The sequence below is a fragment of the Cervus elaphus genome, chromosome 7, assembly GCF_910594005.1.
Source record: "Cervus elaphus chromosome 7, mCerEla1.1, whole genome shotgun sequence".
NCBI lineage: Eukaryota > Metazoa > Chordata > Mammalia > Artiodactyla > Cervidae > Cervus > Cervus elaphus.
Genome location: NC_057821.1, coordinates 8,692,539 through 8,808,272, shown reverse-complemented (window position 1 = coordinate 8,808,272; position 115,734 = coordinate 8,692,539). Strand labels below are relative to the sequence as shown.

General features: G+C 51.7%; 6 protein-coding genes across 21 annotated transcripts; 3 read left to right on the top strand and 3 right to left on the bottom strand.

Moving 5' to 3' along the window:
* Nucleotides 1–24,294: 24,294 nt before the first annotated feature.
* On the bottom strand, nt 24,295–28,379 carry RING1 (ring finger protein 1). The gene is made up of 7 exons (XM_043907127.1): nt 28,138–28,379; nt 27,922–28,044; nt 27,038–27,198; nt 26,723–26,938; nt 25,422–25,811; nt 24,987–25,263; nt 24,295–24,715 (listed from the first exon to the last, which is right to left on the bottom strand). Exons 2-7 carry the CDS (start codon nt 27,997–27,999, stop codon nt 24,614–24,616), a joined length of 1,224 nt encoding a protein of 407 aa, XP_043763062.1. The 5' UTR covers nt 28,000–28,044; nt 28,138–28,379; the 3' UTR covers nt 24,295–24,613.
* A 1,649-nt stretch (nt 28,380–30,028) lies between these two features.
* On the bottom strand, nt 30,029–32,181 carry HSD17B8 (hydroxysteroid 17-beta dehydrogenase 8). Of its 2 annotated transcripts, XM_043907129.1 has the most exons (9): nt 32,082–32,181; nt 31,708–31,925; nt 31,481–31,597; nt 31,276–31,368; nt 31,087–31,172; nt 30,909–30,993; nt 30,663–30,705; nt 30,415–30,489; nt 30,029–30,221 (listed from the first exon to the last, which is right to left on the bottom strand). In XM_043907129.1, the coding sequence occupies exons 1-9, from the start codon at nt 32,125–32,127 to the stop codon at nt 30,205–30,207; spliced, it is 780 nt and encodes a 259-aa protein (XP_043763064.1). In that variant the 5' UTR covers nt 32,128–32,181; the 3' UTR covers nt 30,029–30,204. The 2 variants fall into 2 exon arrangements, with proteins under 2 accessions (XP_043763064.1, XP_043763063.1); XM_043907128.1 differs by having other exon boundaries at nt 30,909–31,172.
* Nucleotides 32,182–32,347: 166 nt separating this feature from the next.
* Nucleotides 32,348–36,522, bottom strand: SLC39A7 (solute carrier family 39 member 7). Its single transcript, XM_043907126.1, has 8 exons — nt 36,289–36,522; nt 35,563–35,977; nt 35,305–35,473; nt 35,093–35,146; nt 34,795–34,959; nt 34,503–34,643; nt 34,100–34,296; nt 32,348–33,197 (listed from the first exon to the last, which is right to left on the bottom strand). The coding sequence occupies exons 2-8, from the start codon at nt 35,971–35,973 to the stop codon at nt 32,925–32,927; spliced, it is 1,410 nt and encodes a 469-aa protein (XP_043763061.1). The 5' UTR covers nt 35,974–35,977; nt 36,289–36,522; the 3' UTR covers nt 32,348–32,924.
* Nucleotides 36,523–36,575: 53 nt separating this feature from the next.
* Nucleotides 36,576–43,355, top strand: RXRB (retinoid X receptor beta). Of its 2 annotated transcripts, none has more exons than XM_043907123.1 (10): nt 36,576–36,991; nt 37,635–37,882; nt 38,387–38,543; nt 38,911–39,090; nt 40,206–40,378; nt 40,928–41,057; nt 41,270–41,402; nt 41,518–41,609; nt 41,929–42,034; nt 42,143–43,355. In XM_043907123.1, the coding sequence occupies exons 1-10, from the start codon at nt 36,760–36,762 to the stop codon at nt 42,288–42,290; spliced, it is 1,599 nt and encodes a 532-aa protein (XP_043763058.1). In that variant the 5' UTR covers nt 36,576–36,759; the 3' UTR covers nt 42,291–43,355. The 2 variants fall into 2 exon arrangements, with proteins under 2 accessions (XP_043763058.1, XP_043763057.1); XM_043907122.1 differs by having other exon boundaries at nt 41,506–41,609.
* Nucleotides 43,356–44,104: 749 nt separating this feature from the next.
* Nucleotides 44,105–74,235, top strand: COL11A2 (collagen type XI alpha 2 chain). Of its 13 annotated transcripts, none has more exons than XM_043907109.1 (67): nt 44,105–44,307; nt 44,654–44,799; nt 47,546–47,695; nt 47,804–48,014; nt 48,792–48,954; nt 50,923–51,114; nt 52,289–52,540; nt 52,779–52,841; nt 53,494–53,673; nt 55,792–55,851; nt 55,951–55,992; nt 56,221–56,283; nt 56,593–56,667; nt 57,120–57,206; nt 57,477–57,533; nt 57,696–57,749; nt 57,836–57,889; nt 57,994–58,047; nt 58,206–58,259; nt 58,468–58,521; nt 58,641–58,685; nt 58,798–58,851; nt 59,218–59,262; nt 59,456–59,509; nt 59,704–59,748; nt 59,849–59,902; nt 60,141–60,185; nt 60,403–60,456; nt 60,581–60,625; nt 60,739–60,792; nt 61,127–61,234; nt 62,213–62,266; nt 62,562–62,615; nt 62,702–62,746; nt 62,834–62,887; nt 63,009–63,053; nt 63,183–63,236; nt 63,332–63,385; nt 63,594–63,647; nt 64,047–64,154; nt 64,300–64,389; nt 64,565–64,618; nt 64,828–64,935; nt 65,051–65,158; nt 65,295–65,348; nt 65,450–65,503; nt 65,646–65,753; nt 65,947–66,000; nt 66,189–66,242; nt 66,430–66,483; nt 66,735–66,788; nt 67,105–67,212; nt 67,583–67,636; nt 67,815–67,868; nt 67,963–68,016; nt 68,760–68,813; nt 69,057–69,164; nt 69,256–69,309; nt 69,439–69,492; nt 69,717–69,824; nt 70,185–70,238; nt 70,541–70,576; nt 70,764–70,817; nt 70,906–71,173; nt 72,256–72,368; nt 72,655–72,861; nt 73,554–74,235. In XM_043907109.1, exons 2-67 carry the CDS (start codon nt 44,718–44,720, stop codon nt 73,692–73,694), a joined length of 5,385 nt encoding a protein of 1,794 aa, XP_043763044.1. In that variant the 5' UTR covers nt 44,105–44,307; nt 44,654–44,717; the 3' UTR covers nt 73,695–74,235. The 13 variants fall into 13 exon arrangements, with proteins under 13 accessions (XP_043763044.1, XP_043763043.1, XP_043763045.1 ...); XM_043907108.1 differs by having other exon boundaries at nt 44,105–44,394; XM_043907110.1 differs by lacking the exon at nt 44,105–44,307 and having other exon boundaries at nt 44,493–44,799; nt 53,500–53,673.
* Nucleotides 74,236–95,849: 21,614 nt separating this feature from the next.
* On the top strand, nt 95,850–101,951 carry LOC122696922 (HLA class II histocompatibility antigen, DO alpha chain-like). Of its 2 annotated transcripts, none has more exons than XM_043907106.1 (5): nt 95,850–95,991; nt 100,298–100,546; nt 100,963–101,244; nt 101,341–101,451; nt 101,666–101,951. In XM_043907106.1, the coding sequence occupies exons 1-5, from the start codon at nt 95,910–95,912 to the stop codon at nt 101,725–101,727; spliced, it is 786 nt and encodes a 261-aa protein (XP_043763041.1). In that variant the 5' UTR covers nt 95,850–95,909; the 3' UTR covers nt 101,728–101,951. The 2 variants fall into 2 exon arrangements, with proteins under 2 accessions (XP_043763041.1, XP_043763042.1); XM_043907107.1 differs by having other exon boundaries at nt 101,341–101,476.
* Nucleotides 101,952–115,734: the final 13,783 nt, after the last annotated feature.

Below are 115,734 nucleotides of genomic sequence, written 5' to 3'. Positions count from 1 at the left end.
ATTTCCCTCTATTTTGACACCTCTGTGTCCTGAGTTGTTTACTGATTTACTCTTGGCTGCACTGGGTCTCTGTTGCTTGGAGCCGGCTTCTCGATGCAGTGACTTCCCTTGTTGCTGAGCGAGGGCTCAGGGCTCAGGCTCAGTGGGTGTGGCTCATGGACCTAGTTATCCCTCGCATGTGGAGTCTTCCCAGACCAGAGATCGAGCCCATTTCCCCGGCACTGGGAGGTGGATTCTTAACCACTGAAACCACTGGGGAAGTCTCTGAGTTTTTTTCGACTGGACCCTCTGGGAAACATTTATTCTGTGTCCAACAACTCTGTCTCTGCCCAGAACGGAAGTGCTATCTCAGCATCAATTCCAGAGCTATTGAATGTGGACATGTACCCTGAGGACAAAAGAAACGAAGTTCCTCCTTTCTTCCCAACCTATTAATATGGACCCACCCACCTTGCATTTAAGAAAGGTGGCTTTTCTGACTTTAGGAAATCAGGCATGAGGGGAAGCAGGCAAATTCCCTGGGTTCCAACCCAGATTTAGGGTAAAGATCCAAGGAAAGAAGGAGAAAGCAAGATTGAGACAACTTTGAAATCAGCTCTCTCCACCCTGGAGAAAGTGGATACAGCAATTCATGTTGCATTTCAGTTTGCAGAGAGTTCTGGAAACAGTATTCATTAAACCAAGGCATATGTATTTTTAAAACTGGGGAATAGTTGCTTTACAATATTGTGTCGGTTTTTGCTCTACAACGAAGTGAATCAGCCGTGTGTGTACATGTATCCCCTCCCTCCTGGACTTCCCTGCCCACTGTCCACCCCTGCAGGTCACCTCAGAGCACCCAGCTGAACTCGCTGTGCTATATGGCAGGTTCCCACTAGCAGCTGTTTTACACGTGGCAGTGAAAATACGTCAGTCCCAACCTCCTGATTCGTCCCACCCTCCCCTTCACCCCCGTGTCCACATGTCCACTCTCTGTGTCTGTGTCTCCTTTCCTGCCCTGCAAACAGGTTCACCTGTACCATTTTTTCTAGAGCCCACATATATGCATTAATACACACCATTTGTTTTTCTGACTTACTTCACTCTGTATGACAGTCTCTAGGTCCATCCACATCTCTACGAATCACCCAATTTTGTTGCTTTTAATGGCTGAGTATAGGTACCGTATCTTCTTTATCCATTCATCTTGCTCCCTGTGTTCTCTGATAGCTCCCACAGATTCAGCCGAGAGTAAGTCCCTGTAATCGTGAGCAGACGTGTCATCTCACTGAATTCACACCCCTGCCCCCAGAAGTCTTCTTCCTGTGTTCTGTGCTGGACTAAGTAATGAACCCAACACACACAGCCACTCAGTCGTTTGAGCCTTCTGTGCCCCAAATTCCCTCTTGTGCCATGACTCCAGGCTGGAAGTCCTGGAGCTGAGGAAGTGGCTGTCAGGAGAGAAATATCACATTAACTCTAAGCATGAGTGAAAGTCGCTCAGTCGTGTCCGACTCTTTGCGATCCCATGGACTATACAATCTATGGAATTCTCCAGGCCAGAATTCTGGAGTGGGTAGCCTTTCCCTTCTCCAGGGGATCTTCCCAACCCAAGGATTGAACCCAGGTCTCCCACATTGCAGGTGGATTCTTTACTAGCTGAGCTATCAGGGAAGCCCTAACTCTAAGAAGTAAGAAGAAATTATTGAAGGGCCGTTACAGAACTGAGAGAAAAGTGGAACAGGCAGGATTTGGGAAGGACCGAAGCCATGACAGTTCCAGGATTTAGGGACCAAGGGTCAGGAGGCTGGTGGGCAGGAAGCAATGTGCTCTCCTGACCTGACTTCCTTTCCACTCCAAGACATTACTGGCTCTAAGACAAGGCTCTTAGCCAGCATCCCAAAGAATCTGTGAATGAGGATGGGGCAGAGTATATTTTATTTCCACCAACCTCACAGTGAAATTCAGTATTTCTTCCAAGGCAGTTGTCAGTAGAAAATTTTAAAATAATACTAAAATCGACTTTTTATGGTTACCACTCACCAGCAATAATACAACGATAGTGACAAATCATCCCTTCCCATGGTGCAGACTCCTCCCACTCCACCTGGCTTGGTATATCACCACACACAGGGGAATGAACCACTTTCAGTCACATAAACACACATAGTCTTTGGAGATTTCCCTTTCCCCTCAACTCCCCCTCTTTCTGGGGGTCTCCTCAACCTGATTGTAATCCCACCTGCTGCATGGGCAGTGCTTTGATGGCCATCCGACCCCCTTCCGTCAAGGGTTTGAATACAACAGCCAGCTTCCTCTGCATTCCTCAAGGACAGGAAGTCCATACCAGCTGCGTGCCTATTGAAGAAAAGGAGCTTCCTACTTTGTCTGACCTTTGAATACTCTATTCAAAGGTGTTCTCTGATCTCCTTTAGCACCAGTGGAACAACCTCCAGATCCACTGGATGACATATATTTTTGATGATGACAACTCACTCCTGGTACGTTCCGGATGGCCCATCGCCTCTCAGGTCTCCGGTCCAATTGCTTTGTTGCAGAGACAGTTTCTACTTGTAGATTTTGTACTTCTTTTTTGAAGCACCATATCACTCCTTCCGCTGAAACTTTGCCACTTCGTGATTTTTATTGAGATACAGTATAGTTGGTTTGCCGTGTTGTGTTAATTACCATGTTGGTTCACCACGTTGTGTGCAGCAAAGTGATTCAGTTACACACACACACATATATATATACATTCTTTTTCATATTCTTTTTCATCATGGTTTATCACAGGATATTGACTGTAGTTCCCTATGCTATATAGTAGGACCTTGTTTATACATTCTATATATACCAGTTTGCATCTACTAACCCCAACCTCCCAGTCTGTCCCTCGCTGTAGCTTCTAATTTTATCTTCATCAAAGAGCTTTAATGCAAGATCCAAAGATTCCTTCTTCAAATAACAGCATAGCCCGTCTCCTTTAAGATTTCTTTGGTTATCTTTGTGAAAAAAACAAAAAACAAAAAAACTTGACCTTAAATTCTTCTGAGGATCTCTCAAAATAATGCAAAATTTGGATGTCAGCTGTGTAAGTTCACACACTACAATGTCTGGAGGCAAGTCAGATATATCACACATTTGTATTTCTATCTTTATCAACGTGAAACCATCTCGATTCTTTCTTTTATCTCCCCTCTTTTGGGGAGCAGTGGGTTGGTTTGAGGTTTTTCTTTGCGGAAGTTCCTCTGCATCTCCAGCATTGACGTCTTGTGTTTTTGCGGTAGAGCTAGACATGGTATCATTAGAGAAGCCATATTGGCCTGATATGTAGCAGTGAAACCGTCTGTGGTCTGGGGACCCAAGCCTTTCATCCAGACCCTGTGTGGTCAGTGTCCCCAGGCTGCTGGCCCCAAAGAATCCATTTTTCCTACTGGAATCTTCTTGGGTGTCTTTGATCTTTAAGTCATTTTTGCATTTGCAATTGCTCATCAAACTCCTTGTTTCCATTCAAGGGTTGCTATCCTACCTAGCACAGGGCAGGGGCCAGAAGAGCCAAGAGCCTGCTCCACCAGGCTTGGGAGCCACAACCAAGTTATCTGAGGCAACTGTTCAGACACTGCTCTCAGTATTTAACACACTAAGTCATTGAAGCACAGGTTGGCTCACAGCAACCCTGTGAGGTTGGAACTATTGTTATCCCCATTTTACAGATGCGAAAATGAGGGTCCAGAGGCCTTGACCAAAGTTGCATGGCAAGGCTGGGACTTGAATCAGGAGGTCTGCTCGGCATCTTGAACCACCACTTCTCACGGTTTCCCAGAGACTAATGAGATGATATCCAGCCTGTCTGCACGTTCCCTGATTCACCTACCCTACGGTGTTACTGTTTCCACAAGACTCTGTGCTTTTTGGCTCTGACCTACCCACTGCCCCCTGACACGCGCTCTAATAAGCAGGGAGCCTCCCCCTACCCCTCACTTCTCCTTGGAGTGCTCCCTTCACCTCCGGCCTTTCACTGAAATTGGACACTCCCTGGAGGGTACTGCCTCCTCTACAGGCTTCTACAATAAGAGATGTTTGTTTTCTCATCCGTGAGGGTCCGTTCTTCCCCCAGATGGCCGCATCCAGACCCTCATCGTCCGCGCCCCAGTGTCTAGTATAAAATGACTCACTGCCTCTGAGGCCCCACTGTTGGACTCAATTGCCACCTTCCTTCTTTTTTGCTACTGTCTGCCTCACGGCCTCACTCAGGGGGACACCGGCACTCGCTAGACTGCGTCTTTCCATCTCATCATCCGAGGAGAGGACCCGTTCCCCACCTAGCTCCTCAGCACGTTGGTGACTTCATGACCTGGACCGTCTCCACTTCAACTCAGCCAGCTCTTCACACTGTCACACCCTGGCCCTTGTCACCTGAAGCAGCTCTTCCAGAATCACTCAGCTCCCATCTCCTAACCTTCCTCCCATCCGTCTCTACTCCTCTCAAGACCATTTTTCAGTCTCCTAGGACCTCCAGGTCAATGGAGTGTTCCTTCTTCCATCAGCCCTGCCCTATGCAGCTTCACCTCTGTGGTCCTTCATTTCATCATCTCTCTTGCCAGCATCCTGAATTCCCTCACGCTAGTGTATTTTCTTTTTTTTTTTATTTTTTATTTTTTTAATTTTTTTATTAGTTGGAGGCTAATTGCTTCACAACATTTCAGTGGGTTTTGTCATACATTGATATGAATCAGCCATAGATTTACACTTATTCCCCATCCCGATCCCCCCTCCCATCTCCCTCTCCACCCGATTCCTCTGGGTCTTCCCAGTGCACCAGGCCGGAGCACTTGTCTCATGCATCCCACCTGGGCTGGTGATCTGTTTCACCATAGATAGTATACATGCTGTTCTTTTGAAACATCCCACCCTCACCTTCTCCCACAGAGTTCAAAAGTCTGTTCTGTATTTCTGTGTCTCTTTTTCTGTTTTGCATATAGGGTTATCGTTACCATCTTTCTAAATTCCATATATATGTGTTAGTATGCTGTAATGTTCTTTATCTTTCTGGCTTACTTCACTCTGTATAAGGGGTTCCAGTTTCATCCATCTCATTAGGACTGGTTCAAATGAATTCTTTTTGACGGCTGAGTAAAATTCCATGGTGTATATGTACCACAGCTTCCTTATCCATTCATCTGCTGATGGGCATCTAGGTTGCTTCCATGTCCTGGCTATTATAAACAGTGCTGCGATGAACATTGGGGTGCATGTGTCTCTTTCAGATCTGGTTTCCTCAGTGTGTATGCCCAGAAGTGGTATTGCTGGGTCATATGGCAGTTCTATTTCCAGTTTTTTAAGGAATCTCCACACTGTTTTCCATAGTGGCTGTACTAGTTTGCATTCCCACCAACAGTGTAAGAGGGTTCCCTTTTCTCCACAGCCTCTCCAGCATTTATTGCTTGTAGACTTTTGGATAGCAGCCATCCTGACTGGTGTGTAATGGTACCTCATTGTGGTTTTGATTTGCATTTCTCTAATAATGAGTGATGTTGAGCACCTTTTCATGTGTTTGTTAGCCATCTGTATGTCTTCTTTGGAGAAATGTCTGTTTAGTTCTCTGGCCCATTTTTTGATTGGGTCATTTATTTTTCTGGAATTGAGCTGCAGGAGTTGCTTGTATATTTTTGAGATTAATCCTTTGTCTGTTTCTTCATTTGCTATTATTTTCTCCCAATCTGACGGCTGTCTTTTCACCTTACTTATAGTTTCTTTTGTAGTGCAAAAGCTTTTAAGTTTCATTAGATCCCATTTGTTTAGTTTTTCTTTTATTTCCAATATTCTGGGAGGTGGGTCATAGAGGATCTTGCTGTGATTTATGTCGGAGAGTGTTTTGCCTATGTTCTCCTCTAGGAGTTTTATAGTTTCTGGTCTTACATTTAGATCTTTAATCCATTTTGAGTTTATTTTTGTGTATGGTGTTAGAAAGTGTTCTAGTTTCATTCTTTTGCAAGTGGTTGACCAGTTTTCCCAGCACCACTTGTTAAAGAGGTTGTCTTTTTTCCATTGTATATCCTTGCCTCCTTTGTCAAAGATAAGGTGTCCATAGGTTCGTGGATTTATCTCTGGGCTTTCTATTCTGTTCCATTGGTCTATATTTCTGTCTTTGTGCCAGTACCACACTGTCTTGATGACTGTGGCTTTGTAGTAGAGTCTGAAGTCAGGCAGGTTGATTCCTCCAGTTCCATTCTTCTTTTTCAAGATTACTTTGGCTATTCGAGGTTTTTTGTATTTCCATACAAATTGTGAAATTCTTTGGTCTAGTTCTGTGAAAAATACCATTGGTACGCTAGTGTATTTTCATCCCTCATACTTTTCAGGCAAAATCTCAACCCTGGGTGAGCCTAATGATCTCTTTTCTCCAAGATTTTACCCTGCAAGTCAAGAAATGGAGGAAGTCTCCAGCCAGGAAATGGTCACCACTCCTCATTTGTGGTCCCTACGAGGCATTGCCTAGTGACCCAGCCGCATCAGGCTGGTCCCTAAACCCGGAGCCTATGAGGTGCCTCTCTGTCTCTCACCTCATATTCATTTGATGATCTTGCTTTTACATCACAGAGAAAGTTGAAGCCACTAGAGGTGGACTCCTTCAATCACCTGTCACCAAATTCACAAGGACCTGTGCTCATCTCTCCCTCTTCCTTCAGAAAAGAGTGACGGTTCTCCAACCTGGTGCATCAGAATTGCCTGGAGGGCATGTGAAAACATGTTTCCTGGATTCGGAATCCAGGGTGCTAACCATTACATGAGGGAATTTCACGATCCCTGAGGAGGAACATGGCCATCCAATCAAGGATGTGGTTCAAGAGACACCACTTCAAATGCTGGGAAAAAAATGAGTTAACACATGGAATTCCTGGTCCTATGAACAGAACAAAATGATTAGCAAGCAGAAATACCAATAAAATTATAGCAACAGAAATCGCTAACAATTCCTTTAGAAAATATCATTAAAATGCAGATTCTGGGCTTCTGACCTTTAAAAGTCAGAGGACTTTTAATAGATATGGACTGTTTGCAGATTTAAATGATTTTCTCTTAAAGTTGGCATTGCTTTTGTTATTATCCTAAAACTACACTCTGGTCCTTCTAACAATTATATATACATATATATATATATATACACACACACACACATACACACCTACAATTTTATATATATATATACACACACAGAGAACACACACATACACACCTACAATGCTACATAAGGTGCATTCATATAGATATTTAAAAAGTCAATAAGTATTAAAAAAAACATGTTTTGAGATTGGTTCAAGATGGTGGAGTAGAAGGACGTGTGCTCATTACCTCTTGTGAGAGCACCAGAATTGCAACTAGCTGTTGAACAACTATCGAAAGGAGGACTCTGGAACCCACCTAAAAAGGTACCCCCACGTCCAAAGACAAAGGCAAAGCCACAAGGGGATGGTAGGAGGGGCACAATCATGATGAAATCAAATCCCATACCTGCTGGGTTGGTGACCCACAAACTGGAGAACAAAAAGACCAAAGAAGCTCTCCCACTGTTGTGAAGGCTCTGAACCCCATGTCAGGCTTCCTAGCCTAGGGATCCAGCAAAGGGGTTAGGAATCCCCAGGGAATCTGACTTTGAAGGCCAGAGGGATTTAATTGCAGGACTGAAGGGAGCAGACTCCACTCTTGGAGGGCACAAGCAAAATCTCGTGTGCACCAGGACCCGGGGATAGAGCAGTGACTCCACAGGAGACGAGCTGAGCCACGTGCTGGTGTGAGGCCTCCTGTGGAAGCAGGGGCCAGCAGTGGGCTGCTGCAGGGACGGCAGCACTGGCGGGGGCAGTCCTGGGGGTGTCCTCTGGCACGAGCCCTCGCGGAGGCCCCCCTTAGCCCTACTGTAGAGCCTGTAGACTCCAGGGCTGGGTCACCTCAGGCCCAACGACTAATGAGACAGTGAGTGCAGCCCCGCCCATTAGCAGACAATCAGGTTTTATTGTTTTACTGAGTAAAATTTTTAAGTTTTCCTGAGCACGGCCCTGCCTGCCAGCCCAAGACCCAGTTTTTCCCACTGCAGTCCCTCCCCTCAGGAAGCTTACACAAGCCTCTTAGCCTCCTACCAGAGGGCAGACAGAAGAAGCAAGAACTACAATCCTGCGCAGCCAAAATGAAAACCACAACCACAGAAAGTTAATCAAAATGGAAAGGTAGAGGATTATGAGGGGATAAGATAAAATCCAAGAAAAATAACTAAATGAAGTGGAGATGAGCAACCTTCCTGAAAAAGAACTCAGAATAATGATAGTGAAGATGATCCAGGATCTTGGAAAAAGAGTGGAGAAGATGCAATAAACGTTTACCAAAGACCCAGAAGTGGGCTTCCTTGACAGCTCAGTTGGTAAAGAATCCGCCTGCAATGCAGGAGACCCTGGTTCGATTCCTGGGTCAGGAAGATCCCCTGGAGAAGGGAAAGGCTACCCACTCCAGTATTCTGGCCTGGAGAATTCCAGGGACTGTATAATCCATGGGGTCGCGAAGAGTCGGATATGACTGAGCAACTTTCACTTTCACTTTTCAAAGACCCAGAAGAACTAAAGAACAAAGAAACAGAAATGAACAATACACTAGAAGCAATCATCACAGAATAACCAAGGCAGAAGAATGGATAAGTGAACTGGAAGACAGAATGGTGGAAATCACTGCTGCAAAACAGAATGTAGAAAAAAGAATGAAAACAGCTCAAGAGACCTCTGAGACAACATTAAATGCACCAACATTCACATTATAGGGATCCCAGAAGGAGAAGAGCAAGAGAAAGGGTCTGAGAAAATATTTGAAGAGATAATAGCTGAAAACTTCCCTAACATGGGAAAGGAAATAGTCAACCAAGTCCAGAAAGCACAGAGTCCCAGGCAGGATAAACCCAAGGAGGAACACACTGGGACATACAGTAATCAAACTGACAAAAATTAAAGACAAAGATAAAATATTAAAAGCAACAAGGGAAAATGACAAATAACATACAAGGGAACTCCTATAAGATTATCAGCTGATTTCTCAACAGAAACTCTACCAGCCAGAAGTGAATGGCATGATATATTTAAACTGATTAAAAAGAAGAAGCTACAACCAAGAATACTCTACCCAGCAAGTCTCTTGTTCAGATTTGGCAGAGAAATCAAAAGCTTCACAGACAAGAAAAAGTTAAGGGAATTCAACATCACCAAACCAGCTTTCCAACAAATGCTAAAGGAATTTCTCTAGGCAGGAAGTACAAGAGAAGAAAAAGACCTACAAAAAATAAACCCAAAACAATTAGGAAAATGGTAATAGAATCATACATATCAATAACTACCTTAAATGTAAATGGATTAAATGCACCAACCAAAAGACATAGACTGGCTAAGTGGATGAAAACATGTGCATGTATGCACTTCTACTTGACATACTACTTAATCTCCCAAATGGTACATAATTATTTTATATTGTTAGGTTAATCATGTTCCCATTAACTTGATAGTTACAAATGTCAACTAGTTGCAACTATCAACTTGATCATTACAAGTTACAACTTAGTTGTAACTATAATTTTTTTTGTCTGGCTATTGATTGTGAAATGGATAGCATCTTTTATTATTGTGATTATGTAACTATTATTCATTTTAATACCATTATATCATGACTGGTCAGAAAATAATAGAATTTTATATCAGTAAACCTACCATTTAATATAAAAACCTGTAATCACCTTTTAAAATCCAGATGCATATTAAGCATCTTGGAATTTTTTGAAAAATACTAATGCCCAGATGTTGTTTTTTTCTCCAAAGCTCCAGATGTGAGTCTAATGAGCAGCCATGTTTAAAAACAACCAGACTATATGATGATCTTTTACTTTTATCTAGTTTGTTTCACTTTTTCTGTTTTGTATTCAGTGTTCCCATTTCTTTTAGTTTATGTTTTCCAGTTTCTTCATCTCTCTTTTTTTTGTTCTTAAGCCTTTACCGAGTGTAGTAGAAAAGCTTTTGTATACATATATATGGATAAATAGTATATAATATAATTTATATATTTTAGAAAACATGAATTTTTCTTAGCTAAAAAATCAATGACATTTTGGTTCCACTTGTTTGACTAAGTATGAATAGGGTGCTAGATTTCTAATTTATATTCACTCAAAACTTTGATATAGTTCCATTTATTCTGGCATCTAGTATTACTGCTGAAAAGAAATGCAAGAAGGCAAACTGGTTATCTGAGGAGGCTTTACAAATAGCTGAGGAAAGAGGAGAAGTGAAAATCAAAGGAGAAAGGGAAAGATATACCCAACTGAATGCAGAGTTTCAGAGAATAGCAAAAAGAGATAAGAAGCCTTTCTTAAATGAAAAATGCAAAGTAGTAGAGGAAAATAATAGGATGGGAAAGACTAGAGATCTTTTCAAGAAACTTGGAGCTATCAAGGGAATGTTTCATACAAGCATGGGCACAATAAAGGACAGAAATGGTAAGGACCTAACAGAAGCAGAAGAGATTAAGAAAAGGTGACAAGAAAATGAGTAAGAACTATACAGAAAAGCTCTTAATGACCCAGATAACCATGATGGTGTGATCACTCACCTACAGCCAGTCATCCTGAAGTGTGAAGTCAAGGGGCCTTAAGAAACATTACTACAAACAAAGCTAGTGAAGGTGATAGAATTCCAGTTGAGCTTTTTAAAATCCTAAAGGATGATGCTGTTAAAATGCTGCACTAAATATGTCAGCAAATTTGGAAAACTCAGCAGTGGCCACAGGACTGGAGAAGGTCAGTTTTCATTCAACTCCCAAAGAAGGGCAATACCAAATAAGGTTCAGCTACCATAAAATTGCACTCATTTTGCATGCTAATAAGTTTATGCTCAAAATCCTTCAAGCTAGGCTTCAGTAGTACGTGAATGGAGAACTTCCAGATATACAAGCAGCGTTGAGAAAAGGCAGAGGAAGCAGAGATCAAATTGTCAACATTCGTTGGATCAGAGAGGAAGCAAGGGAATTCCAGAAAGACATCTACTTCTGTTTTATCGACTACATTAAAACCTTTGGCTGTGTGGATCACAACAAACTGTGGCAAATTCTTAAAGAGATAAGAATACCAAATCACCTTACATGTCTCCTAAAAAGCCTGTATGCAGTTCAAGAAACAACAATTAGAATCTTGCTTGGAACAACTGACTGGTTCAGAATTGGGAAAGGATAAAGACAGGCTGTATATCGTCAATCTGTTTATTTAACTTATATCCAGAGTATATAAATGTGTGAAATGCCTGGCTGGATGAAGCACAAACTGGAAACAAGATTGCTGGCAGAGAAATATCAACAACCTCATGATTCCACTCTGATGGCAGAAAGTGAAGAGGAACTAAAAAGTCAAGAGATAACAGCGAAAGAGGAGAGTGAAAAAGCTGACTTAAAACTCAGTGTGGGAAAAAAAAAAAAAAAAAAACTCAGTGTGGGAAAAACTAAGATCATAGCATCTGGTCCCATCACTTCATGGCAAATAGAAGGGGAAAAAGTGGAAGCAGTGACAGATTTTATTTTCTTGGGCTCCAAAATCACTGTGGATGGGAATGCCACCATGAAATTAAAAGATGCTTGCTCCTTGGAAAAAAAACTATGACAACCCTGGACAACATATTAAAAAGCAGAGACATCTCTTTGCCAACAAAAGTCCCATATAGTCAAAGCTATGGTTTTTCCAGTAGTCATATACAGATGTGAGAGTTGGACCATGAAGAAGGCTGAGCACTGAAGAACTGATGCTTTTGAATTGTGGTGCTGGAGAAGACTCTTGAGAGTCCCTTGGACTGCAAGGAGATCAAACCAGTCAATCCTAAAGGAAATCAACCCTGAATATTCATTGGAAGGACTAATTGGGAAGCTCCAATACTTTGGCCACCTGATGCAAAGAGCCAACTCATTGGAAAAGACCCTGGTGCTGGAAAAGATTGAAGGCAAAAGGAGGAGGGTGGCAGAGGATGTGATGGTTAGACAGCATCACTGATTCAATGGACATGAATTTGAGTAAACCGCAGGAGATAGTGAAGGACAGGGAAGGCTGGCATGCTGCAGTCCATGGGTCACAAACAGTCAGACACGACTTAGCAACTGAACAACAGTGATGTTGTTTAAAATTAAAAACCAGGAAATTAACGTGTAATACAGTATTATTAAGTACAGTACAGATTTTGTTCAAATTTCACAAAATTTTATACTAGTGTCCATAATTTGTTTTCATACCTTAGTCAAGATTCCACATTGTATTAATTGCATTGAGCAGCTTCAACTACATGCAACAAATTCTGTGACATTCTCTTCTCATTTTTATTCTGTTTTGAATATTTTCTAATTTTCCTTGTTATAGCTTCTTAGATACACCCATCATTTAAAAGTGAACATTTAATTTCCAAATATATAGGACTTTTAAAGTATCTTTGATATTAATTTCTCCTTTTGTTATTAATTTTTCATTTAAATGATTTCTTCTCTGTAGTCACCTTCTGTGTTTTTCTGTCTTTTAACTTTATTGAGTCTTTTGATGGCTATGTCAAAGATCTCTCTGAGATTGCACTTGAAAATATGTGGGTTACTTTCAAATATCTTTTGATATTGATTTCCAACATAATTCCACAGTGTTAAGAGAACAGACTCTGTATGATTTCAGTATCTTTAGACCATGAAACTTTACATCTTGTTTTATGTCCCTGGATATGTTCCAGTGTCTCTTGGTTTATAGTCTATGGAAACTTGAATAGAATCTGTATCCTGCTGTTGTGTGAGAATTGTATACATCTTAAGTATGTTGAATTGGTTCATAGTGCTTTTCCGGTCTACTGTATCCTTCTAGTTCTCTGTCTATTCATTCTATTAATTTTTGAGAGTTTGATATGCCAACTAAAAATTCTTAATTTATCTACCTAAAAAATAATTGTAATATATACTGGAACCATAACTTCCGTGGTGGCTCAGCGTCTGCCTACAATGCGGGAGGCCTGGGTTTGATTCCTGGGTTTGATCCCTGGGTTGGGAAGATCCCCTGGAGAAGGAAATGGCAACCCACTCCAGTACCCTTGCCTGGAAAATCTCATGGACAGAGGAGCCTGGTAGGCTACAGTCCATGGGGTCACAAAGAGTCGGACATGACTGAATGACTTCACTTTCACTTTATTGGAACCATATGTAACTTTGTTCTGTATTTTCCAAGTCTCCTGTAAATGTGTTATCATACTTTCAAAATTTAGAAAAGAAAAAAAAAGGAAAAAAAAAGTTTCCTATTCAGTGTTATGTGGGTGGGGCTAGAATTTTCATTTGTAACTCGTTTCCAGGTGATGCTCCTGCCTGGGGACCCCACTTTGAGAACCACTGGATCAGAGGCACTGACCTCCGCCTACCCAAAGCCGGTCTCTCTCCCTGTGACTGCCCCTCGTTTCCTTGATTAACCCCACTTCCCCTCCTAAATCTTCAACCTCTCCCTCCCAAAACAAAACCCCCAAAGCCAAACCCTCCTCCGCCTCATCTCCTCCTCCTCTGACTGTTCCTGGTACATCATTCAGCCTCCCTCTCACACTTACAGCACGTGTACCTTGATCGGATCCTGATTTGGAAAAGACATATATAAAAGAAATTTGGGTTTTGTTTTTTTTTTTTTACTATATTCTGCATATCAGAATTTTAAGACAATGTCTGCTGAAGCACTCGCATGTGAAGTAACATTTCCTAAGTTTTCACACGGTTCAAGAACTATATCTAAATATGCAAATATTTGTATGTATGTATAAGGCTTCCCTGGTGACTTAGTGGTAGAGAACCTACCTGCAATGCAGGAGACACAGGTTCAGTCCCTGAGTTGGGGAGATCCCCTGGAGGAGGGCATGGCAACCCACTCCAGTATTCTTCCTGGAGAATCCCATGGGCTACAGTCCATAGCGTGGCAAAGGGTCAGACATGACTGAAGTGAATGCACACACACGTATGTATAAATGATGACAGTCGTTAAACTGAGCGCGGTGGTGAATGTACAAATGTACAAATTATACTATAGTTTCAACATTTCCGCATGTTTAATTGGAAAAGACCCTGATGCCAGGAAAGATTGAGGGCAGGAAGAGAAGGGGACGACAGAGGATGAGCTGGTGGGATGGCATCACCGACTCAATGGACATGAGTTTGAGCAAGCTCCAGGAGATGGTGACGGACAGGGAAGCCTGGCGTGCTGCTGTCCATGGGGTCGCAGAGTCAGACACGACTGAGCGACTGAACGGAACACGTTTAAAATTTTTCATAAAAAGCTGGGGGGAAATTCTCTCCCTAGTCCCTCATGCCCACTCATTCCTTAACACTCTTGGGCTGGTGTCCGCCCTCCCAAGTCATGCAAGTGCATTTTCTGTGAACCTCATGTCATTAGAAATCCACTTTTCAGTTGTCTTCTGCTTGACCTCTCACCAGTATTCAACACTTTGGACCGTTTCTTTTTTGAAACACAGTCTGGTCTTTCCTTGGCAATCAGGACTGAGAGCTGTCCTGCGTTTCTCCTCTCCCCCTGGCTGCTCCTTGCACATTTCTGTGCTCATCCTGCTCTATTTGGCCATCCTAGAGATCCTCAAGGGTCCTGGACCCCTCTTCTTCTCATGCTACATTCTCCCTCCGGGGGATCCATCACCACTGACCCTTGGTTTCAGTTGCTATCAGCTGATCAACTCAAATTTATGTCTTTCCTCTGATCTCCAGACTTGTGGATCTGATTTCCTACCTGACATCCCTACGTAGATGTCTCAAAGGTCCCAGAACTTAGCATAGTCAAAAGTGAATACATGAAAGTGAATTCGAAGTGAATATGAACATGATCACAAACAGTGTCAGCCTCAGATCTGGACCACCGAGGTCCTGCCCTGGTTCACAGACTTCAGAGGACCTCCCCTGTCACATACAGCGTTTATGAGACAAACCTGGGCACCTCTGTCACTTGGGATCCGGCCCTCAGTTCTGGCAGAGCACAACCTGAAACCCCGAACATCTGTTCATAATTAACACTCTTCTGGCCCCAGGGAAATGCTTCTGCAATCTCTTGCTCTATATCCTGGAAACAAAAGGTGACTACAATCGAAGCCTGTGAAAGGCTGAGGTTGAGCCTCTGCTAGATTCCGAAGCACACCCTTCTGGAGGGTGGGGGGAATTTAATCAGCAACCCAATTAAGCAAACTCTCATTTTCCCATAGCCTCTGTTCCTCTGTATCTTTTTCTTTCAAAATAATTTTTAAAAGCATTATAGTCACAGCCAAAATGCATCCTATTTCTCTCCTTCCTGGGTGGTAATTATCATTCTGAAGTCATTAGGATTTATTCTCATGCATATTTTGTACTCTAACAAATATGTTTGTTGCGAGTTTGGGGGAGAATGGGTACATGTATATGCAGTGTCTTTTCACTGTCCACCTGAAACCATGACATTGTTAAACAGCTATACTCCAATAAAATAGAAAGTTAAAATGGTAAAAAAAAAAATTTTTTTTAGATCTGGAAGAGAGCTTAAAAATCTCCCCTGAGTAAATCAATTTTAGAACTCATTGATAAGTAAATAAATAAAACATTAAAAGTATGCTTTTTAAAACATGTATCATTGTTAGTATATTTCGTTTATTTGGCTCTGCTGGGTGGGACTTAGTTGCAGCACTTGGGATCTTTTGCTGTGCTATATGAAAGCTTGGTTGCAGCATATGGGATCTAGTTCCCTAACCAGGGATCAAAACCAGGCCCCCTGCAGTGGAAGCATGGAGTCTTAGCCACTGGACCACCAGGGAAGTCCCTGTTTGTGTATTTTTAAATGCATAATTGTCATACAACATCCACTTTGGCAACTTTCCTTTACTCAAATATTGGTAAACATAGCTATAATTCATTTATTTTAACTTGTGTAGCAGTGCATTTTAAGAATAAACTGTACTTATTTATGCATTCCTTTATCTTAAGGACAGATTAGATTGTTTCTACATTTTCTGGACAATCAAATGATACTGCCATGCCCATTCTTACCCTTGCCTCTTTGTGCACATGGATAAATGTTTTTCTAGGGAATACATCTAGAAGCCAGGTCACTGGGTTTTAGGGTATGTGTATTTACAGCCTGAAGTGTTGCCAAATTTCCCTTCAAATCTGTTATAGTTGTTCACGCTTTGATCCAAAAATGACTGAGTTCTTATTATCCCACACTTTTGCCAACACTTGGTGTTATCAGAGTTGTTTTAATGTTATTGCTATAGTGAAGAGGTAGACAGTTTGGGTTAAGGACACTGAGCGTCTTTCCATGTTTTTTGGCCATCTGATCGTCCTCTTTGCTCATCTGCCTGGTCACAGCTTTTGCTCATTTCTCCCTGCCTTGTCCTTTTCTTGTTGATCTACAAGGGTTTTTTCTTTTTCTTTTAAATTCCCCTTTCATTGATTTTGCTTGGTACAGAGGGAATTCTTTCAGCTTTTTTATTTTTTACCACATCATGTGGTTTGCAAGGATCTTAGTTCCCCAACCAGGGACGGAACCCAGGCCCATGGCAGATAAAGTGGAGGTTCCTCACTGCTGGACTGCTAGGGAATTCCCTGCAAGAGTTCTTTATAAATCCTGAATACTCATCCTTCACTGGTCATATAGATTGTAAATAGTCTCTTAAGTTTGTGACTTGTCTTTTTATTTGTTATGTTGTTTCCTGTCTCACTGAAGTTTAAAAAATTTTTTAAAGTAGCATATGAAAAGTCAGTCTTTTATTGCCTGTGCATTTTGGTCTTATTTAAGAAATCCTGTCCTATGCTGATATTGTCAATATATTCTCTTGTATTTTCTTCAAAGAATATCAAGTTTTATTTTTCACATATTGTTAAGTTATCTGATATTTATTTTTGAATGTGTTGTAATGCAGGAATCTATTTTGTTTTTTATTGGGATAGCCAATTAACCCCAGACAAGTTAAGAAATAGTCCATCCTTTTCCACATGTCAGTTTTGTCATGTACCAAGTCCTCATATCTTTGAAGGTCTAATTTGTCCATATGCCAGGACGACACTACTTTAAATCACACCAGCATTATGGGACTTTCCTAGTGGTCCAGGGGCTAAGACTCTATGCCCCCAATACTGGGGGCCCAGGTTCGATCACTGGGCAAGGAACTAGATCCCATATCTCACAACTAAAAGTTCCTGCATCCCACAACTAAGACCCAGTGCAGTCAAATAAATAAACAAATATGTTAACAAAAATCACTTTAGTTTTAAAGCTGTGATACACGGTGAGGCAAACACTCAAGTATTCTTCCACTTCAAACTTGTTTTGACTCTTTTTTGGCCATTTACCCTTCTACAAGAATTTTAAGAACAGCTTGTTAAGTAAAATATCTATCTAGTACAAATAGAACTGTACTAGATTTACAGACCTGAGGAAAATGATCAATTTTATATCGAAGTTTCCTCTTCATGAGCATGGCATACTTTTCTGGGTTTTTTTTTTTTTTTTGGTCTTATTTTCTTTTTTTTGGTCTTATTTTCATGTTCTCCAAAAGAATTTTATAATTTTCTTCATAAAGACCATGCATATATCTTTTTATATTTATTCCAAAGTATCATAAATGTTGTTGCTATTGCAAATGCTATTTTCTTAAAACACAATATAGGCATATTGATGTTTGACTATTCATCTTGCCTCCAGAAAGCGATCTGTTAGTTTTGTTTGAGGGTTCTCATAAGTTTTCTTTGTAAATAGGCAATCATCTGTGTACAGTGATGGCTTTATTTCTTTTTTTTTTCTTATTGTGTCAGTTCAGACCCCCAACTCACCAGCACAAGTTGAGTAAAAACTAGTATCCATGTATTAATGTTGGAAGCTATTTTCTATTCCTAGTTGCTAGATTTATTTTTAAAAATCATTAGTGTTAAACATTGTCCCATGCCTTCTCTGTACCTATTGAGATAATCATATTTTTTCCTTTTAATAAATCAATATTGTAAATATCATTAACAGATTTTTAAGCAGACCATCCTTGTACTCCTGGAATAAACACTGCTTAGTCACATATACACACATGCACATATACATGTACTTGCATAAACTCCGCTGGACTCGGTATGCTAATATTTTATTTAGGATTTTCACTCCTATGAGTTCAGTTAGTCCTCTTTTTCCATTATCTAAGACAGTCTATGTAAATAAATACACAGTTCCTTCAAGAGTTAGCAGAATAATACACCTATACAAACCATTTGGGTAGTGTGTGTGTGTGTGTGTGTGTGTGTGTGTGTGTGTGTATACGTAAAATTTCCCATTCAGTTTATTAGGATTTATAGATCTGTCAGGCTTTCTATTTCTTCCTGGGTCAACTTTGGCTGCCTTTCATCTAATTTCCCCACCTCTTCAGGATCAAGATCTCATCCGTCCCTGGGGGGCTGATAAACAGCCCTTAGTTAGCAAAACCAGTTCCTTCCCTGTCCGCTCCTAGTAACTGTAGCCACAGGCAGCTCATTGTCTGGTTTTGAGTTTCCTCTTTGTTTCCAGACCAATGATTTTACTTTCTTTTTGAGAACTCGGTCATACATTTAAATTTTTTTTTTTACTTTTTTTTACTTTTTATCCAGATTTCTAGGTGATGGTGCTTTCAGATTTTCCAATTTCTCCATTTTGCTTGATTCTGATGTTGTTCCCATTTTACAGATAAGAAAGCTAGGGTTCAAAGTGGTTTAAAAGTCAGCTGAAGGTCACATCACTAATACTTTTACCTAGTTATTGAACCCAGATTTCTGGTTCTGAATCCTCTGCTGTTGCCACGTTATACTGAAGCCAACCAGGCAAAACCAGGAAGGAGCATTAGAAAGTCAAGGTGGTGGTGGGGTGGGAGAGAGGCTGAAGCGGGCATGGATGTATGTATACATACAGCTCACGGAATTGCAGGGCAGGCTACAACTGAGTGAGCATCACACACACAAACACAGCTGACTGATTCATTTTGTTGTACAGTAGAAACTCACACAACACTATAAAGCAATCATACTCCAATAATGATTTTTTTTTTTTTTAAAGTCAGAGGAGGAAGGGATCTCATGGGCAAGGTGGAGAAGGCTAGAACCGGTACACTAGGGTGGAGATGGATGATGCCAGGAAACATGGAGGAAGGAACGGTGTTGGGGAAATGACACATGAGACTTCTGGGCTGCAGCTGCTGGAGAATCACTGCCTCCGTCCATTCTGAGATCCTGAAATATGCATCCCCCTGCCCCACATTCAGGCGCGCATGCATCCTTCCAACCAGCATTTCAACTCTGTATTCACGGAGTGTCCAGTTCTGGGTCCCAGGAAAGCTGAGAGGGAGCAAGCGCAGTCACGGCTTCTGCCCTCAGGGAGCTTACATTCCAGGGGAGCCAGACTCCAGTCAAATAATTCCCCCAAAACGGAGACCTGCGACCTCGCCCAGCGCCTTGGAGGAGGCGCGTGCCTCGCTCAGAAGAGGGGAATTTGACCCAAAGGAGGGTCTGGGTACCTTCCCTGAGGTTATGGTAAAGGTAAAGGAGCAGAGACTTAAGAATGAACAGGAGCTAACTTAAAAGAGAAATGGAAGGAGACTTTCAGGCAGAGGGTCCAGGCAGTGGGAGAAAGCAGGACGCGGCAGAGTGGAGCGCTAGGGAGTGAAGGGGGGTTGAGCAGAGGCCGGCGGGGCAGACCTCCCAGAGCCTTAGAGGTCTGGTTAACGACGTGGGTCTTTAACCTAAGGTCAGTGGGAAACCATTGACTGCTTCAGCAAGGTGCCCCAAACCATCAGATTTGCATTTCAGAAAGGTCTGTCTTACACAGCTCTCTGCTTATTTATTGAAGGCCTTTCCCAGCCTCTCCAGCGATCTCCGTGATTCAAAGAGGAGCCAGACGGTCCAGGCGGCCACTGGATCAGGGAGGGGGAGGGATGGAGAGTGAACAGACTTCAGAGATATTATAATGGCTACCCCATAGGACTCAGTATTGAATGCTAGATTCAATGCTGAGATAGTCACGATGAACACCTGAGATCACATCCTCTGAAGGCAGGGGCCACATCACACACCTGTCTGTGGTACCCAGGTCCTAGAACACTCGTGACACGTGGTGGACTCAACACATAATTCCTGAAATGTTGAAACTGACCAGCAGCTTCTCCAGTGATCCTTTCACCGCTAAGGTTCTTTAATCCCTTCTTGTGTGTGGCAATAACCAGCCTCTCTGATCCATCACTGGGAGAAATCTGCCAAGTTCTAAAGAGTATTCTTTATAAAGGGGAAGTTAATACAAGAAGGAAGGTCTACCTGGAGCATGAACAGTAACAATAAATTTACTGAAGGTGCCACCCAAGGGGTAACTCCCCCAGGAGACACTTTTACAGAGGTCAGTGATGACGCAGCTTCCCTGGTGGTCTAGAGGTTAGGAATCCACCTGCTAATGCAGGGGTCACAGGTTCAATCCCTGGTCCGAGAAGATCCCACATACCTCGGAGTAACTAAGCCCACGTGCCACAACTACTGATCCAGTGCCTTAGAGCCTGGACTACTGAAGCTGCAACTACTGAAGCCCTCGAGCCTAGAGCCTGCGCTTGGAAATGAGAGGTCACCCCAGTGTGCCCCGCTGCTGGAGGAGCCCTTGATCGCCGCAGCTAGAGAAAACCCGAGCACAGCAACGAAGACCCAGCACGGCCAAAAGCAAATAAACAAATCTTAAAAAAAAAAAAAAAAAGTCAGTGATGATGGTGCCCTTCTCAGGGCTCGGCTGGGCCCAAGGGTGCCCACCTTGAGGGATGCTCCTGGGGCTCCCCGCTAACTCTTGTTCAAAACCAGTCTCCCAGCACATGAACAAGACAGTAAGCGAGCAGTCTTGTGGAAGAAGTGCAAATGCCAGGACGCGCTTGCATAGGCCAGGGGTCTCTTGCCTATCTTCTACACAGCCCTGTTCTACTTTTTCCACATCCAGAAGCTTCCACTTTGTCCTCCAGCCTCCCTTGGCTCCTTCTTCTGGTCTCCATCTCCTCCATTTCCCTGCCTCCTCCCTGCCTATATGCCTGTTTTCACCTTTCAATAAGAAGCCCCTGGTGCTGCTGGAAAGAGCAGCATCCGTCTGGGCTTTATTCTTAGCAAGAAGTGCAGTGAAGCTCATAGAAAACCCTGACACGGCCTGTGGGGCCAGGAGCGGGCACAGGCAGATGGCCTCGTCCGATGGGGTGCTGGGTGGAGCTTTAGCACCCGGGGCAAGAAGCACCCAGCGGCTCTGGGGGGAGTGATGGGGCTGGGTGGGATTTTTTTGGGTGACTAGGATTTTGATGGTGGGGGTTGTCATGGAGATCTCTGGGGATTCAGCTGTCTCTGTAAAGTGATGCTTTCAAAAAAATCACAGGGAATCAAATCCATCTGAGATGGCAGCAGGTCCCAACCAGCCCTGGTTAAACTTCTCAGATGGAGGACGGGAGACTGAAAGTACAGATTCCTTCCTAAGAAAAACTCTTTTCCCAGGGGATTAGACTGTGAACTAGAAGGGAGGAGGACCGGGCTGCTGCAGTTCCGAGTCAGTCCTGGTGACACTGGCCGCCTAATGTGGTGCTCTGGCCGGAATGGGGTGCGGGGGGGGGGGGACTCGGGGGGGGGGGGGGACCCGTGCTCCGTTATGCCTGGCACAGCGGGCAGCCACTCTGACTGGGGGGGGTTCTGTCCCCAGGGCTGCCCTCCTCTGTCATTCCCACCGGGCGTGCATGGTCGTTGAGGCAGAAGGGTGTTTGGAGCGAAGCCACAGCTGTGGAGGCCGGAGCGCAGGGCCTGTCCCCTGTGGGGGGCAGGTGGACCCCCACACCGGGGGCGGGGAACCGGCCGCTCGCTCACAGGCGCGAGGCAGCGCTGGCAGCGCTGTGGGGGAGGGGGGCGAAGGTGAGAGCAGCCGGCGTGGAGCGGGGGTGGGGCAGAGGGACAGAGGTGGTACAGGCAGGCTGAGCCCCTCCCCCTGCCGAATGGGTGGCCGAGGGCCTCCGTGACTCCTGCCTTCTCCCCGAGGAGCCCAGGGTTCCTGTGAGGAGTTTGCCATGGTTTGGGGGACAGCCAGGCAACAACAGAGGCCTCAGGGTTAGGCCTCAGCTGGGCAGGGGTCTCCTGTAACCCTGGGCTCGGGGGCTCAGCTTCTGCACGTAGTCACATAACCTGCTATGGTCTGGGAACCAAGAAGCCTGGAAGCGATAAAATGAGAGGACGAGGAGGGGAGAAAGAGGCTCCCCTCGCTCCTCCTGTCCCCAGCGCCCCTCCTTGGAGGCACCTCCTCGGTGAAGCTCTCCGTAACCACCCTGTGGTCTCCAGCTCGTCTTCATCATCCGCACCGTCTGGGACCCCTCCGGCAGGACCGCTTGTCATTCGTCCTCTAAGGACCAGAGCGATCTACCGCGGGGTTCTGTACCCCGCCCCCCCCACACACCTGTGCACATCAGACGGGACAAGGAGAGTCCTCCTTGTACACATGTGGGTCCCACCTCACAAGGCCCTCTCTGAAGCAAGGTTGCGTGGTTGGGAAGCAGCCGTCAGAGATCTGCACCACACTGTCATTCGCCTCCTTTCCTCTGCATCTTGTCCTCCAACAGAACAGTCACGCTCCCTTTGTACAGCTTGTGTCTCTCACTGACCTCGCCCACAGGTGCGGGCCAAACTGGCAGAGGCGGAAGGACGCGGGGCACTCACCCAGGGGGTGGGAGGGACGGAGCTGGCGCCTCCTGCACCCCCTTCGCCCGCACTGGGGAAGAAGGGCGTCGGGTCAGGGCCGGGAGTCACTTTTTCTTTGTTGTGGGCAAGGAAGATGTCCCTGGGGCGACAGCTCTGCCCGTCACTCACACGGAGCCATCACAGAGAAGGCAGGCCTGTGAAGCTGAGCGCCTCGGGGCGGAGGAGGGCAGCAGGGCGGGGAGGGGAGCGGGAGAGGCAGAGAGCGAGGGTGGGGCGGTGCGGCCTGGGGCCGGAGGAGGGAAGGGCCGGGGCAGCTCACGGGGGCTCCGGGGTGAAGCCAGAGGGTGGGGAGAAGGCTGCCAGGCTGGCTGGGGTGGGGGTGGGGGGCGGGAGGGGGTCGCTCCAGGCAGCCCCTGGAACCAAAAAGAAGCCGGCTTCCTTCCGGATTCTTCAGCTCCCACCTCGGTTCTCCCTCGACTCCTCCCTATCGGTTTCTTTCCTTTGAAACCAGGGAGAGATGCTTACCTTCCCCTCGCCCTCACATCCCGGGGGCGTCTCCCCCCAGGATGCCTGAAGTAGGAGAGAAAGGGAGCCAGGACGCAGGCTTCAGGAAAGGCCCGGGAGGGAGAAGTGGGTGTTGTCCGTTTCTGCAGGGTGAGCGGTTTCAGGGGTGGGCACCCGGTCACCAGGGCTGCAGAGGACTCCCCGTGTCCGCCGCACAGAAGGTGGTGGGCTCGAGAGGGCGCCATCGAGAAATGCTAAGCGTGCAGTGGGGTGCCCTTCGGGTCGGCAGGTCAGACCCCTCCGCTAGGAGGGCCGAGGCTGAGCCAGCCGCAGGAGTTTGGGGGCGCAAAGGGCAACGGAAACAGTAAGTGTGAGGGGGCAGAGAGGCCGAAGGGAGGCAGGGGGCAGCTTTGGCCCCTTCTGGAGAGGGACCCCTCTGCAGCCCCGCTCTCGAGGTGGGCGGGCAGCTAGGGCTTCACTGAACACCCCCAGCCCTCTGCTCTCAGCTGCCTCCAGGACGGCGTGGAACTACAATCTTGGGGCCCTTTCCTCCGCTGGGCCGCGCGGCTTGGCAGGTACTGGCTAGTTAGCTCCCGGGGACTGTGGTACCGGCCCTATTGTCTGTAGGAGGCTGTGGGGTGGGGAGGAGGGGTCGCAGCCCTCCCCACCTCTGGGCCTTTTCTCTCCAGCTTTAGGAACCAGCTCCTCTGGCTCGGTCAAGGAATCATCCCCCCTTCCAAACATCAAGGCCCTGCATGTCTAGACACACCTTCTTCAAGCTACTTTCCCTGTGGTGGTACCAACACCCCTGATCCCAGCCTGGGCGTTCAGGTCACAGGGGCAAGCTTGGGAACTGACTTCACACCTCTCCACTCTTCCAGCTTCACAGATCATTCCTATTTTCCTACCTATTTGCTGATTTGAAGATTCAGGAAAATGGGACCTACACACCATGAATAGCCTTTGACATCTCCTCCCCATTTCCAAGACTGAGTCTACATGATTTCTGAGATTCTCTCCCCGATCTTTGTTTCCCTCTCCTTCTACTACACCCCTGATAAAGAGACACAGAACCGCAGGTTTCAAAGAGGAAAAAAAGCAAATTTTTTGTTGTTGGTAGGAGGGCACGGAGGGGAGGGCTTTTCACTCTCCCCAGCATCTCATGTGGACGGGAGGTTGAGGGCAATAGAAAAGGCAGTAGACGGGGGCCAAGCCCCACTCTGTACAATATAGAAGAATCTGATATAGATACTTTGTATAAAAGCCACTTGTCCTTGTTTGTGTCCTCTTGCTGGCTGGTCAGGCTGGGGGGCTCTGGGGGACAAAGAAGCCAGGCAGGGGGTGGTCCAGGACTCAAGGACACCCAATGGCCCCCATTCTCTGGCCGCCCCCTGTGGGGTCACTTTGGATCCTTGGTGGGGGCATAGCAGAGCTCCAGTGGTCGGGACACCTTCCAGAACTTCTCATTCACCAGCTCCAGGGTCAGTGAGCCATTCAGTGTCTACAGAGGTGGCGGAAGGGGGAGGAGAGGGAGAAAAGTGAGGTGGAAAAGATGGTAAAGATGGTAAGATGAGAGGAAAAGTGACCGAAGGGAGAGGGAAGACAAAGAAACAATAAACGGGGCAAAGCGAGGACACGGGCGATGGGGAAGAAGGACGGACACAGAAAGGAGACAGAGATGCAGAGGAGGGCGGATGGGTGAGGAGGTCGGGGTCTGCGGCTGTGCGCCCCGCCCCCCCCCCACCCCCTCCGCGGCCCTGAGGGGCGCTCACCGTGAACGCCCCGCCCCCGGGCGCGATGTAGATGGTGTACTGCTTTTCGCTGACGCCCTCCAGACTGGGCAAGGCCGGCTCCTCAGGGCCGTCGGCTCCGCCGGCACCCCCACCCTCCCCACCGCCCCCGTCAGGTCCCGCGGTGGCCTCAGAGGTGCCCCCTCCAGGCCCTCCCGGCTCCCCCGCCTCTTGCTGCTGCCTCCGCTCGAGAGCAATGCGCAGGGCCAAGTACTTAGAGAGGTGGTCCACTGTGGCGTTCCCAGTGGTCTTCACGTACCTGGGGCAGGAGAGGGGCCAGGCTGAGGGCACGGACGCCGCCAGTGGAGACGCGCGCAGGGCCTCTGGGCTGCGGACTCTGGGTCTGGGCGAGGCCCCCTTGTGACGGAGACCATGAGCCGTGGCCTCTCAGTGGTCTGGGGAAGTCGAGACTCTCACCTAGTCTGGCAGTATTCTCCCTTCTCCACGAGCAGGGGGTGCGGCCGGAACACGAGCTCGATTTCTCCACCTGGCTCTGGGGGGCTGGGGGCCCCGGGAGGGCTTGGGGGGCCCAGGGTCCCCCCTCCCAGGGTTCCTCCCCGGTCACCAGAGTCTTCAGAGCCGGCGCCCCCACCCACCCCACCAGCGCCACCCCCCACTGTCCCTACACTGCTCCCCCCTGCGCCCCCTCCGCGGGGTCGCTTGGGAGCAGGGCCTGGGGCAGAGTCCGGGGCCGAGTCTGAGCTCACGTCCTCTCCATCCCCCTCTCCCTCCCCGGGCTCTCCTTCACCCCCACTCATCGTTGTGGTCTGATCTGACCCAGGCATCGGCCGCCTCACACGCTGGGCCCTGTGGGAGCAAGTGGTCGAGATTAGAAAGCACCAAGGATAAGGACTTTAGACTTAAACTTCAGAGAATTAAGAAACAAGGGAAATCTTAACGATGATTCCTAATATTTATTCCATACTAACTATGTGCCAAGCACGTTGCTAAGTGTTTGCGCTGATTGCCTCAAATTATACAAATCCTACAGACACAGGTAATTATACCATTTTGTTTATGGCTGACGAAACTGAGGTTTAGAGAGGTTAAATAATTAGTCTGAGATCATAGTCCCTTTGCCTCTCAAAGTGTGGTCCAAGACCCAGTAGCACAGGCTTGGAGAAACACAGAATCTAGGCCCAACTCCTGACCTACCAAATCAGAATTTACATTTTAAACAAAACTCTCAGGTAATTCAGATACACATTAAAGACTAAGTGATGAAAAAAATAAAGACTGAGCGATGCTGCCCTAGGAGGTGATTTAACTCCCGGCAGTGTGAACCCAAAGCTTATGCTAAAAAATCACTCTACTGCTTTAACTTCTAGAAAGTTAGAAGGTTAAAAAAAAAAAAAAAGAAAGTTAGAAGGTGAGGTATTTCATTAATAACAACAGTGCCAGGGACTTCTCTGGTGGTCCAGCAGCTAAGGCTCTGCACTCCCACTGCAGGGAGCCTGGGCTGATCCCTAGTCAGGGAACTAGATGCCACATGCTATAACTAAGACCCGGTGCAGCCAAATAAATAAGTATTAAGAAAAAAATAATAGTAGTGCTAGTTGCTAACTGAAAAGCTATGGTTCACATCCACGACCTCCAGGCACGACAGTTAGATGATGGTCGGTGCTCACGATGCTGAGGCCTAGAAGCAGAGACCCCCAGGCACCTGACCCGTGGCTCCGTCCCATCGCCGCGCACCCACCCCCCTGTGGCCCCCGAACCTGTGCATGGCCTGCATGCGCAGCCCCTCCTCGATGCTGGAGCTCAGCGCCTGCTGGTTGTGCAGGCGGCTGAGGCGGATCAGCACCCGGTCTTGGTGGGCCTCGTACTCCTCCCGGCTGGGGTAGATTTTAGAGATCAGAGCATCGAAGTTGGGGTCTGGCCGCAGAGACCGCTTGGATACCAGCTTCTTTCGGCAGGTAGGGCACTCCTTATTCCTGGGGTGGGAGAAAGGAGGCCTTGAGCCTTCAGTCACTGGGGATGGAGGGCCCGGCTCTCTCCCCCTGCCCCCACCTCAGACCCGTCCCTCCTGTTACCCGCTCCGCAGGGCTGTGACGATGCAGTCAGAGCAGAACCGGTGGAGGCACTCCTTGGTTGTCATCGTGTTCTTCAGCATGTCCAGGCAGATGGGGCACATGAGCTCTGAGTGCAGTGACCGGGGGGAAACCGCAATCTCCGTGCCATCCATGATGGCTTCCTGGAGACGGCAATGAGTGGAAAGGTGGTGGTGGAAAGAGGTAAAAGGGATTTTAGGGACAAGTGGTCCATGAAACTGGAGTCTTGAGAAATACAGTGAGATGGCAGAATCTGGGTACCCCATTTGGCCACTTGAGGAAGAGAGAAATCCTAAGAGTAGGTGCTTTGAAATAGGAGGATCTGAGGTTTGGCAATAGACCTGGAGATGGGCATAGCACAGATTTTCCTTCAAGGGAAGACTTAGTCAACAGAATTTCTTCCAGTGGAGTCCTGGTACTGCCTATATCAGAATCCCCTATGGTGCATGCTAAAAACGCAGAGTCTGGGGTCCCATCCCATTACTGTTAGTGAGTGTGTGTGTGTCTCTGTGTGTGTGTGTGTGTGTGTGTGATGAGATCCGGCCCGGAATCCCATTTTTAATAAACTCCCAAGGGGAGTCTTAAATGCACTGGCTTATGATGCATAACTGAAGACCAGGGAAGTTCATTTCAGCCTGTTTACTATCTTTCAAACGAAGACAATAATACTTGGCTCTACCTCTCTGGCACGCCAGTTTTGAGGATTAAACGAGCTAAATGTGAAAGGTGATTCCAAAGCAGGGCCAGGGAGTGTGAAGCTGGGCAGAAAAGGGCCAAAAGTGGAAAACAGGCTGTGAGAAGGGGGTCTGCGGATGGAGCGGTCTAAGTGGAAGGCAGTAAAGTTGCAGTCGGAGAACCCCTGTCACCTGCGGGGTCCGGTGGAGCTCATACAGGCTCAGTTCCCACGTTTTGCTGGCGTTCTGGGCGTTCGCCGGCGTCGTCATGGTGACCGCACCAGGGCTGCCCCGCCGCCGCGCCGGAGAGGTGGGCTGGGGGGTGGGGGAAGGGTGTCAGGGGGCCCGGCCCTCGCGCAGACCCCGCCCTCCGGGGCTCCCGCACCGCGCCTCCGCGCGGCCCCTCACCCGGGTCCCGCCGTCGGCGCCCCAGCCGCCGCAGCGCCGCTCCCGGGGCCGGGCTACCCGGCCGAGGCCGTCCGGTCCCCAGCCGCCGCTCAGACAGCAACTCGCGCCGCCGCCGCCGCCACCGCCATGGCCCGGGCGCTGGGCCCTGCGTCACTTCCGCCCGCCCGCGCCCCCCCCGGCGGCGGGGACGTCACCCGGAGGCGCGCGCGGGTGGCAGCGCCGTGGACGCCGGTCCCCCGCCGCCGCCACCGCCATGGCCCGGGCGCTCGGCCCTGCGTCACTTCCGCCCGCCTGTGCGCCCCCCCCCCCCCGGCGGCGGGGACGTCACCCGGAGGCGCGCGCCGGTGGCAGCGCCGTGGACGCCGGTTCCCCGCCCCCGTGGCCCGCGCCGCGCGGGGGCCGCGCTCCCGTCCCCCTGCCGGCGCCGTCCCCTCCCCGCAGCCCCCGTTGGGGCCTCCGCTCCGCAGGGCGGGGCCCGGTGTCGCCGGCCCCCGGGGAGGGGACGGCGGGCGTGGGGAGAGGGGCCGCCTCCCCCCGGCGGCTCTGGGGGCCCGCGTGCCCGGTTCCCCCGCGCGGCTTCTCCGCAGTCCCAGCCCGGGATTCCGGGGCGGAGGGGGGAAAGCCGCAGAGGAGTCTCTGCCGCTGCCGTCCTCCGGCCCCGTGAACAGAGCCGAGTCCCGACGTGCCCCGGGTCCCCTCTCCACCCGGGGGACCTGCGCCGCCCTCCGCCTTGGCTCTCCCTACACCCTCCGACCCGCTCTCCCCTCGAGGTTTGGGGGCGACGGCTCGGGACGTCCAGACTCAACTCTCAGCCAGAGCTAGAGACTCGAGAATTGCGTTTGGACAATCAGGAGCCGCGGCCCGGGGCGGGGGAGGGAGGCGCCCGGGAGGTACGGGGGGATGGAGGCACCACGCGGAAGCAGGGACACGCACCCGCACGAGGTGGGGCCCCTCTCGGGCACCGGGTGTGCGCGTGTCGTGGCGGGGGCCGGGGGCCCGCCAGGGGCCGAATGCCCGGAGCGGGAAGCGGGCATACGCCTCCTCCAGGACTTCCCAGTAAAGGAAGGGTCGGGGAACGAAGAGAAGAGGAAGGGGCAGACCGATCCCCATTGAGGGCAGGGGATGAGAGGGGTACGGGGGGCGGGGGGGGGGGGGGTTGTGGAGAGGTCGTGATGGGCATCCTGTCTCCTCCAGCCTGAACTGGGGTTCCAGGACTTGGGCTACAACTGCCAGGGGGTGGCCTGTCTCTGGGGCAAGACAGCAGTGGGTCCCCTCACCCCCTCCCCCGGTTCCCCCCTACTTCCCTGTCCTCTCCTTCAGTCCGTGGCCAGTCCTTATGTGGGCTCCAGAGTCGATTAGCGCGGACCCCCTCCCCTTCCTCCTCCTCCTCCCAGCCCCCTCCCTTCCTTCTGCTCTCCTCCAGCCCCTTTCATCGGCTGGCCCACTCCCCTAATCCTGGCCCCCTCCCCTAATCCCCCCATCCGACCCCTGGCCGGCTGCAGCTATTGTAAGGTGGAGAGAAAGGGGAGGGGGGACTCAGAGAAAGGAGAGGGGTGGGGGAGGGCCACCTGTTCCAAGACCCCCTCTCAAGGCTAGACTGGACACCAGGATGGGACTGTGAACAAATCACCCTTGGGGACTGTGAGGACCCAAGGAATTGGGGGGAAGGGACTAGGGCTACAGAATCAGTGGCAGGGGGTGGGGCAGAGACCCCTCCCTCCAAAAGACCCAGAGTGTCACGCACACACAGTGACACACTCTCGCCTCTCACACCCGGCGGCGGGGGTTGCCCTGGGAGACCAGGCAGTGAAAGGGAACAATCCTTCGCAAAAGGGAAAGGAGGGGGAGGTGGGGAAGGGTCTGAGGACTTGGACACAAGAAGAACCGGAGGTGGCAGGGAAGAGGTTTTGGAATTTATTAGGGTCACAAGCACCCCTGCCTCCCATATTGAGCATTCCTGAGCCATACACAGCCACCCCTTTTGTAGCCTGGGAACTCCGAGTCCTCATCAGCAGGAGGCCAGCAGAGCAGTGGGGGAGTGAGCAGAGTCCAGGGTCCTTGAGGCAGTTACATGAAAAGACCTCCTGGGAGGGGCAGAAACATTTGGACAGATGTGTAGGTGGAGACAAATGGGCTGCAGGGGAGGCGCCCACTTCTGTCCCTGGCCTATGGGAACTCCTGCCCTTCCCTCAGTGGCTCCAGACTCCCCTCATTAGCTTTCTCCTGTCGTCTGGGTTCGACTTCTCTGCCCTCTTCCTCCCCATGATGGCCTCATACCAGTGACTTCCACTGATGCCCCTGTGATGTATCCACTGTCTTCAGATGCCAAGAATGCGACGACATCTGCCACATCTATGGGAGTGGAGGGGAGAGGGCAGAATCCTCACTCTCACAGACCCAAAGTAGCCCGTCACCTCCCACCAGAATCCTCCCTCCCCTCCCCTACTACCAATCCTGGTGAGACCCCCTCAGATACCACATACTTGGGGGTCTTTTCATTCAGCCCCCCTGCATTCAGTGCTCACCCTCAGGGTTCCCCATATGTGCCATTGGGATCATTCCAGTCACCTGTAAGGAAACACTCACATGAGAGTAAAAGTTTCTTTTGTGGGTTTTTTGTAGGAAAAACTCTGTGACTTATTTTTTGGGTCTTCATTCCTTGTGCAGTTGTTGAATATCTGCTGTTTGCCTTGCAGTGGGCCCAGCATCCTCTCTGAAGCCCAGAGAGGCTGGTCTCTGAATGATTCTGCCCTCCACCCACAGTCTCCTACCTTGTCCAGCACTTTCTGTGGCACTTTCTGGGTCATGGGTGTTCTAATGAACCCTGGGAGGACGCTGTTACAGCGGATCCTGTGTCTGTGGAAAGGAGAGTGTCTGCTGACTCCAGAGAGGACTGAACACTGACCCCTTCCTCCTGATTTTTCACATGCCCCCAGCTGTCTGACCAACCGTCCAAGTTCCCGGGCTGCAGACTGGGTCAGCCCAATCACTCCAGCCTTGGATGCTGCATAGTTTGTCTGTCCCATGTTCCCCACCTATGGGTGAGTGGGAGATGTGGGATGAGTCCGGGGTCACAAGGAGGGGCTCTCCTCTCTGTGCCCACTTGACTGGCTCACCTCCTCCCAAGCTCAGCCTGACCTTGCCTATGATGCTGCTGATGTTGATGATGGAGCCAGGACAGCCGCTGGACACCAGGGCTTGGGCTGCAGCCTGAGTGACTAGAAAGATGCCCTGAGGGTGGAGGGGGAAAGTCACAAGGCAGGAAGGATCAGCTGGGGTGACGGTCCTCCAACTCTCTCCCCAGGCTAGAGGACCCAGAAGTCACGGGTTCAGAGGTCACCACCTTGAGGTTGACAGCTATGACTCTGTCCCAGTTGTCCTCAGACATGTGAAGTAGAAATTCATCCCTGGTGATGCCCGCACAGGACACAACGACAGACGGCGGGCGAGAAAAGCAGGCCTGTGGGGGGCGGGGGGGGGGGTGGTTACACAACGAGAAACCGTGTAGAGCCGAGGGCCGTGGAGGCAACGTTATAGGGTTTCAAAGGGGCGAGGGCGTCTGGCTTTCACCTGCACTTGCTCCAGCAGGCGCCTGGCGGCCCCTGCCGCGGACACATCAGCCTGGAAGGCGGCGTGGGCTCCGCGGGGCGCCCCCTCCTTGCTCCCCGGCCCTCCCAGCAGCTGCACCGTCTCCCGCGCCGCTGCCCCGTCCAGGTCGCAAGCGGCTACCGCGGCCCCCTCGGCGGCGAGGCGCACGCTGACGGCGCGGCCGATGCCGCCGCCCGCACCTGGGACGGGACAGGACAAGCGGGCGCGGGGTCAGAGGTCAGCGGGGCACAGGGGTAGTAAGACCCGGGCCGGAGATCAGGGCGACTTAGCGGCCCGACAGCGCGCCCCGGACGTCACTGTGGCACCACAACCCGCCCGGGAGAGGAGCCCCCAACCTGTGACCAGGGCCAGCGCGGAGCGCAGTCGGAGCGGAGACGCCATGACGGCCGGCGGCCGGGCGGGGCCCCACACTGGGCCACTCCGAGCGCAGAGGGGGCGCGGCTAGCGCGGAGCCGAGCCAATCGAAGCCCCGCCGGCATCCACGGGCGGGGGCGGCCTCCAGCCGCGGGGGCGTGGCCAGGCGCCGCTCCTGGGGGGCCTGGGGAGCCGGCCGAAGGGGGTCCCCAACCCCCCGAAAAAGACAAAGACTGCGCGTGGAACGAAAGGTCCGAGGGTTTTATTTCCGGTCCCCACCCCTCCTCTATTCAAAGTGATATAAAAGAATAGAAACAAACAAAAAAATCAGGCCAGGAGATTAGCAACTAGCGGTCCCCGCTCCCCCCCCCCCCCCCAATCACTCCCAAATCAGGTCACACGATTGACGTTTATCCCCGACTTATGCTGCTCCCTTTGTCGAGGGCTCTGGTCTTTCCTGGAGCCTCCACCAACATGCGGGAGAGAGGGAGGTGGGCCCTGGAGAAGCTTGTGTGTGGCGGCTTGGTCCTCTGTGAACAGGTGGGGTGGGGGACGCAGGGTAGGCTGCCATGACTCCTCTCTTTCAGCCTTCTGCATGGCTCTAGTCCCCAAACCCAACAACATGGTCCCTCTGGGCGTCATCCTCACCTCTGCAGCCCCTGTATGACTGCTAGATCTTGACAGCCCTCAAGCCAAAGTCACCATTTCCCTAGGATACAACTCTCTCCTTTGGCAGATGTCCCAGGCCAGGACCCCCAGCCTCCACAGACTCCTGACCTGGAGGGCTTAGAGGCTAGAGGTTTGGGGCTGCTTTACCCCATCTCTCACTCGAGGTGGGCAATCAACACCATCATGACAACTCCCCCCAGCAGCCCCAGCACCTCCAGAAGTGACTGCAATGGTGATGCCTCCCTCAACAGCTCAGGCAACACCGACACCGTTGCTACATAGATAAAGCCACCAGCAGTGAATGGCAGAATCCAGCCAGGACCTGCGCCACCTGCAATTTCACTGCCCACTGCCCCTCCTTCAGTTAGAAGGGCACAGGCTGTGCCTGCCAGTGCCCCTACTGCCGTCAGCAGTTGCAGACGCATCGCCTGGTGGGCAGAAAAGAGAGAGAGGCACTCATCAACATCTGAAGGTTATCAGTAGTTTAGACATGGCTGGAATGGTCTAAGTGTACATGAACAGGGTGCATGTCCTTGGAAACTAAAGAGTAAAGCAAAAAGAGAGGGGGCTAGAATAGACACTTTCTGAAAGATCTTAAAACTAAGAGTTCCTTTCCACAGACCTTCTGACTCAACAGGTCAGGGTCGGGGGCACGGTGTGAAATAGTGTGAAATAGTTTGCATACTATTTAGATGGTTTCTGGATTACAGTTCAAGAACTACTGAACTGCAGAACAAACAGAACTTCTTCCGTTTCACTACTAGAGGATCCACTGTGGTCAATACAGGCATGCCTCAGAGATACTGTGAGTTCAGTCCCAGACCATCACAATAAAGCAAGTCACATGAATTTTTTCGTTTCCCAGTGCATATAAGTTATATTTACACTATCCTGTGAGTGTGCAGTAGCATTATACCTACAATGTCAGAGCTTAATTAAAAAATACTCTACCAATTAAAAAAGGCTAACCATCACCTAAGCCTTCAGCAAGCTGGAATCTTTTTGCTATAGTAACATCAAAGATCACAGATTAACTAACAAACAATAATGAAAATGCTTGAAATGTTGCAAGACCTACCAAACTGTGACACAGATGCAAAGTAAACAAACACTGTTGGAAGAAGGATATCAAAAGTCTTGCTCAACAAAGGGTTGCTACAAATTTATAAAAAATGCAGTATCTGCTAAGTGCAATACAGAAACACAATAAAACAAAGTATGCCTGTAGTAAGGTTTGTTTGGAACTCATGAGTGGCAGTCTGGGTTGGGGCTAGGTGAGCAGAGGGTAAAGGGCTCGAGGCAACCATGTTTGGTGTACACCATCACCAACCTGCTTTTTGCTGCAGCCAGACTGGACCAAGATGGCAAAGTCTCCAACTTCATGGGGCACCTCATGGAGCAGAACAGTCATTGTGGTCAGGACCCCCAGCCCCCGGCCCCCTCGGAATGAAGCACCAATGGCTAGACCATCCGTGAAGTTGTGTGCCAGGTCTGCAGCCAAGTTCAGGTACCCTGATACATGTAGGTCTTTTACAGGAGAAAAGGAAGATTCACCGGTTAGAGGCATTCATCACCCCTAGTCCCAGCCACACTCAGCCATTATCACATCTCCCCGAGAGACCCTTTCATATAGAGCCCCCGTATTTCCCAGACACCTGCCATCACCCACAGTGCTATTTCAAGCCATTCACAACTATGTCTCTTGCCCAAGCGTATGGAGCCCTGGCTCTCACCTGACCCTGCTTTCTCCTCTTCAGCATTCCGAGGCCTCCCTGGCCCGTCTTGGGGCTCTGCACTCCCCACTCTCCGCATCCTCGGCACCCCGGCCTCCTTTTCTCCTTCCTCTGAGCTCGGTTTCCCCCTCGACGCATGCTCTGCACATGAAGAAAGGAATGGGGCTAAGTGGGGAACAAAGATCTGCCAATATATCCTCACAAGGGCAGTCTCCTCCCACTTCAGAACCTTAAAAGGAGGAGATCCAAAGGTAGGCAATGTGGCTTTCAGAAAAATTGTTCCTGGGCTCACCCTGTCTTCCATGTCCATGACTTCCATGTGTGTGACCATGAGCATGTCCATGTCCGTGACTGTGTCCATGTCCTCCTTTTACATGTCTCACAAATTTCTCCACCACAAGAAAGGCAACAATTCCACTGAGGACCCACAGTCCCACAGAGAGAATGGGGCCCTGGCCTGGGAATGGATGCATTGAGACATTAAGAGAGATGTGGATTCCGGACTCTTCCTCCCCAAGCATAGAAGAAAAACAGGAGAGACAGACCTTCTCCAGCACCCCAACCCGTGTCTCCACCTGCCCCTTCCTCACCACTGTGGGAATGTCCATGTCCTGGCTGCTCTGGAGGATGGTGAGAATGAGGTTCTGGAAGAAGAGGGAGAAAAGGCCAGATGAGGAAACCAAGCAAGGGGGTGTGTATTTGCAGGAATACTGGAAGGTCAGGGGTCACATAGAGGAAAGAACAGTCTTGCCCAAAGATTAAAATTCATTAAGATTTGAGGCAGAAGCTAGAGATCACTTACCCAAAGCATGAGGGATGAGGTGCAGGAAAGCATCTCCCAGAAGCCCACCAGAAGCAAAACTCAGCAAGATCTGGAGCAGAGAGCGGTGGCGAGGGGAGTTTGACTCCACGGGGATAAGAAAGAGGACGAAAAACGGAGCTGCAGAGATCAGCACCGTGGCCCCCAGTGCCTGGCGAGGGAGAGTCAGGGGTTAAGAGATGTGGGGTTTCCCAACAATACAGCATCAGCCTTCCTCTGCCCCATCCCCAGGGGACTCACATAGGCCCAGAGGGTGACAGTGTCCAGGTCCTGTTTGACGCCTGGAGCCCCAGACTCCCCATAGCCTCCATGGCTGTGCTCATGGTCATGTCCGTGTCCTCGGTGGGAGAGGCTCTCATGGGAGTGGCCGTGACTATGGCCATGGTGCAAATCCTCGTGTGAATGTCCGTGGTCGTGACCGTGGGTATGCCCATGCCAGATGCTCTCATGAGTGTGGCCGTGGCCATGGGCATGGCTGTGTCCGTGGTGGAAATCCTCATGTGAGTGCCTGTGACTGTGGCCGTGGAAGTCCTCGTGCAGGTCTTCGTACAGGTCTCCATGACCCCCGTGTCCGGCCACTAGCAGCCCCAAGGCCGCCCAGGTCAGCAGTCCCACGGCCACCCAGCGGGGGGCCCCCAGGCCTCTGGCCATCACGCTGACCAGAGGGACAGAGACAGTGACTCCACTTGGCCCTCACCTCTAAACCCATGCGGGGTCCGCTTTACTCTGTCCGCGCCCACCGTCCACTTCTATGGGCCGCTCCCCCATTCCGTTCTGTCCCCACCCACATTGTTCCTGAGACTCAAGCTCTTTATCCCGAACCCCTTCCCTGATACAGGGCCCCCAGGACTCCGCTCTAGGCTTCGATCCTCCACTTTATGGACTCTCTGGGCTCTCGTCTCTATGACCCGCAAGGTGAGGAAAAAGGCCTGGAAAAGACAGTAGAGAAAAGCAGGGAATTCTCACCGGCTCCGGGATCCTCTCCTTTCCCGGTTTGCTCGGACGTGGCAGTCCCGCCCCTAACTCCCGCGAGAACTTGGGAGTGGCGTTCTACCTCGATCCAAGCACCTTTACCAATATGGCCGCACTCCGGGCAGCGGAGATGGGGGGCGTGGGCCAGCCCTGGCGCGCATGCGCGGACGTGGAGGTTATTTGAGGGGATGCCGGGCGAGACTGGCTAACACGCGGGAGAAGACCGCCTCCTCCGTTTCCAACTAGACGAGGGGGCCGGAACTAGCGCGGAGACTTCCCGTCTATACCAAGATGGCTGCCACATTGGCGCTGTCATTTTGGTACAGGGCCGGGCGAAGCGCTTAGTTTGACCCGGTTGAGGCCAGAGTCGTTTTCTCTGGGGCTTCCTCGTGCTCGGCTCGTCCCCCCGAGCGGTCCTCGGGAGCCCCTGGTGCCGCTCGGCGTCCCTACACTCAGCCGGGAGTCATGTCTTGGGCTGCGCGCCCGCCCTTCCTCCCCCAGCGGCATGCCGCAGGGCAGTGTGGGCCGGTGGGGGTGCGAAAAGAAATGCATTGTGGGGTCGCGTCCCGGTGGCGGCGGCGGCGGCCCTGGCTGGATCCCGCGGCGGCGGCGGCGGCGGCGGCAGCCGGAGGACAGCAGGCCCCGGAGCCGGAGCCGGGGGAGGCTGGACGGGACGGGATGGGCGACAGCGGGCGGGGTGAGTGAGCCCGCGGACCGGCCGGGGCGCCGAGACCCCGACGCCGGCGGCCCCTTCCCCCTCCCGGGCGCTCTCCCGGGCGCCCCCGCCCCCTTGTTTGTAAACACGCGTCCCCTCCTCCCGGGGGCCGCAGTGCCCTGCCCCCGGGGCGGGGCGGCCAGGGGGCGCTTCCGCCCTCCCCAGGGCAGCCGCTGGAGGGCCGGCTCCCCCGCGATCCCGGCGCCGGGTCCCGGTCCTCGAGCCTGAGGACCCTGGACGTTGGGAGGCGAGTTCCGCGTCCTCGGCGGGGTCTCTCTGCCCTGCACGTTCGGGCCGCGACCTGGGAGTGCAGAGGCTGGCGGGTCCCCCCCCCCCCCCACGTGCTGCCCCACCCACACGAGACGCGTCGGGTCTGGGGTGGCCAAATGCACTGCTCAGCTCTCCTCCTCTCGTTTGTCAGTCCCCTCCTCACACCACGATTAGGGGTTCAGCCCTTGTTTGGCAGTAGGCTGCCTCTGGACGGGAAGGGGTGGGATGGGGGCGCGGTGGGGAAATCAGAGGGAGAGAATGCGTCTCCTTTTGGGTGAGCCAAGACTCATTTTCTCTTTTTGTCTCTCCTGTGTCTGTGTGTCTGTGCTTGTGTGTACCCTCCCTCACCCCCCAGACTCCCGGAGCCCGGACAGTTCCTCCCCAAATCCCCTTCCCCAGGGGGCCGCTCCCCCTTCTCCTCCCGGACCACCCCTGCCCCCTTCAGCAGCTGCGTCCCTTGGAGGTTCTGGGGCTCCACCCCCACCCTCGATGCCACCCCCACCACTGGGCTCCCCCTTCCCAGTTATCAGCTCTTCCATGGGGTCCCCCGGCCTTCCCCCTCCAGCTCCCCCAGGATTCTCCGGGCCTGTCAGCAGTCCCCAGGTGAGAGGTCATAACCCACTTAACTGCCTCTCCACTTTCATTTCCTTGTTTTCCTCCTGACCCCAGATCTTTGTATGAACTTCCCTGGTCCACTGAACTTCTAGTGTTGACAGGCTTGTGGTCCTTGTGAAACCCCTGGCCCTTCCTGAGGTGCCACTGAGCTTTCAGTGCACGCCTCCTCCCCAGTACTATAAAAGAACATACTATTTATTCTTGATGTCCCTTTCGTTTTTCAGTGATTTTTTTGCCTTTTTGGTCCCATCTGCCCTTCTGAGATAAAAGCCCTTTGGGGCCACTGTGTTGCACAATTTCAGGGGACCGTTATGTCTCATCTCTTCGGGGTTGTGCCCCAGGGGTGGCCCTTCTCAGGCACTGCAGTGTAGTGTTCTTTGTAACGTGCAGTCCAGGGCCCTGCCTAGGTGGTAGAGAATGATGTCCGTCCCCTCTGAGAGATTATCCTTCCCAATGAGTCTCCCTGTGACTTCCCTATTTCCCCCATCCCAGATTAACTCAACAGTGTCGCTCCCTGGGGGTGGGTCTGGCCCCCCTGAAGATGTGAAGCCACCAGTCTTAGGGGTCCGGGGCCTGCACTGTCCACCCCCTCCAGGTGGCCCTGGGGCTGGCAAACGGCTATGTGCAATCTGCGGGGACCGAAGCTCAGGTATGGGGCTCAGAGGACTAGCAGGGAGGAAGAGAGTGTGTGTACCACGTACCGTCATCTGGGGGATTCCCAGGGGCTCTTGAGGTTTTGTTTGAGCTAGTGAACTGGGAGAGGCATGATGAGAATTGAGGAACCTCCAGCTTAGATTTGGGGTGGGGGTTGGTCAGAGGTGGGAGGGGACTGGTCTAGGGTTTTTGAACCCTGAGAAGAATGGAACTGCAGCATCCCTCACGTCCTGGTTCCCCATCTCTTGGGAGCGGACTTCAGCTAAGTTTGCTAGGGGTAGAGTGGGTAGGAGGAGGTGGACAAGATTCCCAGTGGCCCAGGGTGTGCGTGCAGTCTCACTGCCCTTCCTCTCTTCTTACAGGCAAACACTACGGGGTTTACAGCTGCGAGGGCTGCAAAGGCTTCTTCAAGCGCACCATCCGTAAGGACCTGACCTACTCGTGCCGGGACAACAAGGACTGCACGGTGGACAAGCGCCAGCGGAATCGCTGTCAGTACTGCCGCTACCAGAAGTGCCTGGCTACCGGCATGAAGAGGGAGGGTAAGGGCCGGCCCCCCAGGCCTCCCCTTGTGCCCCGTGGGAGGAGGGGGAGGGAGGACTTCCGGGACCGCGCCTCTCTGGAAGGCGGGGCTCCTCCCTCTCCTCCAGAGGGCGCTATTTCATTTCTCTGCCGTGCACATCCGCTCTCCTTCCTGGTACCCTGATGTGGTCCATTGAGTTTCCTTCTTAATGATTCTGCCACTCTGGCCTGAACAGAGCTCTGACCACCACCCACCCCCTCACCCCGGGCTGGTGCTAGGATCACTTTTCCTTCCCCAGGATGGTTTCTCTCGCTCCCCCTCTCTAACCGGGTTAGCTGTTTTTCTCTTTGAGCCAGCCTTCCACTCTGGCCTCTGTCTCCGTGGTATCTGTGTTGGCTTCTCCAAACTCTGAGCCTGTGCTCTCTTAAACTGCAGGCTTTACTAAAAGACCCCCAAAACATCTCTCTCTCTTTTTTCTCTCTGTTTTATCTTAAGTCTGATTCTGAAATCCTGAGGGATGCTTTAGGGAGTTTATATTGGTCACCTGCCTCATTTTAGAGAAGATGAGCCTGAAGCCTGGCTTTCCCAAGGTCATGCAACAAAAGAGTGACAGATCTGGGATCAGAACCCATGTCCCTGAAGACCCAGGCTCAATGCGCTTTCTCCTGCCTCTTGGAGTCAGAAGAACACCAGATTTGCAGTTAGGAACACTTAGGTTTAGATGCATGATGTGTCATGTGAACTTGGACAAACTTTCAATGAACTGCCTCAAAATTGTTATCTTTAAAAATGGGGTCAAGAGCTCATAGGGTTGTTATAATACTGGAGTGAAAATGTTAAAGCACGCTTGGCATGTTTCTTAGTATGTAGTAGGTCCTCTGTTTAAATGTTGGCTTTCTGTCTAATTCCTCTATCCACCTTTTTTACTTCTTGGAGTAGTCATCTGTTCTTTCATAACTCCTGTGTCTAGACTGCCACAAATATGCCGTGGTTTCAAGTGACTTCCCCAATTTCTATAAATATCTTCTAAGTTAGGCCAGGAGACCCCATACGGCCCTAAGGACACTTTGGAATCTCCTCATGGCTGGCTGCTGACTCTCCACTTTTCTCTTCTCCCCCCGCCCTGGCCCTTAGCTGTACAGGAGGAGCGTCAGCGGGGGAAGGACAAAGACGGGGATGGGGAGGGTGCCGGGGGAGCCCCCGAGGAGATGCCTGTGGACAGGATCCTGGAGGCGGAGCTTGCTGTGGAGCAGAAGAGTGACCAGGGCGTGGAGGGTCCCGGGGGAACCGGGGGCAGCGGCAGCAGCGTGAGTGCTCTCCTTCCTGCTGGGGGTCGGGGGGCCGGAGGCTAGGTCTGTGCTAGCTCCCGTCCCTTCCCCTCACCACCACTTCACACTGCCGGGGGCTGGAAGTGCCCCGAGACACGGTCTCTCACATCTGAGGTGGGCATGGTAGCATTCTCTGTCCTCACTCCCAAAACAAGTACAGGCAAGTCCCAAGTTAACAGTTGTCTTCCTGAATGCCAGAAGAGCAGGAATTGGTTCAGATGGGGCTTGAAGAGACTACAAATAAGGTGCTGGTTTAGTCGCTAAGTTGTATCTGACTCTTCACGACCCCATGGACTGTAGCCCACTAGGCTCCTCTGTCCCTAGGATTTTCCAAGCAAGAGTACTGGAGTGGGTTGTCATTTTCTTCCTCAGAGGATCTTCCCCACCCAGGGATTGAACCTGGGTCTCCTGCTTTGCAGGTGGATTCTTTACTAACTGAGCCACCAGGGGATTGTCCAAAGGGTTTTATGGTTGGGGGTTTCCCAGTGTGCTTCCAAACCTCCCATAACTCAGCCCTCATCCCTGCAGCCCAATGACCCTGTGACCAACATCTGCCAGGCAGCTGACAAACAGCTCTTCACGCTTGTTGAGTGGGCGAAGAGGATCCCCCACTTTTCCTCCTTGCCTCTGGATGACCAGGTCATATTGCTACGGGCAGGTCAGTGACCTTGGACCCTTCGAACCTCTTGTCTTTGGACCCCTCTTGGACCTCCTGACCTTCAGAGACCCCAGTGACCTTACCTTGCATTTTCAGGGAACCAGTCTTGTTGACCTCACCCTCTCTTCTCCCCTTCCCTCAATGTGCTCTCCATCCTGTGGCCTCATCCCTGGCCCCTGACCCTTGTGGCCCCCGCCCCCCGCCCCCCCCAGGCTGGAATGAGCTGCTCATCGCCTCCTTCTCTCACCGATCCATTGACGTCCGAGACGGCATCCTCCTCGCCACAGGTCTCCACGTGCACCGCAACTCGGCCCATTCCGCAGGCGTGGGAGCCATCTTTGATAGGTCAGTGGCCCTCAGCTGGGCTGGCCTGGTGGTCGAGGGGGCGGGGCTATAGGCTGGTCCGTGTCCAAGGCTGGCTGAGCTGTGACCTTTGAGTGACCTGCAGGTCCCTCTCCAGGGTGCTGACAGAGCTAGTGTCCAAAATGCGGGACATGAGGATGGACAAGACAGAACTTGGCTGCCTGAGGGCAATCATTCTGTTCAATCCAGGTAAGAGGAGGGCTGCCCCTGTTCCTCAAGACCCAGGCAGCCTTGCAAGCTGCCTCTTCTTCGGAGACTCCTCAGTTACCCAGCTGCCCCCCTCAACCTAGAAATCTCCCAGCTGACCAGGAGGAACCCACATTCGTTGAAAAACATTCCCTTTCCGATCCCATCCCCCAGACCCTTTGCACCCCGCTTCCCTGGCCAGGCATCTGGTGAAGGGTGTGTAGGTGGGGCCCAGAAGGAACATCGTGTGGGCCATGTATCCACATTTGTCCTGGTTTGATTGGTCCTCCTTCCTCTTCCTCCTGTCTTCCTGCCATCCCAGATGCCAAGGGCCTCTCCAACCCCAGTGAGGTCGAGGTCCTGCGAGAGAAAGTATATGCGTCCCTGGAGACCTACTGCAAACAGAAGTACCCTGAGCAACAGGGCCGGTGAGAGGCGCTGGGGGCCCCGGGGCCACACCGGGGTGGGGGTGCCCCCAGGGTGTGTTCAGGGCCCGCGTGGCCCCGGCTCTTACCCAGCATCTCCCATGCCCTCAGGTTTGCCAAGCTGCTGCTGCGTCTTCCTGCTCTCAGGTCCATAGGCCTTAAGTGTCTAGAGCATCTGTTTTTCTTCAAGCTCATCGGCGACACCCCCATCGACACCTTCCTCATGGAGATGCTTGAGGCTCCCCACCAGCTGGCCTGAGCCCACATCCCGACGTGCTGTTCCTCACGCTGGGGGAGGGCACAGCGGCGAGGGACTCTGGGCCTTGGGGCAGGGTGGGGAGGGACCGTGTTCCTAGAATCTTGATGGGATGGAGGAGCACAGAGCCGAACTGAGGCCTCCAGGGGGTGCCCCTAAACCCTGTAAGGGTTTGCTTGAGGTCCCAAGTCAGAGGGACCCAGACCACTGGTGGACCTCTCCCCGCGGCGGCCTTGAGCCTCCGCGTTTGTCTGGCTCTGCCACGGTCTGGGGGGCTTTCTCACTCCAGCCTGGAGTGGCCTCTCCTCCCCCAGCACAGAGCCCCAGCATTGCTCCCAGGTCCTTGCTTCTTGTCGTCTTGCCTCACTCAGCATCCCCATCCGAAGAGTGGAACGAGAACTCCCGCAAAGATGGCTATTGGGGGGCAGGCCCCCCAAACTGATGGACATGGGAGTAAGCTCTGCCAGGCCTTCCTCTAACCCAGCCTGGCAGATGGGGGCTTCTCTGGAAGGAGGGGACCCTGTCACTGTCCCCTGGCCAGAGTCCCGTCTCACACTTCCCCACCTCCGGCAGTCAGACTGAAAAAGGTGGTGGTGGTGGTGGTGAAGGGGTGGGGGGAACCCATCTGCTATTTTTAATTTCCTGGAGGACAGAGACTTGCAGTTAGACTAAAGAAGCACTGTACTTCCCCAGGTTGACTAAGAGATGCCAGTGGCGGAGGTGGTGTCTGGGAAAGGCAGGCCCGGTTGCTCTGGGTTCTTGAGCCTCCCTGCCCTTTCCCCACCACTCCTGTCTGTCTGGGGGAAGGGGCCTGCGTTGAGGGCAGGGCCGGGGTGGTGAGTAGTCCTCACGCCTTTCCCGTCCCAGCTCCCTCTGCAGCCCCGGGCTCACCCCGCGGAGCCTGGGACAGTGAGTGTCCCAGCCTGACTGAGGGGCGATGGCCAGCCTGCGGAGGTGGGGTGCTGGGGCTGCATGACTTCTGCCCTGCGGCTCTTCTCTCCGGGGTTCCCTTCCCCTGTCTTTCACTCACATAAAATCGCTTTCAAATTAAAATCGCTGTTTTCTGGACCGAGGTGACTGTCTTGGGGGTGGGGAGGAGCGCCGCCCCGGGCCGCGGGTGGGAGGGTATCCGGTGGGGAGCGCTCCCTGGACGCAGCGGCCGCCGCAGTAGTTCCCTGGGGCTGGCAGCCGGGCGCGGGGTGGGGGTGGGGGTGGGGGGGGACACAAGGCGCGCTTTGTGGCGAGGGAGGGGGCCGAGGGTGCGCCGGGCCGGGGCGGGGCGGCCGTGGAGGAGGGCGGCCGGCTCTCAAAGGCGCCTTGTTCGCCGGCGCCCTCCTAGCGCCAGCGGGCGGCGGCGCCTCGGCTCGCTCCGGGCGGCCCTCTGGCCGCGCCGCGGGCTCCGGGCAGACCCGGCGCCGTGCCCGCCCGTGGGGGCGCCCTGGGCGCAGAGCGCCGCGGCCTCCTCCGGCGTTGCCCGCCTGGAGGCGGCCTCGTCCCCGAGTGACCCCGATTCCCAGACTCTGCCAACCCCGCGTTGCCGCCCCCCTTCCCGACTGGATGCCTCTCCACCTGGGCTCCAGGACGCCCTTACGTGGTGCCCTCCCCTCCATCCCCTGGGACCCGATCAGCCCGTGTGTGGGTCTGTCCAGTCTCTAGCCGCCTCGACCTCCACCCCCCCGCCCCCGCCCCGCTCCCCGCGGCCGTCGGGTTGCAGGTCCCCAGTCGCTATCTATAGCGGTGTCTATAAATACCCAGCTCCGGGCCGGGCTCTGTAATTACAGCGGGCGGGCCGGGCCGAGGGGAAATAATTATGGAGACCCGATGGGGTGAGGGGAGGTAGCGACCCCCGGGCCCGCCTCTCCCCTCCCACTACATCCCGCCCCGGACTCTGCTGAAAGGGGGCTCTGGGTCTTCAAGGGGGAGGAACGGGGGAGGGGTCTTGCGACTGGACGTCTGGGTACCCCCAAAATAAAGAGACCGGGGAAGAGATATTGGGGTTCCCCGGAAAGAGCATCCTAAGGTACAGGCCACTGAGTCCCTGCGAGAAGCAGAGCAGAGCAGCCCGAGGGCCGCGAGGGAGGGTTCCCGTTCGCGCCCCCCCAACCAGGTGGAGATCGGGGGTGGGGTTTCCCTCGGTGGCTGTGGGCGGGCGGTTGAAGGCAGGGGCTGGGCCGGGGGCGGGAGCGAGGTGGGGGCTCTGGGCCGCTGGGGTGGCCGGGGACACACAGGAGCGGCGGCCACCGAGGAGGGAACAGCGCCGGAGCCCCGACGGCGCCCCGCTGCATGGAGCTGGGTCCCTGAGAGCCGTCGCCACCCGGCAGCCTCCGACTTCCTCAGGAGCCCGGCGTGCTCGCTCTCTCTTGCAGTCTCGGGGTGCCCAGCGCCGCCGGCGTCCCCTGGTCCCCGGACCGGGCGTTCCGGGCCCCAGCCATGGAGCGGTGCAGCCGCTGCCATCGCCTCCTGCTGCTGGTGCCGCTGCTGCTGGGGCTGAGCGCCGCCCCCGCCTGGGCAGGTAAGCGGAGTCCCAATGCCTGGGTCATCGAAATCAGGCCGGAGGTCTGCATGTCCCCGGGACAGGGGACAGCGGATACCTAGGGAGAGGGGGACGCTTCTGGATCTGAGAATGGGATTTGGGGCGGTCAAGGGTCCAGGCTGGAGGGCAGGACACCTGGGTCCCTTGGAGCCAGAATGGGGATTTGTTTTTCCTCTCTGAAGTGAGCAGGGGAGGGCAGGTAAGGGTGAATGGTGGAGGGTCATGTGAGTGGGGCTGGATGCTGGGGTCCTCCAGCAGGGCCAGTGTGGTCCAGCCAGGTGCTGGAGTCAGGGGCAGATGCAAGTGTTGATGGATGGGAGGTGCATGTCTGTCTTCTTTCTGTCCACATCTTTGGGGTGAGAGGGTGAGCATCCTTGGGAAAGAGCAGAGTCCGGTAAGTAGAGAAAGAAGGGATACCTGGACTGTTTGTCTCACTGGCTCCCCCGACAGGATCCCCTTCCCCCTCCCATGCCCTCGATGCTGCCACGCGGCTGGCTCTGGGGAGCCGTGGGGCTGACTGCCAACAGGACGGCCGCTGGACAGGCCAGGATCAGGTGTCTGAGGCGGGAGCCAACTCTCTGCATTCCTGCCCCGCCCCTCCCCCTCTGCCCAGCCGGGCTCCCCTGGGACCCTGGCCTCCACAATCCCAACCTTCTCCTTCTTTTCCCCGGGATCCAGAAGTCCTGGCTCCAGGGAAGGGGGGGTTGACGTCGGTGAGGAGGAGGCTGAGTACCTGGGTACTAGGCAGGCTGGAGTAAGCCCCCCCCCAACCCCAAACCCTGGAGGCTGATCTGCATATAACTTGACTATTTATTTCTTCTGGTCAGAAAAGCAGCATAAATGATTTAGATTAGATTATGGAAGGAAGACCTTTCAAGGCAGGAGGAGCTCAGGGACAGAAAACTGAAGTATGGGATGTCTGTAAATCCTAGGAGTCTTTTTTAGGGAGAAAAGGGATCCTTTAACATGGAGGCAGGGAGGTGGCTGAGATGACTGTCTCTTATTTGGGGGCTGAGTGGATAGAGGTGGGACTCTGGAGGGAAGTGGGTTAGTGTGGAATTCATCAGTGTGGGGCAGAGTGGTGGGGGTGATGGGGTCACCAGTGGGGAGACTGGGGCAGACTGAGGCCAGAGACAGGGGGGCCCCTATGTGACTTGAAGTAGGAAGCCAGGTGGGCAGACCTGCGGCTAGGCCATCTATAGGGTTGAGCTGGACTCTCCTGGGGTTTGGTAGAGGGTGGGGGCCTCTGAGGTCTCCTTGGCCTGGGGTCTCTGTGAGTCTCTGTGTCTCTGTCTTACTTACCCTTCGTCTCTCAAAGCGGCCCTTGTGTGTTGATGTTTGCGGAGCTGCCACACGCGGGGGCCAGGCTAGGGCAGGGAGGTGGGAGGGGGCAAGACCGTGGTTTCCCGGCTCCTGGACTCAAAGGGCCTTTTCTCTGCCTGCCTGCCCCACCTCACCCACCCTACCCAGCTCTGCGCTCCTGATCTCTCTGGCCCCTGCCCTGCCCAACACTTCTGTGAAAGTTTTGCTGGAACTTTCTTTGGTTTTCTTCCAATCTGGAACTGATGGTGTGAGAAGCCTGTGTTTGGGGGAGTGAGAGAGAAAGAGGCGACCTCTGTCTCCTGGGGAGTTTGAGCCCTCAGAAGCCGAGTTCTAGGCGGACAGGGCTGGTGGCCTGGCTCTAGAATCTTTGGGCCACGGGTGGCGGGGGTGGTGGGGCAGGGTCCAGGTTCCAGGTGTGGGGAGCTTGCCCGGGTTTTGGGCAGAGGACTCTGATGGGATCCGCAGATGTGTGGCTCCGGGCCCTGGATCTGCTCCGGCTCTGCGTGGCAGCTTCAGGCTCCCCACGCGCCCCCGCCCCCCGGCCCATCTCCCCGGCCAGGGACGCTGGCTCCGGGGCTGGCTCCTTCTTGTATCTCCTTTCTCTGCATGGTCAGAGTGGCCCCCCGCCTCCCCCTTGATGCCCCCTCTCCATAGAGAGCCTCTCTACTCCCCCCCTGGTGGCCCCCCATCCCCTCCCGTGCCCAGGATGATGGCTTGCCCAGATGTTGTTTATGCTGGAGACACTGGACAGAGGCCAGAGACCCAGAGATCGAGAGGAAGGAAGAGCTGGAGAAAGGAAAAGATGGGTAGAGGGTGAGGGAAACGGAGGGAAACGGAGGAAAACGGAAGAGCCAAGGAGAGAGAGACACCAACAGATACGGAAGCCGATAGAGTCAGAGAGACAGAGCAAGTGAAGGGGAGGCAGGTGGAGAGTTGGAAGAGAGAGATGAATAAAGAGACTTCCCTGGTGGTCCCGTGGTTAAGACTGTGCTTCTAACACAGGGGGCGCGGGTTTGATCCCCGCTGGGAAAATAGGGTCCTACATGCCAAGCGGCACAGCCAGAAGGTAAATAATAAACTGATTAAAATAGTTATCTGGGCTTTCTTTAAAAAAAAAAAAAAGAAAGACAGAGTAGAGATTCATAGGCTGAGAGATGGAGACGGAGACTGAGGCTGGGCGGAGTGGTGGTGGTGGGCATGGAGCTGAGTACAGGCCCAGGCTGCCTTTTTCCAGGTGACTTTTGTTTCCATCCATTCAGGCTCTGTTCAGAAGCGTGGAAGGGCGAGGTGACTTATGTCTTCCAGGGAGTTTGAGCCCCAGAAACCTGATCGCTAAACCCCCAAAGTCCCCTGTGCGCACCCCCCTGAGTGTGGGCCCCTCTGACCCTCGTGACTCTCCCAGGTGCAGCCCCCGTGGACGTGCTTCGGGCCCTGAGGTTCCCTGCCCTCCCTGACGGTGTCCGGAGGGCGAGAGGCATCTGTCCAGATGATGTGGCCTACCGAGTGTCCCGGCCCGCCCAGCTCAGCGCACCCACCCGTCAGCTCTTTCCAGGTATGGGTGACCCGCCGGAGTGGGGAGAGCCCATGGGGGGTGGGATCAGAGGGGAAGGGGTTGATGGCTCACCTTGCCTCTTCCTCCTGCTGTATGTCTGTGTCCCAGGAGGCTTTCCCAAAGATTTCTCTCTGCTGACTGTGGTCCGGACCCGCCCGGGCCTCCAGGCGCCTCTCCTGACCCTCTACAGTGCCCAGGGCGTCCGGCAGCTGGGCCTGGAGCTCGGCCGGCCCGTCCGCTTCCTGTACGAGGACCAGACTGGACGGCCGCAGCCGCCGGCTCAGCCCGTCTTCCGAGGCCTCAGCCTGGCGGATGGCAAGTAAGTCAGTGCGCTCCTCTGGCCTGTCCGGCCTGTCTCTTAGGAGCTCCCCTCTGGTTCCTGCCCCCAGAACCCCCACCCCCTAATCCTTGTTATTTCAGTCGCTCAGTCGTGTCTGACTCTTTGTGACCCCTTGACCACAGCACTCCAGGCTTCCCTGTCCTTCACCCTCTCTTGGAGTTTGCTCAAACTCATGTCCATTGAGTCAGTGATGCCATCCAACCATCTCATCCTCTGTCGTTCCCTTCTCCTCCTGCCTTCAATTTCCCCCCTTAATCTAGGAAATCCCTTTGGGCAACCACTTGCTTACCCACTGCCCAAACTTTAGTCAAGTCTCTTCTAACCCAGAGTTTGGGCTTCAGAGATTAAATCCTTGTGCGTAGGACTACCTTGTACCTTGGGCAAGTTACTTGACTATTTTTTTCTTTTATTTATTTTTATTTTTTAAAAAAGCTTTTGATTTTATCTTGGAGTATAGCCAATTAACAATGTTGTGATAGTTTCAGGTGGATAGCAACGGGACTCAGCCATGCCTATCTGCTTGGCTTTTTTGAGCCTTGGTTTCTATGTCTGAAACATAGGGATAACAGAATTGTGAAAATCAGATGAGAACGTGACTGCGTGGTGCCTGCGTGTTGTGCGCGCTCAGGGGATGGTAGCCACTCTGACTGCGCTGTGTTACCGTTGGCTTGTCAGCCTTCGCGTCAGCAGCCCCCCAGCCCTCGTGACCCTCCTGCCTTGTCGGTCACTGGAACCTCTGCCCGCTCCCATGACCAGGTGGCACCGTGTGGCTGTGGCTGTGAAGGGCCAGTCCGTCACCCTCGTAATTGACTGTAAGAAGCGAGTCACGCGACCCCTCCCCCGGAGCGCCCGCCCAGTGCTGGACACTCGGGGCGTGATCATCTTTGGTGCTCGGATCCTGGACGAGGAAGTCTTCGAGGTAACCGCAGCAACGAGGGAGAGGAGTGATTTCTGGCCCTCTATCTTGTGTTCACTCCCCTCCTGACCTCAGTACTCCATCTTCCTGTGTCCTGACCCTTCACTTTTCCTTTCATAAAGTCTATTTCTACTTCCTCTCTTCAGGACTGCATTTTTTTTTTTTTTTTGGTAGAAGAATTAGGTGCCCATTTGTATGGTAGGATTGTCCATAGTCATTTATTCTGTCAGGCAGCTTTCACTAGTCCACCCATCCATCCATCCCCTCAACGATTCATCCACCCATCCATCTACCCATCTGTTCATTTATATACTCGCTCACTTCTTCCAGCATTTGGGCTTGTATTCTCCTCCCTGCCTATTCTTCTCCTGCTCAGCCACTCCTTCCTTGAAGCCACACATCTATTCATCTGTCCTTCCATCCATCCATCCTCTTTAAGCCATCCATCCATCTCCTCATTCACCCATCCGCTCATCCACCCTGCCTGCATGTGCATGGAAGAATGCATGCATACATGTCATTTACCCACCCATCTTGTCACCCCCCGACTCTCCATTCAGCCATTTCTTCACTTCCTTCCATCTACTTCCATTTCTATCTACTCTGTGCCTCTCATTTTTTTCTGTATCAGTCCACCCACACATATATTCACTCACTCATCATCCATCCACCCTCTCATTCAGTCAGGTGTCTGAGCCCCCATTTACCCACCCAGCCATCTGTCCATGAACCCACCCAGCCGTCTGTACATCCATCCATCCATCCATCTGTCCATGCACCCACCCAGCCATCTGTCCATCCACCCATCCATCTGTCCATGCACCCACCCAGCCGTCTGTCCATCCACCCATCATCTGTCCATGCACCCACCCAGCTGTCTGTCCATCCCCCGATCCATCTGTCCATGCACCCACCCAGCCGTCTGTCCATCTACCCATCCATCTGTCCATGCACCCACCCAGCCGTCTGTCCATCTACCCATCCATCTGCCCATGCACCCACCCAGCTGTCTGTCCATCCCCCGATCCATCTGTCCATGCACCCACCCAGCCGTCTGTCCATCCCCCCATCCATCTGTCCATGCACCCACCCAGCCGTCTGTCCATCTACCCATCCATCTGTCCATGCACCCACCCAGCCGTCTGTCCATCTACCCATCCGTCTGTCCATGCACCCACCCAGCCATCTGTCCATCTACTCATCCATCTGTCCATTCACCCACCCAGCCGTCTGTCCATCCCCCCATCCAATCTGTCCATGCACCCAACCCAGCCAGTCAATGTTTTCTGAATACCTGCTGGCTTAGTGCCAAGGGGAACGCCAAAGAATATCATCAGATCTCTATCATCCCAAGGAGCTACCAGTTCTGCTCTGGAGTTGAGACAGTATTCCCAAGCTGTAACCCATCCCCAAGCAGGGTTTGCTCAGTACCACATGAGGGCACAAGTATATGCCATTGGAAATCAGAACTAGCTTCCCCCCATTTCCAGAGGTCCTGAGAATTCTTATAATCACTGCATTGGAAGGTCAAAGCAACTAAGGTTGGGCCACTGTCTCCAGAAGCCCCTGTGAACAGGCTCATGCACGATCACATGGGCAGGGTGTAGGCCAAGAGATGAACTTAAGGCGGAAGGCTTGAATTTTAGTCCTGATTCTACCACTTGGCATGACCTTGGGCCAGTCATCATCTCTTGGAACTTTAATGAATGCAATTGTGCTTGGAAAATGAGCATGAAGATCCTTGTCCTGCTGACTCTGATCCTTGTCCAACTGTCTAGTTGTTGTGAAGGTTCAATGGGATTATGAATGAGAAGGTCCTTTCAAACCTGAAAAGAAAGTATGCTCGTGGGAGGGCTGGTGATGACCATCTCCATCATGTAGTCTAACCTCTGACCCATGTCCCAGACTCTATGCTGTGTCTCTCTGAAGCCCTTTCCACCTGCTTCCATTAGTGTCCCTTCCTCTTTGCAGGGTGATATTCAGGAGCTTTCCATCATCCCGGGGGTGCAAGCTGCCTACGAATCCTGTGACCAGAAGGAGCTGGAGTGCGAGGGGGGTTGGAGGGAGAGACCTCAGAGACAGCAGTCTCACAGAACCCAGAGATCACCGAAGCAGCAACCACCAAGACTTCACAGGCCACAAAACCAGGAACCCCAGCCACAGGTGAGGGGGCTGGGTGCACCCCAAACTGCAGCAGGCCCCGGGGAGGGAAGCCGCCACCACAGTGCCCCAGGGGAATTCCCCCAGCAGCCCAGAGCCCCCATCCTGTGTTGGGCTCCTGTTACCCCCCTCCCTGGTACCCCCTTCCCAACCATTCCCTCTATTCCCATCACCCCGCCCTCCTCCCAGTCCTCATTCATCAACCTTTTTATTTTCATTTAAAAATAAAAAGTCATTATGAAGAATTCATGGCTGGGAACTGTGTCCCCTGCTTGTCTCCTCTGCCAGTCTTCCTGGAACTGTGTCCTTGGGTTTTCCATCTCTTCCTTGAATTAAGAGATTGGGAGGCCATGGAGGGTGGGGGTGAGAACTGGGGGGAGGGGTGGGCAGAGGTTGGCAGAGCTGAGGAGACAGAGACAGAGACAGGAGAAGCTGAAACGGGGAGACCCAGGGAGAGATGCGGAGAAGGAGTAGGAGGTAGAGGCCTGTGCAAGCGAACGTGCTGAGCCCTGACTCTGGGCCCTGCTTGCCCTGGGAGGGGCAGGATCGGGGGCTGTTGGTGGGGGTGGGGAAAGGGCAGGGAGGCTCTGAGTGGGCTGGAGTCCTGACAGCTAGCGTGACAAGTGTGATCTGGGGTCAATGGTCTGAGGTTGGAGGCTCAATCTCTTAATCATGTCTGCTTCTGTCCCACGTTCGGGACTCACCCCCCTTCCCACCCCCTTCCCCACCCCCCTTCCCACCCACTTCCCCACCCCCCTCTCACCCTCCTCCCCACCCCCCTCCCCCTTCTCACCCCCCTCCCCACTCCCTTCCCACCCCCATCTCTCTCCTGACTCCTATCCCTCCATCATCCCCAACTCCCATCCACCGCCTCATTCCCCCCTCCCCCCACCCCACCCCACCCCCTTCCCACCTGTTTCCACCACCCCTCCCCCAACCCCAGTCCACTGAGTCTCTCTACTATGACTACGAGCCCCCCTATTATGATGTGATGACTACGGGCACCACCCCTGATTATCAGGTAAACTTGAGGGACCCCTTCCCTTCCCCTGTTCTCCCCACCAATCCCTTGCAAACATCTAAGACACTGTCCTCCCCTTCCCACTTTGGGGAGAGCCACCTTATATCTAGATTAAGGGCGTGTGCTCACTGCCCCTCCTGTGTCTCTCCGCTGCAGCGACCTCCAGGCCCCAACCACAGGGCTCCCCCTCCCCCCAGCGGGCGTCGGACCCCTCCCCGAAAGCCTGCCCCTCCTGCCAAGAGGTCAGCGGCCCGGCAGGCGTCCCCCTCACCAGGCCAGAGGCCCTCTCGAAGTGGAGGTTCCAGCCCAGCCCGGGGCCAGCCTCCCCTCTCCGGGCACCCAGCTCAGCAGGCAGCTCCCCCCACTGCCCGGGGCCCCCCCAGGACCAGAGGCAGCGGTTACCGGCAGGTAGAGCCAGGGCATCCAGATCTCTGCCCCCGAACCTCTCTGACCTCGGAGATTCACTCTCCCTGAACTGTACCCCCTCCAAAGGGGCTGCAAGATCTGAGATTGCCCCCACGCCCCGGCACAGACAGCCGCTGCCCTCGGGACGGGCCAGGATCGGCTCTGCTTGGCCTCCTCTCCGCTAACCTCTTTCCTCTTTCCTGCCCTCTGCTCCTCTCCCCTCCCTTCCCCTTGGGGTTAGGACCCCACCCCAGGTGAAGAGGACGGAATCCTGGAGTCAAGTCCTTTGCCACCCCCTGAGGAGGTAACTCCATCCCCACCCTCACCCCAGCTAGGGGTGGTGGGCGTCTGTGGCCTGCTCCCGTTGCCCTAGATCATCTTGATGAACCAGCCCCTCTTCTGGCCGGAGGGCTCTTTGTCACCTTGTTCATGATGTCCTGTCTCCTGGTTACTCCAGATCTTTGAGTCTGCTGGTCTCTCTCAGAATAGCCGTTTTTCTCCGGTGTCCGTGTCTCCTGCCATTATTCTTTGACTCTAGGGTCATCTCCTTCCATGCTGATGTCAGTGGTTGTACTTCTGTCATATTTCTGTTCCAGGAGCCAGTTTCTGTCCAACCCTGTCACTTTTTGTCTTTCCACCAGTTTCTTTGGTGGACCCCCTTCTTCCATCATTATGTCCATGGACTGTCCACTCTGTGTCCAGCCCTCCGGCCACCCTTCTCGTTACCCCTCACTTCTTCCAACCAAGCCCACTTTCTGGACCTCTCTCCTCATTGGGGGCCTTTGATGGCCATCCCCCTTCTCTACAATGGCTCCCCTTGCTTTTCTTGGGAGGAAAATGGCCCCATCACCCTCAGTACCCTTTGGGCTGGAAGTTGTCACACCCTGGGGTCCGGGGAGACCTCCTCTTAGCCCTAACGCCTCCATCTACCCCTCTCCCTCCCCACCCCTGGGAAGGAGCAGACAGATCTCCAGGTCCCCCCCACAGCCGACAGGTTCCTGACAGAGGAATATGGGGAGGGTGGCACAGAGCCCCCAGCAGGGCCCTACGATTACACCTATGCCTACGGGGATGATTACCGCGAGGAGACGGAGCTTGGCCCTGCCCTGTCTGCAGAGACAGCCCGCTCGGGAGCCGTAAGTCCAAGAAGCTCCTCTTCCACTCTTGACCTCCAGCAGGAGCTACAGAATCGCTTCCTGTTGTCTTTGGTTGTTGTCTGTCATCTGAGAGCTACTTCCCGCTAGTGATTATCCATTTTTTGTTCACATAGATTGTATCTGTTGCTTGAAAAGATTACTTCCTGCCTTCCCTTGTCAAATGTCTTACTCTGTGACTCCTTATGGTTCCTTCTGTCTGAAGCAATTGGTGATTTTTTTCTTTTAAATCCTATGGGAACTTCCTGTCTTTCTTGGTCCCTTCCTATCTCCATCAAGCTGGATTTCATAGGCTTTTGGTCATAAGCCCCTGTCATATGTCCATTTTCAGTCTGTCTCCATCATTTCTTCTTGATCAAAACATTTTCTTATCTATGTTGCCAAGCAATCTAACTTTCTCTGTCACATTTTCTAAGCTCCAGGCCACTTCCTGTCTGTCCCCTCTGCTCCCAGTCATGACATCCATTCGGATGACTGTGTCAGATTGGACTGGAGGGGACTTATTCTTTGTGTTTCTGTTCTAGTTTTTCATGCTGTCTTATCATTTGATAATAAGCCACTTCGTATGTGTCTCTGGTCATCCAAATCATAAAGTTTCCATTGTGGGTCTAGATATTTATCATGGCCACTTGCTGTGTGTATGTTTTCTGGAAGATGTGTGTTTTCTGGAAGAATTGTCTTTCTTTGTCATAATCCATTTCCCAGAGTCACTTTCTGTCTGTTTTGTGAATTTTGTTTCTTTCTTGATTGAGGCAGCCATGTTGTTATTGAAGGTCCACTTCCTGGATCCTCTTTCCTTGGCTGCTTCCTGTCTGTCCCACCACTTCCTGTTTATCTGGTTCATTTTCTAACCATCTTGGCCATGTTTGATTTTTCTTGGCCCTGGTATCATTCTTGCTTCCAAGAGTTTGTCCCTTTGTTCTGTCTCCCTTAATTGTGTCCTGTGTTTTCAGCCACTCCCTGTCAGCGGGATATTTCCTGTACTCACTTCATCTTTTGCCTGCCTTGCAGTCAGAGCTGTCTCCTCCACCCTGCTGCCTCATTCCAACATCCCTGCTCTAATATTGCCACCCTTGACCCTCTGCTGCCTTTCCCTTATGCCAGAATTTTAGGATTGATCTGGGATATGGGAGAGTTTGGAAAATGATCTTTATTGTTCAGTCAGGATGGAGGTAGAGGGGGACATTTTGAAGATCTTTGTTGAGAGAGTTGGGGGACGTGGTGACTAAATATCCCCCATTCTCCCTGTCCCTATCTTGGTTAAGGCCTCAGAGTTGGGGGTGGGCATTTGACTGGAAGTGTGGAAGAGAGGCTACTGGTAGGCTTGAAGTTTAAATGAGGGTTAGAGGAAGGGTGTAGCTTCCATGCTGGGAGCAGCGCTGGAAGGAGCTGAGGGGTTCCGTGCCGGGGCTTGAGGAACTGAGCCCAGGTTGTATTTTTTCAAAATCCAGTTATAAGCTCCAAGTTTGAGGTATCCGTGGGGACTGCTCTCCAAATCCACTTAGAGTATGAATGTCTAATCTCTGGGGAGTTTTAAACTTGTGAACCCCTTGAAACTCCAAGTAAAATTCTGTGCATAAGGGCATACCCCTTTTCTTTTCTGGAGAAAGACACTAGATTACGTCAGATTCTTATATGGATGCATGACCTCCCTTAAACCCAAGAAAAAAAATCTATCCGAAATCTTAGAATCTTACTTGGCGAGTTGGGTTAAAGGTGAGGAAGTTGATGGTTTCTTAAGGTCCTAAGGAAGTGTGGAGGATAAGATGCAGTCATCCAGGAGAGGGTCTGGGAAGATTGGGGGTCTGGTGTCCCAGGAATGGTCTGGGGACCTTCCTGAGAGTGGTTCTTAGGGAGATGGGGAGGGTGTGTTTGCTGAGGTGGGGCAGGGAATTGGGGGGTGGGGAAGCCCAAGATCTCCCTTGGCAGACCTGGGTGGTCTGTGAAGAGGGAGTCTTGGAGGAGGACCAGGGAGTTCGTGGGGTCAGGTCAGGGAGGTCTCCAGGGGCCCTGCGACTGCCAGGGGCCCTGCGACTGCGAGCCCCACAAGCCTCGGCTGCTCACAGGCCCCACTGGGGGTTACATGTGTGTCTCCCTCAGGCTGCCCGTGGACCCCGGGGGCTGAAGGGAGAGAAGGGGGAGCCTGCGGTGCTGGAACCCGTAAGTCGCTCTGGTCACTGAGCAGAGGGCTGTGGGAAGGAGGGAAGGAGGCGGGGTGCTAGCCCTGTAGCCTCTGACTTTGAACCTTCGTCTCTGCAGGGCATGCTAGTGGAGGGGCCCCCTGGTCCAGAAGGCCCTGCGGTGAGTTCTAGCTGTGACCCCCCAGTCTCCATTCTTTATGCAGAAATGCTTCCTACCTACCGACCTGTGCCTTCCCAGCATTGGCTGAGGCCTCCTTCTTAACTGGGAGCAACTGTCCAATCAGAGCTTTCCAGATCCCCAGATTTCTTCTGCGGAGCCTGCCCCCAACCATATACCCCTCTTCCATCTGACCGCCCACATCTGACCCCCTTTTCTTGTGTTCTTCAGGGATTCCCTGGTCCCCCTGGTATCCAAGGCAACCCAGGCCCAGTTGGAGACCCAGGCGAGAGGGTATGAGAGCATCCTGTGGAGGAGGGGAGGGCTGCAAAGGAGCCACTGGTATCCAGGGTACCACTCTCGGTGATTTCTCATCAGCCGGTTGATTACTGGCGGAGGGGCTGCTGTGCCCTCAGCACCCAGAGAAGAAGGCGGCGTGTGGTTGGAGAGGGGAGCAGTCATGTCCCACTGTCATTTTTCTCCATGATATGTTTCTCCATGGGGTGTGGGGAGATCTAGCGAAGTCTGCATCTGTTCCATTGAGGAGGGTTTCAAGATGATGCCAGGGCCCTAACAACATGCTGTCACTCCATCTTTCTCCAGGGCCCCCCGGGCCGAGCAGGGCTCCCTGGATCAGACGGTGCCCCTGGCCCTCCTGGAACATCCCTCATGCTCCCCGTGAGTGGTCTTCTGGGCTTTGTGGAACGGGCTGAGGGGAGGTCAGGGAACTGTGTCACCAAGAACCAGACAGGGAGGCAAGCCTAGAGGAGTCTCTCAGGACGATCCACCCAAAGAACGAGATCATCGGGGAGGAGGGTTTAAGGCCTTGTTGATGACCTAGACGCAAACATGGGGCATCTAGAATCGGGCAGAAAATCCTAGATTTCAGGGAATCTAGAACTCAAAGAATCTTTGGGGAGGAAGAGGCTGAGAGTGAGGGAGGGAGATAGGAGCTGAGTTTCTGAAAACCTCTGAGTGATGACCCGGAGCCTGGGGGAGACACTGGAGAAGGGCTTAGGGTATCTGGAACCTGGGAGATGGGGTCCGCGTGCTGGACGATGCCTCTGGTTTTGGGAGTCTCGTGGATTTCCTGGAAGAATCTAGACTTTCTTCTTCTCCTTGCCCCGCAGTTCCGGTTCGGCAGTGGTGGGGGTGACAAGGGCCCCGTGGTGGCGGCCCAGGAGGCCCAGGCCCAGGCGATTCTGCAGCAGGCGCGGGTGAGTAGGGCTGGGGGGCTTGGGGGGAGGTGGGAGGGGTGTGGTGGGGGGGTGGGGGGAGGAAGGCACTAGGAGGGGTAGGAAAGGTAGGTCAGCGTGAGTGTAGGACAGAGAGAGGTCTGGGTTGGTTTGGGGGCTGACAGGGAGGGTGAGGACGATCAGGGCAGTGGAATGAAGGTCAGGGAAGAAGGGTGAATCTGGGAGGTGACCCGGGGTCTGGGGTGCTCCTGCTGCCTGTGCTCAGCTCTGCCGTCTGCTCTGCCCCCCTAGATGGCCCTCCGAGGACCCCCTGGCCCCATGGGATACACAGGCCGCCCTGGCCCCCTGGTGAGTGCGTGGGGTGTTGTGATAGGGGATCCTTTGTCCACGTGTGGGGGTATGGACAGTCCTGGAAAAGGACCAAGTTGAGAGATATTTTGCTTCACTGGGGGAGGGCACTGAGGCCACCGATGGGTGTGTCCTTCAGCAAGCCCCCCTCTCTCCTCACAGGGACAACCCGGGAGCCCTGGCATGAAAGGAGAGTCTGGAGACCTGGGCCCTCAGGTGACAGCCTCCCCCGACCTGGTCCCAGCTCAGTGCCCCGCCCCCAACCCGTGCCCACTAACCCTGCCCCTGCCTCTCCCTCCTAGGGCCCCAGAGGACCTCAGGGCCTCATGGGCCCTCCTGGCAAGGCGGGGCGAAGGGTGAGTGACGGGGGTAGGATGGGAGGGGGTGGGGGATGGAGACAGGGTGTAGGGGGTGGAGGGCTGGGCCCCTGCTTGCTCTGACACCTCCCCTGCACCCCCAGGGCCGAGCGGGTGCTGATGGAGCCCGAGGGATGCCTGGGGAACCTGGAGTGAAGGTAACAGGCCTGGGCCCCTCTCTGATGCCCACCTGGAACTCCTGAGCTCATCTGTTTCCTGGGGATAGCCGAGGGTCCCCACAAAGCAGCCCCACCCAACTCAGGACATGATGGGAAAGGGACTGGCGCCTCACCTGGGTTGGCCCTCTCCTCCTTAGGGTGACCGAGGATTTGATGGCCTCCCAGGGCTGCCTGGGGAGAAGGGACACAGAGTGAGTATGGGGGAATGTGGGGTCTTGTGATGGGGGGTAGATCTTCATGGAGGGGAGGGGAGGGGAGGGAGGGATCGTGAGGCCAGGGAAGGAGGCTGACGGTCTCAGCAGGAGTTGAGAGAAGGAACTTCCTTGGACCCTGAAGACGGTCTGTGTCTGTCTGTGTTGGGGGATCTGTACCCCTCTTACCTGGTGGCCCATTTTTCAGGGTGATACTGGTGCCCAGGGCCTTCCTGGGCCCCCTGGTGAGGATGGAGAGAGGGTAAGTATTGCAGCTGGTAGGGCGGGCAGGGTGGGGGCTGGGGATAGGGGGGTTCCGGGGTGGGGGCTGGGGGTGGGGGTGGTCCAGAAGGCGAGGCTGCTTCACGTGTCCTCTTCCAGGGAGACGACGGAGAGATCGGGCCTCGGGGGCTGCCGGGGGAGTCGGTGAGTGTTGGGGGGACAGGGAGTGTGGCTCCGATGCCAGAGGAGGGGCGTGGGCATGAAAGGGACGCGCTCTCACCCACACGGGTCCCGTCTTCCCCTCACCTGAATGCAGGGACCTCGAGGTCTCCTTGGCCCCAAAGGCCCTCCTGGGATTCCTGGACCCCCGGTGAGTGACCATCCCTGACTCTGACCCCGCCCTCTCCACCTTCCCTGAATGCCTCCCTCCTTCCCCCCGCTGCCCCCACTGCCCCTTTAGCCTGCATCCACAGGTGCCCACGCAGGGCCATATCCTGAAGTGCATCAAACACTTTGGGCATAGTAAAAAAAATTTTAAAAAGTCCTCAAGAGAAACAGAACAAAGCCCCACAAACCCACAGACTGAGCCCCACGCCCTGTGGATCTGGGCGGCTGTGTTTGCTTAGTTTCGGGATGAACTGGAGGGTGGCCCACCGCGCCCCTGCCCGTCCATGGGGATGGCTGGGCTTCAGAAGCCACAGGTCCCTCCCGGGCTCACGCCCCTCTCATGTTTCAGGGGGTCCGAGGCATGGATGGTCCCCACGGTCCCAAAGGCAGCTTGGTAAGTGATGGGCGTGGAGGCCCCACCTGACCCTCCGCCCCTGCGTCTCTGCCGAGGTCCTCGTCCCTTTGCCCCTTTGCCCCCTCCGGCTCCCGGTTCTCGCCCCCGCGTCTGTCCCTGCTGGGACTCATCTCCCCTGCTTGTTTGTTCCGTCACCATTTCCTTCTGACCCCGGCCTGGCCGCTGTTTCTAGGGACCCCAGGGAGAACCAGGACCTCCCGGGCAGCAGGGCACCCCCGGGACCCAGGTGAGTGGTCCTGTCTGCCCCCCCAGACTGAGGGGCTCCCCCTGGGCTCTCACAGTGGGTCAGACCCTGCGTGGGGACTGGAAATGAAGGGTCTCAAGTCTTTGCTGCTTGTGTTGTGAACTGGGGCTGCTGGCTGGGGGAGAAAGCAGGGCCCACCCCTGGGGGCCCCTGTGACGTCTGTCTCTGGTATCTAGGGTCTCCCTGGGCCCCAGGGTGCCATCGGCCCTCATGGAGAGAAGGTAAGTGACTAAGGGATCTGAGGACGGTGGGTGTGCTGAGGTGGGTTGCAGGGAGCCCCCAAATGTCTGGCTGGGACTGAGTGTCCTCATCTCCCTGCAGGGTCCTCGAGGGAAACCAGGGCTGCCTGGCATGCCTGGCTCAGATGGACCCCCGGTGAGTGCCCCCACCTCTTCATACAAATCCCCCTTGACCCTCCACCCCAGGGAGTGACTTGCAGGCAACTCGGTGAGTCTCCTTGCGGAGTGTCCCTTGTCCTGGGAGGTCACTGGTGATGCCGACAATGGTCAGCCAGCTTCATTAGGTCCCGGGGGCATTTGGGTCCAAGAAGTGTAGAGAGGGATGCAGGAAGTGACAGGGACCGGTGGTCACGCTCTCCTTCCCCTACCCCCAGGGTCACCCGGGCAAGGAAGGCCCCCCCGGAACCAAAGGAAACCAGGTGAGCTCTTCCACGGCCCTTGCATCCCCTGGAGGGGTCTCCACCCAGACCTGGGCGTCCAAGTCCTTGGGATCTCCTCGTGTCTTCACGTGGCTGTCACAGTCCACCCCCTGCAACCCCCTCCAGACTGCAATTGGTCACTTCCCTTTCTCCCACCCTGGGGCGCGCTCAGTGACCCCCTGAGACCCTTTATCGACACTTCTCTGTCCTCTTCCAGGGGCCATCCGGACCTCAGGGTCCTCTGGGGTACCCAGGACCTCGGGGCATCAAGGTGAGAGACCAGCTGGCTGGCAGAGGAAGGCGGAGGTCGGGGCGGCCAGCCGGGCCCCGGAGCTTGGTCCTGCCAGCCCTGCTGCCCCTCCTGACTGCTCCGTCTGTCCCCCCTCCAATTCCAGGGTGTGGATGGAATTCGGGGTCTGAAGGGTCACAAGGGTGAAAAGGTGAGCAGTGTGTCTCAACCCAGCTCCCCCCCACCTTCCGCCCGCTCTCTTGCCCGCCTCAGCCCACCCCTCCTGCCATCATCCATGATGTCCTCTCGCCCCATATTTCTCAGGGCGAGGATGGCTTTCCTGGCTTCAAAGGTGACATGGGTGTGAAAGGCGACAGGGTGAGTAGAGACCTCCTCATTGCCCCCCAGCTCCAAGCGCTGGTGACCCTCCCCTTTGAGCCCCCAAGTTACCAGTCTCCCCTCGACACCCCCGGACGGCCCGTCGCCAGGCTCCCTCAAGGATCTGACCTCCCTTTAGAGCCCGATTCAAGCAGGACCCAGCCCCATGCTCTGGGACCCACCGGCTGGCCAGTCACCGCCCTCTTCCTGCCCCTCGGGGCTCCTCATCTTGCAGGAAATCCGGGGACCCCCACCAGTCTCACCGGGGCCTCATCTTGGGGCTCAGCCCCCACCCCCAGTCCCAATCTCTCACCTCTCTAACCCTCTCCCCTAGGGCGAGGTCGGAGTCCCCGGTTCCAGGGGCGAGGATGGCCCTGAGGGGCCGAAGGGGCGCACTGGACCCACGGGGGACCCTGGGCCCCCAGGGCTCATGGGCGAGAAGGTGACGGGGGAGAGGGGGTCATGTCTACGCGCTCTAGGACATGGAGGGGGTGAGGCCTGGGGTGCTGGGGTCAGAGCGGGTGCAGGGATGCCAGTGGCTGAAGTCGGAAAGTCAGTCAAAGACGACCGTGCATTAATTATGCTCCTCTCTGCGTCTGGCATCCGCTAGACACTGACGGGTTGAGAAGGGCTACTAAGAAGCCTAGGAAAGTCCCCATCATAAAGAGTTCACAACATATTCGTGGGGACACGCAGAGAGGCTGTCACAGGGTTCCTGGGGGTGCCAGGCAGAGGGAAAGTGTGTGCAGACTCACAGCAGCAGGTACTCTGAGAAAGAGCTGGAGAGGCGGTGAGCTCTGACATCTTCACAGTTAATGATCACCTGGCTAACCTGTCCTGCCAGCCCCGTGCGGTGGCCACTGCTCCGGTCCTGAAGCACCAGGAGGGTTGGGGGCTTGTTCGTCACACAGCCAGTGCGGGGTAGAACCAGGGTTGGAGCCCCAGGAGTCAGGCGGCCGGATCCCTGCTCCCCATATCCACTCCTTGGCCAGACAGGTTCTGAGGCCTCAGGGGTCAGGGCATGGGGGGTGGGAGATGGGGGCTGCAGAGCTGAGCCTGGGGCAAGGCCGGGCAGGGGGTGCAAGAGGGCTGGTCTTGGAGGAGCGGTCATGTGTGCTGGGGAGGGGGGAGCAGGGGTGCCAGGCAGGCAGGGGATCCCAACGCTTGCAGCATGGGAACTGCAGACTTTAAGATACAGGGGAGGCAAGACTCCAGCCCTGGAGTTCGGGGAAAATCCACTCTCGGGAAGGAGAGATTACAAAAGCTAGGCAGCCTGGGGTGGGGTTGGGGGTGGTGGGTGAGGGTGGCGGGGGTCGGGGGTGGGGGACGTGCTAGATGCTTGCTCTTTGGGGCTGGGTCTCCAGGATGGAGTGGGATCCGTGGCCCCACTTGCTCCTGATGGCCCTCTGTCTGTCCACAGGGCAAGCTGGGTGTTCCTGGTCTGCCTGGCTACCCCGGACGCCAGGGCCCCAAGGTGATTCGATGCCCCACTGTGGCCCCCTTCCTTTTCCCTTCCTGGACCTCTAATTGCAGGAAGCACGGACAGACAGAGCAGTGGGGGGACCCTAGACAGAATTTAGTCCACGCCCATTCTACAGATGGGGAAACAGAGGCCCAGCAAGCACCAGGGCTTGTCTAAGGCCTCCAAGTTTTTGGCAGAGCCCAGGTCTCCCACCCCCTGCCTCCATCACCTCTCCTGACCCCTTGGCCTTTCCCCAGCCCACCCTTTTCTCAACTTCTCAGTTTTTCCCCTTTTCCGTCCTCACCAGGGGTCCCTGGGATTTCCGGGTTTTCCTGGAGCCAGTGGAGAGAAGGGAGCCCGGGTAAGCTGGGGAAGGGGGGCTGTGGGGGGAGGGGCAGCTCTGGGGGGCTCAGGGCTGATGCACTGTCTTCACTTTGCTCCCACCAGGGCCTGTCAGGAAAATCAGGGCCTCGGGGAGAGCGTGGCCCCACGGTGAGTGCAGCGGAAGAGGTGTGCGGCTCGGGAGCCCAAGGGGGTACTTTGGGGGTCTTTCTGACAACTCTCCTATCCTCTCTCTAGGGTCCGCGTGGTCAGCGGGGACCTCGAGGCGCCACCGGGAAGTCTGGAGCCAAGGTTGGTGGTCTCAGCCGGGCTCCATCTCCCCTCTGCCCTGGGGCCCAGCTGCGCCCCCTCCACTGACCTCGGGGTTGGCCAGAAGTCAACCTCTCTTCCTCTCTGACCATCTCCCCCACAGGGAACCTCAGGTGGAGACGGCCCCCATGGGCCTCCCGGAGAGAGGGTGAGTGTGGTCGAGTCCCCTGCGCGCCGGTGCTGTCCAGGGGTCAGTGGCGCCGGCTCCCTCTCAGCGGAGCGGGTCCTCTGCCCAGCCCGCTCCCCGTTCTCCTGACTCAACCAGCTCCGTCTCTAGGGTCTCCCTGGGCCTCAGGGCCCCAACGGATTTCCTGGCCCCAAAGGACCCCCGGTAAGCTGCCCTCTGACGTGCCTTGGCTCTGACTGTCCCTCCTCCTCACCCCCCTGCCCAGTCTAGAGCTCACCTGACCTCTGAACCCCTTCCAGGGCCCCCCCGGAAAGGACGGGCTGCCGGGACACCCAGGCCAGAGAGGAGAAGTGGTGAGTGGCGCCCCGGCGCCCGCAGACCCCCCCTCCCTCCCGTCCTGTCTGGAAGACCCCCAAGGAAGGGTCTCCTGGTGGAGTGGCCCCCGTCCCAATTCAGCTCAGACCGCAGCCAAGGACTCGGTGGTGACCCGGGAGCCTGGGGTCCGTGCCGTGTCCACGCCAGACTGCGTGTTCCGACCAGCCTCTCTTCTTTCTCTCTCAGGGCTTCCAAGGGAAGACCGGCCCCCCTGGCCCCCCAGGAGTGGTGGGACCCCAGGTATGCTTGCCCTCCACCCCCGCAGAGACAAAGCATCCCGGACCCTGGGGGTTGGAAGCTCTGCCTCTCTTCTCCCTTCTCCTGATCCCGGGGCCCTGGCCCTCCTTTGCCTGCAGGGCCCCTGGGACCGGGGTGCATGGTGGGGGCTGGGTTTGGAGCAGGGATCCCAGATTTCCATTTGTTCCCTGGACCATTCTCCTCTTCTTGCGTCCTGGAGCAGAGGAAGGTCCCCGACAGGGACACCGACTGGTGTGGTTACTCCACACCGGGGAAGGGAGACCAGCATGGAGGCCCAGGAGAGCCGCGGGGCAGGCAGGAAGGGGTCCTGGGGGGTACTGCGAGGTGAGCAGAGTGAGATGGGCGGGGGCGCTGAGACTGGGGTCTGTCTGCCTTTCCCAGGGAGCCGCCGGGGAAACCGGGCCCATGGGGGAGCGAGGTCACCCAGGCCCGCCCGGCCCCCCTGGAGAGCAGGGACTGACCGGAACAGCTGGGAAAGAAGGCACGAAGGTCAGCAGAGGGCCCGGGAGGGGGCACCCGGGAGAACGGGGTTCGGGTGCCTAAGGGGACAGCCTGTTGGGGATCTGACGGGGCAGAGGTCTCTCTGTCCAACTTGGGAGCCCGGCAGTGGTTCATCAGCTTCGTTTCCTTTTAGGGTGACCCCGGACCCCCTGGGGCCCCAGGGAAGGATGGTCCCGCTGGTCTGAGGGGCTTTCCGGGAGAGAGAGGCCTCCCTGGCACTGCTGTGAGTGTGACCCTGACCCCGATGCCCGTCACGAGGCCCCACACTTCCTGGTACCCCAGCGTCACCCCATGCCCACGGCCCAGCCCTCATCCTCCCCGCGTGTCTCCTGAGCTCCGGGCCTGTGAGGTTCTCCTCTTCCATCTCACATCTGTTGTCCCCAATCTCTGGCTCACAGGGCGGGCCTGGTTTGAAGGGGAATGAAGGGCCGGCTGGTCCCCCTGGCCCTGCGGTGAGTCTGGGGCCCCTGGGGGCGGTGGGAGGAGGGGTGCGGGGCAGCATCGGGATTTGGGTGTGGCTGCAGGACCCAGCAGAGGGAGGCTGGGGTCAGCATGAGGCCTCCAATGCTGGGCCTTTCTCCTGGAACCTTGGCCGGGTGTGCTCTGGTGTCAGGGGCTGTGGTCTCCCCTTTAGAGGGTCTGACGCTCACTCCTGTCGCAGGGATCCCCTGGTGAGCGAGGTTCGGCAGGATCCGGGGGACCCATTGGCCCCCCAGGGCGCCCGGGACCGCAGGGTCCGCCTGGAGCAGCGGGAGAGAAAGGTGTCCCGGTGAGTGCGGGGTCCCTGGGAGGCGCTGCAGAGGGGTCTGGGAGCGGCTGGGTCCCCAGGGGTCCCCAGGGTGACAGCGTCTGTGGGTCATGACTCCTGCCTTCCTCTCCCACAGGGCGAGAAGGGCCCCATCGGTCCGACCGGCCGTGATGGGGTGCAGGGTCCCGTGGGGCTTCCTGGCCCCGCCGGGCCCCCAGGCGTGGCAGGAGAGGATGGAGACAAGGTGAGGGAACCCCTGGACTCAGCTTCCTGCGGATGAACTTGCTGGTCTGGGGGTGGCCCCCAAGCCCGGTGGCTCCTTCTGCCCTCCTGCCCTCTGCTTCCTCTAACGTCCCCCCACCCCCCCCGCCTTTCCCCAGGGCGAGGTGGGAGACCCTGGACAGAAGGGCGCCAAAGGCAACAAAGGGGAGCACGTGAGTGTTCACTCCTCTGACCTCTCACCTCTGCCCTTTAACCTCAGCCCTTCCTGGCCCCGCCCTTGTCTTGGTGTCTCTGACTCTTGTTTCTCCCCCAGGGCCCCCCTGGGCCCCCCGGACCCATCGGGCCTGTGGGGCAGCCTGGCGCTGCGGTGAGTGCCCGGTGCCCCGATTCTGCCCTCGGAGTTGGGGGTGGTGGGGGGTCTGGGCCTGCTGCCTGGTTCTGTGCTGGACTGGAAAACCCCGGACCCAAGACCATCTCTGAGTCCTCGTCCCTGCCCTCCCCAACCTCAGGGGGCAGATGGGGAGCCTGGAGCTCGGGGTCCCCAGGGACACTTCGGAGCCAAAGGTGACGAAGGAACAAGAGGATTCAATGGACCCCCGGGACCCATTGGTCTGCAGGTGAGCTGGGGAGAGGAGGCAGGGGCTGAGAGGTGGGGGTCACAGCGGGGCTGGTGTCTGCCCCAGACCCTCGCCAGCCCCTGCTCAGGACGGAGGATTGGGGGGTGGGGGGCGGGATCTGGGGGAGGGGACGGGAGAGGGCTTGCTCCAGGGGGTTTGGTCACCTGGGTCTGCGTTGTGTACACCTGCGCAGGGTCTGCCAGGCCCCTCAGGGGAGAAGGGAGAAACAGGAGACGTGGGCCCGATGGTGAGTGCGACCCCCTTGACGGGGTGGACCCCTCCTGACTCCTGCCTCACCTGCTAGTCCCCCCTGCTCATCCAGCGCCCACCCCACCCTGGCCCGACTGCCTCCCTCCCCACCCGCTCCCCTGGCCCCCCGCCGCTCCGGGCATCCTAGGCTCACCTTCCCTCACCTCCCTGCCTGTCTCTCTCCAGGGACCACCTGGCCCCCCAGGACCTCGAGGCCCAGCTGGACCCAATGGAGCAGATGTGAGTCCTCCGGCCCCCATGTGGCCAATGCGCTGCCTCCCTTCCCCTAGATTGTAATCTCTGATCTCATCTCAGACGCAGGCCCCTGGGAAGGCCTCCCGCCGGCTCACGGTGTTGACCTCAGGCCATCCTCCAGGCTCTGAGCCCACGGGGCACCCCCTCCCCTTTACTTCTGGTTTTCTTTCAGGGTCCACAAGGCCCCCCAGGAGGTGTTGGGAACTTGGGTCCCCCTGGAGAGAAGGTACTGGGAAAGGGTACATGGATGATCTTGGGGGGTGAGTTTCTGCCAGGTTCAGTGGGGCCTCAAAAGAGAGTGATGGGGGCGGAGGACCCCGCTGGTCCTGTGGTTGGAGTCAGCGCTTTCACTGCTGTGGCCTGTGCTCAGGCATCCGAGGAACTGTGCAGTGTGACCCCCAAAAAAGAGAGAGGCTGGGAATATCAGGATTTTGGGGGGCAGGGGAATGAAGGTTGTTGACCCCCATCTCCTTGCAGGGGGAGCCAGGAGAGTCAGGATCTCCGGGAGTCCAGGGCGAGCCAGGGGTCAAGGTGAGTGGTTGCTCTGAGGCCTTGCTCCCCAAGCCCCTCCACCCCCTCATTCCCACCCCCACCTTTACTGTGACCTCCTGGAGCTGGAGCACTCCCAGCCGTTCTCAGGGGGGCCTGGTCCCTGGATCCGAGTGGGCTCTGCCCCCTTTCCTTGAAAGGAAGAGGGGGACTCCCCCCATGGGCTTGACTTCCGTGGGCACCCTGATGTCCGTGGCGGGGGGGCCAGGGGGAGGCTGAAGGCGTCTTGGAAGCGGGGGCTGCATCCTTGATCGTCAAGACTCCTTTGGGACCATCTGTAACCTCTGCCATCCTTCAGGGTCCACGTGGGGAGCGCGGGGAGAAAGGAGAGACCGGGCAGGCGGGAGAGGCAGGACCACCAGGGCCTAAGGGCCCCGCCGGCGACGACGGTCCCAAAGGGAACCCCGTGAGTTTGGGCCAGGGGCTTGGAGGAGGGCCTCCTCCTGTGCATGGAGGAGGGCGATATGTGTGTGAGGATCTTGGAGCTGGGGAGCAAGAGTGTGGGGGACTTGGGGCAGGGATGGGGTCTCCTGGGAGGGATTATGGAGTTTAGGATCCAGAGAGAAAGTGAGAGAAACTTAATAACCTGAAAGTCTTGGAGGGCAGGCAGTGCACGAGGTGGGGAGAAGGGCTACTGGAGGCCCTCTTCCTAGGGCGGTGCGGGTGGGCACTGCCCGGAGAGAGGGAGAGTGTCCTATGCCCATGGGGGTCTGTGCTGGCGCTGCGCGGGCTTAGGGGGAGCTGTGACCCTGACTCCTGGATTCCCTCCGGATCAGGGTCCTGTTGGTTTTCCTGGTGACCCTGGCCCTCCTGGAGAAGTTGGCCCTCGGGTGAGTCTTACCCAGGGAGGGTGGGTGAAGAGGGTGGTCTGCTCAGGAGGCACTCTGCATGGCGGGTGGGGGTGGGAACTGGGGGTGTGGGGAGCAGACGAAGAATGGGAGGATCGGCGGGTTTGGGGGTGAGGCCAGCCAGGCCTGGGCCCCCTCTGACCGTGCTGCATCTCTGCAGGGCCAGGATGGCGCCAAGGGTGACCGTGGAGAGGATGGGGAGCCAGGACAGCCTGTGAGTGCCCGTGACCCCCCACCCGCAGGCCCAGTCCCCTCTGCTGTGCCCATACCTGAGGGCTCCCTCCCCACCACTCTCCCTCCCTCCACAGGGGTCCCCCGGTCCCACGGGGGAGAATGGACCTCCTGGACCGCTTGGAAAGAGGGTAAGCGAGGTGGACCTTGCGGGCAGTCCTGGGGGAGGCTGGATGGCCGCTGGGGCAATGGGGGGCAGGATGGGGAGAGGCCTGGTATCCCGGCCATCCTTGGGGGAGGTGTGTGTGTGTGATCATGTGTGTCTGCGAGCGTGCTATGCAGATTTGGGTATCTTTGCTCCTTTGGGTATCTTTGATCTTGCCAGGGGTGGCGGTGTGTGTACCAACCAATCAGAATAGACGTGGGGGGAGATTCCCTCGTGGTCCAGTGGTTGTGGCTCTTTGATCCCACTGCGGGGGGCAGTGGGCACAAGTTTGAGCCTTGGTCTGGGGGCTAGGAGGAAAAGGGCTGGTGGGGCATGAACCCTTTGTCTACTGGTGGTATGTGGGCAAGAGGCTCTTCACCTAATGCACAGGACTTCTCAGTACTTCGACAGCCAGTACCATTGTAGCAGCTCTCACATCTGTGAGTCAGCTTCTGTGGTTGTGTCTGTGTTTGCACACGTGTGTGTGTGTGTATCAGGAGGACAGCTTGGTTGAGGGAGATGAGTCAGCCTCTGTGATTGTGTGTATGTGTGTGCATGCAGGTGTGTGTGTGTATCAGGACAGCTTGGCTGAGGGAGATGAGTCAGCCTCTGTGATTGTGTGTGTGTGCGTGCAGGGGTGTGTGTGTGTGTGTGCACCAGGAGGACGCTCGGGGGCGGGAGGTGAGCCTGGCTGCTCACAGCCACCTGCACCGCCCCCTCCACCTGCAGGGACCTGCGGGCACGCCTGGTCCTGAAGGGCGCCAAGGAGAGAAGGGCGCCAAGGTGGGGAGAGCCCCCCAGATGCTGGGATGCCCCTTGCACTGCCCACCCCCCCAGTCCTCACCCTCTGGCCCCCAGATGCCGCCCCCACACCTCCTCCTCTAGGCGGGGTTCCCTGTCCTCCTCCCTACCCCAGGGGTCGCGGGGGCTCGACCCCTCCCCTCTGTCTCAGCCCATCCACCTTGGATCCGCGGCCCCCACCACGCCGTCCTCTGCCTTTCGGGACACTTCTTTGGTGTGTTTCAGGGGGATCCTGGCCCTGTGGGCGCCCCAGGGAAGACAGGCCCTGTGGGTCCTGCAGGCCCAGCAGGAAAGCCTGGTCCTGATGGCCTGAGAGGTCTCCCTGGCTCAGTGGTAAGTCGTGATGCAGAGGTTCAGCCAGGCTGGGAGGGGTGTGGTGTGGGGGACATGTCTCCTGATCCCTGCGGTCCCCTCAAATCTGCAGGGTCAGCAAGGCCGTCCCGGGGCCACAGGCCAGGCCGGACCTCCAGGCCCTGTGGTGAGTGACTGTGGATGGGGTGCGGTGGGGTGGGGTGGGGCCCCCCAGGCAGCGGGCATCCAGCCTCGGAGGAAGTTGGAGAGGTGGTCCCACCTCCCGCAGGAGAGACTGACTTCTGTCTCCCCACAGGGACCCCCAGGGCTGCCTGGCCTCCGGGGCGATGTTGGGGCCAAGGGAGAGAAGGTGAGCAACCACGCGCGGCCAGGAGTCTCAGCCTCCTTGCTGAAGCCTCCGGGGACCCGATGTTCTCAGGGAGCCCTCCTCAGTCGGAGCTGTGGCCGCCCTGGGCTTCCCGCAGCCCCGCCTGAGTCCCTCCTGCCCTCTGGGCTCCCACCCCTGTGGTCCTCCTTCTCCCCATCCACGGGTCTCTTCTGCAGGTCCCCCTCACCACCTGTCCGCTTTTCCAGGGTCACCCAGGTCTCATCGGACTCATCGGCCCCCCTGGGGAGCAGGGGGAGAAGGGTGATCGTGGGCTTCCTGGTCCTCAGGGCTCTACCGGGCAAAAGGGAGAGACGGTGAGTGCAGTGCGTGGTGCTGTGAGGGCTGGGCAGATGGGGGGTGGGGACTCAGGGGGCGTGCTGCGGCGGGCAGGGGTGGACACAGTGCTGCGGGCTGGGGTGTGGATGCAGTGTGGGGGGCGGGGTGGATGCAGTACAGAGGGTGGGGGGTGGACGCAGTGTTATGGGTGGGGTGGGGATGGACGCAGTGCTGCGGGCCGGGGTGGGGGGTGGACGCAGTGCAGGGGGCGGGGTGGACGCAGTACGGGGGGTGGGGAGTGGACGCAGTACTGTGGGTGGGGTGGGGGTGGACACAGTGTGGGGGTGGGTGGTGGGGAGGGGAGGAGGACGCAGTTGAACCAGGCCCCCCCTTCCTAGGGCATCCCGGGAGCATCTGGCCCCATTGGTCCTGGAGGGGCCCCGGGCCTCCCTGTGAGTATCCCATCTGTTCTTCCCCTCAATCCTCTAAACCCCGCGGCCCCTATAATCCCCCCCTGGTTTCCACGGCAACCGCCAGCCTAACACGCAGAGGCCCCCATGTCCCCCATATGTTCCTGCACCTGCAGAGTTTCCAACCTGTCCTTCCAGCGCCTCCTGGGTGTCCCCCTATCTCCCCCGCCTGCCTCTCCTGGGTGGCCCCAGGGTCCTGTGGACTCGTGACCTCGCCTCTGCAGTTCTCCACATCCCGACCTTCCCCTGTGGTGACCGCCTCTTTCTTGTTCCTCATTTCACAGGGACCTGCTGGCCCCAAAGGAGCCAAAGGAGCCACAGTGAGTGACCCCCAGCAGCTGTGACCGCCCCCCCGGCACACACACAGCTGAACTTGACACTGTCTCTCCAGGACAAACATCCCACCCATCCCCTCATCCCCAGCCCTTGACTGAGTTCACTCTCTGTAACCTTAATTGCATACTTGACCTCCTGACCCCTCCATGACCTCATTGCCTCCTTTGGCAGGGCCCGGCCGGACCTAAGGGAGAGAAGGGCGTCCAGGGTCCTCCAGGACACCCGGTGAGTCACGAGGCAGGGCCTGTGTTGGCCCCCCTCTGTCTGGGTGTTTCTCTGGGTCTCCCTCATCCTGACCTCGTTTCTCCCCCAGGGCCCCCCGGGCGAAGTGATCCAGCCCCTGCCCATCCAGATGCCCAAGAAGACGCGGCGCTCGGTGGACGGAAGCCGCCTGATGCAGGAAGATGAAGCTGTGCCGACTGGGGGCGCCCCGGGCAGTCCTGGGGGGCTGGAGGAGATCTTTGGCTCCCTGGACTCCCTGCGGGAGGAAATCGAGCAAATGAGGCGGCCCACGGGGACCCAGGACAGCCCTGCTCGCACCTGCCAGGACCTGAAGCTCTGCCACCCGGAGCTACCCGACGGTCAGTGCCAGCCTCGGGAGCGCAACTTGTGAACCACAGCGCCGATGTGAACAAGCAGGATGGATGTCGGGGAGGCCTGGGGAAGCTGTCGGGGTGGGGATGAGGTGGGGGGGGCGGCGCTTGGGGGCGGCAGCTCTTATCAACGAGGTCAGAAGCATTTCAATATTTAGCAGCTGGTGTGATGGCTCAGTGGGTAAAGAATCTACCTGCAAGGCAGGAGCTACGGGAGACACAGGTTTGATCCCTGGGTCAGGAAGATCCCCTGGAGGAGGAAATGGCAGCCCAGTCCAGTATTCTTGCCTGAAAAATCCCACGGACAGCGGAGCCTGGCGGGCTGCAGTCCCAACGAAGGGAAAGAGTAGGACAGGACTGAGTGACCGATCACGGACACGCAAAATAGCTCAACAGTCGTTGGCTGCTGTTAGAAGGGGTTTTTAAAGAGCGTCTCAGGTGGTAGTGATAAAGAATCTGCCTGCCAATTCAGGAGACACAGCAGATGCAGGTTCAATCCCATGTAGTAGGAAATACTGGCAAGAATACGCCAGTATTCTTGCCTGGAAAATTTCACAGACAGAGGAACCTGGCAGGCTACAGTCCACGGGGTCACCAAGAGTCAGACACGACTGAGCGCACACGTTCACGCGCTCGCGCGCGCACACACACACTCACACACACACACACACACACACACGGTCCTCCCAGGGTCATGAGCTCACTGTCTGCCCGGTGTCTACAGGAATGGATAAACACACCCATGGACAACATGCTGGCATTTACACACACGGACACGTGTGCAAGCCTGTAACCACAAATTGTGCCAGTGTGAGGGTGTCAGCGCTCCTACTGACTCCAATCGCCAGCCTGGGGGTGCTGCGGGGAGGGGTGGCAGGGGCAGGAAGGGGCATAAAGTGATGAGGGAGAGTGAAGTGGGGTGGGCTATGCTCTGTGGGTGGAACAGAGGCCTGGGGGACAGGGCAGGTGGGGGCAGCTGGTGGAAGCCATCGGCGGGGAATGTGTGGGGCAGAGAGCCTCTTGGGTACAAGGCCCAGGCGCCCTGATCACCGCCCCACCTCGCTTGACAGGAGAGTACTGGGTCGACCCCAACCAGGGCTGTGCTCGGGATGCCTTCCGGGTTTTCTGCAACTTTACGGCTGGAGGGGAAACCTGTGTGACGCCCAGGGACGATGTCACGCAGGTGAGAGCTGGCCCCTGGCCGCCCTGACCCTGTGGAGTCCCCCTCCGGGCCGAGAGGCTCCCGGGTTTCTGATGTCCCCTGGCCTTTGACCCCGTGGAGCCTGTGGACACTTCTCTTCTCTTCCTTCTTGCCAGTCTCCTCCCGCTATCTTCGTCTCCTGCCCCGACCACCTGTAGCAAAAGTTTGCCCCCCTGCCCCTCTTTTCTCCCCCGGGCCTTCCCCATCCACTTGGCTCCCGTGACCCTGGTCCCGGCCCTGCCTGTGACCGCAGCCCCCTCTCCCCCAGTTCTCCTACGTGGACTCCGAGGGCGCCCCAGTGGGCGTGGTGCAGCTCACCTTCCTGCGGCTGCTCAGCGTCTCAGCCCGCCAGAACATCTCCTACCCCTGCTCTGGGGAGGCCCAGGACAGCCCCCTGAAGCTCCGGGGGGCCAACGAGGATGAGCTGAGCCCGGAGACCAGCCCCTACGTCAAGGAGATCCGGGACGGCTGCCAGGTGGGCACCAGGGAGAGCTGGGTGGGGGTGGGCCCCGGACTCAGGCTGCAGGAGGCGGTGGGAAGACCCCCGGGGCAGGGGCCCTGGGCTGAGCAGGAGGAAGCCTGCTTCCAGTGTCGGGAAGGGCAGGAGGCTGGGTGGCGGAGGACAGGTTCACTCAAAGCGCATCGTGCAGGCTCGTAAGTGTATTTACATAGGTTCCCCTTTGCACGCACAGTCTGTAAACACTGCCCGCTCCCCAGGGCATGTACATGTCCAACCTGTACATGCGTCTCCAGAGTTGCCTGGAGAGGGTCACACAGGTACACACGCGTGCGGAATCATGTTGGCTGTCATCACACACAGCCGCAGACACAGGTACACACACCCCTGTGGAGTCACACAGGTTCACACAACCACTACAGACGGATAATCTCAAAGACAAGCCCATAGCTGCTCAGACTGGCTCAAGTGTGCACGCACATGTGTGGACACACACAACCAACTTTCCCAGCTTTCCCAGTCCTGACTCTCTGGAAGAAACTTTGGAAAGGAAATTGAGCACAGTCTGAACGTGTGACGCAGATGAGGGGATCAGTGTCTCATGGTGCTCGAAGGAGCGGGGTGCCGCGGCCGGTGGTTGGGTGGCCCAAGGCTCCCGCGTGCCTTTCCCACGCTCGCTCCTCTCACTCATGTCTCTCCCCCTCCGCAAGACCCAGCAAGGCCGGACGGTGCTGGAGGTTCGCACGCCTGTGCTGGAGCAGCTGCCGGTGCTGGACGCCTCCTTCTCGGACCTGGGGGCCCCTCCGAGGCGGGGCGGGGTGCTGCTGGGGCCTGTCTGCTTCATGGGCTAGGACCTCCTCCTCCGTCTGACCCTGCCCGCCAACGCCAGGCCCACCTGGAATCCCACAGCGTCGGCTCTGTGCCACCTCGCAGGAGGGCTTCTCACCCTCCAGGGGCCTTGGGCCAGGGCCCTGAGAGCCCCCCATCAGGGGTAAAGCAGGAGAGGAGCACCCCAGGCCTCGCGGCCCTCCCCCTGGAGCCTGTGCCCTGCTCGACAGCCGAGACCCTTATTTAAACTTTACCTCCCAGTCACCCCAAACACGTGGAAGAGAAGAGAAAGGACACTGTGTATTTTGTATTTAAAAGTAATTATATTAATTATTTAAAGCGGGGGGGAAAACAAAATGACAAAAAAGATAAAGAGAGAAATGCCAACAAATATTCAGCGGACTTTGGAGACGGGGCTCTCCAGGGGCGGCCCCAGCACCCTCCTCCTTGCCTCAGGGCTTTCCTCAGTGACTGTGGGGGGCTGGGGGCCGACACCCGCCTCCCTCACACCCACCCGCAGCACCCACTGTGAACGCTGGAATACACGGCCTCCTTTGTCTCAGGGCTCTGCCTCTCTCTGCCCAGGTGGGGCTCGCTCATCTCTACCGACTGGGTGTTTGGCTCCCTGACCTGCCTGCCTGCTGTCTTTCACTCGGTCTGGGGTCTTGCAGGAACGCCTGTTACTTGGGGACCAGGCTACTCCCCCAGGGGAGACGTGGAATAGTGAGGGGTGTGTGCAGGGCCAGTGGTCAGCAGACGGTTTTAAGATTGAGATTCTTCCACATTAGTTGGGAAACGATGGTGGCCCTGAGTCCCCTGAGTATCCCACCGACATCCTGGCCACCCACCATCCTTGCCCTGGGTGCCCCCCACTCTCCCTGATCCTTCAGTTATCGTGCGATCTGGATGGAAGACACTCCCAGGACCTTGTCCAGCACTATGACCTGCGTCCACTCTGACTGGTGGTTAAAAAATGTGATTGTCTCCTCCTGGGGTGTATGTGCCTGGTGCTTGCGTTATTTCAATCCTCACCCCGAGCCTCACCCCACCACGCCCCTTACTCCTAGCTGAGCTGTTACCAGAAATTGATGGCTTAATCCGTTTCTTGGAGGACTTGGCCCGTTGAGGTGTGAGGGTGCAGAGAGAATTCATAACAGACTCCCAGCAACATCAGGTGGGGGCCCAGGGTTCTGTGCGACCCTGGCTCCGGAGCGGTTCAGGGTGGGGGCGCGCTGACCCTCCCTGGTTTCACCTGACACCCCTTCCGGACCTTTAGGGCCCGGGAGGCTGGAAGGGGCCTTAGATGCCTAGTCTGAGCTCCTTGTGAATGAGGAGACCGAGGCTGACTTTCACGACGGCGTTTACTGCCCCTGCTTTGGTGCAGGCTTGCCTGTCCTGTCATTAATAGCCAGGGCTGCGGCCCGGCCTCCCCAGGCTCCTGGGTATCAGCGCCCACGTTCCTCCAGGCTTCCTTCCGCGGCAAGACGCACAGGGCTCCTCCGACCCCGGGTTGCCCCCCAGCACCGCCCCCCTCCCCGGGACTTGTTCAGCAGCTCCGAGCCTTCCGGGCCAGGTGTCCCCTCTGCTCAGGGCTGGCCGCACTGCCGGGCATCCCTGGCGGCTCCCGCGCTGCGCATCCCGCCTCCCTCTCCGTCTGGGCAGGAGACGAAGGCTTCTTCCGGGGCCTCCGGGTCGCGAGGCCGCTGTCCTCGCGGGATGCCCGGCTGCGGGCTCGGGAGGGGCACGAGTGTAGGACCGTGTGCACGTGTGTGCGCGTCCTGGCTTCCGGTCCGCAGACCACGGGGAGCGGGCGGGAGAGGGGCCGTTTTGCACCCCCGACCCGCGGTCCCGGAGGCAGCGCCCCCGCCCCTCCTCCCGGGGGATCCCCGACGGCGCCGCCTGGACCGCGTCCCCGTCCCCGAGGACACAGCCCCGATCCCTGAATCCCTGCAGGCCGGAGTTGACTCGGCTTCAGCCCCAGGGCGGCCCCATGCGGAAGCCCGGCCTCGCCGCGGCGGCGGGCGCAGTGAAGACCCCTTTCGGCGCGGGCGCCCGGGAGGCGCGCGTCTCTGCTTCTGCTGCCCCCTGGTGCCCGCGCCCAGGGCGCCCCCGGCTAACGCGCAAGCGCAGCGATTCCGAGCCCCGAAACGTCCCTGACCGCCGCCCCTCCGGAGTCAGCAGCTGAGCCCTCACTCCCACAGCCTAGGGGCGGAAGCCCTTGAACGTCGTCTGTTTGGGGTCAGGCGATGGATGTGGTTTCTGGGATCACCCACGCTCTCGTCTCCATCTCAACGGCTTCAGACACCCTTCTCCCCCCGCCCTCCCGCACCCCAGGCTTCCGCTGAAGAGATCAGACCCAAGTAGACACTCCGCGCGCTGCCCGCCCGCACCCACTCCCAGCCAAGCCGGGGCCAGAGCCGAGGTTTCTCCAGAGCTTTCTCTGCAGCTTGAGCCAAACCGCAGAGGTCGCCCTCGGAGCACCAAGGGGAGTGTCCCCAAAGGTCACTTTTGGTCAGATGCTCTGAGCTCAGAGGGCTTTTCTCCGAGGAAACAAAGCCATGCATTTACTCCAATAACATTTATACACGGCGGTTAGGTCCCCAGGCCAATCCACAAAAGCCTATTTAACTAGTATGCCAAGCAACCCCATATAACAGTTTTATGAGCGATTCTGAGCCAACTGCAGGCGAGGACGCCAGGACCACAGCCCTCTGCTTGCGGTGGGGCTTCTCCTGCCCCTGCAGCGAGCTGGGGCCTGGCTCTAAGGAAGGATGAGGGGAGTTCAAGGGCAGGGCTCCGAGGTGGAAGTTTCGGGGTGGGGCTGGGCGTGGGTGGGGCAAGTGTCCCGGCATCTGGACATGTGGGTGCTGGCAGCACCTCCAGTGACTTGTGGGCAGTGGAGGCTTCTAGATGGGGCGGGGAGGAGATATATAGAGGGAAACAGAAACCTGGGGAGTGAGTTTGGGTTTGGTTGAGTCAGAACCAAATTCTTGTAGGAGGGCCTGGGTTCTGAAATGTCTTGGCTGCCTCTCAAAAGGGTTTAACTTGAACCTAATAAGGAAGAGGGAGTCACTGATGGCATTTGGAACACTACGTGCTTTGATGGAGTTGTCTGCCCGCAACTCCCCTCATCCCCCAGGTTGGAGGAGTGTGTGAGGGTTCCAGACACAGGCACACAGCCAACAACAGGTTGGCAGGCTTAGGAGGAGGGCACTTGGAATAGGGAAGTCAGTAAGACTATAGCATGAATGCTGGGGATGGGTCCTGTAGACTGCCACACTTTGTTTGGACTGTTTCTTAGCCTTAAGCTGATATTTGTGGCATCTGTGAAAGTGAAAGTCGCTCAGTCGTGTCCGACTCTGTGACCCGATGGACTATATGGTTCATGGAATTCTCCAGGCAAGAATACTGGAGTGGGCAGCTTTCCCCTCCTCCAGAGGATCTTCCCAACCCAGGGATCGAACCCAGATCTCCCACATTGCAGGCAGATTCTTTACTACCAGCTTATCCACAGGGAAGCCCAAGAATACTGGAATGGGTAGCCTATCCCTTCTCCAGGGGATCTTCCTGACCCAGGAATTGAACTGGGGTCTCCTGCATTGCAGGCGGATTCTTTACCAACTGAGCTACCAGGGGCTTATGGTCAAAAAACAATCTGTAAATTTTGGACCACTTAGATAACTGTACTTGGGAGCACTGCATATCCCAGAAGGCTGTGGGCTCCATATCTCTGCTTCTGCTTGGTCAAAAAGTCAGTGAGATATGGCATCACTGGGTGAATTTTTTTGGCTAAAGTATAGCACATGTTTTGGCCATAGCTGCTGTGCTGTTGTTAATATCGCTGCCAAACATGACATTAGGTGAAAAAGGAAAGCTGCATTAGCGCTTCCCTGGTGGTCCGGGGGTTCAGAATCCGCCTTCCCGTGCAAGGAACACCAGTTCGATCTCTGGCCCAGGCAGACCCCACATGCTGTGGAGCAACTCAGCCCGTGCGCCGCAAATACTGAGCCCCCGTGCTGCGACTCCTGAAGCCCTGCGCCAAGAGCTGGTGCTCCGCATCGAGAAGCCCCCACAACGAGAAGCCTCTGCACCGCAACTGGACAGCAGCCCCGCTCGCTGCAACAAGAGGAAGCCCGTGGGCAGCAACAAAGACCCGCCACAGCCAAAACAAACAACTGAATGAAAGGAAAGCTGCCTTAGACATGCCTGACACCACTTAGCGGTAGAAATAACCGGTTCCACCTGTTGTGGCTTTGAAGATTGGTTTTATGGCCTTTGCAAGTGCTTTGAACATACTAAGTCTTCTATCTGGCAGGTGAGGATGCAACATGGAATGCTGGATGGTCTTATTGATTTATTAGCACAAAGAAATCTGCACCGGGTCCTCTCTGAAATCCTTTGAGATGGCACAAAACTCAACAGATGCCCACAGACCCTCACAGCAGCATCTGAGAGTCACTCTCCATCCTGTCAGCTGCAGTTTCAGAGCTCACAGACCCTCCCTTGCTCTTTCTTGACAAGCACTGTGGAGGGTGTCATGCTGACAAGGCCCCAAGTAAGGTGTGATTACCGCGCAGATAAGCGGCTGAGAGAAGTTCGTCAGGGTCCTGCCTTGGGACCATATCTGATGTTTGAGGGTGATACGTACATCCAGAGCTCCGTTTTATATATCCATGAATTACTCTTGTTCTGTTTTCATTGTGAACCAGAGATGCTGTGTATATTGGTTCGGATTGACTGAGCTGTGAGAAGCAGAAAATCCTGAGAACAATCATGGTTTCACCAAGACAAACTTTTATTTCTGTCTCTCATTGAACGCCAGAGCTGGTATGGTGTTTAACTGAGTCAGAGATTCAGACTTTTTCCATCTTGTTGCAGTAGCCTCAACTTGGCTCTTACCTCTCAGGTCCAAAATGACTGCTGGAGTTCCAGCTTTCATGGTTGCCTTCCATCAGCAGGAAAGAGGAAGCAGAATAGAAGGATCCAAGACCACTTCTAGAAGCTGCACACAGCAGTTCTGCTTTCAGCACATTGGCCAGAATGCACGTATGGCCACAGGTAATTGGAAAGGAGGATGGAAAACTAGGACTCATTCTCGAAGTCTTTGAGCCCAAATAAAAAGGAAATTTCTATTAAGGAATTGTGGGATTAAAGATATGGGGGGACAATTCTCTGCATGCCATGTCTCTAAATAATTTCTCAAGAAAGATCCATAAAGGGAGGATTCTGCGGTGGCTTTTACCAATGAAGCAGTCCCACAATGAACACATATATGTAGAATCTAGACAAATGGTATAGATGATGTTATTTGTAAAAGAGAAATAGAGACACAGACACAGAGAACAAACACGTGGACACTAACGGGGACAAGGAAGGGCTGGGATGAACCGGGAGACTGGGATGGACATGTGTACGCTGTTGATACCATGGATAAAATAGGTCAGTAACAAGGGCCTCCTGCAGAGCACCGGGGACTCTGCTCAGAGCTCTGAGGGGACCTACACGGGAAGGAGATCCAAGAAAGAGGCGTTTATGTGCACATATCGCTATTTCACTTTGTTGTAAAGTAGAGACTAGCACAACATTGTAAAACAACCATACTCTCATAAAATTTAATTAAAAAAAAGCAGTCCCACCACTTCCTTGAAAATCAACTGTTTAATAATTTCTGCCCCCATGGGTGGGGGTTCCAATGTTACCTACCCATGAGTGGTGGCCTAAAAACCAACAGCTTTAGGCAGTGCATTAAGCAGAAATTTCAATATAAATAGGCCATCTATCCTGTTTTGCTGGCAAACCTCCCTCTAGGGATTGCTTACAGTTTCTGCGGGCTGTTACAGGCACCTACAGCATGGGTCACACTCTCTCTGTGACTCTACCATGAGTCATCCCTACTGGTGTGCGTGCCTCTGAGTGTCCGAGAAGGTCATTGACTTTGTTGGAGTACCAGTGGAATAGCTGTAATATGTATCATCTCAAGATGATTTTACTTTATTTTTAATTGATTTATGTTTACTTTTGACTGCACTGGGCCTTCCTTGCTTTAGGGCACAGGCTCAGCTGTTGTGGTACATGGGCTTAGTTGCCCCACGGCACTGGGGTCTTCCTGCAGTAGGGATTGAATCTGTGTCCCCTGCATTGGCAGGCCGACAACGTACCACTAGGGAAGTCCTCAAGATGATTTTAATCAGAAATGTCAGCCAACCGAAGTTTCAGAGACCCGTGCCATACATTTATGTATTCAGTACTCAATCCTGAAACTCCAGTGGTCTAAATACCTGTTTGGCTACTAGCTCAGTGCTGTCCTCTAGAACCTTCTGTGATGACAGATATATTCTACATCTGTGCAATCCAGTACAGAGGCCACTAGCCACACGTGGCTATCAAGCACTTGAAAGAACAGGTTAGTACACCTAAAGAATTTTATTTTTAGTTTTATTAAATTTTAATTAATCTCAACGGCTGCATGTATCTAGAGGCTACCATGTCAGACAGCATAGCCCTAAGGCATCTTACTGTCTAAAGATCCATATCAACATTGAAACATGTATATTACCATATGTGAAATAGATGACCAGTTCAAGTTTGATGCATGAAACTGGGCACTCAAAGCCAGTGCACTGGGGCGACCCAGAGGGATGGGCTGGGGAGGGAGGTGGGAGGAGGTTCGGGACGGGGGGACACATGTAGACTGTGGCTGATTCATGTCAATGCATGGCAAAACCCACCACAATATTGTAATTAGCCTCCAATTAAATTAATTTAAAAAACCTATATGAATTTGGATCCATTTTTAGTAATATGATGAAGAGATCCCAGTTTAATACAGATGTGGGAGATTCAGGTTTCAGAATTCAAACAGGCCAATTAATTTCTGCTCTTCTTTTTGGGGGTAGGGAATTTCAAGGGCCTGATCTTAGGCAAAATTTTCTTCCTCCCAAATTTACTGATAATTTTGTGGTTTTATGGTTCATTCCCTTTTCATAATAAAATCAATAGGGGAAGACAGAGTTTTGGGGTGCAGTTTTTATTTTTAAAAAAAACAGATTTACTGAGATGTAGTTTACATATAATCATTTCATCCTCTTTGACTGTCCTGTCCTATGAATTTTGACAAGCATATTCATTGTGTAATCATCACCTCTATCAAAATAAAGGCTATGGCTACCACCCCCATAAAGTTCCTCACAGACATAATTGTTTTCAAGTCACCCCTGGTTAATGTGTCGTAAATTTAATGAACAGTTTTAAGCCTTGCATTGGGTTTAGGTCATCTTTTTAACTTCTGCTTTATTGGATTAAGCCTCAGGGTGAAAATATCTACTGCGGTCCTATAGTGAATGTGATTTGCTGGGGCAGTCAAGGAAAAACAAACTGGTGGTGGGTATAGCTCATTGGTATTGAAAAGAATATCAGCCAGATGAATGCCTACATGCTAATCAAGGATTGATTTAGAGAGATCTTTTGCTAAGGAAATAATACCAGGTACCATGGTAACCACATTGTATTTACTTTTAAATAATTAGATGAGTGAAATATATAAAAAGTACTTAGGGACTTCCCTGGTGGTCCAGGCTAAGACTTCAAGTTCCCAATAGATGGGGCCTGGGTTTGATCCCTAGTCAGGGAACTAGATCCCATATGCTGCAGCTGAAGATCCCTCATGCTATTGGGAAGATCCCTTGGAAGAGGAAATGGCAACCCACTTGAGTATTCTTGCTTGGAAAATCCCACGGACAGAGGAGTCTGGTGGGCTGTGTATGGTCCATGGGATCAGAAGGAGCTGGACATGACCGAGCGACTGAGCATGCACGCTGCAACTAAGACTGGCACAGACAAATAAATAAATAAAATACATATGTTTTAAAAAGGACTTAGAACAGTCCCTGGCATCTAGGAAGCACGATTTAAGAATTATCTATTTATAAAAGAGAATTTGCTATTATTCTTTTAAAAAAGTGATAGTTGATTTATAATATTGTGTTTGTTTCAAGTGTACAACAAAGTGATTCAGTTATATATATTTTTCAGGTTAAATTGTATTATAGATTATTACAAGATATTGACTATAACTCCATGTGCTATACAGTAAATCCTTCTTGCTTATCTACTTTATGAATAGTAGTTTGTATCTGTTAATTCCCTTCTCCTAATTTGTCCCTCCCTCCCCCTCCCCTTTGGGAACCATAAATTTGTTTTTATGTCTGTGAGTCTGTTTTGCATATAGATTCATCTATATTATTTTTTAGATTCTACATATAAGTGTTATCATATAGTATGTGTCTTTCTATGACATCACTAGGTATAATATTCTCTAAGTCCATCCATGTTGCTGCAAATGGCAATATTTCATTCTTTTTTTATTTTTTACTTTCTAAGCATTTAAAATTGAAGTATAGTTGGTTTACAGTGGTGTTAATTTCTACAGTACAGCACAGTGACTCAGTTATTTTATATATATATACATTATTTTTAATATTCTGTTCCATTATGGTTTATTCCAGGATATTAAATATAGTTCCATGTGCTATAAAGTAGGACCGTGTTGTCCAACAATTCATTCTTTTTTTTCTTATCACTGAGTAATATTAATAATTGGGCTTCCCAGGTGGCTTAATAGTAAAGAATCTGCCTGCCAGTGCAAAAGATCCCTGGGAAAGGGAAGATCCCCTGGAGGAGGGCATGGCAACCCACTCCAGTATTCTTGCCTGGAGAATCCCATGGACAAAGGAGCCTGGCCGGTTACAGCCCATGGGGTCACAAAAGAGACAGACATGACTTAGCGACTAAAGAACAACAATAGTAAGAATTAGCTATTGCTGGAGACACTCACAGAAAAGTCTGGGTCAGTCTCTTGTGGGATCACTGCCCCTTTCTCCTGGGTCCTGGGGCACAAGGTTCTGTTTGTCCCCTCCAGAGTCTGCTTCCCCAGTCCTGTGTAAGTTCGGGCAGCTCTATGGTGGGGTTAATGGCGACCTCCTCCAAGAGGGCTTATGCCATACCCAGGTCTACTCCACACAGAGCCCCTGGCCCTGTGGCAGTCCACTGCTGACCCGTAACTCACAGGAGATGCTCAGACACAGTTCTGGCTCAGTCTCTGTGGGGTCCCTGGGTCCTAGTACCAGACCACCTGACCTGCCTCTTGAGAAATCTGTATGCAGGTCAGGAAGCAACAGTTAGAACTGGACATGGAACAACAGACTGGTCCCAAATAGGAAAAGGAGTACGTCAAAGCTGTATATTATCACCCTGCTTATTTAACTTATATGCAGAGTACATCATGAGAAACGCTGGGCTGGATGAAGCACAGGTTGGAATCAAGATTGACTGGAGAAAAGCAATAACCTCAGATATGCAGATGACACCACTCTTATGGCAGAAAGCAAAGAAGAACTAAAGAGCCTTTTGATGAAAGTGAAAGAGGAGAGTGAAAAAGTTGGCTTAAAGCTCAACATTCAGAAAACTAAGATCATGGCATCTGGTCCCATCACTTCATGACAAATAGATGGGGAAACAGTGGAAACAGTGGCAGACTTTATTTTCTTGGGCTCCAAAATCACTGCAGATGGTGACTGCAGCCATGAAATTGAAAGATGTTTACTCCTTGGAAGAAAAGTTATGACCAACCTAGACAGCATATTAAAAAGCAGAGACATTGCCAACAAAGGTCTGGCCAGTCAAGGCTATGGTTTTTCCAGTGGTCATGTATGGATGTGAGAGTTGGACTATAAAGAAAGCTGAGCGCTGAAGAATTGATGCTTTTAAAGTGTGGTGTTGGAGAAGACTCTTGAGAGTCCCTTGGACTGCAAGGAGATCTTACCAGTCCATCCTAAAGGCAATCAATCCTGAATATTCATTGGCGGGACTGATGCTGAAGCTGAAACTCCAGTACGTTGGCCACCTGATGCAAAGAGCTGACTTATTTGAAAAGACCCTAATGCTGGGAAAGATTGAAGGCGGGAGGAGGCGGGGACGACAGAGGATGAGATGGTTGGATGGCATCACTGACTCAATGGACTTGAGTTTGAGTAGACTCCAGGAGTTGGTGATGGACAAGGAGGCCTGGCGTGCTGCAGTCCATGGGGTTGCAAAGAGTCAGACATGACTGAGCAACTGAACTGAACTGAACTGAACTGATTGCTGGAGAAGGATAAATTGGGTGGTTGGGATTGACATATACACAGTACTATAAATAAAATAGATGACTAATAAGAACGTATTGAATAGTACAGGGAACTTTAATCAAGACTCTGAAATAGGCTGCTTGGGAAAAGAATCTAAAAAGAAAAAAAGAGTGGATATATGTATATATATAACTGACTTACTTCACTGTAAACCTGAAACTCTTTGAGACCCCATAGGCTCTACAGTCCATGGAATTCTCCAGGCCAGAATACTGGAGTGGGTAGCCTTTCCCTTCTCCAGGGGATCTTCCCAACCCAGGGATCAAATTCAGGTCTCCCACATTGCAAGCAGATTCTTTACCAGCTGAGCCACAAGGGAAGCCCAAGAATGCTGGAGTGGGTAGTCAATCCCTTCTCCAATGGATCTTCCCGACCCAGGAATCAAACCGGGGTCTCCCGCATTGCAGGCAGATTCTTTATCAACTGAGCTATCAGAGAAGCCCCATGAAATTAATGCAACATTGTAAATCAACTATATTTCAATAAAAATTTTTGAAAGAATTAGCTGTTATTCTTAATATTGCTATAATTTGCAATTGACTTCCAAGATTCACCTATCTTTTGACTGAACAAAATGAGATGTTTAAGAGTTCTGTTTGGGACTTTCCTGGCAGCTCAGTGGTTAAGACTCCACATTCTAGTACATGGGGCACGGTTCGATCCCTTGTCAGGGAATGAGGAATTTAGATCCCACAAGCGGGCGGGCTCAAGGTGTGGCAAAAAGAGAGAGAGAGAGAGTGTTGGTGGGATGGATTCCTTCAAGTTTCTCCAACTATTTTGTCATAATTGTTTTTGCATACTCTTCTAGAGATTTGGCCCCATTTCTTATTGGCATGTTTTTGTGGGAACGTGGAATTCCAAGGGTTCAAAGTGGAAGTTTTTCTATTTTCCAAAGTTGCAGTAATAAATTCAAAGAACATAGGCAGGGACAGGTGAAATCACCATAGAAACATTTTGCTTCTCTGTAACCCCATTGAATGTTATCACAACCTATCCCTTTAGATTCTTTCTCCTCCAGATGCCCCAACTGTCAAAATAGCCCTCTTATTAGATTAGGTTTCCTAATTAAAAGTTGCTGTTGATTGTGTATCTGAAAGTTCCTAGAGCTTTGCAATATTGTCCTTTTTCCAACGTTTATTAATAGAGTGTAGTGTTTCCAGACAGAACTAACCCTGTTACACACAGATCCGGGGGAAGGATGTTGGAGTCATTTCTGTGTCCTGGGAAAGGGTCTGGCTTGCTCTTCAGGGCAAAGCTCTTCAGACTCAGAAGGTGAATCAGAGGAGGTGTGTGGAGATGCTCCCTTTCCGTATGTACTGTGTTCTCAAAGTTTGTGAGCTTTTTGTCTTGGTAATTCCCCTTGGCTTCATTCCCAGCATTTTCCAACTACCTGAGTTGAGGGTTTGCCAAGATTCCTTCTATGGCTGTAGCTTCTGTATCTGCCAGAACCGGACTGTTTTTTGATGTTTCCTTCATCTCTTTTGTAAATGTATTAAGTTGCTACTGGGTCTCTTAGGTTTTTGAGATTTTGCTCTCCCCACATCTAATGATCCAATGACCAGAGCAGACTCTTTATCTCTACCTTCCCTGGCTTCTCAAATTCTTTCTTCATTTTTCAGTTTTCTAGCAACTTATCTTACAGATGGTCCTGCCTCCATTAAAGGCTACAAGAGAAGACCTACATTTATTTGTTGGTTTTATGTATATTTTTTGGCCGTGCCATGTGGCTTGTGGGATCTTAGTTCCCTGGCCGGGGGTTGAAGACACGGCCTCTGCAGTGAAATTGCCAAGTCCTAACCACTGGCCCACCAGGGAATTCCAAGAGGGCCTAATTTTTTTTAGAGAAGGATTGTAAACTCAACTTTGCCCGTCCATTATGGTAGTCACTAGTCACATGTGGCTATAATAATTAAATTTAACTAATTTAGAATTAAATGAAAAATTGAACCCATTTGTTGCACCAGCCGCTGGCATTTTCTGTACTCAAGAGTACCTGCGGCTAGCAGGACCCTACTGGGCCTCAGATATAAACATTTCCATCACAGCAGGAAAGCTCTATTGGCGGTGCTGCTGCTGATCCCACTCACTTTATGGATACTCGGACTCTACTTACGTAGACCTTCTTTCCAAAACTGATCTTGAAGGGTTGCCTTCTGTTGGTATGTTTCTTTGTATGCAATTATTTAAAAATATAAATAGGGACTTCCCTGGTGATCTAGTGGTTAAGACTCCATGCTTCCAAATGCAGGAAGTGCAGGTTCAATTCCTGGCTGGGAAACTAAGATTCCCACATACCATGCTGCCAAAAAAAAAAAAAAAAATTTTTTTTAAAATATAAATATTGCAAAGAGCGATGATTAGCATATTTCCATGGGGGCTGTCAAAGGCACAGCCAAACCACAGAAGTGCTGGTGCTTCTAAAGCCTCTACATTTGGTCATATTTATCCTAACTTTTATATGTCTAGCCTTTCCATTGTGAATGTAGGATTACTCCAACAAATTGTGGACAAATTCCTTGGTTCCTTGTTCCAAGTTTAAATTCCACCATTGGCCACTAGGGGGCGATGGTAACCTATTGAATAGTTTCTAAAGACTAAGTAAAATTCAGATTCTTGGCAATGGATAATTTTGCCTTTTCTCTCAAAAATCTTAGACTATTTCTCATAAAAATTACAAGTGTCCCACAGTTTTATTTGTCTTTTTTAAGTTTTATGTTTATTTCTAAAATTTTATTTTAATTTCAATATATTTGATTTACAATATTGTGCCAATTTCTGCTATATAGCAGAGTGACTCAATTAAACACATATAGACATTCTTTTTTAAACTATTCTTTTCTGTCATGCTGTATCACAGGATGTTGAATATAGTTCCTTGTGCTGTACAGTAGGACTTTGCTTTTTATCCATCCTGTATGTAGTAGTTTACATCTGCTAATCCCAAATTCCCAATCTTTCCTTCCCCCATCCACAGGTTTAATTTCCTATAGTTGCCCAATAAAAAAGGGAAGGAAAAGAAGCATTTAATAATTTATCTTCCATGTTTCCTTGTGATAATTTTCTACCCCCAAGAGGGCAAGTTTCAAAATCTGATTTGATGCTTAAAATCCTGAGTTGACTCACAGCTTTCTGACTATGCTCTGATGATAGCACATTAGAAGGAATTCTTGGTCAAACAGAAAGTCAGAATGCTGAAGAACTGATGCTTTCAAACTGTGATGCTGGAGAAGACTCTTGAGAGTCCCTTGGACTGCAAGGAGATCCAACCAGTCAATCCCAAAGGAAATCAACTCTGAATATTCATTAGAAGGACTGATGTTGAAGCTGAAACTCCAATACTTTGGCCACTTGATGCGAAGAACTGACCCAATGAAAAAGATCCTGATGCTAGGAAAAATTGAAGGCAGGAGGAGAAGGGGACAACAGAGGATGAGATGGTTGGATGGCGTCACCGACTCAATGGACATGAGTTTGAGCAGGCTCCGGGAGATGGTGAAGGACAGGAATCCCAGCGTGCTGCAGTCCATGGTGTTGCAAAGAGTCGGACACGACTGAGCGACTGCACAACAATATAAGCACAGGGTGGAATGTTCAGGACTCTACAGTAACAGAATGATTTTTAAACTAAGATTTAAAATCTAACTAAATTTTAAAAGATTTACCAGACTTCCCTGTCCTTCGCTATCTCCCGGAGTTTGCTCAAACTCATGTCCATTGAGTTGGTGATGCCATCCAACCATCTCATCCTCTGTCGTCCCCTTCTCCTCTTGCCTTTAATCTTTCCCAGCATCAGGGTCTTTTTTGAGTTGGCACTTTGCATCAGGTGGCCAAAGTATTGGAGCTTCAGCATCAGTCCTCCCAATGAATATTCAGTGTTGATTTCCTCTAGGATGGACTGGTTTGATCTTCTTGCAGTCCAGGGGACTCTCAAGAGTCTTCTCCAACACCAAAGTTCAAAAGCATCAATTCTTCGGTGCTCAGCCTTCTTTATGGTCTCTCTCTCACAACCATGCATGACTACTGGAGAAACCATAGCTTTGACTAGACAGACCTTTGTCTGCAAAGTAATATCTGCTTTTTAATATGCTGTCTAGGTTAAGGACCTACTGTATAGCACAAGGAATTCTTCTCAATATTCTGTCATGACCTATATGGGAAAATAATCTAAAAAAGAGTGGATATACGTATATGTACAACTGATTCACTTTGAGGTACAGCAGAGATGAACACAACATTGTAAATCACCCGCAGTCCAATAAAAATTAACTTTAAAATGTTCCAATCACTCCAAAGTTCTGAATCCTGGAATGGAGACTTTACGGGAAGCAATGCCAGACGGTCAGGTCCCACCTTCAGGGGCTGAAGGGAGACTGAGGGCAGAGGCCGATCCCGTGGCCGAGGGCTAGGCACGAAGGGGGTCCTTTTCTGAGGTTTTCTAACAAGGACGGAGTCTCTAGGCTCTCTCAGGGCAGGGATAAACGCATGCTAGAATCTCCAGATCTAGCATGAATCTGCCAGCCCAGACCACAGTCATGGGGTTGAGGAGAAAAACCTCGGGGTGGTGTGACCTCAGTATGGTGAGTGGACCCCAGAGCTTGAAGTCCACAGGGTCATCAGGGAGTAACTCACTGCACCCCAAGGTGGCAGTCTGTCCAGGCTGGGGTGCTCCACGGGCAAGAGTGGACACCTCCCTGCTGATGGGTCATTTTCAGCATCACTCGGAGCTGGGAGGCCCAGGCCCGTGACGGATCAGGTGGGTGGACACAATCCCAGCTGTTTCCTGCTGTCCATTCAGGGACCAGTGGGCTTGAATGTGGCCTGGATAGAAATTGGTCATGTGTTAGATGAGCAGATTGTGTTCCTGCAGGGTCTCCAGCTTGGAGGGGCGACATTCACCTTAGGTTGGACTAGGAGTGTGGGAAAGAATCTTGTTATGACAAAGGAGACAGATAAAGCGCACGTTAAGTGATTTTCTTGCCAAACTGATTTTTACTTAAAAAAAAATTTAATTGAAGTATAGTTGATGTATAGGATTATATAAGTTACAGGTGTACATTACAGTGACTCTATTTTTAAGCCAAATTGACATTTAGATGTTAAAGATAAATATATCATCCAGGAAGCTACTTGAAGGCAGAAGATGGGGGAAAGAGTTGGAAAAACAGAACAAAACATTCAAATTTTCCAAGAAAGACCTTGTCAGACATAACAGAGAGCAGAGAGGAACAGGAGCGGGTCAAAGCTGGCACCCTGTAACACTGTATAACACTTTGGCCAGAAACATCTAAGCTAGTAACTAATATTCCTTGAAGAGAAAGGTTGAACCTGTTAGGAAGCTACCTAAATTGACATTTCCCCATTTTGCTCAAAAGGATGTATCATCCTGCCAAATACGATCTTGGCATTAGAATATTATCAGCCAATAGCCTTCTTTTGATCTCTCAGTCTGACGTCCTCTTTAGAAAAAGAGAAGGAGAAAAGAAGTAGGCTGATTCATTCTTCTTTCAATGTGTTTCCTAGCTTCCTCTGCTGACCTCTCCCAACTCCAAAACAACAACAAAAGATTGTAGCAAGAGTCAGAAACCCGATGTTCTTTCTGTGTTTAAAGAGCAGGAAGTCTGGCCCTTTCTCATGCTAGTCTCCCCCACCGCCCTGGGAAGCCTTCTGAGTTCAGGCCGCTTAGCCTGGGACCTACTGGGACGTGGAGACGGGGCAGAGAGCTAGCCCCGTCTGTGACGCCGGAGCCCAGTCCTTCCAGAGGCTTCTCTCCCCCGTCCTTCCTCTCACCTCTGCACTTGAGGGTGGAACCCACGTGTCTATACACTGTGTCCACGTTGCTCTGTCTGAGTGCCAGGAACTCACTCTGGATATTCCAATTTTTGGCAGTTTTTCTTTTATTAAAAAAATATTTTAAAGATTTTATTCAAGTATAGTTGATTTATAATGTGTTAATTTCTGCTGCATAGCAAAGTGACTTAGTTATACATATACATGCTTTTTCATATTTTTTCCCCATTATGGTTTGTTATACATATACATGTACCTATTACTTTTCAAATTCTTGTCTCAGGTTATTATCGAGTATTGAGCAGAGTTCCCTGTGTTATGCAGTAAGTCCTTGTGGTTATCTATTTTATTTTGTTATTTGTTTAGGCTGTGCCGTGAAGCTTGCAGGATCTAAGGTCCTTGACCAGGCCCTGTAGTGAAAGTTGGTGGTCTTAACCACTGGCCTGCCGGTGAAGTCCATTGGCTACTTTAAATATAGCAATGTGTACATGTCAATCCCAAACTCCCAATCTGTCCCTTCCCTCCACCACCCTGCCCCCCTGGTAACCATAAATTAGTTCTCCAAGTCCGTGAGTCTGTTTCTGTTTTGTAAATAAGTTCATTTCCATCAGGGTATTTGTCTTTCTATGTTATTATCCAGGTCCAACCATGTTGCTGCAGATGGCATTATTTCGTTCTTTTTTTTTTTTTCGTTCTTTTTAATGGCTGAGTAATATTCCACTGTATACAGGCACATCTGTCGATGGACACTGAGGTTGCTTCCATGTCTTGGCTACTATAAAAAGCACCGCAATGAACATGCACTGATGCGCCCTTCTTGGTCACAGCTAGAAATACCCCCATGGTGCTGTCAGACTGGATGCAAACTTCTGTTGTAAAAGTGTCGCTTTTAGTGGTTCATCTTGTTGAACTCAGCAGTCACTCTGTACGCGTACTGCTCTGCGGGAGATAGAGACCAGAGCAGGGCTGCGCTGGGAGAGACCCCCACGCCCTGAGACACTCTGCCCACTTTCCTTGTGATGCTGAGGGCTGCACCCAGGGCCATGTAGGTCCTGTCTTTTGCCTCTTTTCCTTGAGTCTCCATCCTCCTTCAGGCAGAGTGTCTGGTTGGAGAACGCAGAGGGCTGCCTCTGCCCTCTGTCCAGGGAGCGCTGACCCAGAGAAGAGCTACAATTACAACTTCGTGTTTTCTTTCTGTGTCCTCACCTCATCTCCAGCCTCTTTGCAGTCTTTCTCAACGCATTGACACATCAACACAGTATTAGTTATTCCTGCTGATGTAAAGTATAAAGATGACTACCCCTGAACCATCACTTTCCAGGGCAAAATGATGGAATATTCAGAGTTTTTAGACTCAGTTGTGTGATCTTGGAGAAATCACAGACCCTCCCTGGTCCAAAGTTTCCCTTCCCCACAGATGGGGGATTTAGCTAAATCATCTCTGCAGTCCTTTCCAGAATTAACTATAGAGCCCTGCCTTAGGGAACCTTCAGGTCTAAGAGGAAACCAAACAGGTGGGCAGGTGGAGAGAGCTGGAGAGAGTGGCGTGACCTCTCCTTAGGGTGCTTCTTGACTTCTCACTGGTCTTCATCGGCTGGAAAGACCACCTTCTTCTTCGGGGCCTGCGAGGGGAGCCACTGAGGGGAGCCGGTGTGAAGGGATGAACGGGAGTCCTAACTCCGCTATGTTGTCCTACAGCGGGTGACAACTTTTCAGCGACAGAAGAGGACAGAAGGGAGTCCCAGCATCAAATCTACTTTATTTATTTATTGGCTGCACTGACTGGCTTGCAGGATCTTAGTTCCCCAACCAGGGTTCACCACAGTGAACTTGCTGAGTCCTAGCTACTGAACCCCCAGGAAATTCCACTTTTTTTTTGCATCAGATCTTTAAAGCTCCAGTCCCTTTGAATCTCTGTGCTCCTCAGCACCAATGACGGGTGTCCCCAAACACCCCTCCAATTCCTGCCCGTCTGTGATTCCTCTCCATTTGGCTCACTGCAGAGGTCCTGACAGAGAAAGCCCGTACTGCAGATCAGAAACTGAAGCGTGATGACATGGTGAGCCCCACACTAGTCTATAAGCCCCGGTCTCCTCTGGGACTTCTCCCTACACAGCAGCCTTCCTGAGAAATCCCAAGACCCGTGAATACCCGTGTGTCAGAGCTGGACGTGTCTGCTGCCCCCCTGGCGACTCCAGGGCCTGTCCCTGATCTCTCTAAACTTTCAGGTTCCTAGAGCACATATCGCACACCCGGAATGTGGCTGCAGGTACCGCAGTCTGTGACCTGCCAAGAGGCTGGTCTAGAGAACGTTGGCTCCACCCTGGGTACTTCCCGACCGAGAGCATGGGGTAGAGGGAACGAGGATGGTTGCTGTTCTCCGTGGGGCTGGTTTACTCTGAACATATATAATCGCTTTACAACTCTGGGTTAGTTTCAGGTATATAGCAAAGTGATTCAGTTATATATACATACATACACATATGTACATATAAATATATTCAGTTATACATTTATAAGTATACTTTTTACGTTCTCTAACATTATTACAAGATATTGAGTATAGTTCCCGGGGTTATCCTGTAGGTCCTTATTGGTTATCTATTTTATTTTTTTAAATTTCATTTTGTTACTTAGGCTTCTCACTGCAGCGGCTTCTCTTGTTGCAGCGCACAGGCTCTGGGTGAGCGGGCATCAGTAGTTTCGGCTCCGGGCACTAGAACACAGCTCAGTAGTTGTGGCACATGGGCTACGTTGCTCTGTGGCACGTGGGATCCTCCTGGACCAGGGTTTGAAACTGTGTCTCCTACATTGGCAGGCAGATTCTTTACCACTGGACCACCAGGAAAGTCCCTATCTGTTTTATATATATAATAGTGTGTCTATTTTAATCCCAAACTCCTAATTTATCCCTCTTCCCTCCCCTTTGGTAGCCATAAGTTTATTTTCTATGTCTGAGTCTATAAATTCCTCTGTGTCTTTTCTTTAGATCCCACATATAAGCGCTATCGTGTGATATTTATCTTTCTCTGCAGTAGACCTACTGTTTCACAGGAGTTTCCCATAGAAATGTTGTAGCCCTCAGTGATTCAGTGTCATTTGGATGCCACTTTGTACCAGAGTCACTACTCTTCTGACAGCTCCGCCCACTCCCCCAGGCTTTACTTTATTCTCTCCGCTTCTTTCAGGGGCATCTGTGGGCACCTTTGGAGACCTCAGTATGTTAACTGGTTTACGCATGTCTGAATCACAGTTGTGGATCAAGGTCGTATCTCTCCCACAGGGTCCAGAGCAAGATGTGGGGATATGAATGAGTATCTGTCTCGGTTTGGAGAATTTTCACATAAACTAGTTCAGTCTTCTCTTACTCATGGTCTTGGTGGTGAGTTGGAACTAGAAATTAAGAGGTGCTATGAGGATTTGATACAGGAACCTGAAAGTTGTAATATTACATTACGTATCTGGGCGCCTGGAAGGGGAGGCCATTTCCTGTTTCCCACTTCTTCCCTGCCCTGCCCTGGTTCACAGGCCAAAATAAAAACCCCCTCCCTTCAAGAGAGCACCACCGCCTTCAAAGGAAAACAACAAACAGGCTCCTGGTGTCTTTAAAAGAAGTATTAGTAAATATAGACTAACCACTTAAAATGAACATAAGCAATGCATTTACAAAAGCAAGAGAAGTTACTATATGAAACTAAAAAACCTAGGGGATATGGGGAAAACTGTATAGAAGTTCTAGGTGTAAAAAATATAATAGTCAAATGGAAAACCATGTTAACAAGAATAACTAGTGGGAGAGATGCAACTGAAAACCAATTAGTAAGCTGGAGGACTAAAGAACTCTCCTAGAATAAAAGATGGAAGGATAAGGAAACTGAAAATAGAAAATCCAAAAGACAAAATGAGAGAAGTGCCCAATATGGATAATATGAATTTCATAAAAATAAAGATTTGAGGGACTTCCCTGGTAGTCCAGGGGCTGAGACGCCAAGCTCCCAGTGCAGGGGCCCAGGTGGGATCCTTGGTCGGGGAGCTGGATCTCATAGGTCACAACACAGATGACAGATCCTGTGGGCTGCAACTAAGACTTGGCACAGCCAACTAAATAAATGAACAAATTAAATATAAATAAATATTTTAAAAATTGATAAAAATAGAGAGGAGAAAAGAGTTACAGAAATAGAAGAGATGACTTCTCAGGATTGAAAGAGAAAGGGGCTCCATGATGTCCTACAGAAAGATAAGGACAAGCCCATTTTAGATACATAAAACGACATTTTAAAATAGTGGACCAAAAAAAAAAAAAGTAAAAACAAAATAAATAAAATAGTGGACAGTGAGGGCTTCGCCGGTTGCTCAGTGGTAAAGAATCCACTTGCCAATGCAGGAGATACAGGTTCGACCCCTGGTCAGGGAGGATCCCACATGCCTTGGAGCAACTCAGCCTGCGCATCACGACTAGTGAGCCTGTGATCGAGAGCCTGAGAGTTTCAGCCACGGAGCCCACGCGCCCCAGAGCCTGCGCTCTACAAGACACGCCGCTGCAACCAGAAGCCCATGTCTGCAGCAGGGAGCAGCCTCTGCTCACCGCAGCTAGAGAAGAGCCTGTGCACCCATGGAGCTCAGCACAGCAAGCAATAAAAATAAAGAAATAAAGAACATTAAAAGTAGCAGAAAAAGGAGAAAATTCTAAAAGATTCTGGACAGACGGACATCAGATTTCCTAACATCAACACTGGATGCAAAGAGACATTGAGATAATATTACTTAAAATATTAAGGAGAAAAAAGTCAAACAGAATTTAATACATCAGCTAAATGTTATTCAAAGTGATAGGATAATAAAAAATGTTCTCAGGCACACAAAGCTTCAGAAGGTTTGCCACACAAGTACTCATGTTTAAAATACCTTGGGAGGAAGTATTCCAATGAGATAAAATGTCAGGAGGTGCCAAAAAGGTATGGGAAGTAAGGCTGATCAAAAACGTTGGTGAAGGAGTATTTGAATGTATTTGAAAGTATGCTAAGGTGCTTACCTGGTTAGCGGGAAGTATTAATTGAAGTATAGTTGATTTACAATGTTGTGTTTATTTCTGCTGTAAAGCAAAGTGAAGCAGTCATACATGTACATATACTCGCTCTTTTCAGATTCCTTTCCCAAACAGGTCATTACAGAGTATTGAACAGAGTTCCCATTGTGTGTGTGTGTATGATCAGTCGTGTCTGACTCTTTGCAACCCCATAGATTGTAGCCTGCCAGGCTCCTTTGTCCATGGAATTTTCAAGACAAGGATACTGGAGTGTGTTGCCATTTCCTTCTCCAGGGGATCTTCCCCATCCAGGGATCGAACCCGAGTCTCTTGCATCTTCTGCACTGGCAGGCGGATTCTTTGCCAATGTGCCACCTGGGCACCCCATGCCTCCTGTTGGCTGAGCCCAGTTAGAAGCCAAAAATAAGGGTGATTTGGTCCATACAGGTCAACCTTCAGTCTGAGATGGGGGCACAGGGGACCTGAACGAATTCATGGAGGCCACCCAGCACTCTCTGCTCTCCTCAGAACAGCCTGCTGGAGTTCTTTTTTACTCTAAACATCTCTAATAATGATACATTTTCCCTCACATAATGAAATAAAGTAATAATTTTAAACATGATTTAAAGCCTCTAAATATTTTTTTCTATTGTGTATCCAACATTTCCCTTTTAAAATTTCTTGGTAATTCTTTTTTTTCTTGGCTGTGCCGGATGGCTTGTGGGATCTTAGTTCCCTGCCAGGGATCGGACCCACGTCCCCTACAGTGGGAGTTCAGAGTCTTAACCACTGGGCCGCCAAGGAACCCCCATATTTATTCTATTTTTCAACTCCAAATTGGTCCACAAAAACTTACAAGATAGGTAGGAGCCCCTACCCCACAGATCAAAGAGGATTTGCGCTCAGATGGCCTTCTCTCTGCCTTCAGAGGGTACCCTCTTGGAGGATGTAGGAGCCGTGGGTCTCAGCCCCTCCCACCCCTCCTGACTTTCCTGTGGACCAGCCTCCCCAGGGCACGTGGGCCCAGTTACACTCTTCCATCTTCTCATCCAGGCGCTTTCCTCCGCATCTTCCCCCAGCAACAGCTACCTCAACTGAGGGAATTTCCCTGATTGGCTGAACACAGCAGGGGGCTCCCCACCCCACCCCAGAATCTGTTTTCTTCCTCACCGCCACCTTCTTCCCTTACCCCTGACACCAAGCCAGCGGGACATATCTAGTTAAAGCACCAGAGGGCAATGGTCCTCAGGGGGAGGCTGGTCCTGGGACTGCACACCTTGATGACCCTCCTGAGCCCCCGGGAAGTTGGGGCCATCAAGGGTGAGTGCTGAGGGCGCTGGGTGAGGAGAGGAGATTACGGGCGCGGGGTTACCCTTGAGATGGTACAGAGTGTGAGCGGTTCCTCTCCGCTGGCTTATGGACTTCCTTGCCAAGAGATTCCCCATCCCTTTCACCTCTGTTCGGTCTGTCCTGGACCTAAAATACAGGCTCAGCCTGGCCACACCAGCCATGCTCTGGTGCCTCCTGTTCCTCCCTCCGTCCTTTCGTTTTTTAGATTTTTTTTTTAATGTGGACCATTTTTAAAGTCTTCATTGAATTTGTTACAACATTGCTTCTGTTTTATGTTTTTGTTTTTTGGCTGTGAGGTATGTAGGCTCTTAGCTCCGCCCTGGCCAGGGATCGAACTCGTAACCCCTGCCCTGAAAGGTGAATTCTTAACCACTGGACCACCAAGGAAGTCCCCTGCCCCCTCTCTGAGACCCAAACCGCCATCTTGCTGCCCAGCGTCCTGATGGTTTTAAAACAACTTTTATTTATTTATTTTATTTGGTTGTGCTGGGTCTTCACTGCTGTGCATAGGCTTTCTCTAGCTGCAGCAAGCCAGGCTGCTCTCTAGCTGGGGGGGCCCTGGCCGCCCTTGTTGTGGGGCACAGGCTCGAGGGTGCCCGGGCTCGGCAGCTGCAGTGTGCCAGCTTCGCTGCTCCATGGCATGGAATTTCCCCAGACTGGGATCAAACCCGTGTCCCCCGCATTGGCCGGTGGATTCTTATCCACTGTACAACCAAGGAACTCCATCTTTTTTTTTTTTTTTATATTTTTAAAATTTTGTGACCAAGATGCACAGCATGTGCAATCTTAGTTCCCTGACCAAGGATCAAACCTGCCTCCCCTGCATTGGAAGCATGGAGTCTTTTTATTTTTGGAAGCATGGAGTCTTAACCACTGGACTGGCAAGGAAGTCCCAGCATCCTGATTTCTGTAGAACTTCCTGGTTTGAAATGTGCCCATTCACTTCCAGTTCTAGTACCATATTTTTTTTAACCAGGTCAACAGAGAGATGTTTATGTCTTTATCCTGCTCTGTTCATGAACTCCTTGTCTGCAGGGTCCACAGCTGGTTTGTCTGTATTCCCTTGGGGCCTGGTATCGTACTGACCACACACTAGTTTCTCATGACTGCTGTGCAATTTATTTCGTAGGATTATCAAGCCATCTTATCCACAGTCACCTAAACCCTAATTTCTAGAAAGCTGAGCCTCATTCATGTTAAGAGACACATTTGATCATAATGCTCTGAGCAGAAGAGATGGGACAGAACTTTGAACTTCGAATTCCTTTTCCACTGTTCTCTGCAATACCTTGGGCTGCCTTTTCCCATCAGTCTGGCCTCGGGGTCACAAATCTTGATTCTTACTCCTGACAGCCATCTCCTGTTTTCCCTCACACCCACTTACACTGCATCTCTGTGCCCACAGTTCCATGGATGCTCTTTTTTTTTTTTTTTAAATTGAAGGATAATTCAGTTCAGTGCAGTTGCTCAGTTGAAGTAAAATTGCTTTACAGAATTTTGTGGTTTTCTGTCATACATCAACAAGAACCAGCCATAGGTACACCCATGTCCCCTCCCTTCTGAAACCCCCTCCCACCTCCCTCCCCATCCCACGCTTCTAGATAGCCACAGAGCCCCTGTTTGAGTTCCTTGAGTCATATAGCAAATCCCCACTGGCCATGTGTTTTACATATGCTATTGTAAGTTTCCATGATATCCTCTCCGTATACCTCACCCTCTCCCTCCTCCTCCCTGTGTCCATGGGTCCGCTCTTTCTGTTTCTCCATTGCTGCCCTGAAAATAAAGTTATCAGTACCATCTTCTTAGAGTCCATGTACATGCGTCAATATACAATATTTATATTTCTCTTTCTGACTTACTTCACTGTGTATAAGAGGCTCTAGGTTGGTCCACCTCTTTAGAACTGATTCAAATGTGTTCCTTTTTATGGCTGAGTAATATTCCATTGTGTATATGTGTATATGTACCACAACTTCTTTATCCATTCATCTGTCAATGGGCATCTAGGTTGAGTCCATGTTCTAGCTATCGTAAATAGTGCTGCAATGAACATTGGGATACATGTGTCTTTTTCAATTTTGGTTTTCTCAGGGTATATGCCTAGGAGTGGGATTGATGGGTCATATGGTGGTTTTATTCCTGGTTTTTAAAGGAATCTCCATACCGTCTTCCATAGTGGCTGTATCAATTTACATTCCCACCAACAGTGCAAGAGTGTTCCCTTTTCTCCACACCCTCTCCAGCATTTATTGTTTGTAGACTTTTTGATGATGGCCATTCTGACTGGTGTGAGGTGATATCTCATTGTGGTTTTGATTTGCATTTCTCTAATAATGAGGGATGTTGAGCATCTTTTCATGTGTTTGTTGGCCATCTGTATGTCTTCTTTGGATAAATGTCTGTTTAGGTCTTTTTTTCCCCACTTTTTGATTGGGTTGTTTGTTTTTCTGGTATTGAGTTGTATGAGCTGCTTGTATATTTTGGAAATTAATTATTTGTCAGTTGTTTCATTTGCTATTATTTTCTCCCATTCTGAGGGCTGTCTTTTCACCTTGTTTGTAGTTTCCTTTGCTGTGCAAAAGCTTTTATGTTTAGTTAGGTCCCATTTGTTTATTTTTATTTCCGTTACTCTAGGAGGTGGGTCATGGAAAATCTTGCTTTGACTTATATCATTGAGTGTTCTGCCTATATTTTCCTCTAAGAGTTTTATAGCTTCTGGTCTTACATTTATGCTTTTAATCCATTTTGAGTTTATCTTTGTGTATGGTGTTAGGAAGTGTTGTAATTTCATTCTTTTGCACGTAGCTGTCCAGTTTTCCCAGCACCACTTATTGAAGAGGCTATCTTTGCCCCATTGTATATTCTTCTCTCCTTTGTCAAAAATAAGGTACCCGTAGGTACTTGGGCTTTCTCTCTGTGCTTTCTATGTTGTTCCCCTGGTATATATTTCTGTTTTTGTGCAGTACCATACTGTCTTGATGACTGTAGCTTTGTAGTATAGTCTGAAGTCAGAAAGATTGATTCTTCCAACTTCATTCTTCTATCTCGAGAGTACTTTGGCTGTTTGGGGTCTTTTATGTCTCTATACAAATTTTGAGATTTTTTTTTTGTTCTAGTTCTGTGAAAAATGCCATTGGTAATTTGATAGGCATTGGATTGAATCTGTAGATTGCAGTTGTTAGTATAGTCATTTTTACAATATTGAGTCTTCCTACCCAGGAACATGAAGTATCTTTCCATCTGTTTATGCCATCTTTGATTTCTTTCATCAGTGTCTTATAATTTTCCATATACAGTTCTTTTGTCTCCTTAGATAGGTTTATTCCTAGATATTTTGTTCTTTTTGTTGCAATGGTGAAAGGGATTGATTCCTTAATTTCTCTTTCTGATTTTTTCATTGTTAGTATATAGAAATGCAACTGATTTCTGTGTATTGACCTTGTATCCCACGACTTTGCTGAATACACTGATTAGCTCTAATAGTTTCTTTTGGGTTTCCCATGTATAGTATTATGTCATCTGCAAACAATGAGAGTTTTACTTCTTTTCTGGTCTGGATTCCTTTCATTTCTTTTTCTTCTCCAGTTGTTGTAACTAGAACTTCCACAACTATGTTGAATAATAGTGGTGAGAGAGGACACCCTCACATTGCTCCTGATCTTAGGGGGAATGCTTTTAGTTTTTCACCATTGAGAATAATGTTTGCTGTGGACTTTTCATATGTGGCCTTTGCTATGTTGAGGTACGTCCCTTCTATGCCCATTTTTTGAAGAGTTTTTGTCACAAATGTGTGCTGAATTTTGTCAAAAGCTTTTTCTGCATCTATTGAGATGATCATATAGTTTTTATCTTTCAATTTGTTAATATGGTGTATCACACTGATTGATTTGCATATATTGAAGAATCCTTGCATTCCATGGGTGCTCTTAACCTAAGTTAGTTTCTCCTCATCCCACCCCTACTCTTCTCATCTCACAAGACCCCACTGGGACCGGCAATCAGAGTCAAGATTTAACTCTGGGGTCACAAGCCTGAGTTTAGGTGGCCTCTCTTCTTCCAGCCCAGTGTGCCGGGCTGAACCCTTGCCTCTGTGCTGGCCAGTGCCTCCATCCTCTCCCTTCCAACCCTCAGCAACTCCTCCGCTCCCCAGGGACCAGCTCAGTGTCAGAACAGGACTCTTGATGGGGCACAGCTCAGAGACTCAGCCCATCACACCTGATGGATGAGAGCTGGTACCTTTTCTTTTCTCCCCTGACCCTGAACTCACCCAACACAGCTGACCACATGGGCTCCTACGGACCAGCCTTCTACCAGTCCTATGATGGTGCGGGTCAGTTCACCTATGATTTCGATGGAGAACAGCTGTTCTCTGTGGACCTGAAGAAGAGGGAGGCTGTGTGGCGTCTGCCTGAATTTGGCAACTTCGCCTACTTTGACCCGCAGAACGGGCTGTTCAGTATCGCGATGATCAAAGTGCATCTGGAGGACTTGGTGAAGCGCTCCAACCGCACCAGAGCCCCCAACGGTACTGGCCCTTTCCCCTGCCTGCCCCCCAGGCTCCCAGCAAGCAGAGGAGGTTCAGAGAAGCCTCTGCCCCACCCCTCAGGCTTCTGTCGGCTCCCCGGCCCCACTCTCAAAATCTGAGACTGTTGTTCTCAACCCCTTTCTTTCCCAGGAGGTTCTAGATCTCCTCAGATTCCTTTAACAGCCTCTTCCTCTAGGAATGACCCCTCCCACCTGGCAGATACCGCTCACCCCGGGCCCCCCACCCCGCCCCTTCAGTCTCCTGTCCCTCTGTCCCCACTTCTGCCTCAGTGTCACCAGCCCAGAGCATCCACTGCTCTCAGAAGGCAAATACCAGGAAGCACCCCTCCATCCATCCCTGACAAGGCCCCAGCTAGAGGCCTGTTCCTGTGGGATTCAAGGCCTGCTTCCTCCTAGTGCCCCCTAGAGTGGCCGTGCTGCCCAAGTCTCTCGTGCAGCTGGGCCAGCCCAACGTCCTCATCTGCATCGTGGACAACATCTTCCCCCCGGTCATCAACGTCAGCTGGCTGCGCAATGGCCAGCCCGTCACCCAGGGCGTGACTCAGACCGGCTTCTACGCCCAGCCTGACCACTCATTCCGCAAGTTCCACTACTTGACCTTTGTGCCCTTGGCGGACGACTTCTATGACTGCAAGGTGGAGCACTGGGGCCTGGACCAGCCGCTCTTTCAGCACTGGGGTACGCAGCCCCCCTCCCGGCCACCCGCCTCAGACCTGTGCATCCTTCACCCTGAGTCCCTCTGCGGGACCCCCTGACCCTCCCTTTCTCTCCCAGAGCCCCAGGTGTCCACCCCGCTGCCTGACACCAAAGGGACTCTGGTCTGTGCCCTCGGCCTGGCCCTCGGCCTGGGGGGCTTCCTCGTGGGCATCACCCTCATCATCACAGGCACGTGCCTGTCCAGCGCCCCCAGGTGCAGTGGGGGTCTGGGGGGAGGAAGCTGGGGCCTCTGCACAGGATGGGGGTGGAGGATGAGAGATTCGGGGAGGGGGGCAGGGACGAGCAGAGGGGAGGCGAGGGGGTCAGGTTTGAGGGAAGCGGGCAGAGGAAGGACCCAGAATTGTGAGCTTGAACCTTGACCATGTGGTTTTTGCTACTTTAGGTGATGGCCCTTCTGAGAGAAGCAAGTGTGAGACACCGTTCAGCTTTCTGGCAAGTTTCTGACGGCCCTTGCCTGCTCAGTGCCAGACTCCACCAAGTTCATCATGCTGACTTTGAATGGGATCAACCGCTGTCCTATAAGTCTCCTCCTTTTTGGCCCCCATACTCATGGCAGGGACTTGTGGGGAACCAATGAGCTCCCTTTCCCAGCCCCAACACACACACACATACACTTTATTGGTCTACCCAAAGCCCTGGCCAGCAGCAGTAAACTTTTAAACAATGTTTGCACAGTGTCCATCTTCCCAGGCCTTAGCCAATTCTCTAAGGGGGTAAGGGACACTAGGGGGCCTCCAGGTGGCTCAGTGAATAAAGAATCTGCCTGCAGTACAGGAGATGTGGATTTGATCCCTGGATTGGGACGATCCCCTGGAGAAGGGCATGGCAACCCAATTCAGTATTCTTGCCTGGAGAATCCCTGTGGACAGAGGAGCCTGGTGGGCTACAGTCCATAGGGTCACAAAGAGTCGGATATGACTGAAGGGATTGAGCAAAGGACCCTAGGGTCTGGAAGAAGGGATTTCTGGTGATGGCCATTGAGCATGACCTGCTCCTGGGGACTGGCATTCATTCACGGGCCAATCTAGCTATGTCCTGCTCCATCTGACTCATCAGTGTGGGGCCCCTTGTGGGTCACTTGTGAATGGACCATTTCACACGGACGTCATGAACTTTATATCCTGAATTCAGATTTGCCCCCAAAGGGATGCAGAGTATTCTGTTCTTTGTAACTCCCCCAACTGATGACAGTTCTGAAGGATGCCAGGCGAGGGAACATTCACAGAAATTTCACTCTTACCCAGATTTACTGTCATGAAGAGGCCATTGGTATCCAGCTGTGGCCTAGATGCCATCTCCTTTTCCGGCATTTGATAGCGTTCCATGCATGACAAATAGCAGCCAAGGCTTGGGTAGGATGGCCACATCCTCCATCTGAGGTCCATCACATCAGGTAGGCCTGTAGAGAGTACTGATCTACTACCCTTTCAAGGTAGCTGTGAGAAGGGAGGTCTAGGAGAGATCCATCTGAATCCTCTCTAAATCTGTGGCCTAGGGCTTCCCAGGTGGCGCTAGTGGTAAAGAACGTGCCTGCATAATACAGGAGACATAAGAGATGCAGGTTCAATCCCTGGTTCCGGAAGATTCCCTGGAGGAGGGCATGGCAATCCACTCCTGTGTTATTGCCTGGAGAATTTCACGGACAGAGGAGCTTGGCAGGCTACGGTCCACAGGGTCGCAAAGAGTCGGACATGACTGAAGCGACAGTGTGCACGTAGAAGGTTCTAGTTTACGGTGAACAAAATTTAAAATACACCCAAAGCAATAGCTAACTCTACAAAGTAGTTTATGAAGTGAAGTGAAAGTCGCTCAATCGTGTCTGTCTCTTTGCCACCCCATGGACTATACAATTCATGGAATTCTCCAGGCAAGAATACTGAAGTGGGTAGCCTTTCCCTTCCCCAAGGGATCTTCCCAACCCAGGGATTGAACCCAGGTCTCCCACTTTGCAGGCAGATTCTTTACCAGCTGAGCCACAAGGGAAGCCCAAGAATACTGGAGTGGATAGCCTATCCCTTCTCCAGCGGATCTTCCCAACCCAGGAATCAAACCGGGGTCTCCTTCATTGCAGGCAGATTCTTTACCAACTGAGCTATTATATCAGGTACCAAATGAGTGGTACAGATTGGTGGTTTTCAAACTGAATACACAGAAGAATCACTTGGGAGTCTTTTGATGAGTACAGGCTACTCCCAGATCTACTGAATGAGTGTCTCTGGGGTGGAGAGAGTGGTGACAGGGACTCTGTAATTTTGAACATGCTCCAGATGGCGCTGACGAAGCTGTTCTGGCCCCAGGCTGGGGTCTGGGAATGGAGACTGGCTGGTGCCATCGGAGGTCGTCGGAAAGGGGATCCCTGTGGTCTGAGTGATTCAGGAAGACTTTCTGGAAAACCTGAGCCTTTTAGGGCATAGAAGTTGAGCAAGGGACTTCCCTGGTGGTCTTGTGGTTAAGACTCTGCCCTTCCAACGCAGGGGATGTGGGTTTGATCCCTGGTTGGGGAACTAAGCTGTCACGTGCCAGGTGGCACAGCCCTCTTCCAAAAAAGAAGCTGAGCGTAATACAGATATGTAGGGACAAGAGAGGATTTGGAATTGTGAGCATTTTGTCCTGGAAAAGAAAGAAACCAAGAGATTATGGGGACTCTGTGGACTTCCCGGGAGAGCGTGAGGTGGGGAATCAAAGGCCAGAAGAGGACTTCGGTGGGAGTGAGGGAGGGTTGTCCTAGGTGTGATTTTTGTTTGCCCGTCAGTCACGGAAACTCTATTAGAATAATTACAGACACAAGAGAGGTTATTTGCTATAAAGATGCCGGAGTGGTGCCCAGAACCCAAGGGTGGGTTTGAGTCAGGCCCGCAGCGGGCAGAACTCAGAACTGAAGAGGCCGCAGAGCCCAGCGCCCGGCCCTCTCTGGCCAGGAGCCCTGCTCTCTAGGTTCCTGGGCGCGTCAGCCGTGTTCTCTCAGTGAGGACTGACTGTCCTTTTCAGCCGACCTGTCGATCCTGTGGATCCTGTGTGTGTATGTCCCCTCGGCTCTAGCCCCCCACGGAGACTGTGTCTCTCAGTCACAATTTAAAGTTTTTGAAAAAACAAACGATTCCCCAAACTTAGGGAAAGTGTCCACGCCGGCCCAAGGCGATCAGATCCCATGGTACAAACATGATGGCTGGCACCCACCTCTGGGGTGAGGAATCAGGTTGGTCTCAGAGAAAGAAGAGGGTCTCGGAAGACACCGTGAGAGGTGTCTGTCTCCATCGTGCCCTGATCTCTGTTGATCTTTTACTTAAAACTTGATGCATCCTTGGAAAAGTGTTTTTCTGCTCTCTGTCCTAATGTTTAATAAAGTTGTTAAAATTGTCCTCTTTGGAACAGACAGGTGGCCGCCAAGGGGGCGTGTGTTTGGGGGAGGAAGGAGTGGGAGAATGGGGTCAGCAGATGTGAGCTTTTATATATGGACATGGCACAAGGAGCGATACTCAATTTTTGTTGTTGTTCAGTCGCTCAGTCGTGTCCAACTCTTTGCAACCCCAAGGACTGCAGCACGCCAGGCCTCCCTGTCCACCACCATCTCCCGGAGCTTACTCAAACTCATGTCCATCGAGTCGGTGATGCCATCCAACCATCTCATCCTCTGTCGTCCCCTTCTCCTCCTGCCTTCAATCTTCCCCATCATCAGGGTCTTTTCTAATAAGTCAGCTCTTCACATCAGGTGGCCAAAGTATTGGAGTTTTAGCTTCAGCATCAGTCCTTCCAATGAATATCCAGGACTGATTTCCTTTAGGATGGACTGGTTTGATCTCCTTGCTAATCTAGGGATTCTCAAGAGTCCCTATCCTGAGACAAACTACAGTGGAAAAGAATATGTAAAAATGTGTGTGTGTGTGTGTGTAGCTGAAGCACGTTGCCGTATAGCAGTAGTTAAAGAAACAGTAAATCCACTGTACTTGAATTTTTTTGTTTCATTTTTTGACCAGAAGTGTGCTTTTCTTCACTATGCCTATATTACCCAGAAGTTACTAGAAGCAATTTGGAAGGAATATGTAGCAATTCCCAATCTTTTAGATTTATGTATTTGCCCTTACACTCACATATTTTTTTCTAGTCTCAAAGTCTTTCTCTTCTGGTCTCTTAAGAAAAATTGTTATGCATTTTTTTATCTGACTTCCGTCTCTTTTAGAGTAGATAGGCAACTTCTTTTCTGTATTTTCAAACTCTCCCCCTTTGCAGGGTTCCCCTCCACATGTAATAAAAATACCATAACTTTCATATATTGAGAACAGGAAGCCTCCTTTCTGTCCTGTAACCCCACCCCACCCTGCAAGCTCCTCTCAGCCACTCTCTCTGCAGAATTCTACACCAACTGCCTCCACATCTCCTCTTCTGATGAATTTGCTTTCTTAAAATTTTAATTTTTATCAAAGTAAGTTTATCCCCATAGTTTAGAGAGTCCAGTAGTTCTACCAGATTTGCTTGAAAAAGTTCTAGTCACTGTCTCACTTCCGATCCTGTCCTTGCCCCCAGAGCTGATTAGTGAAACTGAAAGTTGCTCAGTTGTGTCCCACTCTTTGTGACCCCATGGGCTATACAGTCCAAGGAATTCTCCAGGCCAGAATACTGGAGTGGATAGCCGTTCCCTTCTCCAGGGGATCTTCCCAACCCAGGGATCAAACCCAGGTCTCCCACATGGCTGGTGGATTCTTTACCAGCTGAGCCACAAGGGAAGCCCAAGAATACTGGAGCGGGTAGCCTATCCCTTGTCCAGCAAATCTTCCTGACCCAGGAATCAAACCGGGGTCTCCTGCATTGCAGGTGGATTCTTTACCAACTGAGATATGAGGGAAGCCCAGAGTTGAAAACTTTCAACTTAAAAAAAAAATTTCTTTACTTCTTTATTTATTTGGCTACATCAGATCTCAGTTGTGGTGTGCTGGGTCAGTAGTTGTGGCCCTTGTGGAATGTGAACTATTAGTTCCCCGACCAGGAATCCAACCTACATACCCCACACTGAGGGAGATTCTCAACCACTGGACCATCTGGGAAGTCCTTTTCAACTGTTTTTTTTTTCTTTTTTCCCCAGTATTTTTTTATTTATTTTTATTAGTTGGAGGCTAATTATTTTACAATATTGTAGTGGTTTTTGCCATACATTGACACGAATCAGCCATGGATTTACATGTGTTCCCCATCCTGAATCCCCCTCCCACGCCCCTCCCCATCCCATCCCTCTGGGTCATCCCAGTGCACCAGCCCTGAGCACTTGTCTCATGCATCCAACCTGGGCTAGTGATTTTTTTCACACTTGATAATACGTATGTTTCAATGCTATTCTCTCAGATCATCCCACCCTCGCCTTCTCCCACAGAGTCCAAAAGTCTGTTCTATACATCTGTGTCTCTTTTTCTGTCTTACATATAGGGTTATCGTTACCACCTTTCTAAATTCCATATATATGTGTTAGTATACTGTATTGGTGTTTATCCTTCTGGCTTACTTCACTCTGTAAAATGGGCTCCAGTTTCATCCATCTCATTAGAACTGATTCAAATGTATTCTTTTTAATGGCTGAGTAATATTCCATGGTGTATATGTACCACAGCTTTCTTATCCATTCGTCTGCTGATGGGCATCTAGGTTGCTTCCATGTCCTGGCTATTATAAACAGTGCTGCAATGAACATTGGGGTACATGTGTCTCTTTCAGTTCTGGTTTCCTCGGTGTGTATGCCCAGAAGTGGGATTGCTGGGTCATATGGCAGTTCTATTTCCAGTTTTTTAAGAAATCTCCACACTGTTCTCCATAGCGGCTGTACTAGTTTGCATTCCCACCAACAGTGTAAGAGGGTTCCCTTTTCTCCACACCCTCTCCAGCATTTATTGCTTGTAGACTTTTGGATAGCAGCCATCCTGACTGGCGTGTAATGTTACCTCATTGTGGTTTTGATTTGCATTTCTCTGATAATGAATGATGTTGAGCATCTTTTCATGTGTTTGTTAGCCATCTGTAGGTCTTCTTTGGAGAAATGTCTCTTTAGATCTTTGGCCCATTTTTTGATTGCATCATTTATTTTTCTGGAATTGAGCTGCAGGAGTTGCTTGTATATTTTTGAGATTAATCCTTTGTCTGTTGCTTCTTTTGCTATTATCTTTTCAACTGTTTTCAACTAATTCTGTTGGTACTGACCTTCTGTCTCTAAATAGCACATTTGTTTAGCTCCATCTTGATTTTTCAGCTTTAGGCCTTTTCTCTTTACTTATCACTATGGAAGAGGAAGACCTAATTTTTTTTTCATCTTCACACCACACAAGTGCACCCCTTCCTTTAATGTAGTTATATTGTAACTTTCACCAGGTTGGTGTTCAGGGTTTATGTTATTATGAATTTGTGAAGGCTGTTCACAGCCCAGCTTCCTTTCTTAGGCAGCTTTTTGTCTCCCTGGGATCGATGATTGCCTGACTTTCCTTTCATTGGTTTTCTTGGTACCTAGCATTAGTGAATCACAAGTTTCCTCAAAGCACAACCAGCTGCTTCAGGTTGTCCATTTTACTGTCAGATAAAACTTCCAGACCGCCTCTGATCCACGCTTTTGCTGACAAGGGGCCGGGTTCAATCCTTGTCCCCAGAACTAAGATCCTGCAAGCCACAAGGCATGGCTAAGAAAAACAAAGATCAACCCCCTCCCCCAAAAAAACACCTCCCAGAATCTTTTGTTGGCTTCAGTCTGAACTACTGTCTTCAGTGAGACAGCTGTCATCCTGGGAACACCCTTACCATCCTTGTCAGGATTTACCATCCTTGTCTTTTGGACCTTGACTTCCCTGGTGGCTCAGACTGTGAAGAATCTGCCTGCAATGCAAGAGACCCAGGTTTGAAGATCCCTGGAGAAGGAAATAGCTACCACTCCAGTATTCTTGCCTGGAGAATTCCATGGACAGAGGAGCCTGACAGCCTACAGTCTATGTGGTTGCAGAGTCTGACACGACTGAGCGACTATCACTTGCACTTTCTGTTTCTTATATCCAGCTAGAAGAAGGGCCAGGTTTAGGAATTACTGCAGAGATGTCACTTCTGCCGGCCATTCATGTAGATCCCCTTGTTCAGACTTTCTTTCTCACTTAGACTCTCAATTCCTTCCTGGCTAAGGCTCTCCAACCTCACCTCCTTGAAATCGTCCTTTTTTCATGACGTTACAGCCACATTCTCTTGCCTTAGAATCCTCCTGCCTGTGACCTTAACATCAACGCTTCCAACTTGCCATCCATTCACAAGTCCCATGGTAAAAGTTCAGAGGTTTCCCTGGTGAGCTTTGCTAAATAAACCACCCATTTCCACCCTTCTCAATCACGTGACCTGTTTATCTCTGTGGACAGACATTTCTCCTGGAATGGAGTCTCTCTCAGGCTTCCTTTCCTCTTCTAAGTGGCCAGGCCCGCGGAGGAGCTGCCCCTTCCTCCCTCCTCCCCTCCCGTCCCCTCGTCTCTGGCCATCGCCTCTAACTCTGTGATGTGGCTGTGTCGTGCGGTTTGATTCCACCTCCAGTGGAGGCTCCAAATTTGAGTCAACTTCCTCTTCCCAAGAGAAGACCGCCTGGCATTTCCGCCCTCTGAAACTTCCTGCTGCCTCACCCCTGGATCCTCAGCGCCACTCCCGACACCTGGCCTGACCCCTGTGGTCCGTCATCCCCTCCCTCAGGCCGGCTGCGTATGCTCGGGCTCCGGGTACAAGTTCTCACCATACTGCCCGGAACGCAGCAGTTACTCAATACATGTTGATCAGATGACTGACCAAAGAGTGAGATGTAGCCCACTCAGCTCTCAGATTCCTTGATGACATGCCCAGACAAAGAAAACATTTAAAAACTTTCTGCTAAAAAAAAAAAAATAAATAAAAAAAATAAATAAATAAAAACTTTCTGCTGTTATCAATACTATTGCTTTTCTGAACACTATTAGCTTTCGTGTATGGTTAGTCTCTGTCATGTCTGACTTTGCGACCCCATGGACTGTAGCCCACCAGGCTCCTCTGTGCATGGGGATTCTCCAGGCAAGAGTTCCGGAGTAGGTACCCATTTTCTTTTCCAGAGGATCTTCCCAACCCAGGGATCAAACCCATGTCTCCCGCATTGCAGGCAGACTCTTGACCATCTGAGCCACCAGGGAAGATTTTCACATATTGAGCACAGTATGCCAAGCAGTAGTCTAAACACTTGTATCCGTCAGAGCTGTGAGTCTGCGCACCTACCATGGTGTTTCCTAAATTGTTCATGAAATTCAAATGTTCTGAAGGATGTTAATAACGTAAATCAATGTAAGTAATCTTTTTCTTCTAAAGCATATTTTAATATGGGTAAGGAAATGCCAAACATAGATATGTAGTTGTTAGTTTATAGTACTCTGCCTTTCAAAAAGGACATGCCATGTTTGCTAATAGCAAAACCCTGGAAACATGTCCAGTAAGAATGTACTAGATGAAACAGTTACGGTACATCCACGCAGTGGAGAAACATAAAGCTGTTAAAAAGAATGAGGAAGATCTCTTTGAGCTGATATGCAGGGATCCCTAGGATGTAGTGGAAAAATTGCAAGATATCAATACAAAAGAAGGCATACAGTATGTGCTACCCTTGGGGTAAGAAAGAGGGGAGATGTTTGCAAAAAACCACACGGAAAGGATAAACCAGAAATTGTTAAAAATGGGAAGGGGAAGGAAGAAAAGAGGAAATGCATTTGAGGCAACAGGGATAAAACTGGATACTGACTTTGGAAATATATAAGTACTCTATAATTTTTACAAACATGAAACGAAACCCCTAAAATTTAAAACAAACATAAATGACTGAACCAGAGAGACAAGAATTATTTTAACTCCTATTAGAAAACAATACTGTATATTCCTACTGGACTATATTCTAAGGACAAAAAGAACTACTAAAAACACTGAAGGTCATTCAGTAGTTTTATCATTAGCAGTAATATTGTATTATTATTTTGAAACTATGTTTATATATATTATAGGATAAAGCAATGCAGGAATGACTGATGTATTTGGGAAGCATGATTTTTAGTGTATAAAAAGAAAGAAAAAAGTAGCTAAATTAAAACACTAATATTAAATTTGAACTGGAAATGGCCAATTTAAACTAATGATTTACAAGTATATATATTTTCTAGCTCTAGCAAGTGATAGAGCCTGGAGGCAATGGTCCTTCAGGAGTGATGGTCATTCCTAGAACGCAGATTGTGATTTCTTAATATCATCACCCAATAAAAGGAACTGGAGCTTCTTAGAGAAGTGACTTATTTCAGGCCTGGATTAGGGAATATGCAAAGCAAGTTTGCTTCAGAAAGCAAGAAAGTACTCAAAGACTACTGGAATCACATCCAAAGAAGAGTAGGGACTTCTCTAGTCATCCAGTGGTAAAGAATCTGCCTTCCAATGTAGGGGATGTAGGTTTGATCCCTGGTTGGGGAACTAAGATCCCACATCCAACTCAGTTGCATGACACATGAAAACCCAGTGCAAGCAAAATAAAAATAAATATGTTTAAAAAACAAAAATATATTTATAAAAAATGAAAGAAAAGAGCAGCCAGCTTGAAGTAGCTCCAACTGGCCAAATTTGGGACAATTTGAGGATTTAAAAAAATTTTTTTTTCAAAAAAAAAAAAAAAAATTTTTTTCTATAACCAACGTAAGCACACTGAATGGATAAAAATGTACAAGTCCCTAATAATAATCAAAATAAAGGTAAAGCAAGCAACAACAACAACAGAACTTTTCTATGACCACTGGGGGTGATATTCTATTCCTAACAAAGATAAGTGATACTTAAAGGAAACTAGCTGATTTCCTGATTTTTTCAGAAAGAACTATATGGCACACTAGATGAGAAAATGTCTTCCTTTCAGATGACGGCCAGCTAGGAAATACTAGAATGATTAAATAAGCATTTTGTAACCCTAATGTGAGAATTGATTCAGGGAAAGTGTCTAAATGTTAGGAAACAGATGACTGGAAAAGGGAGAGTCCCATCACGCCAAAGTGTCGTGCCTGTAGCTTGTTTGCTGTTGATAGAAGGGAGAATGTATCTTCATAGAGGAGAGAGATCTGGCAGCCACTGCCTCAGCTCGCCGGTCTAACTTGACTTCAGCAATGAGACAACAGCTCAGTCATCACACGCTTCTTGATGAGAGGAAAAGTACACAGCATCACCTATGAAGAATTACTGTGAAAAATCTTTAATCTGAATCTAATAAAGCCTTTTGCTCAAAGTTCTAGTTTACAGAAAACACAATGGATACAGGAATAAGTCAAATGAAGCCAGGAAGAAAACAACCACACAAACACAGAATATGAGATATTTTATAAGGCAACTGGCCTGACCTCTTGAGAAATAATATAAAAAAGGAGGAGGGAGGATTAAGAGAGGCTGCAGAGACATTACAATCAAACTTAGAGGGTGATTTTCGGCAACACTTTTGGGGGAAAACAGATATAAAGATACTTTTGAGATAAATGAGAAAATAGACTGGATAATCAATGATATTAGGAAATTATTTTCAACTTTGTTCAGCATGATTACTTTACTGTGGTTATGTAGCAAGACAGCTTTAAGTATTCAAAGGTTAAAATGCCATGATGTCTTTATTTTGAAGTGGATGTAGATACACACACACACACACACAGAGTTGCAATAAATATGGGAAAATCTTAATAGTTGTTAAACCAATGTACAGGTAGTCAAGGATTCTTTGTGCATTTTCTGGATTTTCTTATTTGGGATTTGCTTCATAAAGTGTGTGTGTTTGGAGTGTGTGTGTGTTTGCATGCTGTTCTTGAAAATAGCAAGAAATGAAATGAGAGATCCTTGGATTCCTCAATGCGTGAGTTACTAAATTGCCACTTATTGAATAACTACTCCACTCGCAAAGAGTTGGATACGACTTAGGGGCTGAACAATAATAATTGATATTTTTTAATTTAAATATAAATAATTTTAATTTATTGTTTTTTTCTTTAAAATTAAAATAAAGAAGGAAGATGTAATGCCTTGTTGAGGTTCCGTTTCCTGGTTGTTAAATACATACATCAAGTTTGACCGTTTCTTCCAGCAACTTTTTCACCTTCAGGTTCAAAGCACACTCTCATTTTGTCACGGGAGCTCTACAATTACTTCCTCATTTTTTCCTTTGGAAAAATGCTCTGCAGTCAAAAGTTACTATCACACTGCCTATAGGCATCTCAGGAACACCAAGAATAAGTTCAACTGTGAAAATATCAAGATGATTTGCAATTTGGTAGTTTTATCCATGTTTGAGATCTTTATTGTCAATCCCAATCAGAAAAGAGAGAAGATTAATAAAAATAGGAAGAAAAATATGCAAAATTTCCATAATTTTACAAAGTTCATGTACTTTTTATTCTTGGCCTATAATTTTTTTTTGTTTTTTAAATTTCAGACGGGCTTGGGGGGTTTGTTTTCGCTTTTTGTGTCTATATTTTTGTCATCCCTTTTCTTCACTTCTTACATGGTCAAAAGGAGGTGAGCTATACACCTCCACACTTTCCCCTCATGGACCCTGTCCATCTGGTCACAGCTTCACCCCCTCACATCCATCACCTATTCCCTGGGAGCCTTTTTCCTTCACGAAGCTCCCAGTCTCTAAGTCAAGCCTGAAGGAATGGTTAGGAGGGATGGTGGGTATAAATAGTCATCACTTAGATATTAGTCAGTGACATCACTGGCTGAATACCACTCAAAGTGAGTAATTTCCACTCAGCCCGGTTCTTCTTCACACAGCAAAACTCATCACTGGGGATTCCCTCACCTGCGCTGTTGGAACCAAACCAAGTTGTTTCACTTCTTTCGTGTCTTCACACTTCCTAGTATTTCTTCTGTGAAGCTCAGGATAGTTGGGCTTGGTGAAAAAAAATTAATTTTCTCCCATGTGGTGGAATCTTGAGCAAGAGCTACATTTAAAAAATGTTGATACATCAGAAGATGGTAGATAGACAGATAGCCAGACAGACAGCGTGTGTGTATCTCCAGCCTTGTTCTTCCATTCTGTTTGGTGGAGTAAACAATACCTGAATTTTTTTTTCAAATTTTCATTTCTGAATTCCTTTTTTGCTTATATCTATAATATAGCCAGAAACAATGGGCATAGAAGAAAGGATATAAACTTTGAAATCAGCATTTCCCTGTCTCACCAATTCCATGATCTTATACACATCAAGTCAGTATTTCCTCTAAAACATATGTAATAGGGATGTTCTGTGGACTAAAGGGATCACTACAGTGAGGTTGACAGCAACGTCTCAGTTAAGTGTCGATTCCTTTTCCCTGGTTTTCTCCTTCTCTCTCAGCTTGCCCAGGCTCAGCAGAAACAAGGCCCTTTCTGTTTGGTTTTCCACGTTGCTCTGAAACAAGGCCGAACAGCTGTTCCCACGCGTAGAGCTGCTCTCTGAACCTGCTTCTCAACCCCCAGCTGCTGCCTCGGTTGCTTGTCGTTCTTTATTTCATTTGATTTTTCTTCCTGGCCGAATCATGGCTTAAATCACGGTGGGGCTTGGCAGGGTCTATTTGTGAGACCAAAGGCAGTGATGGAAGAGCCTAATCCTGGGATCAGCTGAGGGGCTGAGAACAGCATACCTGGGGGTCGGGTCATTGTGGTTGGGGTCAGATCCGGAATGGGATGCAGAATTTTAAGTAGACATAGAAGCAAAGGTTCATGGCCAGTATCAGCACGAAGCCACTGACCAGACCTCAGGGGACTCGGGGCCAAGTTATGGGAACTCCTTATGTACGAGGACAGAAGGTGCAGCATAGGCGCCGAGAGGCGTGCACGCACGCGTGTGTATGTGAGTGTCTGTGTGAGCGTGTCGGGCTGGGGCGTGTGGGACGGCACTTGCTCTCTCTCAAATCAAGAACGTAGAACGACAGGTCGTGGTGGCCATGCAGCCAAGAGAAGAGCCACCCCTACTTCCCACCAAAGAGCAGGAAGCTTCACTCGATGGAGACGCAAGGCTTTCTGACCACTTATAACTAACATTCTGTTAGTAACTTGTCCGCTTTTCTTTCCCTGGGGTTACTTAGAGTTAGAGACATACAAGCAGACTTACAAAACCATTGTTTTGTTTGTTTGTTTGGTTGGTTTTAAGAAAGAGAAGAAAAGGATGAGAGAAATTATTAAACTGTCTCCTTTTTCTTCTGTAGCAACTATAAATGAAAAGCAAAGTCTAGTCAGGAAGACAGGAAATAACCATTTTGGGAGGAACTCAGTGTCTCTACAACCTACCTTTCTGGGGAAGCCCATTGCAGGGGCAGAAGAGAAGAATGATTTGCCAGTGTTATGTTCTCATAGTATCAGAAATTATAAGAGCAATGATTCTGTGAGTATGGCTGATAGATGGTATTTCAGTAGTACTGGTTTTTCAAATGAACACCCGGCAGAAAAATCTTATTACTGGAGATATAAATCCCTTTTCTCCTCTAACTTCTAATCAAACATTAGCTTACTTGACAAGAATAGCAGTGTCCTCATCTGGCAAACGCATATGAGAAATATCTTATTGCGTATCAACATTTACTTGCTACCCAAGGGCACACAAATAGTTGAAGTTTGGCAAGGATGGTGGGTTCCTCTTACTTTGACAAGAAGCTAGTCTTATCCTGGCCATCTCAGGTTGAGGTGAGGTCCCCCTGAAGATGACTGGCCTGGTACCCCGCCAGGGGAGGCTACCGTTCTGGAGGGGAGGGGGCAGGCACCTGGGAAGGAGGCGGTTGAAGGACCCCGAAGACAGCATGTCTAGTAGAAAGACATGGTCTACGGAACCAGTGGTTTAGGCCTCTCTGAACCTGTTTTCTCTTCTGTGAAGTGGGTATAACAGACGCTAACCATCGGGAGTCGAATGCTAGGCACATCAGGAGATGGACTATGAAAGGGACGAGCACAGAACCGTGAGTGGTTCAGCCTGGTGTCCATCAGCTCTGTCCTTCACTTCCGAGTGAAGATCACGTCTCCCATTCGTGACGTGATCACCCGTCCCAGTTTGCCCAGAGGACTTTCTCAGTTTTATTGCTAAAAGTCCCATGTCCAGCATAACTCCTCAACCCTGGGCAAACCCGGGAGGATTTGTCTGCCCTACCTTTACCCTTAATGGCAGCCTTAATGACGAGCCCGTCCCAACGTCAGCTCCCCGCCTGCCAGCCCTAAGGCAGGGCCAGTGAGAGTGGTTTGGGTATCTATGCTGGGGCATGGGGATGGATGCAGATACCAAGGTGGTCTCATCACCAATATTTATATATTTGACTGTGCTGGATCTTAATTGCGGCATGTGGGAGCTTTAGTTGCCAAGTATGAACACTTAGTTGCTGAATGTGGGATCCAGCTCCCCGACCTGGGGTCAGACCCGGGTCCCCTGCATTGGCAGCTCGGAGTCTTAGCTACTGGAC

Coding starts and splice junctions, on each gene's coding strand:
- LOC122696922 (XM_043907106.1), top strand. CDS start 95,910: ATGGTCCTCAGGGGGAGGCTGGTCCTGGGACTGCACACCTTGATGACC. Junction 100,547..100,962: donor CCGCACCAGAGCCCCCAACG/GTACTGGCCCTT, acceptor GCTTCCTCCTAG/TGCCCCCTAGAGTGGCCGTG. Junction 101,245..101,340: donor GCCGCTCTTTCAGCACTGGG/GTACGCAGCCCC, acceptor TTTCTCTCCCAG/AGCCCCAGGTGTCCACCCCG.
- SLC39A7 (XM_043907126.1), bottom strand. CDS start 35,973: ATGGCCAGAGGCCTGGGGGCCCCCCGCTGGGTGGCCGTGGGACTGCTG. Junction 35,474..35,562: donor CTGTCACCCTCTGGGCCTAT/GTGAGTCCCCTG, acceptor CTCCCTCGCCAG/GCACTGGGGGCCACGGTGCT. Junction 34,960..35,092: donor ACATGGACATTCCCACAGTG/GTGAGGAAGGGG, acceptor ATCCATTCCCAG/GCCAGGGCCCCATTCTCTCT.
- HSD17B8 (XM_043907128.1), bottom strand. CDS start 32,127: ATGGCGTCTCCGCTCCGACTGCGCTCCGCGCTGGCCCTGGTCACAG. Junction 30,706..30,908: donor CACAGAAAGTGCTGGACAAG/GTAGGAGACTGT, acceptor GTTTCCTTACAG/GTGACTGGAATGATCCCAAT. Junction 30,490..30,662: donor ACATATGGGGAACCCTGAGG/GTGAGCACTGAA, acceptor CCACTCCCATAG/ATGTGGCAGATGTCGTCGCA.
- RXRB (XM_043907122.1), top strand. CDS start 36,760: ATGTCTTGGGCTGCGCGCCCGCCCTTCCTCCCCCAGCGGCATGCCGCA. Junction 39,091..40,205: donor TACCGGCATGAAGAGGGAGG/GTAAGGGCCGGC, acceptor CCTGGCCCTTAG/CTGTACAGGAGGAGCGTCAG. Junction 41,058..41,269: donor GGTCATATTGCTACGGGCAG/GTCAGTGACCTT, acceptor CGCCCCCCCCAG/GCTGGAATGAGCTGCTCATC.
- RING1 (XM_043907127.1), bottom strand. CDS start 27,999: ATGACGACGCCGGCGAACGCCCAGAACGCCAGCAAAACGTGGGAACTG. Junction 26,939..27,037: donor GTCACAGCCCTGCGGAGCGG/GTAACAGGAGGG, acceptor CTCCCACCCCAG/GAATAAGGAGTGCCCTACCT. Junction 24,716..24,986: donor CCGGGGGCGGGGCGTTCACG/GTGAGCGCCCCT, acceptor CCACCTCTGTAG/ACACTGAATGGCTCACTGAC.
- COL11A2 (XM_043907109.1), top strand. CDS start 44,718: ATGGAGCGGTGCAGCCGCTGCCATCGCCTCCTGCTGCTGGTGCCGCTG. Junction 51,115..52,288: donor ACCAGGAACCCCAGCCACAG/GTGAGGGGGCTG, acceptor TCTCCGCTGCAG/CGACCTCCAGGCCCCAACCA. Junction 55,852..55,950: donor AGCCTGCGGTGCTGGAACCC/GTAAGTCGCTCT, acceptor TCGTCTCTGCAG/GGCATGCTAGTGGAGGGGCC.